The sequence below is a fragment of the Cynocephalus volans genome, chromosome 7 (genome assembly GCF_027409185.1).
Source record: "Cynocephalus volans isolate mCynVol1 chromosome 7, mCynVol1.pri, whole genome shotgun sequence".
Lineage (NCBI taxonomy): Eukaryota > Metazoa > Chordata > Mammalia > Dermoptera > Cynocephalidae > Cynocephalus > Cynocephalus volans.
The window spans coordinates 36,223,264-36,362,113 of NC_084466.1; the positions used below are offsets into that span (position 1 = coordinate 36,223,264).

The window sequence follows — 138,850 nt, forward strand, 5'->3', positions numbered from 1 at the left end:
TAGAGAATACATCTGTACCTACTGACTCTCTAAGTCAAGGATATGAAGAGGTAAGTTTCGGGAATATTTATGAAATTTTGAAACACAGAACTTGCTTATGCCTTCATCTGGCGTCTAGACAGCAATTTCTGACTCAGCTTCTCCCTACTGCCCACAAAGTATACATAAAGACTTTGAAAATAATGAAAATTCTTAGCACTGAGATTTAAAACTGGCAATCCAGTGCTAGAATCTGGGAGGAATTTCCATCAGCTACCGTGAAGCTAAACTGTGAATTATAAATTAAGGGTGAAAGCTTGTTTGTAGCTTGAAATGATGCAGAGTGACCATGGCCTACATCTTGGCCAAGAGACCCAAAGTCTGCGTACCAGAACATGGCAGAGCGGGAATGCCACCAGCTGGCTGGCTCTGCCTCTCGAGGCAGCCTGTGCAGCTCCAACCCCATACCTTTCTTTCTGCAATATCCTGAGACCCTCCCAGAAACTACAGGCGAGGGGGAGGAGGGGAAGGACCACGTGAGTTGAGGTGACACACAACGTACTGGGACGTGCAGTTCCAGTTGCTAACACACAAGTATTATGGGGACTGATGACAGAATGTGGCCTGGAGATGGCTCTCCATGTTCTCCTTCAGTACATACTGCTGGGGAAAGGCCACAACATCATGGCCATTTAGCTAAAGTTTGCAGGCACTGGAGACTGAGCTAGGTATTGTACACATGAAGGGTCCCCAATAGAACCTTTGAGAAGGGCAATCCACCAACACCGATATGTGCATGATCACAGAAGAGGCACATTACAAACTGATCAGTTGTCAACTCTGTCCTCATTCTACTGGATCTGTGGGAAGTATGTCACAACAGGTCTCTTCTCTCCTTGAAATAAGGTCTTGGCTTCCAGGGCACCAAAGATGTGGTTCTTCTCCAACTCATTGCATACTTTTCTGCATCTCTGACCTCTAATGCTAATGGACCCCAGGACTCAGGCCTCAAACATCTCTGCTCTAGTTACAGCCAGAATCCAGGTGATGTCCTCCTGATTCTCAGCCTAAATTTCATCTGTACCTCAATGACTGTACATTTATATCTCCAGCTTGGACTTCTGGCTTGCATAGCCAGCTGACTACTCTACACCATCATTTAGGTATCTAGACTGTTTAACTTCATCATGTTTAAAATCCAACCCTCTGATCTTCCTTCCCCACTACTCCAAATGTGCTCTATCCATAACCTTCATTTCAGAAAAGGGAGATTCCATTTTTCCAGCTCCTCAGGCCAATACTTCAGATTCATCTTTTACTCTTCCCTTTCTCTTGTGCGACAACCATTTCATCATTAAATTCTATCAGCTTCACCTTCAAGATGCCTGTATATACACACACATACTAACTAACCTTCCCACCCCTCACTGCCTCCCCTGCTGCTACCCTGTTGAAGCAAACATCATCTTTTGCCTAGACAATTTCAATAGACTCCAATAACCTTAAAATGCAGAATCTCTGAGCCAATAATTTTACATCTATAAAAATAATATAAAGAAATACAAATATGATCTTAGAGAGTCCATTAGAGAATTTATATTAGGAACGTGTCTATATGCATAATATACACATATATATTAAAATTTAAATATTAGAAGCAACTGAAAATGTACATAACACAAGAATTATCAATTAATATCAGTAGCACCAAACAATGGAGCACTATGCAAAGATTTAAAAAGATTTTAGAAATGATTTTAGGAACACAGAGAAATCCAGTTTTTAACTAAGAACACAGGATAAATAGCTATATGTAGAATTAGTTTAAACACAGAGCTCCCGCCTTTGGAGTTTAGGATTGAGAATTATATTCTTTATGCTTTGAGGCATTGGACAAACTTTCCTCAATAAACAATCAGAAATAAATAATAAGTATTACACAAAATTAGATTTTTCAATTTTCCAGATTTTTAATTTTCTCACACATTAACATTTATGTACATATTTTAAACCTATTCTAATACATTTCTCATTTCCTAGAATTATCCACTCCTCTTACAAGGATTGAAGCAAGTTTATATTTTTGCTCAAAGCACGCAAAAGTTTTGTATTCTTGCATTCCCACTCCAGAATTCTGAAACATGAAAGAGTACTTTTTCTGCTCTATAGATTTTCTAAACTCACTGTTATTCACTCAAAGCAAAGATTTTGTTCAAATAATCCAACAATTCACCCACAACACCTCTTACCATAAAAATGTATTGTATTAAAAAACATAACTTCATCAAAATACAAATTAAGTTCCTCATTAAAAGTTTTCACTTCTAACAAAAACATCAAGACTGTAGTGATAGTTTCACAGGTACACATGTCAAAATTTGTCAAATTGTACACTTTAAATATGGGCAATTTATTATATCTCTATTATATCTTAGTGAGGCTGCTAAATAAAACATAATATCAAGAAAGGCCCCATAATGAAATATGCTTAAAAGGCCTGAAAGGTAGACACACACAGAGAAAAAAGAACCACTCCTTAAATGCACCAGCAAGTTTATTTACAAATGCAGCTGAACAGAAAGGCTCACTAGTTTCTGGGAAAAACTTGTGGTATACAAGCCATGGTTATTTGTCATTAATAGAAATAAGCAGTTTTCTATTGGGAATTGCTTAGCAACAATTCTGGTGAAGAAAATAGAGCTCCCTTCATCAAGCAAATAACATGTCACATAAGGTAAATTTTAAAAATCATATTATGTAGGTGGAAAGAAGGATGCAGAAAGCAAATTTGGGAGTGAATTTTAATGAAATTTTCCATGTGCTTCTGCATTAATTTAGTATATGTTACAATAAGCAGAGCAAAAGCAATTACACAATTATATTAACTATTTCAGATAGTGTTTAAGAACCTTTAAAAAAAAACAATAAAATACCCTCTTCAGAACACCACTAGAAAGTCAAACTAGATCTTATCAGCCTCAAAAACATTTTTAAGTTCTTATTTTTTCCCTTGTGCTTTTAAGATGCTGCATTCAAAAAGTAAATACTTCACTTTTCCCCACACATAATTACCTTCTTATAAATACACAACGACAAAAATAACAGGTTCTATCAAGACGACAATGGTCCTATGTAATCCAAAGAGGCAAAAAAAAAAAAGTTATGTTTTAAAAAAGAGAGCAAAAAAGACATACAACACATATTTATAGATCTACATCAGCAGCAACCACCTCTTCTTCTATCTCCAACAGTGCTTTCGTATGGAGGCTTACATCACATGGCAGTTGGCTGTCCAGCTGATCAGGCAAAGAGAGAAGAAAGAAAAGGGCTTAGATTCAGAAACACACGAATACTGCCACCTGGGATACATAGCAGTCATCACTCAGAGAGTGGCCCAGTGAGGTAGAGTCACCTGTCACTCACTCTTAGGATAAAGCTCAGCAAATTGCAGACTCTGGGCTCTAGAATTATTTGTAAAAATGGAGTAAAAATTAACTGCTAATATAGAAATAAATTACACTCAACTCTCTATTATTTGTATTGCAGGAGAGAAAAGGCATGGGCAATTTTACAATGATGATTCCAAAAATCAATTATATTTGGCTTTGGAATTTGATTAGAGAAAAGCACACACACATACACACACTCCCTGCTGTACATGCCCAGCCTTGACATTCTCCAACCTCATTGTCAGCTTCCAGGAAAAAACTGGACAGCTGGGGTAAGAAGGTACAGAACCCACCAACAGATAAGAGAGAGTTGAGTGGGCTTGAATCATTTCCAAAGCACTCTTCACATAAGGGGCTATATAAATACCTCAGAGTTCAAAAGCAAATGGATTTGCTGATACCACTTGTAACACCCTTTCACAATAAGGAAGAAACACGTTACCAGCATCAAGGTTCAAAATATAAATAGTAATAACAGTTGTCTTGCTGTAACTACAAACAATACACAACCTAATTATGCTATTCCACATTTTATAACACACAAACTCATGCTTAGACACAAAGTTGCATTTGAAGTTGCCAAAAAATTCAGTTTTTCCAAAAGTAATACTGAAATGCAATATAATAATCAGAATTAATGCTCTCTTTTTAAAAACACTATATATATTGATATATGATTATATATTAACATTAAAGCATAAACTGACTTATTCTTTTAAATGACAGTTTTTAAAGTTGGTCACATTATAAATCATATAATCAAAGCCACTGATGAAAAATAAGCTGAATGAGACCAATCCTTAGTCAAGAAACACATTATGGCCTACACAGAAGATTCATTTTAACTATTTTAGTTTATATTCTTGAGTCATTAGAGGTTTCTCCAGACCCTAGACAGACAACAAAACACACTGTCCTAACTTTTGGACACATATCCTCTCCAATTCGTCAGCCCCACAACCCACCCCTGTGGCTGGAACCCTAACTAGTGGCCTATTCACTATACACCCTCTTTGGAGGGAGCACATTAAGATTCCTGAAATTTGAAATCCTAAGGCAGTGAACTTGAGTGGGGGACAGCTGCAGATTCAGGGAAATTCATAGGAACCCGTGGTCTCCTTAAAAGACAAGAAATTTTCTCTCTGATTTGCTCTCTTACATTGGAGTTTGAGATAGCAGTTGTTGCAGTATAGTTGGTCATCCCTGATTCTGACTTCAGCTCCTGAGGAAGAGACTCCGAGGACACGATCACAGACCACACACTGGGGACAAAAAAATAAAGAGCATTCACAATAAGTCAGGTCAAGAAAGCTTGGGGTACTTCCAGAACGGGGGGCAGGGGGGGAGAGCAGAATGCAGCTTCCAAGCTCGTAGATACATTTAAGCAAAGGAAAAAAAGGGGGGGGGGGCAAAAGATGATTAGTAAATGAAAATCAAGCCTGCCAGATATGACATTATTTAAAGAATTCATAAAGCTAGTACGAAGAGCCAAGATGATCATTCTAAATATACCAGGAAAAAAAGTATAAATGACCTGCTGCTTGGCTTACAGAAATTTAGTCCTCATCCCCCTAGGGGAACAGAGGGTAAGGTGCCACATGAGAGAACTGGCCAAAGTGAATGAAGAAGGTTTCTGGCACTCCACTCTGGGATGGGCCACTCCCAGCATCCCCACTGCACTAGTTTGGCAGGTGTTTCCACATGGTACCTCGCTTCAAAGCTGGGTATTTCAGTTCTCTGCACTCAAACCCCAATTATTTTGACTCATTTTGCTCTGCTAAGGAAGAGCCCAAGCCAGCAATGTATGAGCTTAAACAAGCTGTGTTCTGCGGGACACCAGGATCAAGAACCAGAACCTTTCTCTGGCCCAGTGCAAGTTCAAAAATCAAACAGATGTGTCTCTAGAGACAGGTAGTGCAAACCAAGCAATTACAGCCTTAGTTCTCTCTTTATGTGCAAAACCTATCAGGTATAAGTAGGTTGTACAATTATAAAAATATCTACAATGGTTTTCCTTACATACTATCCCTATTCAAAGGTGGCTTTCACAGTGATAATTGCATGTCCCCATGCAATTAATAACACTGGAAAATTATATTTCAATATGCCTATGACAGCATCTTAGAGAAAGCATTTATGCACAGAAAATTTTATTTATAGAATTCTAACAGATTAGAGATAAGAAATGCATAGTGTTCCAGATCTGCTTTTTAGAACAAGGTTCAAGATTTGAGAACTAAGTAGTAGCGAGCAATTTGTGATTCAAACGCAGCACAGACTGGCGAACACAGCATCTAGCTTGTTAGTGGCACGTCCACATTCAGTGGCTCAAAGAAGCCATGCGCGCTCCAAGCAAAGCTTTGCAGGCCTGCAGGCTGTTTATCTCAGTCTCACCTTAAAACACAGTAAATGATAAAAAAGACCCAGGGTCTCGATGATCATGGCAGCTCCTTTGCCCAGAATATTGTTACAGTAGGCGCATACATGCTTCCCACTGACTGACCTAGATGCGGAACAAGAATGAATGGAGGCTTTCACCTGGGCAGCTCAAGGTTTTATTTAAAATCACACTCTGGTATTAGCATTAATCATAATTTAAGAAAGGTTCCAAATATCTGTGGCAAGAAAACTTTCACCAGCCAACCAACACATGCCTTATTTCTCACTTGGTTAGACTGAAACCTTTAATGATCTACGCAGTGGCTCTGGGACCACTGACACCTATGCACTTCAATGAACAATTTCAGTGTAAAAATTAGTCCATTCTGCACCCCAGGATGCCGTCCTCTTAGATCACATCCGTACTCACCAAGTCCCCCTCCTCTAATACACCTCTGTCTTCTTGCTGGTTGAATCTACCAAGCACACAGTACTAATCATGTCATGCCCCCCTCAGAAGGCTAGCAGAGCAGCCCCGGCTTCCTTCGAAAGGCATTGCGAGTCTGCTACAACTGACCTTCACAGCCTTATTTCTCACTCTCTTTCTTTTTCATCCAATTTTCTAGTTAAACAGAAGTGCCAGTGTTTTCTTGACTGTGCCTCTGGCTTATACAACTTCCTCTGTGGACAATGAAAGGAAAATTGCCCAACAGATACCATTCAGATAGGGAAGGACGGTTTCTACCTTACTTTTGGATATGGGCCTTATCTCCTCTCCCAAGTGGTGAGGTGGCAGCCATTTATTCCTTAACTTTATAGCCCCAGAACACTAGCACAGCACTTTGGTGGCAGTGAACAGTGCACAGCTATTGAGTATCTGATATTAAGAGGCCATCTCCTAGATGAGCAGCTTCTCAGGGCAGAAAAGCCCCATGGCCTATCTCCTCTCACTTTCTGCTTTGCCTTCTTTCCACCCCCGAGACTTCATGCCCATGCCCCTACCCCCGCTGCCCCTAGATTTACCATAAATCCTTACCCCTTTTCTCTTAATTTAATATTTCTGATACACATTTTGCAGATCCTGGTACATGTAACACTATTTTGGATTGATATATAATATGTTTCTTATCAAAGTCTCTTATTTGATAGCTAGAAAAAAATCCCAGTATTAATGTGTTTCAATACTTTTCAATAAAAGTATTTTCAATACTTTTAAGTATTCCATTTGTGATGAAAAGTAGTATATGTCAGCAGCACTGGCATCTACTTAGGGTGACAACAGAAGCATTGCACTATATAGTTATGTGAAGTATAAAAGATCTGCGGAAAAGCTATGTGGATCTAAAAACTCAACCCGTGTTGGTATGCAGGCTTCACTCTATATAAAAAAATCAGTTTCTAGTCAAGACACTATCACAACTTACACAATTCCTATACCATATGACCTACAGAATACAGTTAATGTAGCCTGAACAAAATGTTGGCAGACCAGATCACAGGCAAGCAATCATTCTGGCAATCAAAAACCCAAAAAGCAAGATCTAACCTATTTAACATTTTTTTTAACCCAGCTTGTTAAAAGTTCCCCAGATGACGGAGCTTGATTACAACGTTCTCCTTCTATACTCAGTTCCTACAAAACAAGCTTGCACTACAGTGTCATTAAAATAGTCATCCATTTCACAGTATGTTCTTTACTCATAAATTTGAAAAGCATGAGTGAGTTACTGTGTATTTTTATGATTCCACACTGACATCTATTCAGACGTCCCACCTAAGACACTAACCACAAGCACAGGCAAGTGAGACAGTGGCAGTAAGTCAATGTCTTAAAGGTCCCCAGTGGCTTCCCAAGACACCTATAAATACCACCACGGTTGCATGGAACAGTATGAAGAAAGCCTTCTCAGGATTTGATAAAAGAACACCAAATTTGACTCATTCAAAAGGGCTTGTTTTTCTCTTTCATTGGAAAGCTTGGACAAGACTTGGGGGAAATTTGAATGAAAAATACCCCTGAGACTAAGAAGAAAAAAAGAGAAAGATGAAAGGGCTCACCTGTTACGTGGCTGGGAGCCTGACTGTGAGACTAAAAGCGGAGGTTTTCTCACGGTAGGGGCCTGGGTGGTGGCTCTATATGCGGGGATGATCTCCACAGGGCCAGCTGAATGTGAGGCCGCGCTGGAGGGCGGGCTCCGCATGTAGGACAGCAGCCGACGTCGGGGGCGACTGGCGTCTTGAGTGGAGGGAGAAGCGCAGGATCCTGTAGACTGACTGAGTGAAGGGGACTGTCTCCAAGAACTGGATCTCGGGGAGTCCAAGTTATCTAGAGATTCACCTCTGAAACACAGAAAGGATTCATCAAAAGAATGTGATATATCCACCTAGAAACCTATTTAACACATCATTACAGTCATTAAAATATCCACTTTATGTATTTCATATGCAGGTATTAATGTAAGAAGTCAAGTTACACACAACATTCCCTTTGAGAAGTTGCTCTTCACCCTCAGAGGCATCATGATGCTTCACATTTCAATTAACCTTCATTTATTTTCATTTACTTGGTACTTAGAATAAAGTAAATACCAAAGTGGAAAGAAAGATACTGAGAAAAATATTTCAAAGATAAAAGCCGAGACTAAGAAGGCAGACACTCATCCTTTAAATCTTCAACAGTTTGGACATATCAATCTTAAAGTCTTTCTTAAAAATCAACCCAAAAATGCATTTTAAGCACTTAAGTGTGACAGGTATTAGGCTAGACACTTTCATAAAAATATTAAATTTATTTAATTTTCACAACACTATATAAGATTTCTTAAAAATCTCATGGATATCAACTTGTCCATAGTAAGAGCCAATCAGTGGTGGCACTGGCTTTCAAACCAAAGTCCTCTGATGCTGAAGTAATCCAGGCCATGACTTCTGTGAAGCCTTCATTCATTCACCACACACAGCCCTAAATTTTGACAACTGTTTAATGTCCACATTACAGGGGCATTCAGCAGCCATGTCCCTTAAATTGAATATGCATCTAAAATAGGATCTATCTCACAAACTGATTTAAGGACATCTTTTGGAAAATCTCTCTTAAAGTCATGTACTTACATTAATAATAATCTACAAAAGTTAAGTCCAAATTACGAGAGTTTTTTCTACGTGGTCAATTTTGTTGTTATCGCTTTTAAAACTTTCTCTTATCTCAAGCTTGAAGTATGTTTTTTATTTTAACATTATAAAAGTAATACATCATCATAAGGAGAAAGACTCAAGCACTATAGAAGTGTAGCCAAGAGAGGGTAAGGGTCTTTCCTTCTCACTTACCGCAACTTACCTGTCCCAGTCCCCAGAGCTAACCACTATTTATTATGTGTCCTTTCAGACCTTTTCTCACATATGCACGCACATATTTACATATGCATACAAATTCACATATGTAAGTATAGCTGTGTCTATATACAAAAGCAATGCATTTGTGGGTTTATCATTTTTAAACAGATTCGGATCCCCTTACCATCCAGCCGCCAAAATAAAAAAGTGAAAAAAAAAACTTTTTTTAAACAAATGGGATTACTCCATAACACAGTTTTCAATATCTTGTTGTCCATTTAATACATATTATCTTTAAAGTATCTTCATGTCTATTCCTACGATAGACTGTACTTTGGTGGCCCCCAAAGAATCATGCCTTCTGGTATCCATGACCCTTGTATGGTCCCCTTCCACAGACTCTGGGCTTGGCCATGTGACTAACTTGGCCAATGGGACATCAGCAAACATGATGCACATGGAGGTTTGATAAGCACTTTCATGTGAAGGATCATCCTCTTGGAAAGTTTCCCCTTTGAATCCAAGTGCCGTGCCATGAGCAGCCCAAGCAGCTATATGGAGAGGCCCACAGAGCGAACAGAAGCTCCCAGCCAATAGCTCTAGCTGAGCTCTCAGTGAAGCTTCTACATCAGCAAATTACAGCCCACTGCCAAAATATATATGGATCATGAGCTGAGAATATTTTTTACATTTTCAAAGAGTTATTGCAAAAACAAATAACATGTGACAGAGACCAATGTGACTTGCAAAACCTAAATTATTTACTATCTTGTTCTGTATGCAAAGAAATTTGCTGACTCCTACTTTAAAGGACTACAGCTGCTCAAGTGCCCCAACCAATACAACATGATGAACTGCCCAGACTACCCTCAGAATTGTGAGAGAGAATGAATTGTTATCTTAACCCACTAAGTTTTGAGTTGGTGTATTATGCACCAATATGTCTCTTTCCTTCTTTAACAGTTGTATAGTATTCTTATTGGTGTGCCACTATTTATTGAACAACTACAAAGTACCCCGTTAATAGTAGACATTGCAATTATTTTTTTTTTGTTATTGCCAATCATGTTTAAGTGTACATCCTTAGATATATCTTTGCATACTTATCCAAATATATCCAGAAGATCGAGCGCTAGAAACTAAATTGCTCACAGGGTACAAATGTATAAACTTTTGTTTACAATGAAGAACTGTCCACCTAACTGGAAACAAGAATTCCTATATATTTTACAATTGTCAATACTAAATTATCAATTTTAACTCTTTATAAATCCCATAAGCAAAAGAGACACATCATTGTTGTTTTAGGAGTAGTATTGACCTTTTATATTTTTATTGGCTTGTTTCTTTTTCCTATGACCTGTCTGTTCATAACACTTTATTTTTTTATAGAGTTGTTAGGGTTTATTTTCTGATTTAAAAAACCTCATATATTACAATAATTAGTAGTCCATTCTTGTAATGTGTTACAAATACTTTCCCAAGTTTATTCATCCGATAAAGAAATATTGAATCAGAGAAGCAGCAGTACTCATTTACCCAAGACACAGCATTTAAAATATTCATCCACTCATCTCAATTTATATCTTCGTATGTTTTTTAAAGTTCAGCAACCACAAAAGCACTAAGAGTGGGATGTGTTAAGTGTCTGAATCCCACTTCAGAATTCCACATGCATTACTGGCAACCTATTAACTATGTGATTTTGTCCAAGTGTCCTCCCTGCTTGAGCCACAGGTTCCTTACATGGAAAAACAGAATTACTATCCCTACCTCAAAGCATTTTCTGCAGGTTAAATGAGGTCACGTAGACAGAGCAACTGGCTCGCCTCTGACACACAATAGTGCTCAGTGATGTCTGCTCTGCTTCTCTTTCTCTCACCAAGTCTTAGGTAAGCAGCAGCAGAAATCAGGATGACACCTCTTCTGCCCAAAGCACCAGCATGTCTAGAAATTAAATACTTGCCTCATAGTAAAAAAAGAGAAAATAATTCCTAAAGTGTCTCGCACCTTCTCATAATCCCAGGCAGACAAATCGGCTCCTTATTTATGCTGCAACTGCGCTGGCGGATCCAGCTGTTGTCATTATGAAGGGACGTCCTCTTCCTCATTTCCTGAAGGATTTGCTGTCTCTCCAACTCTGCTTCGGATGGGACTTGTTCTTTCTTGGAGCTCTTCTGTGGAGAGCTAGTGCTTCCAATTTTGTCTAAATATTTAGTGCTTCCTAAATTAAAAACACATCAAAAGCTTCAGGATTAATATATTTAAAAAGGTGATGGTGAATAAACCTCCAAATACAGTACAGCTTAGAATGTGACACTGCACATGTGCCAACATTATCAATTCTCAGTGAGGCTGCTGCATGAGAACACAAAGTAACTGTCTCCTACCCTGGAAAGTCCAGTTCCACAGCCAGAGGCACACCACAGAACACACTCAGGAAAACTAAGGAGGCTGCCTAATAAAAAACCACTATTGATTTCAGCATGATTTGGTCACAAAATGTTCATCTAGAAACAGTTGTTCTTCCACTCTTCCCGTCCTTCCTAAATTAAATCAATAGAGCACATGCTCATCAAATGCCTGCTGTGACAACTCTGCAATCAAACAGGGAGTTTTCTTCTTTCAAAAAACTTACACACACACACACACAAGGAACAGAGAGAAGATATAAATCTTCCAGTAAGCAATAAGCAAGGCCACCAAAGGTTTCTTATACACACCTACGTTTACATTTGTGTATACATATGGCTTATCAATTTGGTCAGATTTTAAATAAACCATCTTCTATTTTGAAAGTGACTTATTGGTATAATCAAGTTTTTCAATCAAATGTTTAATAACTTCCACTGCCTACTATTTAGAAGCTTAAATCAGTAAAGGGGAGGCCACAAATACTAACGAGATGATTTCAGAGATTCACAGTTGCCCTTACTAATAGGTTATGTGTTTAAGGTCAGGAGAGAATATAATCACTGCAGGTTAAAAGTAGTTCATGGAAGACTGAAGTATTTAACCTATAATTTTAACGATGGCTGGGGGCAAGTGTTCAGGAGCAAAAACTGGGAAATCCAAATAGGGAAAAGTAAGACTATACGAACCAGATCAGAAAGTATCTGAGAGGTTAGGAATTGAGAAAGAAAACAATTTGGTTATAGTTAAGGTTTCTTAAAGGGAAAAACACACCAAAATAGGCTAGAAAGTTAAACTAGGACCAGATTAATAGAAGGTATTAAGTGTTCAAGGAAAGGGGCGATCACAAAACCATGAATCCTAATAGAAACCATAAATTCTACAAGCTTTAGTCAGAGGTTACAGACTAGTTGCCACCAGACTATTCTGGCCTGTAGACATGTCATTTTGCTCACACAAAAAAATTAAAATTTAAAAAAAAAATTCCTTGTCAGCACTTACAAGATAACACATGAAAATACAGATTTTTTTTTTTTTTTACTTCTTTTTCACAACGGAAAGAGTTGGCAATCAGAGACTTGCATTCTCCCACATGGCAGTCACAGGCTGGGGAACAGCTGTCCACTTACATGGGCATGTCCACCTCAAACCCCACCTGGACCTTCATTGATTTATGTAACTGACCAGCAGCCTGCTTATGCAAACCCTGCTTAAAATGATGCTTATTGCTTAGAGATTTTTTTTCTTAGTTATATAATTTCAGTTATATGAATTCCTCAGAAATATACTTTATAACAATATCAGGTTCCAAATTGTTTTTGCAAAGTTAGTGAAGCCATTATCACTCTGGATTTTTTTTTTTAATATTTTGGCATTTAAACATACAATTTCAAACCTGTATACAATTTTTAAGTACTGTAGAATTCTGTAGAAATCTTTACCATCCCATTTTTCAGCTACAAGATGAAACTGCATCACTTTGCAAATTTTCCACACAGTTCATTAGCTACTTAAAAACCATTTTAATCTTCCAGTATTATTTCCATTATGAAGCCAAACTAAGCACGATAGTTTCGTTGTTTTTATGTACAGATGCTAAAAATATTTTAATTATGAAATCTTAACAAATCTGAAATGTCTTGACCGTAAACATGCTGATCATAGTTTGTGATAGCACAAATAAGCAATTATGCTGAGGAAGTTTGAAAAAAATCACATTTACCATTTTTATTTGCAGGGTAACCATCCAGTTCAGTAGTAGATATGGATTTAGTCCTAAAACACAGAACACAATATAGTAAATATGTCTCATTAAGAACATCTTTTTCATATTTATGAAGCAAATACACCAAAAAAGATGGATTTTAAAGCAGTTGATTTATTTCTTATGTCTGTTGAGAGAGATATTCACTTTTAAGCCAAGGAATTTTTCATATTGCACAAGCCAGCAGAAAACTATGACACTCCTAGAACCAAGAAAGGTGAGATGCTGGAAACAGATATAAACATGTGACAGCACTTCACCAGCTTGTACACTGATTAATATGATTACTGACCAATTTACGTCAATGTTTACTCTGTTTCAGATCTCAACCTTACCAGGCTTACAAAGCACCTGCCAGCAGGTCACCTAAAATCAGATTGTCCCCATTTCTTCCACGCTGCACCAGGGTCATGATGTCGATTTCTTGGGTATTAGGATACTACTGACTCCTCTGAAACAGCCATTTACCAAATGCTATTGCAGCATTTCAAAGAGGTAATAATGCACATTTCAATTTCTAAAAATGCCTAACTTTGTAGCAGTAAAATTTAGATCTATAAATCAACACATGCTTACCTCATTCTCACTCTACTAGGCACACTGAGCTTCAAAACTAATGGTAACAATAATAATGTACAATAATATGCATTAACATGTGTACATACATGTATATGTAATGTATTTATGTGTATGCATATAATGTAATAATCTATAATATGTAATAATATATATAACTGGTAGACAGCTGCATTTCTGAATAATTTCACTTGTGTTTACACAGAAGAAAACACTTTTATTACCAGATGTCTAGCCACACTCTTCAATGCATCTAGTGCATGCTTTAATAAGAATGCCTAGAGGTATTCCATATTTTCCAGGATTCCTTAAGTTTTCTTTCTCTGCATTTTAATTATTTTTCCAAAGGCAATGAGCTACACAAATATTTTTAAAATATATACATAAATCCATAACTTTAAAAGAGAGATAAACATTTTTATGATCTATAGTTACTCAGAGATTCATTACAAATACGGTCATTTATCACTAGGTTTTTCTTCCCTTCTTTATTGCCATCCCACTACCTGGTTATTCCTTTCTACTCTGAGCCCAATGCAGTCATCCTGATTGGCTACAGATACAAGTCTTTCCCTGTCTAATAAATAAGACAAACTTCCTGAAGGAGAAATTTCAGCCCTGAAAACACAAGTTAATGGTCCTACACTGGATATTATTGACAGACTGTTCAGAAGTCCTTAGTGATTCCAAAACTGCAAAGCATTTTAAACATTACTTTAAAACATTAAAATTTAATGTTTTAAGAAATTTTAAGACATGTATAAACTTTCCAGATATCTGAAATTTTATCTTCTTTCCCCAAAACTTAACAGCAGTTCTAACCACTGTCTAAGAGAAAGGCCACAATTCTCTTTTCAGACATCCATATGAAACATTGTAAGCCAGTGCTCTCGACTTTTAAAATAAAAGCTGCCATAGATTATAAAAATAGACACAATCCTTCCCCCATCCATGTCCATTCTCCTTGCAATTGATTCCTTTCATAAAGAGTTTTTCCCCTCTCCATGAACTTGAGCTGGCCTTGTGACTTTTAGACAATAACTTAGACCTCAAAATGCCTTGCAGTCTCCCTCTCTTTAATTCTCTTTGCCCTGCCCACCTGCCATGTATATAAAATCACACTGGCTTGCAGGATGTTGAAAGATACATGACCCAGTGGCTCTTACTGCCCCAAATGGCAGCCAGCCAACCCCCAAAAGCAGAGCTGCTAGTTAACTGATAGCAGGTGCATGAAAGATCCCAGTCCACTGAAAGAACTGCCCAATTGAACTCAGCTGAAAACGCTGACCCACAAAATAATGATTTAAGTCACTAAGTTTAGAAGTAGTTGGTTACACAGCAGAAGCTAATTGATACAAAGGTCAAACAATAAGTTCTCTTTGTATCCCACAAAACACAACGGACTAACGTAGTTCTATGAATCATCCAGGCAAGCCTTGGCATATTCATCTGAAGCCAATTACTACCAACCAAATTACAATAAAATGTTCTACATACCTGTCATTAGGAAGCAAACCTTCCTCTCTCTTTGGTATATCATAGGAATCAACAGGCCTAAAAGAAGGAAAAATATTTTGTAGTCAAAGTATTAGACCTTCAGGCCTTCCCTGAGTTTAAGAAAAGGATACAAAAATAGTCTAGTCTCTTTACGCAAATAGTCTGTTTAAAACTAAACATACAATGGTATTTCAACCAATCACTGCAGAAAACAGACCCACTGACAACAGATATTTGCAATTCATTCATTCACTCATTCCTTCATGCCAAGGTATATACTGAGTGCCCACCATGTTCCAGCACCATTCTAGGACTGGGCTACAGAAGAAAACAAGACAAACTTATTGGCCTCGTAGCACTTAGATTTTACTGAGGCAGGCAGGCCAAAAGACAAACAAATGCATAATATAAAAGAGGGTAAAGGCACACAGAGAGAAGGGATGGGGAAGAGGCATGTGTTTTAGATCAGGTATTCTGGAAAGTCAAAGGTGGCCATGTTTGAGCAGAGACTTGAAGAAGAGGAGTGAGCAAAACATATAAATACATGAGGGAAGACTTCTCCAGGCAGATGGACCAGAAAGTGCAGAAGTCCAGGGGCAGATATGTTGGGCATTTTCAAGGAAGAAAAAGGAGGCCAGCAGGGCTGGACCCATGAGTGGAAGAAGAAGAACAGGCACTAGGTGGTAGACAAGGGCCAGGATGCAGCTCACATGAGCCTCCAGGCCACAGCGACGACTTTGGAGGGTGTTCTATGTGACAGGATGCCTTCTGGGGAGAGTTTTGTGCAGGGAATTAAGGTGACATGACTGGGCTTATGACGTAAAGGTTCCATTAGGCTGCTTGTGTTCACATGTGTAGAGAAAGGATAGTAGGGAGCAGGGAGAATGATGAGGTGCCTTTGAAGTGGGGAATGAATACAGCTGAGCCAAGCCCCTTGAAAACCCCCGGTGCCCTACGGCTGTGGGGACAGACCTCCTATACTGGTATATTTTGACTGACGTTTCCCTCTCTCTCTCTGCCTCGGCCTGACGCCACGTCTGCTCCTGCTCTTCCTGATACTGCTGCTCCTTCAGCTTCCTCTCTCGCTCCAGCAGGAGTTGTTCCTGCAGCTTCTTTCCGTGGTCCTCACGAACAGCTTCCTCCTGCTGCTGTCTGCTCTCCTCCTCTCCTGCCCGGGTTCCTTCCCTGTCGGAAGACTTGGACCCTTCATCCCAGGTGGCAACCATGGGCTCCAGTGTGGTCAGAGAAATGCTGTTTGGGTTTAGGACCATCAGTTCCTAGGTGACCAGTGAAAAAAGAAATCCATCTAAATCTGTGCATCTCTATAATTCCACATAGATACGTATATATACAGTTTTAGATGATACTAACAGTAGCTGGCCCAGAATTCCACTCAAAAAAATATTAAGAGTTCTATCACTAAAAAAGCCACATGGAAGTGACTGAGATGTAATTTGGCAGAGGAAGATGCACGTAAGTTGTATTAATATAATTATTTAATGATGTGATAGAAAAACTAGGAGAAAGATTGAAACACCAAAGCAAAATTCTAACGAATCAGAGCTCATTGTATTTTTCAAAGACCTACGGAGACGAATGTGCGGCCAAAAGCAGAGAGAAATGAGTGTCTCCTGCTTCTCAGCTAATTCCACCAACAAGGGAAAGGGAAGCAAGGGAACTAAACAGGCATGTGCTGACTCTACCTCATCCAAGTACTTTGAATTCTCTTTCTCAGCCTCCTGTTTAGCCTTTTGCCACTCTTCCCTCAGTTTCTCCTGCTCACGTTGATATTTTTCCTATAAGAAAATATGGCATATTAATCAATAGATTAACTTCTCATGTTAAACAGCATCTGTTTTCATTAACCCTTTTGCTATCTCCTTCACCTCAACCTTTAAAGAGAGTGATTTTATTTTCATTTAACCAATCGGATTGTAATCTCTAAAGAAGAAAGAGCTTACATTTAATTAAAATGCAGATGTTAAGAAAAGGTAGATACTCCAAATTTAAACCCATATCCACCCTTTACCGTGGCTGTAATTCACTAAAGCAAGCCTCTAGCTAACTGTAAGGGGGATTAAATTACTCTGCAACTGACCTAGTCAACAGTTTATGGGAACAAAGTCCCCACAAAGTCTCTACACCTCTCACTCCTGTGTGCCTTTCATACTATCTACAAACATACACAAGGGTTAATAAATAATGATGTTAAAAGGATGACTCTGGAAATCTTCAAAATGAAAAAGCAATTGTTTAATGCAAATGTACTATAATCAAAAAGATTAGTTATGAGATCGTTGAGTTTTTTTGGTTTGCTTTTAATTTGTTTCTCAATACTGGTTGATGCAGACCAGAGAGAAGCAACAAACACAAGCCTGCTTCCTACTCATCCACGTCGCCGGTCGCTACCTGCAGCAGACGGTCCTGCTCCTTCTGCCACCTCTCCTGCCGCTTTCGCTCCTCCTCTTGGTCCCACACCCAGCGGCTTGGGGCACTGAGGGTTGGAACTGGAAGCTAACCAATTATCAGAGAAAAGGTACAAACATAGAACAATGTAATTTCATTAAGACATCTTGAACCACTTTCACATATACAAATTATTCATATCACACTTTGCTTAGACTGTACCACTGAAGATTTGGCTCTATATTTCAAAATAAGTCCTTTCAACTTGGAAAGATTACATTTGATAAACACTTATGCACCTTAAATTAATGGTAAGCAATGCTACTAGGTGCTATTCAATCCCACCAAGCTCACTGTATTTATTCCAAACTACAAATGAATGCTACTTACATCAGGAACCACAGAATCGGAGCTTCCTGTATTGCAGCACGCGGGCAAGGGCAAAAAAATACAATATAAGTCTTTTCATGTCTACAAAATAACTTCATTCAGAAAGTTGTATCACTAAGCTGTCTCTATGCCAGTATACTAAGTGTCATCAATGTTTTTTTAAAGTCAATAAACCCTTTTTTCTCTTCAGTTCCATCTTTTACTTATCTTCCAAATTCAAAGTCAGTAAAAAGAAGACAAACCATGGATTCCAGTGATACACCCTAGCTCTAGGTACTACAGCTAGTAGACCTGGATCAATGAATATTTCTGGAGAAGTTTCAGGTTATTTATTAATAAACTGGGCAGTATCTCATAGTATGGTCTAATAGAAAAAAAGATTTTCAAATGTTACACAAACTACCAAATCCAATTTTCTACTTGCCATTGTTCAGTTACAATGTGACAGCTGTAAGTCACATTTTTCAGGTCTTCTTGCTAGTAAGCTACTTTTCATAAATATGCCACTGCCACAAATGTGTTCAAGAAATGTTTCCCTTTCCTCGCCTATTATTTGAAATACAAGTACTCAAACTTCAAGTGTATACTTATAGCATAGTTAAGAAGTCCTACATAAATGTGTGTGTCTGTATATAGGACAATGATTATAAAAAAGTAAAATTTCAGAAAATACACAATCATACAATATTTTAAAATTTTTCTGAAACCTCAGCTGTCAAATAAATTATTCACTTACATATATTTTTAAAGAAAATTGCTTTGAGACTTAGGAAAATATCCTTCCCTAAAATAGCCAGTTGAAGAAAAGTAAGAGAAAAATGAACTTTTATTTTAGCCAATTTGAGCTAGAAGTAATCATACTGTTTCAATTAACTAGCCATAGAAAAACATGAATTTAATAAAACATATGAATCAAAAACACTAAGGATACTGACACAAATAGACATGCATAGCTGGTAATCTATTTCTGTTTGTGGTCAAAAGAGACCTTTAAATCCACCAAAGGAAGCGTACTAGGTGCTCAACACAAAGTACAGAAACCCAGTTAAGTATCAGTTTATAACACAAGTTTGTAAATGCTTCAATAATCTTAAAAGAAAAAATAACATTTTAGACAGCAACAGCACAATCGCCTCTTACTGTTGCATCTCAAATGTTGGATATTACTTTTAAGTTCCTCGTAGCAAAGCACAGAGCTTGAAGGGCATTCCTGAGACAGAGCAATGGACAGACATGAAAGAGGAGGAAACGCCACATGCATCACACGTCGTGAGGCAGCCCTGCCCAACTACACCAACACAGAGCATCTCAAAACGTACCTGTTCCCAGATGCAACCAAAACTTATTTACTTTGAATTTACTTCAAAGTCAACAGAGCAGTCATATCAACACTCCAAAGCCACCACCCCAATAGCAATAAATAACTCTGCTCTATAAAACTTTTGCACAATCAAAAACAGATCAGAATTTTGAAAATTTGGCCAATTGTATGTTGGTGTAATTCAATATTATGCAATTGGTAGGAAGCAGTAAGGCTTAAATGAAATTCCTCATTTCTTACTGTTACCCAGTGGAAAGAAGTGTGTGTTTAACAGCATCTCAGTTTTTTTACAAGGTGGAAAAAAAACCCAAAACAATCTTTAGAAGTATACAAAGGACACACAAAGACCCATTACCACAGAGGTAGACCCATGAACTGTAAAAAAAGCCCGATGACCCTAGAGAAAGAATGGAAATGGGTTATGTCACTTGGTCATAATGACGGCCCAATTAAAGAGGCTCAGTGCCCAGCACCACAGACCACAAGGAAGAGTGGACAGTGAGAACAATTCCATGGAAGTGCATGAATTGTTAGCTTTGTGGTTTACCTTGTTCAAAAAATTGTGATCGCCTTTTTAAGTTTTTCAAAGAAATGGGTTCAGATGCTAGTTGAAAAATAAAAATAAAAATCAATCAATCAATACCATGTCATTCATTTTAATTTCTCACCACTGGTAAATTAAATGATACTTGTTATACCTTTCCAGTCTTTAGTAATATTATTTTTTAAATGACAACAGTAATAGCCATAGAAGATATATTATTTCAAGGTACACAGACATATTTTTAGTAGTCCATACTATATTCAAATTAGTAAAAGGAACAAATATGCTTATTAATAAATTTTAGCAAATAGCATATAGTTTCACAGCTATGAAAGCCAAAGTTTAATCTTCTGTGCTAGATCACACAACTTTAGGGAAATGGAAATTAACACTTTTGCTTAGGTTAAACAATCCAAAGTTTTGTCTAGTGCAAGGAAAACTGTCTGTAGCAAAGCATTTTCACAACACTGATGAGGAAGGATTGAAAAGTAATGGGGAGGACCATGTTTATCACAGCTGTATTTACAATAGCCAAGAATTGGAATCGACCGAAATGTCCATCGTTGGATGACTGGATAAGGAAAATGTGGTACATCTACACAATGGAATACTACTCTGCCATAAAAAATAATGAGATACTGCCATTCTCAGCAACATGGATGAACTTAGAGAAAATCATGTTAAGTGAAATAATCCAGGCACAGAAAGAGAAATACCATATGTCCTCACTCATATGTGAGAGCTAAAAAATAAACAATTTTTTTTTAAAAAAGAAAGATACAACAATCACAATAATTCACTGGAATTGCAAAAGGAGAGAACAGAACTGGGGTTCCCAGAGGTTCCCAGAGAAAGGACGAAGGGAAGGGAGGAATTGGTAAAGAGATGCAAAAAACGATTACAATGTGTACTGTTGAATATACTAATTATCCTGATTTGAGCATCACATACTGCACACAGGTATTGATATTCAACTCTGTACCCTACAGATATGTACAATCAACTATGTTACAATAAAAAATAAAGTAAAATTAAAAACAAAGTAATGGGGAGAAGGACAATAAATGATACCCAAAAAAGATCGTATAAAAACAAATGCTTAAAATTAAAATATTCTTCTAATTTTAATGTTTTGCCCTAGTTTTCAAGATCTTGCAGCTACTATCTTTAAATAAAGCAAATGAAGTTCAGTCATAAAGAAAAAGAAGACACATTCTGACTTCTCCCACACATCTGTCACAAGACTATAAAATATAAACGCCATCATTACTTCATTCTAGGTGGTGCTTACTTATCTAAACAAAACCTTCAAATGATAGGGCCTGCATAGAGTCCCCTGGTCATTAAAGAGTTAGATGTCTTATCAATTGGCTCTGCCTGAGCCACTGGCAGAATAGGACTCTTCATGAAGAAAAATAAGCAATTGTTATTGTAAAAACTCCATTGATAATGCAACTTAAAACAATTAAAATATAGTTACTTAACAACTATCAGAAATGAAATACAAAGATAAATAATCAGTGAGGGAAGGGAAATTTATAAACTTAGGTTGGCTTTGGCATAATGTACTGCAAACTGGCAAATGTGGACTCAAAATCACCAAAGCACCATGAAAACCCAGCCCCGTCCTTGGCAGTCTAGCATCATGGTAAAAGAAGTTTCGTCTTCTTCTGCTCTCTTTCCCTGTCTAAGTGGACCAGATCTTTCTGATTTATTTTATATGCCCCAGGAATAGCACACAGTGTATGGTAGGTAAATTATCTCTGGATGGGCAGAAGGAAGAAAACAGTGATAACTTTCCCAGATACTTTGCCTTCTTTTTCATTACAAATGGGTATTTCCTCTACCAACTGTTATTGCCATTGGTGTTTCCCTTTTAAGACTAACCACCCCCAAGCTTGTCCCTTTGACAATAAAAGGGAAAAGGAAATTTCATTCATCATTTCATATTTAACTAAGTTTCCCCCTTTCCCAGCATACCACAGCAAGAAAGCAGGTGGCCCTGGGAAAACCAGTCTTTCTTATTTGGCTTAGGCACATAGACACTCAAAGCTCTGGAACTTGCTGCCAAAGCTTTGTTTGCAGTTCCTGAACTATTCAATGCTGGAGCTGAATGCCCTCCCACCTGGCTGCAATTGGATCTGAGTGCTAACCTTTTAGTTTCAACTTGCAGTGGATCAGTTTTTCTTTCACTCACAGATATTAATTTTTATAATAGCAGAACTTGGGTGCTATGACTTTTCCTATATTATGAATGTAAGTTATCATGGTGATACCTTTTGATTCAAAAGTGTTGATTTCATCATGAATTCCATTGATTTCTTTGGATTCAGTATTCTGGAAAGGATTAAAATGCTGGTTAATATTCTCTCCAGTTGGACTTTGTGCTTAAATAATGCATTTCTCATTAGTGAAATATCTTTTAACAAAATGACTTTTTCAGATTATTGATGCATTCCTTACAGCCTTTTAAATGTAATAGAAATTTAAATTTTGTTCGTTATTCTTCAGTATTTGTGGAAGGATTAATGACCAGCTGCAAGCATGGATGGCTTTGAGTTTAATCAGTCATTAATTTTCCAAGAAACATGATGAGCCAAGTAATTATTTGTCCATGTGGCTTACATTTATGAGTAAGCAAAATAGTCACATAGGATTATCTAACATTTAAAACTTTCTTACACAATGTGGCAAGATCTCCTTATTAAATAAAAGGAGGTACCTTAGGATAATAATAATACTACTACCTAGAGAGTCAATATAAATGCATCATATTTAATTGAAATTTTAATTTAATTATGAAATAAATTTAAATTTACAATTCATATCATAAATAAAAACCACATTTTTTCAAAGCCTATATGAAAAAGTATTGCCTTGATACAGAAAAATTTCTACATTATACTTTTGAGTCAATTAATGAAACTATCTCTTAACCACATATGTAAGTCTATCCATCAAATTCATGAGGTTTTATATTGCACACAATTACTACATTTATTTTGTGAGTAAAGACTAGAGAACACCTAGAGAAGTTATAATGTATAATTTTACATAATTGCTACTTCACATTCACAAAGATCTGAGAGATGGGTATAATGATGAAAGATTGGTGAAAAACGTCTGCAAAACAACATCATGGGATTTTTTGATTTTACCATTATATAACTCACTACAGTACTACTCTATTAATGAGTAATGCCTTATAGTTTTCAAAAATACATTTTATTCTCTTTACTATAAATTACCTTATTCAATTATTCATGTTTTTAAGATAGTATCAAAATTATTCAAACAAAATTTTTTCCCCACACACAATTCCCAGTTGCTTTGCTCTACACAAATACTGCTGCTTCTCAAAATACTTACAGAATTCTGAAGGCTTTCAGAGAAATCAGTTGTTACTGATAGATTTGAAGACTTGTCTGAGCTGTAAATTCCAGAAGTTGCATCAATCCACTTTGTTTCAGGTGAACCTATAATTTTGGTAGCCATACTGGTGAGATTGAGAGTTTTATGCCTTGTAAATGGCAGAGAAGGTTGGTCTTTGCCCCAGTCTGATTGGCACATGAAGATCAGGTAATGAGTACACATAAATGTTGAAGTGGAAAGAATAAGGTTACTGAATGAATATGTAAAAAATGCACATATACATATAAGACAGACAGACAAATCAGGTAATGCATGAAAGAAATGGAATTAGGGCAACAGACCACCTTCCCAAACACAAAGGTTAAATCATGTTAATAATGAAAAGACTAGCAAATTTGTTGAATCTTTTCATAAACCAGAAATAGATGTATTCTGATATCATAAATTGGCAGGTCTAGAGAAGAAGGACTTAATGCTCTTCCACATCTAACCTCAATAACTAAGAACCGCAATAATGGAATGCATATTGAAAGTTCTTTGAGAATAAACAACAGGCATATGAGCTTCAATGCTCTCTCTTACATGCTGCTATAGAAAAAGTTAAATCATAGCAGAATTCTTAACACTCAACATTATTATAAATGATTCCCAAATGCAGATATATTTGCCTTCAGTTGATATTTGCATGCAGTACATGAATCAGTCCATAAATAATGTAGAATTCAGTAAATTTGCTAGTGAAAAGTTTTTAGACAAAATATTCAAGGAGATATCTTTCAAGATTTATCACAATGTAACTACAAAACACCTTTAAAAAAATAAAAAGTGAAATGAAAAAGATAAAAAGTTATTGAAGAAAGCTGTTACAACCACTTACCAAAGACCAGTACCCAATTTAGAAATTTAGAGGTAAATCCAACTCACCAGACTTTCCATAGCGCCTGACATCCATTACTAGGTTTCCAGTTTCTCGAGCATTAGCCATGGTTTCCTCCCACTCTTTTGTATCCTTATATGAAAACTTGGTGTTGTTAATAGCAATAATCTCATCATCTACCCGTAGCTGAGAAAATTCTGCTGGGCTACCTAAATAATGCAAAATACGTTAAACAGCCAACTGAAAACAAACAAACAAACAAAAAAAACCCCACATGTCCACATAGTCACTGCTTCTTTAAGTTAAGGAAAAATGACTTCTTAATCTCAAGTATCCATTTCTCAGTTTTTTTCAGGTGGAGAAGAGTCACTAAATTTTTCTCAGTTATCAAATATTTGAGTATCTACAACATACAAAGCACAAAAGGCATTTTTTAAATCTATAATATGCATTTTCAACAACATTTAAAGGAGAAATGATAAACTCATTTATTCAGTAAGATGTATTAACCTCCTAAGGACAAAGAAAAATTTTATTTTTAAATTAAAAATGTAAAATATATTGCACTTTAATTGAGCTTCCAAATCAGAAGCACTCTGGAATGGACAGAAGAAAACATGGCTATTTAAAACTGCTTAAAATTACTGCTGTAACTAAAATATTGTAGTATAATTAAAGCAATCTTGAAATTAAAAAAAAATAATAACTGGTGTTAACATGCAATTTTACATAGCTAAAAATGTAAATGAGAACCTCCTCTTAAATACAATGGCTTTCATTTTAATTTTAGGTCTTCTGGTAATATTTTGCAAAGAGTTCCTGGCCTTGACTTGGTATAATACTGGCCAGCAGAGGAGTAATTTTTTTGCACAAGTCCCAAAGCTTCCTGAGGACTCCATGTGCAATAGGTATATTAGGATGCTTAAAAACACTCAAACAAAAATACCCACCACACATCAATTTATTATACAGCACTTATGTATCTACCACAATGCATAGTTGGTCATAGAAAGTTCTTTCTGAATCTTCAATAAGTACTATGTTAGCATCTCCAAATATAAAGCCCAAAAATTTGACAAATTCTGCAAAGTCACAAAATTAAGACTCTCCAAAACTAAACTAATTAGGCAAGGAGAAAAAACAATATGTAATTTGTAACCCCAACTAACAGTCTGGGGAAGAGGATACATTTCCTCGCTTATGGCTACATTTTTCACATGTTTTTTCCTCCTATATCTAATAAGCTAATTTCTGCATTTTTTTCCCACAGCACAAGATAAGAAAGGAGACGAAAGTTAGGTAGAGCTAAGTCTAAGATTTACCTGCTTCAACTGATGCTACGAAGATCCCAGAAAAATCCCATTTTATTGTAAACCCAAAGTCAAGACTCTTCCCGGGTGTCTGGTTTATGCTGATTCTCATATCGCTGAACTGATCCTGAAAACAAAACATGAAACGTTGGTGTCGGGTGTCCTTGGCACCCACAAGGAGGAAAGTCTATCCACGAAAGAAGGGAGGCTGCATGCAAGCGGCACTTGAATTATTTCATGATAAGCCAGAAGCTTCATTCTTTCCTCTTTGAGTTTGTAAAACCTTCACTTACATAAATATCACTCAGTTTATTATTTTTCTTGTTAAAATAAGGGAAATCTTATTGTCAATAAATGTTTTTTGTTACATTAACAGTATAAATCAGTTGGTTATTGATAAAGTTTAGGCTTTTGCTCACCATACAATCAAGTCTAATTTAAAAACCATTTATTCTTTGCCTAGGAATGAAAAATGATTTAAATCATTTATTTTTAAAATACTGTTATACTTGAGAAAAAAAAAACTACCTCCAACATTTAACATATTTAGCTGAATAATTTCAAGTGGTTCATAGACACATAATTCAGCTACCAGTAGCATCCATCCGGGACTGGTACCACCCCCCTAGTGGGTATCTGAAATTTGGCAAGGCATTTTTGCTTCCCCAACTGCCCCAGAAGGATCTATTGGTAAAGGTGTAGCTGCTACACATGCTGCAAAATGCAGAACTGGATCAAACTTAATAAACTACTCCCTATGGTACCAAGAGGGTCCCTACTGAGACATTCTGAGTTACAGACCACGACTTCCTTGAAGTAACATCAGCTCACAAGCCCAAGCCCAAGAACAAAAGTGTCCTGGACAAAGGGTAGCAGTCTATTTCCATATCCATCATCATACTACACAACAACAAATCCTAAATTTCACAGGACTTTCTTAAGCCATTTTCCAAAACAAATGTTTTCAGTTTTAAAGTATACTATGTCTGTGAAAACCTTAATTATATAACTTACATATTTTGTTTTGTCTTGAGTAAGCAACAGATATAGATTTTAATATAATGAGTTTACCACACTAGTGTTTTAGTTCTCTGTTTCATAAAGAATTTAGTCTTGCCTGTTTTAAAAAAAAAAAAAAAAAAAAAAAACTTCCTAAATCTAATTCACTTTCCAGAGAAAGACCTACCAACGTAGGGTCTTTCAATTTGGCAGTTAAATCCAAACCTAGAGTCAGTTGGGCAATTCATAAAGCTTTCTTCCTAAGTTTATCCACTCATAAAACAAGTTTAAAATCCAAGTAACAATATTCTGAGAAAAACTGGGATAGTACATGCCATGGTTTGGATGTGGGTTGTTCCCGCCAAAAGCCAAGTTGAAATTTAATTGCAATGAGGCAGTGTTGGGAGGTGAGGCCTTTAAGAGATGTTTGGGTCATAAAGCATCTGCCCTGATGAACGGATTGGGAGAGAGCAAATTCCAGCTCTCCCAGAACTAGATTAGTTACCACAAGAACAGGTAGCGATGAAACGGGGCTGCCTCTTGCGCTGGGTCTCTTTGCACATGCTAGACTTTCTGTTTCTCCACCATGTTGTGACGCAGCTTGAGACCCTCACCAGAAACTAAGCAGATGCTGGCTCTTGGACTTTCCAGCCACCAGAATCATGAGCCAAATAAACCTCTTTTCTTTATAAAGTACCCAGCCTTAGCTGTTCTGTTAGAGCAACACTAAATGGACTAAGACATTTTATATGAATTAGAAGAAAGACAAGTAAGGCACTGAATAAAGGATCAAGAACTTACTATACTATCGGGACACACAGAAGGTTAGTATTATAATACTATCCACGTATTCATTTGTTCAACATTCATTTTGTATCTATTCTGTATAAGACACAGTACTTAGCACTTTGGGAAATAAAGAAGAACTAGGCATAATCCTTGTTCTCAAAAAATAATTTTGACTGTTCAGTGGGTATGGGATTTTTTAAGCAATAAAAAAAATTGTAGCTAACTACATAGAAAAGTTTTCAGCAGAAAGCCTTTTGTAAAGCAGCTTAAATATAGGATTCCAGATGTAGTCATAACACATTAATAATCATCCTATGAACACCAACCTGAAGAACATAATAAAACTCTGCTAAAAATAGAAAAAAATTACTGGTTAGTTTTACTCCTTATCCAAAACCCCCATAAACTTAAATGAGAGATGATTCAATGAAAATAAATGGTCATCTTCACCACTCTTACCAAAAAAAAAAAAAAATCTGACTTACAGCCAATTAAAGTGCAGAATCTATTGCTACATAAGGAAGGGAGACAAATGATGGGTCGGATATTCAAAGCACTGATGTTCTTTAGCTTGAAAAATAAAAGAGACAGGATGAAGTTTTAATAAATAGTTTCAAACTACATGAAGAATACTCTGTGAGAGATGGCAAGTGAACATTATCCTTTTCTACCAAACAGGATAAAAGAGAATGAGCTTAAGCCATAGAGGGGAAAATCTCACAATTATATTAGAGAAGAATTGTCCCACAAAGGGCTGTTCTCACCCTGGAAATAAAGAAATCTCTATTTGAACGTGTTAAGTAAAAGGGCAGATAACCACCTCTCTGAAAGAATTAATAGGGAGGACAGCCTCACTGTGGCTACAGCCTGGCAGACTGTTGTCAATCCTTGGGACAGTACACAGTAAAGAAAAGCAGGGGACCATGTGGGCAATTACAGGTTCTGTCAATAAGCAGGTGACCTCAGGCATGTCACTGAGCCTGGTAGAGCTTTCCCTCTCATGAAGACGCTGATTTTCCAGTTTGGTTTTAAATAGCCTACTTTCAAATGAAAATCTGATGTAGACCACCTCTCCCCCAAATCAATATACAGAAAGGATTAAAATGGGTGGTTGTAGTTTCAAGGTAAGGGTTCCAGAGCCCAACTGTGTAGCCTCCCCCTTGAGGGATCTCTGTGGAATCCTGGGTTCTTGTATTAGATGATCCCTGAGGCTCCTGGCAGATGAACATATCTATAATTACATTCAAACATAAACTATTCAACAATGATTTCGGATAGGATTTCTACTTCCTTATCTTCCTCTGTAAGATATATACCAAGTGAATATTCTACAAAGGATTTCAGCTTCAGAAGATGATAATGGGAGAATTACCTTTTGAGCTAGATGGAACAGGAATATGAATTATTGGGAGAGAAACCTAGATTCTTGATGACTGATAATGAATTATCCAAGTGGTTTCAGCTGTCCATGCCAGAAAAGATTAAATATAGTTATCTATTGACATCTCAGCATTTAAAATCAAAACAGTTCCCCTCAATTTGGTGCACTTGAGCAGAAGTATAACAATGAAAGTTCAGGTTGCCCCACCAACTGTAAGACTGATGAAGCAGATGTACAAGACGAAATTTTTAAACAAAAACGAGGATGGATGATCTGGAGTCACAATGGTAAGACTTATATTTCTTAGTTCTGATTAAGATGTTCATGTTACCACAGATGGGAACTGATGAAAAACGAGGTCAATCTTATGTACTAACAAGTCAAAAAGCTATTCCCCTCAAACTTTCAATCAGACAAAAATGCTGACATAAGGGAAGCCAACTTACTTGATAAAATTAACGCTGAGAGTAGATGTCGACTGTAAAGTCATGAGTAACAGAGGAAATGTGTCACCTTTGAATTTGCGCACACGTGGTTCTCTAGCGCCTTCTTTCAGGGTCTTAGTGGGAGAACACGAAGTGAGTAGCCCTCACATCATGGTGCTGCTGACACCAGAGCTACTCTCCTTCCCCAAAGAGGCATCTAAATCTTTCTCTGCTCTCCATCTTAAATGCCACTCTCCATTCTACCGGCGCAGGTGCCTCCCACTTAATTCAACCCATTGCAAGCTTATCCTCTACCTACCAAACCCATCTTGTCTTCATGCTACGAGGCACTGCGAACTATTCTTGCTCTCAGGAAACCGTCTTCTAAGTCCTCCATTACTTCACTTCCTCTTGCCTTTTCCCCCCATCTCTCTGGCAACTTCTCAGTTATGTTAGTGTGTTCCCCTCTTTCTCTTCTATTTTCATTTTGTCATTCCCTCTCACCTTTTGGACTACATGCTTTCCTGAGTAACCTCATTCACTGCCATGTCTTTGATGACTGTCTAAGTCCATCATTTCCAAAATTAAATTCATTATCTTCCTCCCCAAACCTGCTCTTCCACCTCTTGTTTTTCACATCTCAGTTAATTGCGTCACCATCTAACCAGTTGCCCAAGGTTCTTTCTAGGCCTCTTTCTCCTTCCTTGCCCTAATTGCTCCCCACGCCTACTGTCCACCACACACACATGTTGTTTAACAAAGCGCTATCAAGTCAACAATCCATAAATCCATCTTGAATCACCCCATCCTTTCCATCCTCCCTCAGGTTACCATCTTGTTTCAAATCATGATCTCCCCTAAACTCCTGTGATCACCTCCTAATTGGCCCTCCTGCCTCGAGCCCTTGTTTCTGTCCATCGTTCACACAGTTGCCAGAACTTACAGAAAATTACATTAAGTGAAATAAGCCAGGCACAGAAAGAGAAATACCACATATCCTAATTCATAAGTGGGAGCTAAAATAAAGAAAAGAAAAAAGGAAAGAAAGAAGAAAGAGACAATCATAATAATACATTGAACTTTAAAAGAAAAAAAAAGAACAGAACTGTGATTATAAGAGGTGGGAAAGGCTATCCCACTGTTGGGAATATACCCAGAGGAATGGAAATCACCAAGTCAAAGGTATACCTGTTCCCCAATGTTCATCGCAGCACTCTTTACAATAGCCAAGAGTTGGAACCAGCCGAAATGTCCATCATCAGATGAGTGGATACGGAAAATGTGGTACATCTACACAATGGAATACTACTCAGCTATAAAAACGAATGAAATACTGCCATTTGCAACAACATGGATGGACCTCGAGAGAATTATATTAAGTGAAACAAGTCAGGCACAGAAAGAGAAATACCTCATGTTCTCACTTACTGGTGGGAGATAAAAATTAATATATAAATTCACACACACACACACACACACAAAACCGGGGGAGGGGGGAAGAAGATATAATAACCACAATTACTTGAAGTTGATATGACAAGCAAACAGAAAGGACATTGTTGGGGGGGGGGGGAAGGAAGGGAGGTTTTGGTGATGGGGAGCAATAATCAGCCACAATGTATATCGACAAAATAAAATTTAAAAAATAAAAATAAATAAAAAAAATTTTAAAAATAAAATAAATTAAATAAATTTTTTAAAAAATAATAAGAGGTGGGAAAGGGGGAGGGGGAGGGAGTTATCAAGAAATTAGTTAAGGGTCACAAAGATCGATGACATTTTGTAAACATGAATATACTAATTATCCTGATTTGATCACCACATATTGTACACGTGTTGATATTCAATTCTGTACCCCACACATATACATAATCAATCATCTTTCAGTAAAAAACTATCAAAAAAAAAAAAAAGAACTTTAGTCACAGAACGTGCTGATTATTATATCACGCCCCATTTTAAAATTGCTGGTAGCTCCTTACTGCCTACTTGGTAGACTTCAAACTCTACCTTTCGGAAATAGATTCCGTTCTGGTAAGTTACAATAAATATATAACATTTTTCCTCAAAATGATTTCAAGAATGATTTTATCTTTATGAATCAGAAGATTTTTAAAGTCCCTATTGTCTCTAAAGTCCCAGAGACACAGCCAAGTTAAAATAAGTCAATATTTGGTGTCTTAACTATACATAAGGCAGTCCTCAAATTTGAGCATGTCATACTTCAAAAATATTTAGGACCAGAGAAATGACTGTTGTGGCCTAAGTGTTTCACCAGCCTATAGCAAGTTATATAACTTTCAATTCTCAAGTACTTCATTGGTAAAAATGGGGATAATACCACCTACTTTGCAAGGTTATTGAGAAGATTAAGTGAAATATTTTAAAGGTGCCAAGGCCCATATTTAATGCCAGGTAATTACCTTCTTTTTCCCATGAAAACAATGTTAAACATGCCATACATGCTGGCTAGGCAGTTTCCACATCAACTAAAGAAAACTCTATTTAACTCTCACATACTCAGCTCTAAAAGCTGAGAGACTTCAATCACCATTCAATAAATATTCAGATTCAGGTACTGTGCTAATAGTGAAAAAGACAGGCTTGCCTCCTACCCTCATGGAGAGTAGAGTCTAGTGAAGGTGACAAGCTGTGAGGCTATGATAAGGTAAGCCCTGGGTACTTACAGAAGAGACATTTATCATGGGTCTGGGATCAGGAAATGGATGTGTAAAAAGTTTCCTTCCTTCTATACATATCATCCTACTTTGGAGTACTGCTTTTAAAAATCTGGGGCAGAGGTTCTGTAAGATGGATTTGTATAAGGTTTGAAAGCAGAGGGATCTGTCCTGATTTGATCATCATGAATTATACGCACGTATTGATATTCAACTCTGTAACCCACAAACATGTCTAATCAATTATGTTTCAATAAATTTTTTTAAAAAGCTGAGGGCTCTGAAAGGACAGAAAAGAAAATAGAAACCTGTAGACAAAACCAATTTTAGAAAAAACGAAAGCCATGTCTGCAAGGCAGGAGGAGGAAGATGAAGGACTCTGGGAGTCACATTCCCACCCCTTTTCTTGGGTCACCCCAGAATTGCCCCTGGCAGCCCAGACTGACAAAGGAAAGCAGGAAAAAAAGCAAAAACCACAAGAGAAGGACAGGGGCAAAGGGACGAGATAGGAACAAAACCCTGCACACAGCAATGGCAATGGAAGGGAAATTCCTGTGGGAGGATTTTAAATGGGACCATATTAAGTTCTTTCCTTTGCTACACTTTTCTTTCTTTATGGCACACACCATCTATTACCACAATTCTGTGATAGACTCCTAAGCAGTCTCTTCCTCCAGATTTTGCTTCCTTAAAATAATTCTATGTAACATCACAGTGGTGATAAGGGAGGTGATTAATATACTCCTGAAACATCCCGTAATCTTAAAATTCCCACACTAAAGAACCAATAAAAACTCTAAAATACCTGCTGGATCCAGTTCACACTTTAGCCTAGAAATCAAGGCCTTAAATGCACTTGAAGTTATCAGCACTTAAGTGCCAACCATGTATGAAGGCTGCGGAAGGTACAAAGGCTATCAGTGAAGGAGGAACACATGAATAAATGCAACAAAGAAGAACTCAGTAAGTGAAGCTTTCAAGGGTGAAAAGTTCAATCCCAACTGATAAAGGAGGTGATATCTTGATTCATGAAGGAAGTGGTTCTCCTGTGCTTTGAAGGAACTGCAGGACTTCAAAAAGCAGAGATGTGTGAAATGAAAATTTTCAGTGGGGGGAACAATAAGAATATATATGTGGTCAAGACGGTGTATGACACGTCTCAGAAAAAAGCAAGCAGTCTTGTGTGGCTGAATCAGTTCTCTCTCCCTGCATGACTTAAGCAATCTTGAGTCAGACTGCCTAGGTTCAAATCCTGATTCTACCACTCAGGACCCTGGATGGCCTTGGACAAGTAACATGACCATTGAATGCCTCAGTTTTCATGACTATAAAATAGGAATAATAATGACAGTGCATCATTAGGATTGCTGATCACATCACAAGTTTGCTGTGAGGGTTGACTTAGATAATGCCCTGAGAAGCGTGGTTGGCACATGGTAAGCACTCAATAAACACGAACTATTCGAGCACTACAAAGGGAGTTTGGGACCAGTCATAAGGGATGTCAGTGTTCCCCTGAGTGCTGCGAACTTCATTCAACAGACCACACCGTGGTCTGACAAGTAAATCTGATGCCAGCCACAAACATTTGCATTGATAGGAAAAGGGCCCAAATAAGGTAGTGGAAGCCAGCCTGAAAAGGATAACATCAAGTGAGAGTCTAGAGAAAGAACTGAAAGGATATTGCCTGCAAAAATGCAAGGAACGAAAGAGAAGGAAGCCCTGAAGAACACTCTTTCACGAAGCTACCAAGACATCTAGATGTTCAGCCACATGCTATTTTTGATTTTGCTGCTTTCTGGACACCTAGCTACAGAGTTTGAAGACGACACTGGAGCAGTGTTGCACGATGCCCTTCCCACATTGCCCGTCAGCTGTCGTACGTGTTCACATCCTTTCTCTCAAGTCAATAAGACCCTTCTCAGAGCCCAGGGCGAGGTGTTGCTACATCAGCTACTTTTCCATAGCACAGAAATGGACACATCAAGCATTTCAGAGATAGGTAAGTCATTCTATGAAAAATATACATATCTCCAAGAATTCCAGTGGCTCCAATTGTTAAATAAAGCCTAATTTTTCTTGGCAGAATACCATTTCAAAGTTGGTGACAAAGTAGCATAAATCCATTAATGATGAAACTTGAAACAGTGCCATGTTAATTTAGGCTCCTCTGATCTGATGTTAATTTAGGCAATAACCTGGGACACACCCACACCCACATATAACCTCCTTTTCTTAATCCACAGATGCTGCCACCCTGAGGGAGGTACCAACGCCTAGTATGCAACACATTAATCAGGCAGTTTTGTTGAATTTGCTATTTGAAAAGGTGAAGGCAAACACACAAGTCTGTAAAACAAAAGACACCTTGCTTCTGTTATTATTCATCCACTGGTACCTTATGTTCCTCAAGCATAAAATAGTTCTCATCCATTGAAACTTAGGATGCTAATTATATATAATTTCCAGTTCTCTAAAAATATAACAAAATTTACAACTAATGATTTTAACAGGCTGAAGATATTTTTTTTAGGTATATGTTTGTTAATAAGAATGGAGAAAACCGAAAGAAATATCTAAATGTTAACAATGATTATCTCTAAATGAAGGAATTACCAGTAACTTTTATTATTTATACTTTCCTGCATTTCCAAATTTTCTCAAGCACATAGTACCTTAAAATCAGAAAAGGCTTAACTTTTAAAGCTTTCCTAAACAAATAAGAATCCAACAATACTAAATACACTATATCAATTTATTTCCCCTAGTTATTTCATTTATCTCATAACTTAGGCCAAGTTATATACTTCATTTTTTGCCTTGGGAAACAAATACACTCGAATTAGGCAAAAGAGAATACTAGACCAAGCCAATGAACCACAAAAGCTCCTCCATGCTAAGGAGTTCATACAACTATCAAATTGATTAACGAGGATTTTTCTAAAAGAGAGCAGCTTTCTGTTCAATAGACAAAGACTTTTAGCATGTTTTGCATGTAGGCTAAAAAAACATTTATTGCCTAATAATTCTCTTCAAAGTCATCTATTAAGATTTTAAGTAGGAAAACTACAAATGCCCCCAGCCATTTATCATCTGATGGTATATTTTGTTTGGAATCTAAATGTTAAGAAATACAATTAGCATATTAAAACTAAGCCTTGATATTACCATTAAGAGACAAGGAGCCATCCAAAATTCTAGACATTCTAAAGTTTAAATTAGTATTAAAAGTCACCAGAAGGAACGTCATGTCACTAGAAGCCAGCACCTATCATGTGCATCAATTTCTTCTTGTGGCCAGTTAATTTTCCTGGGAAAGGGCTTTTATTACCCAATATATACTAGATCTGCACCTAAAACCTTCCACGTGACTCCTGCCCCTGAAACCTAGGACTACTGAGCACTAGCAGAATGAGGCAAGATCCACTGAAATGTGGAGTAGAGAAGAAACACCTGTCGACCCCCAACAAGACAGGGCCTTAAAGTCGTTATACACACAGATCACAAGGGTTATCTGGATCTAAAAACCTCAGAGTTGGAAGAGAACTATCTCCTCTAAAATCTGTTAAAAATAAACATAATATCATTTTGCCCATTATCAGCCCGGACTCTGATGCCTAGAGGTTAGAAACACGTTTTCCAGATTTAAAGACTTATGTATCTCAGCAGCGGATGATACAGAACCTTCCCAAACTCACCTGTGATCTTGAGACCTCTCTTTGGGGTGTGTTTCTCCCTTCTCCAGACTCAGACATTAAATTAGGGCCAGATGTCAAAGACAGTGTGGCTGTAGAAGTGGCAGCCTTGTCCTGGGAAAGAGATGACAAGAGGAGTGTAGGAGAGGGCAACCTCACCACACCTTCTGAGGCCTCTCTCCCACTGGAGGAACTCGAAGCAAGCTGGCTGGCGTCAGGTTTGGGGGCAAGGGTGCTGAATGAACTGTTCTGAGTTCTCTTAACACCTTCGACATCTCCATTGTACTTCCAAGAATCATCCATCTAAAGAGAAAATATTTTAAACTTGATATTCTGTTCACTTATTTTCTGTTTAAGAAACATATTTATTCATATTTTAAAACTACAAAAGTAACATACACCTGCCACAGCAAAGTAACTATTGCTAAAAGCTTGGAGTACATTCTTTTGCACCAATAGATATCACACATGTAGTGAGAGGAACTGTCACTTCAACAAAAGCATTCATATTATATACAGGCTTCTGAAACCTGCCTTGCATGTTTACCTCACTCCAAGTCAATAATCAGAACTCTAAAGTAGTCCTTTAAATTACTGAATATTCCAAAGTATAGATAGCAACAATTTATTCATTTCATGTACATCTGAAGTGTTGAAAGTTTTGTTATTTCTAGAAATATTGTAGCAAATACCAATATACCTTTATAATTGGAACTTTTATTTTTATAGCACAGATCTCCAAAAACAGATTTGCTGAAGCAAAGTTTATATATATGTATATATATATATATATATATACATATATATAATATCTTTTTTAAAAAGAAGGCAACGCACTAAGCAATGTATAAGAATGCCCATTTCTCTGCATCCTTGCCAACACTAGACATTTTCAGTGTTTTAAATCTTTGTCAGTCTGATGGGTAAAAAAGTTGTATACCTCATTCCTGCCCCAAAGAAGCTGAATGTGCTTCCATGCGCATTATGTTATCAGCCATTGAAATTCCTTCTCCCTTGAATTGGCCACTCCTTTTCTATATCCATTTTTCTACTGTTTATCTTTTCCTTACCAATTCGTACAGATGTTTTATATCTTAGAGATATTAACCTTTTATCTATAATACGTTTTGCTAATATTTTTCTGAGGCTATAAATTGTCTTTTGATTATATTAATAGGGTCTGCCATATAATTTTTATGTTGTCAAATATGTCTATATTTTCTTTACTGTAAAAGTCAGGGGTTTCCTGACTAGTTCAGGTAGGCTTCTCTAACCCCAACATTCAGGTTTTTTTAAATCATATTTTTCTCTTTGTAGATTTTATGATTGTAAATAAGCAGAGCTAAAAGTATTTTTTTGAACATTAATCTTAAGACTGCATTGCTTTCTTTCACATAATGCAGATTAACACACCCATTGTTAGGTATGTGGTACCACCACTCATTCTTAGGAAAAATGTTTCCATATTCAATATCCTTTAAAATCTCAGCATAAATAGAAGTATATATATTTGAACAATATGATAGATCTTAATAAATACACTCAAACATATCAAATTCTAATGATGTGGGAAGTCAGGAAAAAGCAGAAATTTGTACATAAGCTCCTGAAAATATTCAAGGTAAATCATATGAAATGTCTGTTTTTATAGGTCAAGAAGAACTGACTATTGACAACCTCACATTGTTCAACCTAATACTTAACAAATGCTATATGTGAAAAAATACGACACTAACACTCTGCCTTGGAATATATGTCATTCGTTCTTTAAAATATATCAGCCCTACTTTCACAGAATTTAAAGTTTTTAATCAATTTTGCATCACTGACTGCTATATTTTAATCATTAAATTTTAGTTGAATCTAAATTGGCGCAACATAAAATCATTTTATATATGTTATGTCCATTTTACACACCAAGTATACATAACTCCAACCACTGCACTAGTTCACCAACAGTTTGCTCTTCAGAACAGATTAATTAAAGTGGGAACATTTTTACCGTGTAGGATCTGGGGAGTGATGAGATTCTCCTTGACTGAGAGCCAAAAGGTCTCGGTGTGACCACAGATGTTAACCTGGCTGTGTCAGTTCTCTGGTAACTTCTGGGGAGAGAAGCTGAAACACGAGTTGACTCCATTTGTGTCCTCAATGAATGCTGAGAAGACAAAGAGGCTGGGTATTGTTCTTCTGCGGGGCTTCTGGAAGGAAGCTGAATTTCAGCTGTTATAGCGTCTTCCCTTTCTATAAAAGTTGTAGAATCTTCTTTCAGAATTTCTGCAGGATAAGTTGTTCCCTTCTCTTCCATTCTCTCACTTTGGTAACTTGCTTCTGACATACTCATTGTAGGGGGTAGCTTCTCTTCAATCAATTCATCATCAAAAGAATATATTCTCCTCCTTGATGTACTTGTAGACTTTTGATTTTGGGATTCCCTTAGCAGAAAGAAAAACCCATCACCACAAAGTTATGCATCGGTTACACGGAGATGGAGAGAAAGTAATTTATATATAACATGGGCTGGGAATAAAAAGACTACTGACTTCACACAGTTATCAATACAACACTAGCAGAGTATGAGGATAAATATATGGAATTATTTTTAATGTCACAACTAAGAAAGATAAAATTTGACTTCTTGCTATTAAAGAGGATCTCAACTATTTCACAGGGATATTATTTTTTTTAATTGTAAAAAAAAATTTAATAACACAATAAGGAAATTTTAATAAGGATTAGTCCCAAAATTTTATCCACAAGTTTATAACTCTTCCAAAATTAAAATTAAAATTAAAACACTATAAATATAATTGGCTGACAGCCAATTTTATGTAAATCCAAAGATGTAAATTCCTTGGCAGCATCTGAGCTTTTTTTTCCTGTATAAAATTTATAGCAATTTAGTAAAAATAAAAGACTACAAAAGACTCAGTCTTTTGTGAAGATCAAGTTAGTATACAATTTTATGCAGCCTGACAGAACTTGCATGGAATATTATTACAGATTAGAAGTCACCATTCATATTTATAGAGAAGTTGATGAAACATCCTCATCTCTAATGTTTAGTAAGGAGTACCTCCTCTCAAGATAACATGTTGTATTTAAGGGAATGAAAGTGAGTTTATCATTGCTTTTAGGGCACAAAGGAACTTTGTTTAATTTCACCTGACAGCATATTTCCTTTTTGACATTATTCTTAAAAGCATATTTGCATTCTCCCTGACTTGTAAATATCCTAAGTTTTCACACAATAACTGCTTTACAGAAAAGTTTATAAATATATAAACCCACTCATTTACGTTATACAGACTTCCTTTATAGCATAACTTGAATTGCTCACTAAAACATGAAAAACAACTCCGTCATATTTTATACTCCCAATTTTAATTTAAAGTGAGACCTGATTTTATTTGACCATTCCAATCCTAAATTCACTTTAAAGGGATAAAAAGTACTGTATTTTCTACACCAGATATAGCCAACGCCATCCAGTTCTGCTCGTGAATGCACAATGTAAAGCAAAGAGACGAGGCACACCTACTTTAAGCACTTGTTTCCTCTGTTAATCTAAGTCATTATTTCAGCAATACTTTGTTTTTTCACTGCAGAGCAAAATCCTGAACGTTTCATTGCATATTTGATTAAAGTTTAATGTTGCTGAACACTTATACCATACTACCTTTATACAAAATATCTATTTCTAACCCTGGTCTCTCCAACCATGATATGCATTCGACCATATTACCTGTTCCGCAGCATTTCCTTAAACGTCTTAGAGCTTCTCTCAGACGTCTCAAGCGCCTGCTTTTCAATTTCTTCCCTCTCTTCTTTTTTCTTCTGCAGATCTGAAGTGTAACTTTTCCGACGATCTTTCCATTTTGCAAGGTCCTGACAGAAAATCAGATCAGCATGAGCATACCTGAATTTCTACACACCCTTTCTATCAGCGAGAGCATGCCAGAGTATCCTATTACATCACTGAAACTATTCACTCCAACTGGATGCCAAGGTGCCCTAATTTTGCTTTTTATAGCCAGTGTTTCTGTACCAAGCCTTCCTCTCATGTGTCTTTCTGAAAAACCTGACCTGATTAGACCCCATTTTTGTTTTCCCAGAAAGTGTCTGCTTCCTTGCCCATTTCACAATGAATGCTAAATACTTGTAATTAGGTGCCAGTTAGATAGGTCAGGAACTGTTTCAAATTCATTTTCATCTCACTCCAGAAACCTGGCTGTTACATGAAACGACATGTTTTACTAGTAAGACTGAAACAGAAATGTGATTGTAATAGTTAAGCATAGATGTACAGTCCGTCTTTCATTTAACAAATATGACCTCAGTCCCTATTTTGAGGCAGGCCTGGTGCAGGAAGCTGAAACACACAGATGAATGAGGTGTGCCTTCCCTCTAGGAACTCTAGAAGGGAGAGACAGACATATAAATAAAAATTCACTTCCACCTTAGGAAGGGGAGAGTTTGGAAAGGCTTTACTGGAAAGGTGAAACTCAAATTTGTGATTTCAAAGAGGGTAAAGTCCATGTAAGTCAGGGCAATAAGGAAAGATCTGGAAAGAGCAAGCCAACACCTGTTTCCCATATCCCTGGGAATATAAACCTAATATAGCTGGCGGACCCCAGGACAATCAACCTAATTCAGCTTTTCAATTACCCCTAGAAACTTAGGCTGGTTCTGACACCAGGGAGTTAAGATGGTTTGGAAGGTACAGGTGTTTCTATGTCTCCAAAACAGAGAAATGTCATATTAGGAACTACTAGTGGCATTTCAGTCCAAATAGAAGCACATCCAAGTTCTAAGACCAAACCTCACCCCCAGGGCATGCAAAGTAAGTTTGGTTTACACCCTGTTTTACAGACAGAGCCACTACTTCTTTAAAAACAGCCTAAAACCACCACGAGCATTTTCGAGAAAGAACAAAAGCAGTGCACGTTTAGTGCTACAGGATAACAAGCATAAATTTTCATCTGACTTAAGCTAATGAATAACCCCTCAATACTTGCTTTCATACCAAAACAATTCACCACGTACTTTGGCAAAGTGACATTATATTACTGTTTCTTGACAATTATACTGAGTTCTCAATTTAAAAAGGCACTGGAATTTGGAAATGTTGTCAAGGAGGGGGTTCCTTCTTCTCTAAGCACAGACTTAAACTGCTTTGAAAATAAGATTTACTATCTCTCGCCCTTTTGTTCATGCTACCACTCAATTCTTATAAAGTTGCCCTCAAATATCCTTGGGTTTGCTCTGTGTGACAGTTTACCTAATGTATTTCTTGACATGCTTTCAGTTTATAAAAATTACTCTGTTCAAAGAAAGGTCGAGCTTTCTGCAGGATTAAAACTAAAGATCAAAACTATATTCACATAGATATCTGGAAATATTCTAATTCTGTGAAAACATCTAATTTTGATTCATATTAGATAGTGACTTCTTCAGCCAAAATATCATTCTAAGCTATATTTTTTATTTCTCCCCAAATCTCAATTAACTCTAAGAATGCTTTCATCCCTCCCTGCTTATGCTAAGATCTATGCTAGATGCCTGCCTCTATTTTCTCCCTAAACCTGGAGCTAGGACTTTTCCTATCATAAGCATAATTAACATTCATACCCCAAATTCAACCACCAAAACAATTCAACAAGTTAACTACTGCAAGGAAGCAACCTCATATTTTTAAGAACTCTTTAAGAAGATAAACATACTATTATATTCTTCACAATGGCCATTAAAATATGCAACAGTAATAGGCCAAAAGGTTTAAAAATCTTTGTAAAGAAAGTTGGTCACATTTTCTACAAAACTGAATTGTTATAGCAAGGAACACTGCCTTAAGTATACTGACTTTCTTTTACATGAAGCAAGGAAAAGTGAAACAAATACTTTCCCCTATCCCAATCTAAAGAATACTCACATCCTGCCATTTCTGATCTTGTTCTTTTAACTGTGACTTTATTTTCTGCATCTCCTCATAACGCAGCTGACGCAAGTTTTGAACATCCTCTGCGTGGACATCACTCATGGACTTACTCCTACAACAAAAATACCCATGATTATCAAGGTTCACATGACTGGACTTAGGGTTAAAACTGGAAGGTTGGACTTATATTTGGAAATTCCATCTAAATTTCTGCTGTACTACCTAGACGCTTTAGTGATAGTATCACAGAAATAACACTACAGAGATAAATAGTATTTTTCCAAAATGCAGAAACAAGAGCCTAGCACTCAACTCAAATGAGAATTTTTTCACAAAATGGCCAAATTAACCCTGCATGAGTCTAAAAGCAATATTCCAATGTTTATATTTGAAGGAATCAATGTACAAAAGAATTCTTTAGAAAAAAATAATAATTATTAGCCAGTAGAATCATCTGTCCTTATTTTTCGATCTCTCCCAAAGATAATTTTTTGAGGTTTGGCTGCATTTTCCAGACACTTATTAAATAATTTAATGATTACCTGATATTTTCTCCTCAAGTTCAATACCATAAATAAATGTGCTGTTTCCTTGAAAAGATTCTGTAAGATCTGCCCCACTGCTGCACCGGGCTTGCTCTCAAAGAACCAGGGGTGGTGTCTGGTAGCTGTTATAACCACCTCAATAGCCCTCCCTCCCTTTCTTTAAGGCAGCTCTCATGCATTCAGTCTGCAACACCTCCACAAGGATGTACTTAAGTTTAGCTCTTGAAGAGCCCCAACAGAGTGGGGTGTTGGACACAGCACACGTCTGCTGTTCACACGCACATGAAAGGGGCTGGTAAATTGGACCAGAGAAAGGGAGACTGAGGAAGGGCTCTGGAAAGGGAGGGGTCAGATCTGAAGACTGAGGAGCAGGTAGGTATGAGAAAGAGCGAGGCAGGCAGTTTCTGATGGAGGGGTACACAAAATGCTCTTTCCTACAGACCTTTCATATTGCACTCCCAACTTTATTTCACTGAAACTGACTACACTTTTAGTTATTTAAGTAACTCTACATCTCCTTCCTGGGCACCTAACTTTGCCTTCCCCAAAATGTTGCTATCACGTTTCTTTTGTAACACACTTGCTCTCAGCTAGCTCAGTAATTCGATTACGACTTCCATGCAAGTAACTCCCAAACCTACAGTTCAGGACCAGCCCCTCCTTTCACTCATTTCCAGTTTCTTGCTGAATAAACATTTCTGCGTGGATATTTACTTGGCACCTCAACTGTAAAAGGACAAATTGAAATAATATCTAGAAAGGATGTTGTAAACTGTAATTCATTAAACATATGGTTACCGTTCATGTAGCCAAACTCAATCTTGTTCCTGAAGCTGCTTTTCCTCAGTGGTGTCACCTGCTCTATAATCATCCACACTCGAAGCCTAAGAACCATTTTTCAGCTTTGTTTCTCCCTTTTCCCTTTCAATTAGTTATCAAGTCCTCTCATTCAGTGTCTCTTTCTTTCCATCTCTATTGCCAGCACCCTAGATCAGAGCACAGTCGACTCTTACCCAGACTTCCAAAATAGCTTCTTAAATTATCAGCCAACCTCCAGATCCAGTGAAGGCCTTTCTTCAACTATTTCCTCCAATTTAAAAACCCTTCACCAGGATACACGACTTTTTAAATGCCACTCAGACCTCAGGATTCCTGCTAGACTAAACTCTGGATGGGTATACACAACTTCCTATCCATCCCCCACTTGCAAATTTAACAGGTGCCTTAAATTCATCACAGACTAAAAACATGATTGCTCACTCCACAGCCGGCGCGTCTCACATCATCCTCATCTCAATAAAAGACAACTCCATCCTTCCAGACGTTAGGACACAAATATCAAAGTCATCCCAGATTCCTCTCTTTCTCATATATCATAACTGATCCCATCAGTAAATGCTGTTACTCTGCCTTCTAAATAAGAAGAGCCTTCAAAAAAGTTCATTGAGAGATTTTTGTTATCTTTTAATTCTATTTTTCCACAAACTTTTTGAAGCACCCTTGTATGTCTAGGACACAACCACTTCTCACCACCTCCACCATTACCACCCTGATGGAAGCCATTAGATCTCCTGCCATCCTCCTGCTCGACCCCTTCCTGCCCAACATGTATTCTCAACACAGCAGCCAGAGAGCCTTTCAAAATTGCTTCCCATCTCACTCAAGTTAAAGGAGAGCTCTTTTGAGACCTGCGAGTTCTGACCTCCCTCTCTGAGTTCCCCTGCCATGCTCTCCCACTCATTCTGCTCCAGCCAGCAGCCTCCTTGCTCATGGGCAAACCTCTTGCTTCTCCCCTTGTTCTCCACTCTGCCTGGAATGCTCTTCACCCAAACATCCCCATGCCTTCTCTCCCACTTCCACTTGTCTGCTTAAATGTTACCTCAGTGCTTCCTTCCTTGACAACCCAACAAGAAACAGCCAACGCCCCCCTCCTCCGGCTCACCCTATCCCTCACTTTTCTTCTCCAGAGCATTTAGTACCATCTGAGATGTACGTTTACTTATATATCACCTGCCTTGCTCTATAAGATTACAGAGCAATAATTTTGTCTGATTTGTTTGCTGGTATTATCATCTGTGCATAAAGGACAGCCCATGGTAAGTGCTCAATAAATGTGTTAAATGAATAATCTAAAGGATATTCTCCCACTTCCCAGTTCTTCTATATCAAAAGTGGTCTGTTCCTTCTCTCAACTCCTCTAGTGCTTTAGCTATACTTTTTTCATGGTACTTAACATCAATCTCATGCCATATATATATGTACTATATATATATATATAGTGTGTGTGTGTGTGTGTGTGCCTGCTTAGCTTATCTTCCTCACAAGTCATATGTTGCTTTGGAGGAAAATATTAGCACAGCACAAAGCACGCAGGATACATTCATTTACATCTGTGGTAAGAATTAGGTTTTAATGTAATAATCAAGAAAAATACACTAAACTTGAAATGTTTCTAATTCTTTTTGTGAGATAAAGTACTACCGCTCTCTAAAGTTTTATAAAGAAAATTTTATAGGATTTATTAAGAAATATTAAGGAACAAATTATATGTAAAATATGTGAGAATATATGAAAATACATATGATCTATTAACATAATATATATCGAACTAGGTATGGCTACATATAAAACCAATTTCTGTGAATTTGAAAATATAAATTCACTGAAGACATAACTGCAAAGAATGAGGCTATTTGAGTGAATATTATAAAACATTCACTAAAAAATTTTCAGGACCAAGATATGAGGGAAATCTGGACACCCAGCAACTGAAGTTGCATAAACTCCAGAACAAAAATGGAAACGTTAATTAATATTTTAATAACCTTTGGTGGGAGGAAGGTTGGGCTGTCTGGAACGGCCCAGAATCTCCCATGGGTGCTCTCTTTTAGCCTTGTCCTCCTGCACTGTAATGCATTAACAAGTGTCTTTCTGTAAAACCTGCTCATCAGGGCAGAGGTTGCCATCTCCTCCTGTGTGCCCTGGCACCGAGCAGAGGCTGGCACCCAGGAGGCCCTCACTGTGAACACAGGGAGCCAAACACAGTCGGGAGCAGACACGTCTCTGTAAAGGCAGGAATGTGAGCTTGATGTGTTCCCTAGGGCAGATGGAGTTCCCCACATAAAGCCTGAACACACCCCACAGCAGGCTGAGCCAGGCATGGGAACCAGACAAGAAGGGAGGGCCCCAGGCCCAGCCACGGCACCAGTTTTTACCTCAATCTAACACACATTGGTTCACTTCTCTGAGCCTCAGTTCCTCATCTGCTAAGTCAGTGGGAATTGTTATGAGAACTGGATAAGGCTGTGCTGATCGCATTTTAAAATCATCTGGTGCTATACACCAATTCTTTAAAGTAAATATGATTGTGTAGGATCTCCCGAAAGCTAACTCTCCAAGCCTCTTCAAATTAGAGAGGTCACCCCGGACCACACTGATAAAATCTAGAACTTTTGGAGTACAGGAGTGTCTCAGCCAGATCATGTAGAATTCTTTCATTCCTTATCAGCATTAATAGCATAATAGTACACTTCTGAGGGCTTAGTGTCTGCCAGCAACACCGCCAAGCGGTCTTCGTGGATCATTCAAAAGGCAAAGTCTGGTTCTACCACTCACAAGTTTTACGTCCTTGGGAAAGCTGCAATATCTGTTTCTCTTTCCCCATGTCCCTACAATGCACATAATGCCTACCTGTCTACCTCAAAGCACCGAGATAAGTACCAGAGATAGTGTCAGGAAAATTGTTTGGGAAAACTATGAAGGACTACACAGCTCTAGTATGTTGTGTTGAATGAAGGACAATTCACTGGCAAATCATACTCTAACTCTCTGACAATTCATTTACCTGCTACATTTGCATTTCTTTATTTGGAAAGGCTCCAATTCAGAACTGCATTTGGATTTTTCCCAAAAAATACAGGTCTAACATCTTGCCTTTTCAGTTGAATAGATTTTTTTCAAAAAATAGCATTTAGGGGGAAAACAAGAAGAAGGGGAAACTTTAAGTAAGAAAGTGTCAATCATAAAATAAGATCACTAAAAGTCTTACTCTCTTCTCCGAATATGATGATCACCTACTACACTCCTGGCACTTTCTGACTAGTATTAAGGTGTATTTCAGAAACTTTACAGATGAATCTCTAAGAAGCCAGGGATCAAAAAGTACCAACATGTGGCAAATTTTCCTAAACATAAAATCACTGATAGCCTTACAAAGCAAATAGAAATTCCATGATACTAAGACGTTAAGGGTCCCCAACTTTCATAGGAATACATGAATATACTTATTTATGACTTCTAAATATATTTCCTTAGGTATCATAGGAATTCACTGAAGAGGAATCAATGTCTAAAGTCTAGGTAAGAGGCTTTGGAATTATCATAAACTAGAAGAATAAGGCAATGTAATGAGGATTTTTCATTTAGAGATGTATAAATCAGGATTTCTCAATAATAGCACTATTGACATTATTTGGACTAGAAGATTATTTGTATAGGGGGGCTGTCTGGTTTATTGTAGGACATTTAGCAGCATTCCTTGTTATAAAAGCACTAGATGCTAGTAAATATACATACTGAGTTTTGACAATCAAAAAATGTCTCCAGCCATTACCAAATGTCCTCTGGGGGAGGGAGGAAGCTCCCAGAAGTAACTCACATCAACTATATTTTCCCTTTATTTTGGCTGTCTTATTTGTCTTCATAACTCTACAAAATATTTTGGCCAAAACCCATTAGTGAAACATACGTATCTTAGTTATCTTTGATTACAACTTCACCTGGAGTCAGTGTTCATTTCCTGTTGACACTGGCAGCAGATTCAATGGCTTAATCGTATTACAAGATTATTCCTCTATACCCTTATGACACATTTTTATTTGTCATTAACAGCTTCTGCCAGAAGGCAACAAAACCAAATTTTCAAATTTTATGAAACCATGCAGACATAAATCCATGCAACACAAAAGCACACACAAGAAATGACAGGCACATATAAAGCATCTTACTAAAATTAAACAAATAGGTGTTAAATGCCAAATAAAAAGCAAGCCAGAAATTAATGGCCTAAGACTTCAAAAGACATTGCACATTTCTCTATAAACCTGGTCTTTACCAAAATTCATGTTATAGGCAGTCATTTTTAATTACAAGATGTTGAGCAATAATGTTTTTCAAGGTAAGTATGCTAAGCTTGACATCGTACATTATGTTCAGAGAAATATCATCCAGCATGAAACATGAAATACAAACTAGATTAAAAACCTAAATTTAATCCAATTTAAATTTATATTTTATTTTTATTACAGCAGATCAACATAAAAGAAACACTGGAAACTGACAGAATATAGAAAATAAAATCCTATATGATAGATTTGATTTCAAGTAGTCTAAAACACACTTGGATTTTCAGAAGACACATTCATATTACTTTCCTTGTTACTTGTCATTATTTGACAAGTAATGCACTATTCATCACTCTCAATTTACAGACAATCTTGCTTTATTTGTGTAGTTATCTTGGCACTAAACTGCATGTGGAATAGCCTTTAAAACAAATACTGTACTATCCAAACAACTACCTTGTAATAATCTACAGAAAGCATTTGCGGCTCCTAACTATAGCCTGAAAACACATTAACTTTTTGAGCTTTGGCATGCAGGTTTTCCTCCTCTTTACTTAACTCAGTCATATTACTTAGCCCTCACTAAGGAGGAACACATACAGTCATTGAAAATAGTTGTATATATTTACATTCCCATCAAGTACTTGTACTCTGAGTACTCATATTTGCTTAAAGAACAAACGACTATTCCTGAGATCTGCTTACATTATAAAATCATATTTACAAATGAAAATTCTACTGAAAGTTACTCAAAATGCTTAAAGTTTCAAAGAGATTTTTAATCAAGTTAAAACAGCCTTCCCATGATGAACTGAGAATAGCGGATGCTTAAACATAATTCTGATAAGCTGAATAGGGGATAATTTGTCTTTACCTGATACACTGAAAGCATGCTGAGAGCCTGATTTTTAAAATCATTAGCTGAGAAGTACTTACAATTAGTTGCCAATGGCTGAATTACACCTTTGACACCTAGAATGATTATATTGCTTTAAATAGTAATTTTAGTAGCTTCCAAGATTTCTGGACTATCTAAAGCTATCGAAATTAGAGATTCTTAGATAGTTGCCTACTAAGGTTTAGACATAGTAAAATACTTGATATCTTTAAACTCTCCTTCTTGCTCAAAAACTATTAACGGTTAGATTCACAAAGTCACAGATTTGGTGGAAAATATTAAGTTACAGTCACCTGTAACTTTTGCAACTAAAAATAAATGAATGATTGGTCTCCTTTTAAATTCCAGTTATTCTTAATCTTCCAAATTTCTAAAAAGTTTTACATTATAATGTCATGTCTACCAAGTGAGTAGAATTAAACAGTAGACAAAAACTGAGAATTAGTTATAAATACAGTCTTTCCAACAATAATATTGAAAACTACCAAGATTTAAATTCTTCAATATTGAAACGCAATTTTGTTCTATAACATAGCCAGGTTATAGCTTTTTATCCTAATCAAGAATCTTCAAAATATTTCCAAATACCACTAAGGTAAGGCTAATGCCACTCACCATCCCCACTAACAAAGCTCTCCACAAGCCAAGTATACAGAAAATGCCAACTGCATGCACTCTAACGTTGAAGTAAATGCTAATATTCTTTCTCCATCACAGATTTTTCTAAAATGTAGTTATTTAGGCTTCAACATCCAGAAGTCAGAATTTTAGTCTATGGAGCAATTAAATACCAAAAATAACTATACCTAATCTTAGGCAAGTGCTTTAGTTACTTTTAATTAACTCATTAGACTAAAAAATGGGATAAAGCTGAATTTTTAATTTCTAATAAAACAAAAACTACTATTGTCAAATAGCACTTCATGCACTAGGTACTCAGACAGAAATATTACCAATAAGTTGCAATATTAATAAAAATGTCCCACTTTAAACCACATGCATAGCACACAGCATCCCCATTTAGTGACATGCCAGGACAGAAGTGCAATGATGAGTTACACAAAGGACAAATAATAGTCACCAGTTGTTTTGTTTTTACTGTAAACTGTCAAACTTACCCATTCTCACCATAAATCTTTTGAAAGAGTCTAAGAAACCAGAAAACCAAAAATTAAAAAAAAGTCACTTTTTCTGGTTGTATTTATTTCTCAATGTTCACTGTCTTTAACTTAAGAGTCTAACTGGAGATGGACAAATCTCAAAGGGTTGCTTCTTCAGCTGCATTCTTAGTCATGTCTCAAGTTCTCATCGGTCTCATATCTCAAGTAATTCAAATTAAGCAAAATTAAGTGTTTCTGAATTTATTCTGAACCAACAAATTCATAAGAAAAGGCTTTCCATTGTCACTGATTAGTTAAATTTAGGCCTGCCAATTTTTTCAACCTAGTCAGATTTGTCCATCCCTAAATTCAAAAAACTGAACATTCATCAAAAGGCATGTTGTATAACAAATTATCATCAAAATGGCCACCCTTACATACATGTAAAATTCAGACATTAAATCACATTCATGCATTTTAACAAAGTTTTCACTGAACTTTAAACTATAAATTAAAATAAGTTATGAATTGATAGTCCAAGAAACCTAGGTCGAAAATAAAACTCAAGTTAAAATAAAATTTGCAATGCCATATTTTAAGGAAAATTTTCACCAAAAAAAAAAAAAAAAAATCAGTCACTCCAAAATATCAGAAACACATAAAACCAAACTATAACCAGACTGTTAAAAAATGCCTGAATACGAGAATAATAGCCTGTAAATATACTCAGAAAACATTTTTATGAAACTTCATATTGCAGAATACTACCACAGTCTTGCTTAGGACCAGAGACAAGTTTTGTGCAGACACCTTCTTAAACAGGCCTAAACAAGTGATTTAGTGATGTGCAAATATGGAATTGCATTTTTTTCCATGAAATGACTGAAAGTTTCTCAAAGCAAAATAAACTTGTACAGGATGCTTCAAAATGGCACGCAACATGCAGGGCTGAGCAGTGTGCTGCTGCTTTCTCGCACAAGAAATTTACACAATACCATCCACTGCAAGCACAATCCTTGCAGAAACACACTCTGACCTCTCGACCATCAGCCGTTTCTTGTGCCTGAGTCTGCTGGCCTCCCGGATGGACTCCCATTTCTGAAAGTCAGCCTCACTGCAGGGGCCTGGGGTGAAACTGAGGGGAGGCACAGTGGTTCCCACTTTCCAAGACTGGATCTTACGAATCAACATGTCGTCTTTCTTCTGCCTGTGAGAAGGGACTAATATTCTACAGCTATTACTTTTTTCTTTGGATGGGTATGTCCTTTCAAGTACACAGAGAAATTTTGCTTGAATTTCCGGAGGAAGAGTCCAGGGTTCAGGGAAAGGGACTGGCTGGTATCTGTCTGGGGCCCCGGACAGAGGCACTTCTTTCTTCTGTGCTGGAATTCGACGAACAATCATATCATCTTTTTCTAAATCTGGAAGTACAAGTTCACCTTCTCTACATTGCAAAATTATATCTCGCTCTACAGGATCATCTTGCTCAGAGAGCCTTCTAAAGTCTTCAAAAGTTCGGAAAACACACGGATTTGCGTGGAAAGCTCCAGTCTTTCTGACAAAGAAATCATCATTCTCTAAGTCAGGATCCAGGGCTGACATCTCCAGGTCATCTCTTCTATAGCCTGGTGCACAGGAGAGATTCTTTCTGCGTGTTATGAGCCTTGGGCCTGAGGTGGGGTCAATTCTGATATTTGTTTCAGAAGACAAGATGTCATCAGAGTATGTTTGGAGAGCCTGAAGTAACAAAAACTGACTGAAGCACAGAAAAGAAAAAGGAAGGGAGAATCTTATTAAGTTTGGGGAGAAAAGGTTACGTAGGTAGCTGACTAACTAGCCAGTTACCAAGGGAGAATTACTTTAGGGGGGCCATGAGAAGGATTCTTGCTAGGAAGACAGACTAGCATTTAATTCTACCACCTGTGACTTTCCTGGACACCATTTAAAGAAACGAGTAGAGTGTACGTCCCAGGAAAGGTGGGCACCACCGAGGCCCTGTGATGGGGCTGGAACACAGGAAGCATACACCTCCCTGACACATAGCACCACTCCCCTGCACCCCTTCCTCATTCCACTGGCCACAGTGACCTAACCCCTGTCACCCACTCCCCTAAGATAAGAAGGAACGATCCTGGAAAGATTCAAAAGTTGGGCATCATGCACTTTATGCAATAGGTACATGTAACCAGCAGAAAACAATAAAATGAATTGCTCTGAAGTTTTTTTTAAAAGACGGTGATGAATCTTTTCTTTGCATTTTCCCCAGACTTGCCCTTCCCATCTTTATACGTTATTTCCTTTCTCCACCTCTCCATGCACAGCACAACTGTAAAATTAGGTAATCTTTCTAAAAAGCCTTTTAAAAATGATTCTCCAAAAGAACGTCACATGTAAATACATACTGTCTTGCACATTATTGTGATAAAGAACGTTGACTCCTATAACTTCCAAGCTGATGTGCTTACATAGAAAGCGATATGTTATATATTATGCTTTTGTACTAAATCTAGTAAGTGAATAAGATTTTGTAATTCAGCGCAGTCAGGTCCCAGGTTAATGCAGCAGCAGAGGCAGGCAGAGGGGCATCTGAGGCCAGACCCCAGGCAGGCAGGCTCATGCAGACAGGTGCACCTGGGCTCATCTGAAGCACCACTGGTTCTCCTGGCTGCATGGGTGTCCCGAGATTTTGTGGCCTGTTTGTAGGCTAGTTCCAGCAAGAGTGAACGTCTTTGGCACTTGCCGTCTAGCCTACGTTCTGCTTTTTGTGTGCTACTAAAAGTGGTGGAGTTTCTGTCAGAGCCTGAGTCCTCATCCTCAGAGTCTGAATTCCTTCCACTGTGGAGTGACACAAAGAATAGAAGTGGGGAGGGAAGAAGACAAATAACTGGAGAAAAACAGAACTACTAAAAACAATGCCAAGCTATGACAATATATAGAACAGGGCTTTTAAAGATTCAGATCATAAGGGTTAAATTGAAACAGATTTTTTTTCAACTACAGAGGTTTTATAGATGTTAGGGAGAAAATTAGCCTTTCTCCATCTCTCTCATAACAACAACAAAAAAAAATGCACAGAATCCTCCCAGCCAGGGTACTGAATGAACACTAGAATAACAGAAACATGCACAGAGACAAACCTGAATCCCTGAAATTCCTTATACCATGGTTTATGAGTTTCCCTTTTTATTCTTTTCCAGTTCACATCTTCAGGGATCCAACATTTGGGAAGAAACTGATCAAAAGAATTCCCTGGGTTTGGCATGACTGGACTTAGCTTTCGCACATAAAGATCATCCTTTACAATGTTGGGTAGGTTTCTTGTCTTTTCTTCTTCCAAATAGCAAGAGGAGTTTGAAGAGTTCTCCACATTGGTGCCCCAAGTCCTCCTGTGGTTACTGTTTAAAACATCCAACCCATTAAGACACCATATGAACAATTCATGACACAGAACACAAAAGGCATGCTTTCTGGCTCACAAAGTTGAACACCACTGTGAACAAGGCAAATTAGTTCCCGTTCTCATCACCACAGCTCCTAGAACGTTAAGGCATTATAACAGCATCTCATTTCAATTAGAGAATAGCTAGATACACATGGACCAAAAAAAACTTCATTAGAAGCTGTGTTTAAAAAAAAAAAAAAAAGACAATAAATAAACAATTTGGGGTATTACTTTCTGAATTAAAATCAGCAGCATCAGCATGATAGACATCCATATCCAAGACAAATATTCCTGACCTGGTCAGTTGGCATAGCCCAGTGGCTAATGTACCAGCAGGAGAAAATATTTGCGGACACGAGTTAGGAGAGGTGGTTTTCGAGACGAAACTCTCCGGCCTCATTTTCACTTGGAATCTACGATTGGCTAAGTCATCCAAAATCACATCCGGCAACCTTCGTTCATCCTCAGAGTCCGAACCACTTTCAGAACCACACACCTCCTTCTCATAGGAAGCTGGATTGGAAAAATCACACTCTGCTCTGCTAATTTGATGGAAAATTAAAGGATTCTTTTCATGTCCACTAAGATCAATCAAAATGGGGAAAAATGAAAGAAAATAACACAGCCGAGCTCACAATGAACAATATAAGTCATCTACTATGCTGAAAAATACCAATAACCTGAAAGCATACATCTAAAAAAAGACTCAGCAAATCATATGCTGACATTCTGAAGCAGAAGAAATATCTTCGAGATAAGTATGACTACAATTAGAGGTAAGAAAGAAATTCTCATTAGCGAAATTTAATATATTATATAAGAGATACATTTTAAGAGCCACTCCGTTACCACATTTAAATATCCCACCAAACCCCACAAAGCACAGTAAACTCGGTAATCACACAGAATTCCAGTACCTTGAAAATGTTCCATCTGCTTCTGTGTACACAGGGCTTGCCCAGCTTCTTCGGTTATCGTCATTCTTGTCCAGCTTCTTCTTCCTCAAGGGTGCTGGTACATAGGATGGCTGTCTACTTTTGTTAGGTAAAAAGCGATTGAATGGTAAGGCAGTCTTTGGTTCGATAGATGAAATCCTTCGATATGACATATCATCTTTATTATAATCCTGCATTTTGAATGTAAATTCAGAATCCGTGTCACTTTCGCAACCTATAAAGAAGGCACAAGAATTTGCTTTACTCTGCAGATGATTCGCCTAACTGAAACCCACACAGCGTGCCTGCTTTGTCTTTCCCTTGGAAACCCACTGCTGCTACTGCTAACTGCAGGGAATATTTTTAGAAATTTGTCATGAAGTTGTGATAAGATCCATTAGGAGGAACTTGCTTTGCATACTGGAGGCACATCCAGTACATTCTTTTGCAGTTGCACCCTCTAAGCAGAAAAAGTCCTGATTTACTACTGAACCCCTTTTTTTTTCGGTCTGCTGTGCCCCCATGATTTTTCATAAAATTTGTTGATGTAATACACATGAACAGAAATCTAGCCATTGAGTCACAGACACTTAAAATGGGGTACACCAAGATCATTCTAGGGAAACTTCGTAATTTAAAATAAGGCATGTGGCTATCTAAAATTTATGTGAGAGGAGAGATAAGAACATAGAAAGAGAAGCAAAAAAGCACAAGATTGCAAAGGGGTCTGACAGATCCTCATGAAGGCCCTACGAACAAGAATCACACATTAGAGATGCAGTTAGACTGGAAGACTTCTAAAATCCCAAAGGAATCTCAAATCTTATGCCTGAATGAGAGCACAGAACTCAAAGCTTCTTCTGAGGGTGGCCATGGAAATTATATTGGGAACCTTGTGTTTTGAATCAAAATCATTTAAACACAAATTCAAAAGAAAAGCTTTTGATAGACCTCAAGGTCAGACAGATACAAATAGTAATCTGCTCCCTTAAAAAATAATAAATCTGCTCTTTTAAAGACATGGGAAGAAAAGAAAGGAGAGAACAACACTATAGATCCAAACTGAGCTGTCTCTCCTTCCTGCCTCGTGTGCACTGGCAAAGAAGATTTGCAAATGTTGCCTGCTTCCCACCAGGGCCCTCTCAGAGGCTTGCTGTGCACAGTACCTGACAGCTACAGCTCTGAGCACGTACAGCACCTGTAGGGTTAACCTGAGCTGAGGTTGGTCTGTCTCCTCCCTCCTGCCTGGCAGGAATCTACAGTAAATAACACTGAGAATAGTCTACAGGAAGTGGTTTGACATGGAGCTATGAACCAGGGACAGGGTAAGAGGAGAGTCATGGTGAAAACGGATAAAGTAGAAGCAGCTATGATCAGGAGCATGAGTCATCAATAATCTGGTGCTTTGCTAGTTTTCTGCCACCTCCTAAAAAATAAGATATTTCTCTCTTATTTCCAAACAATGTGACAATGATTCTAGCCAAAATTTGTACATGCGAAATTTTAAAGTCACAAATAGACTATTCTACTTCTGAATTTTTAAAGTTAAAATCTTTTTTAGCCCTATACAGTGCCCTGCAGAGTTTTGTATTTGCCCAAACATCATTCTTCATATAAGAATTTTCTTACACAGTAAAACTAGAGAATTTGATATTGCAATTCTGTTATCCTAAAAATATTATGCTAAACTGTAGTGGTGACCAATTTGGGACTACAATCCGGTCGGTAGCAGCAGAATTTTAATACACTAATCACAAAACAGCTTTATTATCCTGGTCTACCTCAACCCACCCCCAAGCTTTTTTGTTTGGTTTTTTTTCTTCTACTTAATTGTAATTACAAAGACCTCACTTCTGAACTCTTTATCTATTATTGAAACAAAGATGATGGTACATATCTGCGGGGTACAGAGTTGAATATCAACATCTGTGTACAATACGTGATGCTCAAATCAGGATAATTACAGTCTGCAGCTCCTTTCCCGAGACCAGGAAGCAGTGTGGCCCTCTGCCTTTGGTTGCAGGTACCAGGCACCCAGTCTAGCAAGGATCTGAGGAAAGGACTTACAGTCCAGAAAGCTGCACCACTGCATCTAAACAGACTGAAGTCTGTACATTCCCACATGCCCTCAATCTTTCCCCCTTTTATTCTTTGTTGGCCAGATACAAATTGAAACATAGCATGTCACAGGTCCTCAGTCAGGACAAAGTAATAGGAGGGTACTTCAAAAAGTCTGTGGAAATATTTCTATTATCTATCAATTCTATTTTTCCACAGACTTTTTGAAGTACCCTGGTATAGTGGGTTGAGAATTTCAGCCTCTGCTTTAATCACTCAGATGAACTATGAATGTAGATTCATTTCTTTAAAAGCATTGTAATCATCATCTGGGCTATGAAAAAGTTATACCTAGATAGCAAATAGCTAACAAATGCAGAAGTAATTATAAATGTTAACACTAAAATGGTCATTTACATTTTTTACTTTTCAGTTTTAAAATACAACTACTCCAAAAGCTAAAGAATTTGGTTTTTTGTTACCATACTTAATAAATTATTGAATAGTTTTATAGTTGAAAAAAATTCATTATAAGTTGCATTTATGTAAATTTTACATCAGAAAAAAAACAAAAATTGAATTACAGTTAATGGTGTGCACACCAAAGTATTTAGGACAATTGTAATGTACTCTGAAATGCAAAAAATAAGATGGATAAAATAATGCTTAGCGAGAAAGACATGGCTAAGTGAGAAAGCAAGCACAGTAAAATGTTACGATAGAAGCAGGTGGTGGGTACATGGGTGTTCCCTGTAAAATTATTTCACGTTTGCTGATGTTTGAAATTTTTCATAATAAAAATGCTAGGAGAAAACACTTAGATATAAAAGTAACATTTAAAATAAACAAGCAAAGAAAAATCCCTAACAGTTAAGCACAAATCCACAATCAGAACTCTGAATCTCTTCCTGTTAATGACGAGGAAGCACAGAAATATTTCAGGAAACTTGTGGTTTCAATCTAATCACATCAGGCTAGTGAGAGATTGACAGTCAAAAATTGCTGACACTATCAGTAACTATAGTAATAAGACTTCTACTTAAATAACTGATTTGACCAAAAGTCTGGGATTTTGCAAAAAGGTTCCTTCCACAATAGATTGACTTTCATTAGCACATTGCTTTCACACTTGCTCTGTACTGGGTTAGCTCTGACTCTGACAAGAACCAAAGATGTTTTCTACCACAACGTTAAGTAGCATGGTACCCAATCTGTCAAAGTTTAGAATATTCTATCATGATAGATACCAATCATTTCTTCTCTTGGATACAGATAATTATAACAGTATTTTTTCTGTCTTTTTATAACAGAATTTTTTTTTTAACCCTTTGGGGAAAATAGAAAAGAAGAAAGAAAATTAATCAGGAACTATAACAGATTTATTTACATTATCTTATTTATATTATTTTTTATACTTAAATGTATCAGCTAACAGGCTTCATAGGCACAGATTATCACTATAAAAAAGGTAACAGTTAACCCTGTCTCCTCCCCAGTCCTCTCCAAAAACTAATTTTTTTTTTAAAGTGAAAATATCACCAATATGAGGGGGGGAACGTAGCAAAAAAGAAATCCCCAATTACACTTGAGACTCTGAAAATCCACTTCTTGGTGAAATTGTTGCCTAAGTAGTTTTCACTCCATTTTTCTACTCTCTACTGTTCTCAGTTTTCTTAATAAGCAAACAGATAAAAATAAATTGACAGCCAATACTGCAACTCACCTTCACGTCCCCCTCTTAATGTGATATCAGAGGAGCAACTTGTCAATGACCGAGAGCCCAAAGAATCCAAGCTTTCAAAGGAATCTTCTCTCTTATGGTGGCCTGAAGTAGCAGGAAATTCTCCCCGCTCAGGACACCAGGTATCACCGTAGCCGCTGTCCCTGCCACTTCTTTTCAGGCAGCTGGAGTCTTCAAGTGCCTGAAGAAAACATTTTTTCAAGAATAGTAAGTTAGCATAAGCTTTCAAAAATGTAACAGGTCATTACTTGTTAGTTTGCATAGTTCAAGTTGTGCTGCATTAGATGAGGTAATGAGATTTTCCCTGTTAAAGATAAGAAACAACCTGATAAAAATCAGAAAATAAAGGTGTAACTGTATCACAACTAACACATTAAGGAGGTATTCAATATTCAAAGTAACAATAAGGAAGTATTCAATATTACTTAATAAAGTAGTATGGTCTATTTAAAATTAAGGAGGGGAGATGTTCAATAAAGAAAAGTTAATAATTAGAATAACACTGAAATGCTAAAATCGTGATTATTTACAGTTCTCTGGCAATAAATATGAAAGAAGATAGAGAGAAAAAACACCCATAGTTGAAACATCCAAAAGGAGATAAGTTGAGGAGCTATGGGCAGCTCCCTCCACCCCCGCCAACAGAAGGTAGAAGCATGAACGGGGACGAAGGCAGGAGCCACAGGTAGCCTCTCCCACCCAATAGAAGGCAGGAGCATGCTGCAAACACTGCTTCCACATGGGTGCTCCACCATAGCCACCACCACACTCACTGCTGCTGCAAGGATGGCTTACAACCACAGTAGCAGCCACAGCAATTGTGCAGGTGGCTCACTGCCCAGCCTACCACATCAACACAAGGAGAGTCGGGCCGGCCCGTGGCTCACTCGGGAGAGTACGGTGCTGATAACACCAAGGCCCCGGGTTCGGATCCCATATACGGATGGCCGGTTTGCTCACTGGCTGAGCGTGGTGCTCACAACACAAGGAGAGTCACTGCCAGAGCCTGGAAAAAAAGGAGGACATCTCTCTCCTCAAAGCCTACAGCAGAGTAATAGAAGAAGCAACTGCCCTGTCAGATGACCAGACATCAAGGTAGAGATACTAGAAATATGAAAAAACAAGAAAATATGACACCAAAGGAATACAGTAATTCTCAAGTACCAGACCCTACAGAGCAGGAAACTCTTGAAATGACTGGAAATTAATTCTGAGCAACAATCTCAAGGAAACTCAATGTGATACAGAAGACTCAGACAACACAATGAAATGAGAAAAAATATCCAGGATATGAAGGAGGAAATTTACAAACAGAATAATACCTTAAAAAATAATATAGCAGAACTACTGGAACTGAAGGATTCATTCAATGAAATAAAAAACACAATTGAAAGCTTAGCAGCAGGTTAGAGCAAGCAGAAGAAAGAATTTCTGAACTCAAAGATGGCCTTTTCAAAATAACCCAGGCAGACAAAAGAAAAGGAAAGACGTATTTTTTAAAAGTGAAGAAAATCTAAGAGAACTAGCAGACAATCTTAAGCATACAAACATCCAAATCATCAGGATTTCAGAAGGGGAGGAGAAAGGAAAAGGCATTGATGAAATGGAAATGAAAGGAAAGGCATTCAATGAAATAATAATAGAAAACATCACATGTATAGAGAGAGACACACACCTACAGATTCCAGAGGCTCAAAGATTCCCAAACAGATTACATCCAAAAAGATCCCCTTGGCCAAACTTACAAAGCTCAAAGCAAAGAGAGAATCCTGAAAGAAGCAAGAATAAAGCATAAAGTCACCTATAAGGGAGACCCCATCAGACTTACAGCAAACTTAAAACAGAAACTCTACAGGCCAGAAGAAAATGGGACAACATATTCAAAATACTAAAAGAAAAAAAACTGCCAGCTGAGAATTCAGAAATGAGGAATGAATAGTGTATTTCCAAACAAACAAAAACTGTGGGAGTTCACCACCACATGACCAGCCCTGCAAGAAATCTTCAAGGGAGTCCTGCATCTATAATCCCAAAAAAAAGTAAACACTACCATGAATATACAAGAAAGAACAAAACCCACTGGTAGAATAAAAATGCAAATGAGAAAGAAAAAGTAACTAAATCTTACCACCTCAAAAAACCAACAAACGTCAAATACAAACAATAAAAGGGAAAGATATGAACAAAACATATTTAAAACACCCAGACAAAAATCAATAAAATGCCACAAGTAAGACAATACATTTCAATAACAACCCTAAGTGTAAATGGATTAAACTCCCCTCTCAGAGGACACAGACTGACTGATTGGATTAAAAAGCTAGACCCAACCAAATGCTGTCTTCAAGAGACTTACCTCACTTGTAAAGACACACACTAATAGTGAAGGGATGTAAAAAGATATACCACACAAACGGAAACCAAAACCAAGCAGGACTAGCTATTCTTATATCAGATAAAATAGACTTTAAACCAAAAATTATTAAAAAAGAGACAAAGAAGGCCACTATATAATGATGAAGGGATCTACCCAGCAAGAAGACATATCATAAATATATATGCATCCAACATCAGAACACACAGATATACAAAGCAAACACTATATTAGTCCTATAGAAAGAGATAGACCCCAATACTATAAAAGTTGGGGAACTGAACACCCCACTCTCAGCACTGGACAGATCATATAGGCAACAACCAACAGAGAAAGGTAGGATTTAAACTATGCTTTAGATCAGGTGGACCTATGTAGATATCTGCAAGTATCTACAGAACATTTCATCCAACAACTACAAAATATATATTCTCATCAGCATAAGGAACATTCTCCAAGACAGAACACATGTTAGGTCACAAATCAAGTCTCAACAAATTTTTAAATCAAAATCATTTCGAGCACCTTTCAGACCACAACAGATTAAAACTAGAAATCAATAACAAGTGAAACTCTGTAAATTATACAAATATATGGAAATTAAACAACATGCTTCTGAACAACCTATGGGTTTCAGAAGAAATTAAACAAAAAATCAAAAAACTTCTTGAAACTAATGAAAATAAAGACACATCATACCAAAACCTGTGGGATGCAGCAAAATCATTACTAAGGAGGAAATTTATTGCAATAAATGCTTACATCAAAAGATAGAAAGATCTCAAACAACCTAACACTACACCTCAAAGTACTAGAAAAACAAGAACAATCCAATTACCAAATTCGTAGTTTGGAAGAAATAATTAAGATCAGATCAGAACTAAATGAAATAGAGACCCCCCAAAAAGATACAAAAGATCAGTGAAGCAAAAATTTGGTTTTTTGAGAAGATAAACAAAAGAAACAAACCATTAGCCAGACTAACTGAAAAAAAATAAGAGAGAACACCCAAATAATGAAAATTGGGAATGAAAATGGAGACATTACAACCAATTCCACAGAAATACAAAGATTCATTAGAGGCTATTATAAACAACATACACCAACAAACTTCAAAACCTGGAGGAAATGGATAAATTTCTGGACACATACAACTACCAAGACTGAATCAAGAAGAAACAGAAAATCTGAATAGACAAATAACAAGTAATGAAATTTAAGCAATAATCAGCAGTCTCCCAACAAAGAAAAGCCCAGGACTGGATGGCTTTACTGCTGACTTCTACCAAACCTTTAAAGAGGAATCAATACCACCTCTCTTCAAACTATTCCAGAAAATTGAAACATAAGCCTTCTCCCAAACTCATTCTATGAGACCAGCATCACCGTGATTCCAAAAACCAGACAAAGATACAACAACAACAATAAAGAAAACTCCAGGACAATATCTCTGATGAACATAGATTCAAAAATCCTCAACAAAATATTAGCAACCCAGATACAGCAACAGATCAAAAAAATTATATTCCATGATCAAATGAGATACATCCAAGGGATGTAAGGATGGTTCAACATACACAATTCAATAAATGTGATACACCACATCAACAAAATCAAGGACAAAAACTATCTGATTATCTCAATAGACATGGAAGAAGTTGACAAAATTCAGCATCGCTTCATGATAAAGATTCTCAGCAAATTAGCTATAGAAGAAAAATACTTCAAAACAATAAAAGCCATATACAACAAACCCACTGTCAATATCATCCTGAATAACTTTCAGCTTTTCCCATACTAATGGGAACAAGACAAGGATGCCCACTTTCACCAGTCTTGTTTAACATAGTATTGGAAGTACTAGCCACAGTAATTAGGCAAGAGAAAGAAATAAAGGGCATCCAAATTGGTAAAGAAATTAAACTGTCCATGTTTGCAGATAACATGATCCTATATATAGAAAAACCTAAAAACTCTACCAAAAAACTCCTAGAGCTGATAAACAAACTACTAAAGTTGCAGGATACAAAATAGACACACAAATCAGTAGCATTTGTATACTTCAATAATGAGCTAGCAGAAGAAAAAAATCAATATAGCAAGCCCATTTACAATAGTCACCAAATAATAAAATATTTATGAATCAATTTAACCAAGGAGGTGAAAGATCTCTACAATGAGAACTGCAAATCACTGCTGAAAAAAATTAAAGAGGACGCAAAGAGATGGAAAGGCTTTCCATGCTCTTCAAATAGAAGAATAAACATTGTGAAAATGTCTGTACTACCCACAGTGATATACAGAGTCAATGCAATCCCCACCAAAATAACAATGACATTCTTCACAGAAATAGAAAAAAAAAAAAAAAAACAATGCTAGCATTTATATGGAACAACCAAAGACCCTGAATAGCCAAAGCAATCCTGAGAAAATAAAAAAATTTTTTAAAAAGGAGGGATAACTCTACCTGACTTCAAATTATACTACATAGCTATAGTAAACAAAACAGCATGGTACTGGCATAAAAACAGACACTCAAAACAATGGAACAGAATAGAGAATACACAAATCAATCCACATTCTTACAGCCAAACTGATCTTTTGACAAAGGCAACAAGAACATACATTGGAGAAAAGACTGCCTCCTCAATAAATGATGCTGGGAAAACTTGACAACCATATGCAGAAGAATGAAACTAGACCCATACCTCTTGCCATATATGAAAATCAACTCAAAATGGTTTAAAGACTTAAATATAAGACCTGAAACTATAAAACTACTAAAAGAAACACAGAGGAAACACTTCAGGAAGTGGGACTGGGCAAAGACTTTATGAATATAACCTCCAAAGCACAGGCAACGAAAGGAAAAACAAACAAATGGGATTATATCAAACTAAAAAGCTTCTTCACAGCAAAAGAAACATTTAACAAAGCGAAAAGTCAAGCAACAGAATGGGAGAAAACATGTGCAAACTATGCACCTGACAAGGGATTAATATCCAGAATATACAAGGATCTCAAACAACTTAACAGTACAAAAACAAGTAACCTAATTAAAAAATAGGCAAAGGAAATAAATAGGCATTTCTCAAAGGAAGATATACAAATAGCCAAAAGACACATGAAAAAATGCTCAACATCACTCAGCACTGGGGAAATGCAAGTTGAAACCACAGTGAAATACCATCTCATGCCAGTTAGACTGGCCATTATCAAAAAGACAAAGAATAACATGGTGCTGAGGATGTGGAGAAAGGGGAACCCTCCCGCACTGTTGGTGGGACTGTGAATTACTGCAGCTATTATGGAAAACAGTATGGAAGTTCCTCAAACAAGTACAGAAAAAACTGCCATATGATCCAACAAATCCACTGCTGGTGTACACCCAAAGAAGTGGAAATCATCATGTCAAAAGGTATCTGCACTCCTGTGTTTACCACAGCTCTATTTACAATAGCCAAGAGATGGAACCAATCTAAATGTCCATCAACAGATGACTGGATAAGGAAAATGTGGTATATCTACACAATGGAATACTACTCTGCTGTAAAAAATGAAATACTGTCACTCGTAGCAACATGGATGAACTCAGTGAAAATATTTATGTTAAATGAAAGAAGCCAGGCACAGAAAGAGAATACCACATGTCCTTACTCATAAGTGGCAGCTAATGCCACCACCACCCCCGTGCCCTGCTGGTGTCCTCAGGCATGGAGCTGGGGGAAGTTGAACCCAGCCACACTTGGGTAAAGAGCACACCAATAGCACCATTTCCACATGGATAACCCACCATAGCCACCACAATTGTCATGTCTGCTGCAAAAGTGGCTAGTCTCTATAGCAGCAGTCACAGCTACTATGCATATGGCACACCAGACTCTCAACTGCATTGACACAAGGAGAGGCACCAGCAGAGATCAAACAAAAGAAAAAGAAAAAGAAAAAGAGATCCTCTCTCTCTGAAAAGCACACTCTAGAGTAATAGAAGCCGCATCTGATTTATGATAGTAGGGGAGGATTTGATCACACCTGTCTCGGTACTGGACAGAGCATCTAGGCAACAAACTAACAGAGGAACAGTTAATCTATAAGACAGAGAGAACAAATCTATGGTTATTAGAGGGGGAAGGAGGATTGGATAAGGTGCATAAAGAATAAGTATGATTTGTAACAATTAATATGCCAATAAAAAATAAATTTAAAAAATGAAACAAAAAATAAGTGGGAGCTAAAAAAAATTAAATAAAGAAAGAAAGATATAACAATCACAATAATTCTTTGATCTTTCAAAAAGAAAAAATGGAACTGAGGTCACCGGGGGGAGAGAGAGGAGGTTAGCAAGAAATTGGTCACAGAAATGATTACCCTGTGTAATGATAAATACAGTAATTATCCTGGGGGTGGGGGGGAGAGGAGCAAAGGAGATAAGTTGGTAAAATTATACTGAGTCTATGTCCAGGAAATATTTGGGTGGTTTATGTTAAACATAAAACCATAACAGTTAAGGTTCTTTAAATGCACCCCCTGCCAAAAAAAAAAAAAATAGTTTAAATTTTTTTTAAAAAAAGCAAAAACAGTTGGCACACATTTCACAGAATTCATTTATTTTCACTCATAATGAAAGCTAGATCTGAGGTGCTGGCAGCTGAGTTGTCTTTCTTGTTGAATCAAGGGAAACATACTTGTTTGCTAACATACAAAACTTATTTTCCTTGGACCTAAATAACATTTGTTTGGCTCCTATAAAAGATACATAAAAATATGGCAAATGCTGTTAACCAAAGGTCTGTAAATTATATAGAAACTTACTCAAAATAAGCATTTTTAATTAACGTTCCTCTAAGAAAGCTAACAGCAAAATAAAATTAGACTTTTTAAAATCAGGATTTGATTTAAGTAAAAATTATAAGGCCCTTTGTATAGTCCTGACTTCTAGTAATCAAATATCTAGTAACTGAAATTTTTTAATATGGTGAAGGTAATTTTGTTACTATAGTAAAAATCAGTAATGTTACTTTCAGTTGAGCTTACTCAGTTTGAAGAACCTAGGAATTACTAACAACCAAATGTAATATGTAAACCTTGATTAAACCACAATTCAGATAAGAAAGAGCTATGAAAAATAGTTCGGAAACAATGGGAAATTTTTAATATGGACTGGATATTAGGTAATGGAGAATATTTGAGTTTTCTTAAGTATAATAGACTTGTGGCTATAGAGAAGAATATTCTTACTCATAAGAGATGCATGCTAAGCATTTAGGCATGAGGTATCACGGTATCAGCAATTTACCTTAAAATGGTTAAGTAAAAACATAGGTGGGAGGATAGATACATAGGTAAATAAAGCAATAAAGCCAAAACAGGAAATTTTAATAATTCAATCAGATGGTGCACATCTGGGTATTTGTTGCCACTATTCTTTTAACTTTTAATTATTGAATATTTTCAACACATGGAAAATGTTGGAAAAAGTGTGTTTACAATGAGTAACCAGTAGCTGTCTCAGGCACACTTTTCACTAATACTGGATCTGTCAATTCATGGTTCAGTTGTTTGACAAGTGTTTGAAGCACCAATAAGGTCTAGCAGATTTAAGTTGGATTTCATATGCTTTAGATGCCAGACACCCTGGCATTGGAGTTGACATCCTGTCATGAAAATGCAGGCACCTACCTTACTCCCTGCTATTTCCTAGCAGATGGGGAAGCTAGGCCTATTGCTGGTGCCACCAAAATACTTCTCAAAATATAAAAGGATAAAAAAATTTTAAGTAAGTCTTCAGATCCATCAGGTTTCTTAGACACATATTTGCTGAGGTCTTAGAGTTTAGTACACAGCAAGATAATTTTTGACCTCGTAAATGTTAAAGATATTGATGACGGCCATTTCAGTTATATAAGAACCTCAGTCTGGCCCTGGTGCCTGTGTTTAAGGATGACTTCACCCTGACAAGTCACCTAAAATGAGTCACCTCCAACTTATAAGATAACTCAAGTGCAACAGCTTACAGCAAGAATTTTTTTTAACTGGTATTTTGGTTTAGCCATTAAGCCTCATCTAGTTAAATGGGAAAAGTTTGATGGATAAAATGATTTTGTTTTTAACAGAACTGATGCAAAACGGGGATGATATAGTCACACGCCTCTCACGGCTATCCCATAACAAAGGAACCACAACTACAGTTTTACCTACGAAAAGATTTTTACACACTCTGATTTTCACATTGGTGACAGGAAACAGCCTTTAATGAGGCACTCCTAGCATAAACACTGTACCAGGATTATCCAACCTGAGTCAGACTGTCATAAAAAGGACCAAAGGATGTAAAGAGAGCACTAACATATGAGCCAAAGTCCCACATAGTTTTTAATTGAATGCTTTCATAGCTGAAATAACTGTAAGGCAAGGCTCTCCTTGTGCCCAAAGGCCCCTGCAATTCTTCCCTCAGAGCCTCACCCTCCTTCATGGCAGTGACCCATCTGCTCATCTGTCTCATCAAACAACTGTGCTCTGTGCAGTTGGGTCATTTGCCATGAGTGTTTTCCCAACACCTAGTACAATGCATGTGCATGTTGATATCTCACCTACTAACCTATTACCTGAACTAATTATTCAAGGAATCTGAATAGAGTGCTATCGACTCATTACAATTTTTTATATATATATATATATATATATATATATATATGAAATTTCTAGGCTCTATAATCTCATCTCTCTATAATGTATGTGGCTGAACTCAGGCAAAACAATTTAAAGATCAGGAGAGATGTAGAGGACAGTGATCATTTTCATCCTGGCCTAAAATTTCTATCTTCCAATCATGGTAATTAACATTTATCATATCCTTACAATGTGCCAGACACTGATGCTAAATGCATTATTGGTACAGACTCATTTAATTATCAGAAAAACCCATGAAGCAACTACTATTATTTAGATGGTATTATACACATACACATACACACACGCGTGCGCGCGCACACACAGGCACACACACACACACATACACACACACACACACTCTCTACATATATTCTTCTGAGCTCTGCAAATTCCCCATCTGGATCTTATAAATGAAGATTTGGCAGAACTACAGTCAGTCCTGGCACTCAGCTGTCCTCAGAGGTCCTTAAGCATTCAAATGGTTGTCATATTGATTCCAGGATATAAAAGGCTAAAAATGTGTAAAACAAAGGATTGTAACTTCAAAATATTATCAAATTTTACTTAGCATTCACTAATCTTTAGGAAACAGAGGCAGCAAGGTAGAATTGTGGGGATACTAGAGTGTGGGCATTAGAGATATAATCACCCATGAAAAGAACACAATAATATAAAGAAATTAAGTAACTTCCACACATTTTAGTAGCGCTGAAAGCACCTTACTACTACAGGTTGAGTTCATAACGAGTCTAGAAACAGTCAAGTTAAACAGAGAGTGTATAAGAAAGGAAGCAAATGTGTGTGCCAGCAAATTACCTAAAATTAAAAGATACATCTCTATACCACGTAAACTGCTCTGGAATAGACTCACTCACTCCTTGGTGGTAGCATACAATGCCACCAAACGAATAACAATCCTCTCTATTCAGCCCAATTTAGAGTGTAGCAAAGTTAGAGCTGCCATATTTATAGAGAGGAGGAAGAAAAATGGAAGGAGAAAGTAGTAGTACCAGTTCCAGGAGGCATCTCTCACACACGTAGCTTCCTTACCTTAGTCAGAGCTTGTCCTAAAAGATTCTCAAATGCTTTCAGATTAAGACAGGGACCATTATAGTAGGGGTTACTTTGTGCTTTCCTTCCCAGCCAGTACAATGTTATCAAAACCTTCAAAAAAAAATTCCATAAACAAGATCAGTGCATTTAGATTGTGAGCTCAAACGCAGGTGAGTACTGCAGATAAATGGTAGCACATATCACTCTAAGGTTGGAAGCAGACTGTCTTTAAAAGTTATGGGAAGGAGACGATTTATTAAAAATCTTAATTATTCGTTCTAGATTTTCCTGTCCCTGAGCAAGTTCTTAGATCAAAAGTCCAGATCCCAAAAGGCATTCATAAATTCTACCGGTACACATGAAGAAAGAAAAAAATTCATAAGAAAACATAAATAAAACTTTTCAAGCAATCAATATTTTTTCAACAGACTTATAAAATGAACACCTAATATCAGTAATTCTGAGCTTTCTTATTAACGATATCAAGCTTTTTAAAAATAAAGTTGTCATATTTTTAGATATTCTTCTAATATATACAGAATATCAAAGACATTATATGAGTCTACATTGAGCAAGTACCCAGAGTCCTTAAATATTCAGTGTTTTTCTTTAAAGTCTGATTTGGTAGTTTCCTACTTGCACCCCTGAAAATCATAAAACATGTTTATTTGCCTTTACCACATTACTAATCAGCTTCCTAAATCTAACCTACCCTCTTATACTATGAGAACAAAGAACATATATTTTTACCATATATTAGAATATTTACATTTAAACATACTTAGAGTTTGTGACTGGTTGGCTTCTAGCAAAAATTTAATTAGAAAAAGGATGCAAAGTATGTTTTTAGATCCATTGTCTTTTTACAGAACACAGAAATAAAAACCATGTATAATACTCCATTAAAGTAAATATATCTTACATTTTTCACTCTCCTATCAGTCTCTTCTTGCCTGTAAAGAGAAGAAAAAATCTATTAAGTAAAATTCATGAACCTTAAATTATTAATTATAGCTAGAAAAAAATCTTTTATTCTAAAAGTTCTATGAATATTAATATCACATGGAAGTACAGAAATCTTAGAGCATATATTATCCATCAGAAGAATTTTTCCATATTCATTGATTTGATGAAATATAATGGTCAGTTTTCTACAAAAAGCAATATTTTTCCTCATTATTTTATTCATTATGGTCTGATTTTTTAAATACAGTACTTGCATTTTTTTGTATTTTCATTCTAAACAATGTAAACCCAACCAGAGACAGAAAAAACATCATGCATGCTCATGACAGAAATATTAGAAAACAAAACAAAAACCTTAAAAAGAAAAAAGAAGAAAAAGCAGCTTTGAACTGAGCTTTCTTCTGCATTGTCTATGGGGTTTTCATCCAAGTTCCCAAGAACAAACTAGCTCACAGGCCATGACCCTGCAGATATGAAAAGTGCACTTTAAAAATAGCTATGAACCTCCACCTGAAGAAACTTCATTCTACTACAAGAATCATGGTTTTTTGTGCAACTGTAAAAGAGCCTGATACTTATGGATGAAGTTAAAAGGGAGCAGATGTCACTGCAATATTGAAGAGGCAACAGCATGTTACTAAACAAAAGCATGGGTCACCCTAAGCAACGTCAGTGCAAATTCACAGACTGTAGAAGACTGAGCTAGATGGCTTCTGCGGTGACTTTCTTTGTAAGATAAAATATACACACCCACATAAGTTACCTATATATGTGTGTAGAAGACATATATACATGAAACACAACATATATAAAACACATATTCATATACATAGAGAGAGAAAGAAAAAAGGGGAGAGTATGAGTGCACAGAGACAAATATTTAACTTAGCTTTCAAAGAACCAACAAGGCAATCATGACTATTCCAACAAACATGAACAGAAATGAACCTAAGAATAACATGCACCTCCACCTCCCACCCCCCAAAAAGCACCTCAACAATAAAAGTCACAAATTCTCACACTACTGGTAGAAATGTAAATTGGTATAACTACTTAACTTCTTAATCCACTTACATTAATTATGTAATATTCACACAATGAAATATTATATGGCAATGAGAATGAACAACCTACAACTACATTCAACCATATGGTTCAATCTCATAAACAGCAGGAAGAAAGAAACCAGATGCAAAAGAGTACAGATTGTATTATTGTATTCAAATAAAACACAAAAACAGCAAAAGAAAAATATACTGTTAGAAGTCAGGATAGTACTGTTACAGTTTGAATGTCCCCCCAAAACTCATATTGAAGCTTGATCCCCACTATAACAGTGTTAAGAGGTTTGGAAATCCAACTATGGTATTTGAAAGGTGGGCCTTTGGTAGGTGATTGGATCTGAGGGATCTGCCATCATGAATGCATTAATCCATTCAGGGACTAATGAGTTAAGAAATAAAAGGCTTATCACAGTAATGGCACTAGTGGATTTATAAGGAGAGCAAGTGAGCACATTAGACACTCTTGCCCTCTCACCATGTGACATCCTGCACCACCTTAAACTCTTCAGAGAGCCTCCACCAAGCAGAAGGCCCTCACCAAATGTACTCCCTTGACGTTGGACTTCCCAGCCTCCGAAACTTGAAGAAATAAATTCTGTTTCTTTATAAATTACGCCATTTCAGGTATTTTGTTATCAGTGACAGAAAACTGATTACTAACCCTAACCCTAACTGGTTACTGCTGAGAGACAGAATGTGGAAGTGATGGGAAGAGGGTGGAGCCCCTGGGTTGCTGATCTGGAAGCTACCTAAGTGTGCTCAGTTTCTAAAAAGTCTTTGAATTGTTCATTTATAATACGTATACTTTTCTGTATGTATACTATAAACAGAGTTTGCGACGGGTTGGTTTTCAGCAAAAATTTAATCAGACAAAGGAAACAAAGTATATTTTTAGATCTACTGTCTTCTTACAGAACATGGAGGTAAAAACCATATATAATACTCCATTAAATAAGTAGAATAAATTTCACAGCCCAAGTGCTCGAACCATAGCTTAACTCTTTGGTAAAAAGAAAATCATCTTATAAAAGGCAACAGGCCTTTATTTTGGAATTAGTAAGTGTGGAAAGTCACTAGAAACTGACAACGAAAAATAACAGAGTTGTGAATATATAAGCCCTTCTTAGATTGATGACCAACATGCACACCTCAGATATTAAATTTGCCAAAAGAACCATCAATACCCAAAGGATACAGGAGGCAAAAACCACCCCACTATCATAAGCACACTCAGAACAGAAAGAACAGTGGAGCACTCTTGAACCCTTGACCTCCTTTCCACAACCTAAATAAAGGTTTCTAATCCAACACACTCATTTGCATTTTACTTTTTATCATGATAAAGCAATCATTGGAAATACGAGGTATGGCCTATTATGTGATAAACACAATAAGCAGTGACCTTGGCATTGTTACCTTTCATTCACTTTACATTCCCTTCTAAATATGAGTGTTTATAACAGGTCCTTGAACACAATGACCCATAGGTCAGCCAAATTAGTGTCCTATCACTGCAATGTAATGCTAGGAATTCAAGTAGTCAATGATTTGCTGGAGTAAAGAGAGTTCACGCTCTGATACACAAAAAACACATCCCACTGCCTAGAAGTCAATAACCAGATGGCTCCTTTGCCATCATGGCCACAGGGCACAGCCCCAAGGCCTGTCAAATAGAACCAGGGTGAGGTGGAGGGGAAGCTCAGGGTAACACCCTCCCCAGAGCCAGCCAAGTTATTGCACAACCCATCAGAACCAAGAAGAAGGCAGCCCTATCTCCAAAGTTGGATAATTCCTCCACCACCACCACGCCCATAGTTGCCATGATATAATACCATGTTTAAGAGGCGTGGGCTTTGGAGACAGATCTGGGTTCCACTGGTTATGTTCACTTAGGCAACTTACTTAACTCACAAAGCTTCAGTTTCCTTCTGGATAAACGGGGGATAATGTCCTCCATTTCAGTAAACTAGGAGGAAATGTACACATTTACTTAGCAGAGTCCCTAGCCTTATGGTGAAGTGCTCATCAGGAAACAGTCATTACTAGACTGCAGCTATGTGAGGGCAGGGCCCACCTTACTCACCACTCTACCCAGAAAGGCTTCCCAGTGAATTCATGCTGGATCCCAGGATTAAAAACTGCAACCAGCCTGCCTGACACTCCCTATCTCTCATTCCTGCTTTATTTCTGTATTTATAACCATCTACTACAGGCATTTATTTTTAATCTCTCTCTCCTCCACCAGAATCCAAAAGGATTTTTGTGGTTTTGTTCACTATGGTATGCCAAGTGCCTTAAGACGGGGTCTGTGACCTGGCAAGCACATAAAAACATGTGTTCAAAAATGCCTAGCACAGTGCCTGGCACACAGATGCTCTCAATTACTGGTTAAACACATTCATTTAAGACACTCTTTCATGTTATGTTTCCCTTGCCCTCTTGCCATGGGAGGCTTTGAACAAAGATAAGAAATTATTTCTAGAATAAGGTCAAACAAAGGGCAAGGCAAACTGGTGTGGTATCACTGTCATTGTCTAAACATCCATGCTGGCACCAAGCCAGCCCTCCCCACCCATCCTTGGTCTACCAAGGCCAGCCCTGGCCAGATACCCTTAGATTTTCCAAAAGTTCAAAATCTGAGAAAAAAATATGCCTGCACAGCAAAAATCTATCTCCCTCATATTCAATAGCACAATTTGGGAACAAGGTGCTAACAGATGAGATGATTTTTTTTTTTTTTTTTTTTTTTTTTTTTGTCATTTTTTCGTGACTGGCACTCAGCCAGTGAGCGCACCGGTCATTCCTATATAGGATCCGAACCCGCAGCGGGAGCGTCGCCGCGCTCCCAGCGCAGCACTCTACCAAGTGTGCCACGGGCTCGGCCCTCAGATGAGATGATTTTTTACCAGTGTGTACCAGCCAGCTGTGTCCTAGGACCACACCAAAAATGATTCCAAATACCTCCTGTTTATCCAAGGAGCTAATGTGGGCTCACAAGCATGCATACCACAGCCTTTACTCTAGCTTCTCCAGGGGGCTGCAGAGAGCCAGACCCATACCTGGGGCATGGCTATATCCCCAGAGTCAATCACAGACCTGACTAAGAACAGTCAAGCATTTAAATGTTCATATGTAAGTTACCTAAAGCCACTCACAGAACCAGCTCAGCAGACCAAGGGCCAAGAGAGACAGAGGACATTTTCCTCCAAGTAAGAATAAAGCTTCACAGTCTGACACAGAATCAATCCCACTTCTCTTCTTATACTTCTTTCCTGTGTCTTGATACCCATCTTCCTCAAGGTACCAACTTTCTCATTTGCAACACTGAAGGCCCAATCTCCCCATGCTCTGTCCCAATATCATAAGCACCTAAGAGCTGAATTCTCTATGGCTCCAAAATCATCTTTTCTCCCCAAATCCCAGCCCCCATCCTGTCCAAGCCAACCTCGGTTAAAACTGAATACAGTTTTCTGACTGAACCATTACATGAGGAAATGTGTGATTAAAAACTCATGCTACAATTTCTGATACAGTAGGAATATTTTTGCACCAGGTAACACAGGGGAAGATTTCCTCACATTCTAATAAAAAAAGTGAGGTTTGGCACCGCTGGCCACCACCCCAAGCCTCCAGCCCAGGTCTCCCTGGCAAACGAGGAATCTGGAATTCTGCAAAGGACTCAAGCACAGTTAATACCCAGCTCAGTCTCCTCCCGGCTACCAGAAAAAGCTTCCTTCTTGATTCCTTTGTTGCCCAGAACAACTGCAGATCCTTGAGTGACTATGTCCCCAGGCCTTTTCTTACTGAAGCGACTTCCCAGAGCAAGGCCCAGATTCTTCCTGGAAACCCAACCTTTCAAATGCTAGTTCCAGCCCTGCCCAGCCCAACCCTGCCTTGCCCTGGGTGGCAACAGGTGACCTGGGTGTTGCCTCTTGGGAAAATGGATTGATATTATAGGAGCTGGACTCACAAGGCACTTGGTCCCTTTCCAAGCCACTAAGTACTCTCTGCTCTCCAGTTGTTGCTTATGCAGTTTGGCCACCTGTTTACAACTTTAAAAATAAAATAAAATAAAAAAATCAAGAAATGAGGTCCTTAATCATTTCATAAGCAGTCACAAGAAGACAAAGTATGTGGACAGCATCTGATTTAAATCTGTCAGACATGTATGGAGTAAAGGCAGAGGCAAGTGTGTGTGGCAGCAAGAGACAGTAGAGATAATTCAAAGCAGATGTCCTTCTGATGACAGAAGAGTGGCATCATTTTTATATATGAACAAGACTGTCTCCAAATGGGAGGAGACCGTTGGAGTCCTGAACAACCCTAAAGATATTAGGTGAAATTTTAAGAAATAGCAAGAAAGTAATTTCTAATAATACTGTCTCTAAGAAAAGAGGTCATTTCTTTTCAAAATGTAGAAATCAGAGAAGGAATTTAGAATATATCAAGCAATGGCTTCCTTTTCTATTAATGGAAATGCTATTGTTCTATTAATGGAATTTATCCATTGCACTATTTAAAACAGAGCAAATACTACCACCTTTCTCTAATCACTGTCAAATACAGGAGACATGTGCATAAAAAGTTAAGGATGAATTCTTAGAATACTTTACTTGTTTCTTTCCTTCTCTCAAAAAAGCAAGCTGCATTATGGGGGGAAAAAAAGTAGGAAATTGACATTCTGCCTTCTTCCCTCCCACCCTCTCCCTAAAAATGAAACTGCACTCCATTTTGACAACCTTCCAGTAATGTTAGTTACAGACATGTGACTCATAGGTTTTAATCTGCCACTGCTACAAAATGCAATGCTATCTGATTATTGTGGAAACTATAAAAATGACACTTGAGAAAATAACATCACCCCTGGAGATAATTACTGAGCAGAAATATATAAACTTGATGTTTTCTGTACATGCCTATGTGAGAAAAAACTCTTGGAAATTCAACAGTTTGGGCCCTAGCAACATAATGCTTATTCCAATCATGAAAAACAAATAAGTACCCTCCTGTTAAAAATAATTTGTTATTAAATTTCACACCCCTCCCACAAACTACTAAGAATAGCACAGTTTCACTTAAAGAGAAGGGGGAAAAACTACCTGCACTCGAAGACACTGGCACACAGTCCCGCTTAAATAATAAAATTGAAGAATGCTGTTGCAGGAGCTGAAAGGTGGGTTTTATTCTTAACTCTCTCAACCAGAGACTCTTTTATAATACTTCTTTTCTACTTTGTGTAATATGAGTGTTATTACACAAACTGATTTCACAATTGAGACTGACATGTAAATCCTGTTAGACTATAAACCAGAAACAGAGTATATATTAAGATAACTACTGAATCCAGAATTTAGTATACATTATCAGTGATCTGTTTATTAAGTGGAGTCTAACATTCAATTATACAAAATGTACTGAGGAAGAGACTAGAAGGAATGTCCACTAAATCAATTTACCACCAATTTTTCTTCTGTAGGTAATAACGCTAGTAACTGCAGCAATGGATACAGTAGGTTTTGGTTTTAGACATGTTAAGTTCGATACACTTAAAGTAGAAACATGGAGTAGGTAATTGGTAATTAGACATTCAAATAAAATGTTCAAGGTAAAAATCTAGAATGGAGATAAAACTTGGTGAGTTATCAGCATGCAGATGGAATGTAAAATTGTAAGACGAAATGGGATCACTTAGGAAATAGTATAGATAGAAAAGAAGTCCAAGGACTGAGCCCTGTGAAACCCAACACATGAGCCTTAAGAAGCAGAGAGGGCACTAGCAAAGCAGACAGAGAAGGGCCACCCAGGGTGACAGGAGAGGCTAGCCAGGAGCAAACAGGGTCAGCGGTGCTGTGGGAAGGCAGGATAAGATGAGGGCTGAGGAATTATTGTTACCCCTCACAACTAACCCACTCACCACACACAATTACTAAGTTACTTCTCCTCAAAGGAGGAAAGAGAGAGAATTATTAATATCAACAAAAATTTTATCAAGACTACTGACACACCTAAAAATATAATTTAAGAAAATACTGAACTGGACATCTCAGGTGTCCTTCCAAACTTGAGCCCATGCTCAGGAAAGTCAAAATGAAATTTGACTTAAATATAAATCTTCTAGTCTTTAGGGTCTTAATATTGGAACAACAATAATGTACCAGGTGATATATTTTCATTCAAGTGTTTCTAAAAGTGTGTACCAGGGAACAGGAGAAACTGGCAAAATTTTAATGGGACTTAAGGTCAAAACTTTTTGAAAAAACCTACATACTATATTATTCTCTTGAGTATACATAATAGCAAGTTAAAGTTCTGAGAAATCTTATAACAAGAGGCCTATTTTACTTATACTTTGAAAAATTGACTTTTAATTTTTTTGGAAGAACAGTTACTAAAATCTTAAGGACACTAGTATTAATTGTTTTCCAATTGTATTCTGTTTAAGTCCTCCTTTATGCTTAGCAATATAATTAAAATAATCATAACAATTGCCTTTATTAAGCACTTTATAACAATCATTATGTTCACTGTTTCTACATTATCTCCTTTAGTCCACAAAACAATATAATGATTTAGAGATTAGGAAACTGAGACTTCAAAAGCTTAGGAAACTTCCCCAAGGTCACAAACTATTAAGATTTAATGTGATTTACAGACTTTCCCAAGACCCTGTTTTAGTATTAATGCAATCACAAATACTTTCTACCTTAATATATTTAAAAAATAATTTACTTCTTTCTTAACTACCTCCCCCAATAATTCTCTTTGTAATATCCTAGAATGTAATTGTCAATATTTTCTCAAAGTGTTGGTTCAAAACCTACTTATATCAACAATAATTTCCTCCCTAAATCTGCCTCCCAAAGACAATAGCAGAAGTTTCCCATTGTCATCTTTGCGGGTGAAATTTAAATATGTATTGAACTTTCTTGCATATTCAACTCATTATAAGATTCCACAGATGAAAAATTGCCAAAGCACTTTTTAAAAGATCTCTTCTAAGTAAATGAAATACTGTCATCATCATAATTCTCATACTTAGAAAGTAATCACAAAATATTGATTTCCGGTACTTTACCACTGCTAGGTCCTTATAAGTGTGGTTTCTATACGACGAATACCCATGAACTCTAAATAAATAAGATTATAAAGTAAGCATGTACAAGATTAAATGGGAAAAGATTTTAGTTAATTTCCTGAAGGTACATTTTCTTACCTTAAAAAATGGAGACAATATTTACTTAGGTGTGTGAAAATTAAACATAATATATTTAAAATGCCTAGTACATAAATACTTATTTCCTTTCTGATGTACATGGAAGTTCTCAGTAAAGCATATGATGATGTAAATTATTTGCAAGTTATTATATCATTACACCAATTTCTTAGCTGTAACTTAAATATATTAAATGTGCTATGTATTTATAATACAAACCCCATATAATCAAAACAATGCATACCAAACTATCATGCAACACATTCAGAAGTCTTCACATTACTTAAAAATAAGTTATTTTCCACTTACTGTAATACTTGTTTTAAATTTTAATTTCAACCATGAGAAAAATTAGTACCCACGCCATCCACCCACAAAAAAAGAGATTGCTAGTCCTCAGGTTTTATGTCAAATCATTTTAGTCCTAAATTTTTCCTGTTCCATATAAACTTCTCTTTCTTTATCTAATGTATACTGGAGCAACCCTGAGATAGAAAAAAATTAAGTTTGTCACAATTTTATTTATGCCAAAGATTAATAGAGATAATATCATTTTAGAGCAGGGTTTCTCAATCTCAGCAATATTAACATTTTGGAGCTCATAATTCTTTGTTGTGGGGGGACTATCCTGTGCATTATAGAATGTTAAGCAGCATTCCTGGCCTCTATCCACCAGCTGCCAGTAGCACTCCCCCACCCCATTAATGAAAATCAGAACTATCTCCACACATTGCCAAATGTCCTCTGGGAATTGGGGTCAAAACTGCCATGGTTAAGAACCACTGTTACAGAGGATCTAAGAATTTAACTCTTCTAATCAGATAAAGCATACTCAAGGTTCTCAGGTGTCTAAAATGAACTGAAAGGGTCACTTAATGACTGCAATCTAGAAAAGTATATCAAATGTAAGAGCAAAGCAATCAGCCAAGGAAGAACTACACACCTGAGAAGTTAATGAAAGACATTATCAAATCGAAGGGCAAGTCCTAGCGCAGTGCCTGAATCATCATGGATACTCAGTAAATATACACTGAATGCTGAAAGAATTACAACTTAGTATAGCTAGGAGCTCAACATTCTTGCTACCTTGTAAAAACTCATCCAAGCACACCCGTCTCTTTGATGTGAAGCAGTAAGAATGATGCATCAGTGAACCTCATTTTCCCCATTACAGTGATACTGCAATATATTCTTAGAAAGTCTGACCAACTTAGGTCAGTTAAGTCTTATTTAAGCCATTGCCTAATCTTCATAAACTTTAGATCCATCTATCATGCGTCACAGGATGTTTAAGTACATGCTGTGAAATCCATCTGTACATAAAATATGAGGGTACTTCAAAAAGTCCACGGAAAACAGAATTAAAAGATAATATAGCTGATATGGGCCTTAGCCCTGCCACACATCCAGGCCAGCAGTGGAGCCAGCCCAACACCTGGGATCCTGAGAAAGGAGTGGGCCAGCCCCACCCTCACCCACAACCAGATGGTAGAATGTACTTATTAACCACATGTGTTTCTTTGGGGTGTGTGACTTATCTACTCATGTCCTTCCCCATTTCTGCTTAGATTTTTCTAATTCATTTTTAAGAGTTCTTTTTGCAATAAGGATGTTAATGTTCGTGTGTGTTTTTTTTAAAAGTAGAGAGTAGAATAATGGTTACCACAGTTTGGGAGGGGTCGGAGAAAGGTTAAGAGTGAACTAATGGGGACAAAACTATGCTATCTCCCCTAAGTGAATCACTGTGCAGTACATGCATGTATTGAAACAACACAGTGTACCCCATAAAAATAAATATAAAATTGAATTTTAAAAAAAAGAATACAAATCTTTCCATGAACTTTTTGAAGTACCCTCATATACTGTACCTGAATAATTCACATTATACCACCACAGTTTTCTTAGTTGGAACAAAAGATTCCATTTTTAATTTGTTTCTTGTTCAAAATTTAAAATATCAATTTATTGAGTACAAAAGAGACTTTGCAGATGTGATTAAGTTAAGGATCTTGAGGTGGGGCAACATTCTGTGTTATCCTAACTGTAACCGCAAGTGTCATATAAGAGGGAGCAAGAGGGAGACTTGAATACTACAGAGGAGAAGAATGTGACCACTGAGGTGGAGCTCAGAGTGATGTAGCCAGGTGCCAAGGAATGCTGGCTTTCTCTAGAAGTAAATTTAGCAAGGATGGATTCTCCCCTGGATCCTCAAGAAGGAACCAATCTTGCTGACACCTTGATTTTAGCCCCATAAGACTCGTTTTGGATATGATATCCAGATCCATAAGAGAATAAATCTGTGCTGTTTTAAGACACTGAATTTGTGGTGATTTACTGCAGTGGCGACAGAAAACTACTACAAGTACCGTATCAGCATTGCTCTACACATGTCATATGCAGCTTAATGTTACCACCCATATAGCTCTCTATTCAGTGTTATCCCCATTTTACAGATGCAAGACTGAAGCTTAATGAGACTGCAATTTTCCAGAAGTTACCTTTCTTATACAGTCTTAATTCAAACCCAGATTTATCTGACCTAAAAGACTATTCACAGCATATCAGTATCCTTGGGCTAAAAATCCTTATTCTCCAATTTAACCCTCATCCACAGCCAACCACTGTCAACAGCACCATCTGTATTTATGTCAGTGAAACTCATTTCACAGTTAAATTTTGTCACCAAATTTTCACTTAAAACTATTTAATTCCAATTAGTTTAAGAAAATAGAGTAAAAATTTGCTTTTAAACTTCAAAGATAACATCTTTCCCACAGGAAATTACAAATATGTAAAAACTACCAGTGCCATTGGAAAAAGGAATGAGAAATTTCTTCCTTGTGAATACATTTTCCAAACTTCCCACGACTAATAAAACCAAACTCAACCTATCTCATAAACAGAAATAAATGAAGCTGGAGCAATTGACTAATTATCCAAGGAAGATAAATCATATTTGTTTTTAAATATTTTATATTTCTGATAATTTGTAAAAAGCTACCTGTCCTTCTCTAGAAAGTCAACATGATGCATTATTTAAAATTTTCCATTTATACATACCACCCTTGATTTTCACATATGCACACGCACACCCTATTTCCTATTTAGTCTTCCATAGAACAGTTGCAATCTCAAAATTATCAGAGTATCACCAATCACCCTGTATAAACCATTGAGAAAAAATGTACATGCTTCAAATGAGTAACATAACTGGCTTTCAAAATCAGGTTAATATAACCCTGCCTGTCAGTTAACTTTCAAGTTCAATATTCATTCAATCAGATGCCTTTCAGACTAATTTACATTTATTGCAATCAATTTCAATTTTCCCATTTTATTGGAGAATACCTTTTCGAAACCTCCAAGACTAATGAATCTCATGTTCCCCTTCCCCCTGCCATTTAACATATTTAGTGCCAACCCAATTCTAATACCTCCCAGGAATCTTTTCTCACCTATACCCTTTATAGCCCCACTGTCATTATCCCCAGCCAGAATTTAAAATCTAATAAGTTCTTCTTAAGTGCATGCATTATCTAATCCCCAAGCCTGTTCATCCTTCCACAAGCTCTGCCATAGTGAAGGGCTCCAAGTTTCAGAGCCAGAAAGCTGAGGCCTAAGCCAAACAACTCCCTTTCCCTCATGTCCCCATCACCAAGTCCCATCAATTCCAGCCCCTAAATATCTCTTGAATTCAACTTTTCTTTCTCAGATCTAACTCATTTCCTGCCTTCCATCTTACCCTACATCTCCTCCATCACAAAAATGCCTCAAGAACCTTCCTAAAATGGCATCCTCTGTGCAGTTAGGGATCTAGTAATATGTGTTTTAATGAGCTCCCCAAGGCATTCTGAAGCATGCTGATTGAAAGCCACTACCCTAGAAATTAACCAAAGTTTAACTTACTCCTGAACTGAAACTACAGTTTCAATGAGTTTAGCTACTTCTCTGAAAAAGGAAGTTAACTGAAACATAATTCCTCTAGCCTTACCCAACTAGAATTAAAAACAAACAACAAAAAACACAAAGATACTCAAAATTAAGTGAAAAGCCTGGAATTACTGCCAATTATTTTCAAGTGTCAACTAAAAAACCTCAGTATGCTTCACTGTGCTTAGGTGTGGTCAAGAAAGCAGCGTAAAAATGCACTTGATTTGCTGCTATGACAACACACTAAGCTGGCTCTAAGGATGTCTTGGTCCAGTAATCTAAAGAACAGGGAAGGTCACTGAGTTTAGTATTTAACACTCCATAAAAACCAACACTCCATGTGATCCAGAAGACAACACCTAAGCCTTAAAAACCACATATCTTGAGTCCACAGAACAAAATGCTTCAAGTAGCACAGAAGGAATGTCTCCCATAAGGTTTTTGAAAAGTCAACCAATGTCGGCTTTGAAGGAATTCTATTCAGAAGGTTAAAATAAGTTACTTTTGTTGCATTCATTTTATAATTTCCTCATAATACCATGCATTCCTGTTTTATACCTCTGAAGAAAGGTAATTGGTGAGAAAACAGTCTGAAGATATTTTTCTATTTCCTAATCTTTAATTTCTCCCCCATTTAAGAAAACCTGAACTAAATAACATTGAAATAATTTATCTGAATGTGATGAAAGATTACATGAGCATGAATATAAGGCCACCTTATTGGAAAATCCTACACAGAATATTATAATGTCAAATGACTTTCCATAAAAATACTGATGTGTAAACAGAGCTGTAAGGCACCAGGTTTAAAACAGGAAAACAGACCAACTTTTTGAAAATAGGTACAAAACATGGATAAAGAAATATGTATAGTGGCTGCACAGAAAAATTAAATTGTCAATGGTAAAGTTCCTTCTTTATATTCTAAAGTATGAAATAATGTGAACATATTCTGGTCTGCTGATTCAAGTAAATGGGCTGCTTTTTAAATTTAAGTTTGGCCCTTGCTATGTTCAGATTACTAAATCTGAACTCCAGTAATAAAGTAAAATGTAGATAAAGACCAAAACTATAGATAACGATTCACTGAAATAAAAAATGAGGTGAATGCTGGGTAAAATGAAATATTCCTCTTATTTGAGTCTTTTGTTGCTCTGGTTGAGCTGGCAGTGACATACAGTGGAAATAACTACACTAGGAATCAGGATATGGAACTGAAGTCCAGACACACATCTGGCTGACACTGCAAAAGGCACCTGACCTCTTCTAGGCCACTTTTTGTGAAAGTACTGCACTGAATGAGATTATCTCTTTAGCACCTTCCAGCTCTGATATTCTCATTTTTACCTCTTACAAAGGAACATTCCTTAAAAGTACATGTTTCTCAAATTAACAATTCCCATTACAATGTTAAAATTGATATGAAAATCAACAGAGAGCCTTACTAATCTCTCTAGAGAGTCTTTCTCTCTCAGAGCCTTTCTGGTAAATTCATATAAAACAATGAACCCTCACATCAACTATCTGGCATGACTAACCATTCTGAACGAATATAAATGGAGGTTGTCATGTATTACATTGATTATAATTGTGCAATAATGCACTCCAAAGTTGTTCAAGGCTGACAAGTTTTTAGTACAGTATTTATCTACTCTTAAATGCTGATTTTAAAGTCTTAAGAAATTAAACATTTTTTGAAATCACAATCAAGGTCACTGGTAGCAGAAAATTAGTACATTATCAAAGTCATTTCATAAAAGCAATTCCAAGACATAATAAAAAAAGAGCTTTCAAATGTTTTAACCCCAAATTTCTTCTTAAAGTTTCAACAAAACGTAAGAGAGGGATCAAAAACCAGATTGTCGAATCATTTACTTAGGAGTTGGGGATAGGAAAAGAACTATGACCAATGCATTGGGGGGAAGAATATTTAGAGGTTCAAAAGTTTATCTAAGGAAAGTCCTTCCTAAATCTGTAATTCTCATCATTTTATGAACAAAATAGTTTCAAAGCACCTTGCAACCCTTAGAGACTCAATGATTTACTACTAACTTCTTAATAAGATGATGCCCTTCCAACTTCTATAATTTTCCTTAATACATCTGTTACTAAAATTAAGAGGACAAAGTATCCACTCATAAGAAAATCTTTAAGGAAATAGTAAAAACAACAACCATTCTTAACAATGAACTAGATTAAAACAGGAATAATTGTTAGTGGGCTATTCTATAACTTTATGTACTTTAGGCTTAAGATGCAGAAACAAACATATTTGCTTTCATCTTTTGCAGTTTAAGAACACTTTATCATTGTTACCACAGTAATCAAAATATCCAAGGAGTATGAAAAAGTCTGTCATAAGTTATTCCTAAATCTGTAGCCTTCCATGCCTTAAAATTTAGATTTAATTGGCAAATAGTTCTAAGTTTACTCTAAATAACAAAAAAGACAAAAGAAAAAAAAAACTTTCCCTTTCATATATGAGAGTATTTAGGTCTTTCCTGCCCCATTACTGGAGGTTGGACAGATTGAGTTTATAGGCACGTCACCTACATTGTGCCATCCTTTTCCTGGCAAAAGCAGCCATGCTAGTCCTTGGCCGCCCTTCTTCTTCCTCCACATTTCCCTCGTAGGAGGGTTTCACCTCACATGGACAGATCTTTTATTTTCCCTTCTGCCTTATTCCTCCAAGGATAAAATCATATTGCTTAGTTTACTTAAGAAATCTACCTTTATAATCCTTTCTTAAAACACAGCCATATTTTAACCACAAAGTTATTTTTACCTGCATCTTATTAAGTGAGAAAATACTTAGAATCAGAAACTAAGGATGTAAACTGAGGTAAATATAACAGAATTAAGATTACTATGGAAAAAAACCTATAAACTAATCCATATGTAAGAGAGAAAGAAAGTCCTCCCCCCAAACGCAAACAACAGTAACACAGCAGTCCTTTCTCTTCCTGCCGCATGCTCGTCCCTCCCCTCACACATGCCCTGCCAGCCTCTGACCTGCGGACACACGCCACCTTCCTTGTGCCCTCCACAGCATTCCTGCTCTTAACTTATTGCCTTTCACCAAGTATTTTTAATTCAATCTATCTCCATAGATACTAAGAGTTAGTTGTTTAAAAAACTACCATAAAGATTAAAAATGAAATAAATAGAAGAAAACTTATGTAGATTATACCTACCATGGGAGTTTAGAGAATAGAAGTCTAAAATTTTATCAAAAATAATATCAGTAGTAATAAAATCATAACATTTATTGAATATTTGCTATTCATCAGGCATCTAAGCTCTTTACCTGTAATAACTCATTTAATCTTCACCATGGTCCAATACAGTAGGTGCTCATGTTCTCCCATTATACAGTTAAATGGAACGACAGAGAAGGTAGGGGAACTTGCCAGAGTCCACACAGTCAATAGTGGCTGAACTGGGACTAGCATCCAGGCAGCTGGCTTCCCCTCTTAGTGAGGGATGTCTCCATGGAGGAGGCAAGATGGAAACTGGCCTCCAAAAATGGCTGTCCAGAGGAGGCCAGAAAGAGGAAGCTGGCCTTGCTGGCTGACAAAGCTTCCATGGAAGGGAAATTAGAATGTGGATGGATAAGCAACAAGCCTGGAACTGCATAAACATCTGTGAGAGGAGTGTGCGTGGACCTGACAAGGTGGATGAGTGGGAACCACAGTAGCTCAGGAGTGAGAATGCACAGGTCAAGTACTCTCATGCAGAATCTGAGGAGAGGAACAGACAAGACACTAAGTCTCTACGAAAATCAAGAGTCAAAATACCATAAACATTTAATCATCTGATCAGAGTGAGCTTCCTCGAATTCAAATCATACAAAAACTTTGAAAGAAAAAACAAGCAGAGCCATCACTCTTTTGTGAAGGTGAGATTTAAATGCAAAGACACAAGCCCCACCAGTCAGTGGCCCACCAGATTGGGCACAAGGGCAAAAGGAACTCACGTGTACACCATAAACACACCTACCCTTCAGAAGTTAGTTGCCCATTTTAGTTTTTTAATTTACAAATAAAAATGGCATATGTGTATCACGTACAACACAATGTTTTAAAACATGTATCCATTGCGGAAGGCTAAATAGAGCTAATTAACATACACATTACCTCAGTGTGCTCCCTTTCAGACTCTCAACTATAAGGCACACTAAAGCCTCAATTCGGTTAGCATTTTTCAGAAGATAAAGCTTACCAGATATTGTCAGAATACAACATTAATCCCAACAGCTAGTTTTATTAGTGCCTTTAAATCTATTGAATATACAATTCTATCTAAAAATATACTTAAAATACTATATCCAAAAGAACCTTCCTGACTTGCTGTCTCCCCACCCTGATTTATTTTCCTTCATAGTCCTTATCATTGCCGCACATTATCTTACATTTATTTACTCTCTGTCCTCCCTATTAGAACATATGCCTTGCAATGGCAGGACTTTGTCCTTCTCACCACAAAACTGAATGCCCAGTGCCCAATGCCTGGAACAGTGCCTGCCAAATAGTGGGAGCTCAATAAATATTTAAATTCATTCATTCACTTATTGAATCAAATAGTCTGATGCCAGAATACTCCCTTAAGTGTTCTGTTGTTTTTTCAACCTTAATAGATAAAAAGCTGAAGCAGTCATTGGTCATACAACTGGCATATTAGGCTGAACCAGATCATTCATTTTGCAGACTTCGTGGGGGTTTTTTTGGTTTTGTTTTTTAATTGCTGTTGTTTGGTAGCAGGGTTTGCAGGGGTAGGGGAAGACAGGCAGATAAATACACTTGTTGTATGAATTTGGATGAAATGTGCCTGAAGCTGTCTATTCTGTGGGAGTTGTATATATTCTTGTTTGAACAGTTGTTTACAAGAGATACGGATTTGAAATTTAAAGCCAATGACAGGAAAGAAAGACAAGCAAGAGACAACTAGTCCTCATGCTGTAGGAGAATGTACAAAGCAAACGGGTAGGGCTGAGTATGGCTGACACTGGCCTGCATCATAGATGCCACACAAGCAGTGATATTTTTTATTTAAGGACCCCAAGGCTAGGACATACAGTGATTTGGGGTTCTCTAAACTGACCTCAATATCCATCCAGATCCAGAAGACAAGCCCATTCTTTTATGGGTAAGGCATGTGGTGTTTCCCTTGAAGGGGTAACGTTCCCACTGCCAGTTATTCCAAAGTGAAGTAGTTCCTACACAGGAAATAAGAACATTTCCAGAAAGCACTAAGGAAAACAGACATTAAACTTCAATAAAAAAGAGGATATTTTTAACTGCTTTTAAAAGAAGGAAAAACAGCAAATGGTTAAAGCTACAGTTATCGATGTATGGTACTGGCAGAAGGTTAGGTATATAGACCAGTGAAACAGAACAAGATGCACACGTACGTGGACAATTGATTTTCAACCAAGGTGCTAAGTAATGCAATGGGGGAAAGACAGTCTTTTCAAAAATTAGTGCTGGTGTGGAGTATACTATAAAGCAAATATATTTCACAGGGCCTACTTTCTTTTAAGTTCAGGTTTAGTCTAATTTCTTAAAAGTACATATAAAATGTTGACCCTGCAAAAAACAAAAAATTTTCCCCAGGCTATATAGTCTCTGTTGTAAGATAAAGAATTTGACACAGCAAGGTTGCTGGTTCAAAGACAGACAGGTTACTGATTGATATGTAAAGATACTGGGAAGCTGCTGTGGGGAGGAGTGTTTGCTAAGATCAAGCTTTTGTTGATCACTCAAATTGCCTTATGGAATGTCACTTTGCTTGTTTTACTGAATGTTACCATCCTATATTGTTAAACTATAACCCCACCTATGTTCTCTTCCTGTAACTTCCTGGTCTGGAGAATAAATGCAGGAAGAGAAGCCCAATTTGTGGTTAATTTCCCAAATGGAAGGAATGCCTCTCTCTTGAGGGTTCCAGGAGATTAACCACTTCAGGGTCTCTCACTGCTCAGAAGAGATGGGCTCTGAGTAATCCTTTGTGGCTCCGTCACCCAGGGGAAGTGTGGTGACAAATCCGTGGGGGCAAAGCAAAATGCTGGAACAACTGTATCAACTGGATATCAACCTTTACTTCACACCACACAAAAAATTAACTCTAAATGGATAATAGACCTAAATGGAAGAGCTAAAACTATTTAGTTCATGTGGGGCGGGGGGCAGACAATATCTCTGCAACACTGGGTTAGGCAAACACTTCCTAAGCAGGACACAAAAACATGTGGATAGTAAACTTAAAAAATCGATGAAATGGTAATTTCATCAAAATTAAAATCTTTTGCTCTTCAAAAGACATAGTTTAGAAACTGTGAAACAAAAAGGCAAACAGCAGATTGGGAGAACGTATTTGATAAACATATCATATGACAAAGGGCTGCTAACCAGATTCTCACAACTCAATGAGATGAAGACAACTCAATTTTAAGAAGTGGGCAAAGATTTGAAAAGACTCTTCAGAAAAGAATATACATGAATGGCTGAGACATACATGGAAAGATGCTCAATATCAATAGTCATGAGGAAAATGTAAACTAAAATCATAGTGAAATACCACTGCACACTCAGTAAAATGATTAAAGTTCAACAGACTGATAATATTAAATGTTGGGGTGAATGTAGAGCAACTGGTATTCTCATATATCACAGATGGGAAGGCAAAATGGTACAGCCACTCTGGAAGACAGTGTGGCAGTTTCCTATAAAGCCAATCATACATTTCCCATATGATCCAGCAATACCATCCCTAACTACTTACCTAAGAGAAATGAAAACTTGCCCACGTGAAGAATTCAATGTGAATGTTTATAATAGCATTTTTCATGACAGACAAAACTTAGAAACACAGATGTCCATCAATTGATGAATGAATAAACAAACTTTGGCATATCCACATAGGAAACACTACTCAGTGATAAAGCACTGCACAACATGCATGAATCTTAAAACCAATATGCAAATGGAAAGTGGCCAAACATAAAAGACTACATACTATATGTTCCATTTATAAGATATTCTAGAAATGGCAATACTATAGTCACCAAAAGCACTGTGACTAGAGATTAGGTGAGGGGTTTGATTGCTAAGGACCAAGAGGAAACTTTCTTGGGTTCTATATCTTGATTATGGTGATGGTTACACAACCATATTTAATTACCAAAATTCAAAGTGGGCACAAAGCAGATGGAATTTTATTGTATGTAAATTATACCATAAAAAAGCTGGAAAAAAATTTTAAACAAATGGTAAAGGTGGAAGAGAAGGGTCTCCTGGAGAAAAAACGGCACGGACAAATGTATGGCTTTGTTTTGGAGTCAATGGTGATCATTTTGCACTGGCAAGAAAGTATAGGCATGAAAACAAATGTAATGCAAGGAAGTGCTTATTTAAAAAATGGAATAGGACTGGCCTGTTAGCTTGCTGGGTCAGAGCTTGGTGCTGATAACACCAAGGTCAAGGTCAGATTCCCGTACTGACCAGCCACCAAAAAAAAAAAAAAAAGGATTAAAAAAAAAGAATGAAGGAATAATTTTATTTCCACCCTCACTTTCTCAGAGCTGGACTTTGTTTTCCTATAAATGACTATTACCTCTTCATAGAAGACTCCCAAATCTAAAAAGCCAGCCATGATTTCTGCTCAAAGATATTGACAACTCCTGCATTTCCATTTGATTTTTCTACTGTCACATCCAACACAATGTGTTAAAAACTTAATTTCCAAATTGCCTCCAAATCAGCTGCCTTTCTTGTTTCTGCTAATGGTTGCAGAACTCAAAAGCTGACTCTTCTTGCTCCTCCATGCTAACCAATCCCTGTTATGTTTTACTTCAAATATCTTTGGTATCTGTCTCTTCATTTACATTTTCACTGCTTTCAGCAGTTGGCATTCTTACCACAACACACACCCATGGCAACAACTTCCTTACCTCTCTCCCAGACTCCAGGCTAGTTCTCTTTTAATCAATTTTATGTACTACATAAGTACCCCATATTTCTTTTTTTTAATTTTTTTTATGATTCCATTAATATGAATTTTTTTATTTTTTTATTATTACACAAAGTAATCGAGGCCCTTTCCCCCTCCTTCTCTCCCTCTCTCCCTTTACACCCCCAGCAACATCAGTTTGTTTCTCTTAAAAAGTTCAATGAATCATTGTGATTATTGTATCTTTTCTGTTGGTGGTTTATTTATTTATTTGTTTTTACTAGCTCCCACCTATAATAAGTGAGAATATGCAGTATTTCTCTTTCTGTATCTGGTTTATTTCATTTAACTTAATTTTCTCTAAGTTCATCCATGTTGCTGCAAATGGCAGAATTTCATTCTTTTTTATAGCAGAGTAGTATTCCATTGTGTAAATATACAACATTTTCCTTATCCGCTCATCCAATGATAGGTATTTGCATTTCTCAAAGGAAGATATAAGAATAGCAACAGACACATGAAAAAATGCTCAACATCACTCAGCACCCAGGAAATGTGAATCAAAACCACATTGAGATATCATCTCACTCCAGTTAGGCTGGCTATTATCAAAAAGACAGAACAACAAATGGTGGCAAGGATGCAGAGAAAGGGAACCCTCCTACACTGTTGGTGGGACTGTAAAATGGTACAGACATTACGGAAAATGGTATGAGGCCTCCTCAAACAACTACAGAGAGATCTACCATATGACCCAGCTATTCCACTTCTGGGTATATACCCAAAGGAATGGAAATCATCATGTCAACGGGACACCTGTACTCCCATGTTTATTACAGCCCCACATTTCTAAGTCTCTGATTTTAACATTTTAACCTTCTGCTTGAAAGCTTTTGGTAAAAATCCCACTACCTATGAGATAAAGTTTAAACACTCTAGCCAGGATACTTGAGGTGCCACTCAAGCTTGTCTCAACCTACCTGTCATCTTGCCTGCAATCTTCCAAACATGCTAGAGACTCATGCCTTAAGCTTCAATGTAAGCCTCAAGGGTGGAGACCTTATTTAACTCATCTTTATTCATTGCTTTTCATCTAGAAGATTCTGTAAGATATTTGATTTGGACTTTTCGCTTCTGTGCCTCTGGATGTGCCAATCTTGCAGCACTCTCCTACTTCTCACTCAAATCCTACTCATCCTTTAGATCCACACTCAAGTCTTACACTCCCAATACCTTCATCAGACCCTCACTCCAGTATGTGACCCACATCACTTATTGGCTATGTCCCAGTTACTCACAGTGGGGTCTTCATGGGCAAGACCTGAGAATTTGATAAAAATACCTACTCTGCCTCAGACCTGAAGAATCAGAGTCTGCATTTGAACAAGATCTCTAGTTGTTTTAGATGAACACTGAAGTTTGAGAAGCACTTGTCTAAAGTACTCTAACTCTCAATTAACATCTGGGTAACTTCTCACCCATAGCTTCTAACTATTACACACTCCTCCATATCTCTAGAACTTCCTTTCTAAACAACCAGCTTCATGGACCTCATTTCTGATAGAAACACATTAATACATTTTTAAAAATTCCTTCATTCAATCTTCATATATTTCATTTAGACACACTTAGAGTTAAACTTTTACAACAGAAAGAGCCCTGGGTTTAGAGTCATATACGAAGGGTTTCCACTTGTACCTTTTAATAAGCATGTGACCTTGAGCAAGTCACCAAGCCTCTCAGTCTCCATTTCCATTGCTATAAACACAGGCTGTAAACACAGGCAACCACCCTATCTTACAAAGCAGTTATAAGATTACACGAGGCATTGAGCAAAGCATTTAAACCTTGCTTTCTTTCCATTCTCCTCTACTCACTCTCAAAAGCAGTATTTTTCCTTCCCTTACATATTTAATAGGCTTAAAATTCAAGTGTTTTCTTGATTGGTACCCGGAAAAAAGAAAAAAAAAAAAATTCAAGTGTTTTTTATTATCACATCTAACCCATCCACAAGTTATTTAAAAGAGAATTGTCCTTGTTTGTATTCTTCTGCTATATGCCTACTTTAGTTCCACATGTCTTCAGTAATCTAAAATCACATTCACAATATGAAAGCTTAATAAATATTTCTTCCTACTAAAGAATATCATTTAGAAATAATTTCTAAAGTTTGGTTAAAGAGGAAATGGTCACCCCATTTATTGTAAATCCCAGTAAAGGAATTCTTAAAGTGTTTCTGTGTTTGAGTCATTTCTTGAACTTTGCTTTTCTGAGTCACTATGTGATCCCCCACTCTTTTTTCTGCAAACAGAGGGGAGTTTCATCTTACTGAAATTAGACTGTGCTATTTATTGTTACACTTGATGTTCTGTGCTTATCACCTATTTCAAACCCTCCAGTGTCCACACTGATAGCAGGACTTGGGACAATGTACCGTAGTAATTTTTCTTCTTTAATCCAATAGAACAGGTAACATGACTATAATTTACCTTTTTACTTACAGTTTGGGCTTTAGAACAGAACTTCAAATTATTAATCAGTAAGGCTTTATATAAACTTAACATACAATGAAATAAGCTGTAACAAAAATAATATCCCATGTTATGTTTTCCTTTTTAAAGACCACTTATTCTTAGCCAAAAATGTTTGGAGGAGGGAGTCATAGTTTACTCTGGTTTTAACAAGATTAAGTAAAATAGAGCATCAAAAACTGGTAAACAAGATATTATTCTAAATTAAATGCTTTTACCAGTTCTAGTTTTAAAGACAATTCCTGTGCCAGTGCTATAAAGGTCAATGTATGATAGTATGATCCCAAGCAATTTAGATTACTAAGGTTTTACAATCCTCAACCTTTAAAAGAAATGTTCCATTACCATGGCAAACAAAACTGAACATTCAGAAATATCTGCATGAAAGTCATAAATCCTATAAAGGCATTTATGGGCACAAATGGATCAATAAAATCCAAATACTGTACTCCATTATTTCTCAACTAGCCAGTATTAAAGGATACATTTGTACCCTATTTCTTCTATTTTAAGACACACATGTTCTCATTTAACATTCCTAAAATTAGGAGGTCTTAAAATCAATGATCTCAGACTTAATGGCATATTGTAATATATCCTCTTGAAGTCACTCAGCTCACAAAGTAGGAAAAAAATTTTAAATCATAATGCAAACATACTTGCTGTGTATCAAATGAGGCAGTATCAATCATGTATACAAATCTACTTTGGGTATAGCCGGCTTGGTTTTTAAAAAGCAACCTATGACAATTTTAGTCACATAGCACTAAAAAGAATACCAACAAACTTTTAAAAGCTGTTTAAGTCTGTTTAGACAACACAGTGTAAGGAGCACAAGCTTTGCAGACAAAAATACCCCCAAATTAAAATCCTAGCTTCACTCCTTGCCCAAGGTCATATGGCTAAACAAGTTGCTCTCTGCCTCATTTCACTCCAGGCATCTGAAGCAAAAGGAAAATACTTGGCTGGGCTGTTACTAGTTCAGAAATAACTTGGGTAAAACACCTGACAGTGCCCAATAGCTCTTGTCCAGTTTGTGTGAACCTAACTGAATAACATTTCTAAGATATGCTGGACCGTCTAATGGAGTGATTTCCTAACATCATGGCTATCATCACTCCAAATCCAGCATTCCCTTAGAGCTATAAACTGTAAATCATTTCAATGCTCCTTAAGAACAAAAAGCAAAAATTAAAACTTAAGAATGTTTTTCCTCTTCTCCACTTTTGGTTCTTTAAGATCAAGGTGGAGTACTGGCCAGTTAGCTCAGTTGGTTAGAACATGGTGCTGATAACACAAAGGTCCAGGCCTCAATCCTTTAACCGGCTAGCTGCAAAATAAAAAAAATACATAAAAATAAATCAAGGCAGGAAAAGAGTAGGTCTCGTCTCTCTTATGTACCCATAGGATTCAGGATCTGTACACATTGAATACTAAATATATTATGAATGTTGTTGACAAGGCACAAGACAAAAGGTCCACAGATGGGAGGATTCACCCACTCTCCGGCCTCCCTGTCAGCCCATCAGGACTGTGCTGCTTCTATCTCCCCTGGAGATAGTCTTAAGCCCCAGCAGCCCATGGCTTCCATCAATGGATGTCAGAGTTTTAATAAAGAGGCTTTTATTTTTTTTGCCTCTTTCTTATAAATAGTATGGAAAAGAAAATGGAAAATATAGAAATGAAGAACATGGAGCTCTATTTCTTAATAAGCTGGGACTCAGCATGCTCTGGACACCTATATTTAATGAAAATATACTCCTATTTCTCCTCCAAGACATAGATTAAGCCCCTTTGGAAATGAATTCATCATCAAAACAAACAAGGATCTAGGGACTCTCAGTATATGACACCTCACTCTTTGAGACCTCAGAAGTTTTCATATATGTTCTTATTTAATAAATGTGCACATGCTCTATTCTTGGGCATTTCACAGGTAAAAACACACTATGACACAAAATCGAGCATGAGATAACCTATTAGAGATATTTCCTTCTGCATATTGAGCCTAAAGAAGTCTAATAACATGTCAAGACAAATTTTTTTTTTTTACCAAGATGCACTGATTCCTTTGAAGATTATTCCCAAATCCCAGCAAATTAAAAAAAAGAAAAAATACAGAACAAAGGCATTTCCAAAAATGTCTGGGAGTTATCGATATTACTATAATGTAACAAAATAGTAAAATGTAGTAATAGTAGTCATACTTGATATTTATGTAGGGCTTTCTCCCCCACATTGCTCAAAGCACTCAGAGCAAACCCTTGTTAAACTGACAGTGGTTAATGCAGACACAGCTTAATTCAAAGCATGTACTTCTCCCAGCCCAACTAGATTCCCACCTTTTCCTTTAGCTTAAGAAAAAATGGCTTATTTGAAGTATGTAGATTCAAAGTATGTTTTTAGCCTACTTTTTAAATGACATCTTATTACACTATAAAAATTATATCTGTCATTTACATATAAGAATGTTAATGTAAGTTACTTAGTTTTATACAGCAAGTATACTATGCTTAAAATTAAAAGTTTTTCAGTAACACTTTTGGAACATGTTTTCTTAGGTTTACCATGCATATTTGATGAGTGGTTTCTGAAGCAATAGTGCTAAGCTCTTCAGGAGTAAAGTGACGACACACAACCCCGCCTCCCAGTCTAGCACAGGTGCTCCAACAGGCACATGTCTCTAAGAAGTGAGGGATAAGTCAGATCGGCAACCAATTCCGCCTAGGATTTCTGCTCAGCATAACAGAAATTATATCAGGGCAATTACTCCCAAAAACATAACTGCTCCTTTAACCTGAACTCTTAAAAAGAAACAATAAACAGCCAATAAACAATATTTATGCCTATTCTATTTAACATTTCTCATATTCAGGTTCTACTTTTTAAAAGAAAAAAAATTAAGTTATGTTATGTCAAAACATAACAGTATATGAGGGTACTTCAATAAGTTCATGGAAAAATAGAACTGAAAGATAATGCAAATCTTTCCATGAACTTTTTGAAGTACCTCATACTTCCTAGTTTGACTTTTTAATTGTATACAAGTAAAACTGGAACTAATTAATAAATGCCAAAAAGTTGCCCTTTGTATTAATAATTTCTTGAGAGCTTGTTTGGAGGTTCTAGCAGGGGAGCGCAGCTACTCGTATACCCTTGACCGAAGAACGGTCCTCTCCTCTAGCGGGGAAGGTCGTCCTCTTCAACCGAGCGTGCAGCTTCGGGAGGGACGCACATGGAGCGGTGAGGGAGGAAGGGGACACCCGCCTAGCCAGCCAGATCAGCCGAATCAACCCTGGCGATCAATGGGGTGACAGATGTCGCAGCCAGATCACCCTCACATCCGTATTAATAATTTCTTAATGCCTAGGGTAAAACACACAAATATTTCCAATAGTACAATCAAGACTTTATGTTGTTAGTATAGTAGTTTATTGGTGGACAAGACAAATGGGAGACTTCCAAAAGGAGCAGCTAAGTTTTCTTTCAGCAGAAAACATGGCTGCAGTGTACATACGAGTTCAGTAACAATAAGATTATGAACACCGTCCCCAAAAAGAAAAAATTCATAAGCCACACAAAAACTTTTTAGATAAAAGCTTCTGATCTTGTCTACCTAAAGAATAAAGTCATTGTGACAAAAAAGACACTTTTTACGGAAAAGAAGGAGAAAATGGGGCAACAAGAAAAATAAACCAATAAACAACATAAAGCTATGAATTTGGATTTGTATTGTAGACTAACTAGATTGGACTTATGAAAGTGCTTTTCTGGTTTGCTCTCTCCCACAAATCAATGAATTTACAACTATAAAAACGTGACAACAGTCAAGCTGGGGCTGCTGGAGCTCAGGGGAAGAGGAGGAGAGACCTACGGAGTGCATGAAGGGGGAGAAGCCACGATGAGAGAAAGAAAAAACTGCTCGGAGCATTTTGGGCCATGGCTGCTTTAAGGCTGGAGCTGCTGAGCACACAGAGCAGGAGTCGGCAAAAGCCGCAGCTATGCCCTTTGTATGGAGTTGCTTGGAGGTGGCAGGGGAGAAGAGGGCCTTGGTAGCCCCAAGACAGCACGACCACTAATAGGGTTCCCATGGACCCATGCAGGAGCAAGGAGCCACAACAGCTGAAAAAGGGGAGCCATTCAGAGGCCAGTGAGTCATTGCAAGGGATGGGCACAGGGCCCATCCCATGGGAACTGTTTGGAGCATGGGTAGTTGGGTAGACAGGCCCACTGGGAGAACAATAGGACACAACAAGAACAGCTGATCTGCCCCTCAATCAGCGCAGGACCACACAGAGGAGACAAGTCAGGAATGCAGAATTGCATGGGGTGCAGTTTGATGAAAAGACTCAGGCCCGGATCAGAGTTTCTACATAACCCAGGTGCACTGGGTCTCTGGAGAGCCAGAAGTACCATTAAGTATAAGGTCAACGATTAAACCCTGAGCTGCACAAAAAGCCTTCCCTAGGGGAACAGCAGCAAAGCAGCAATTTAGCTCAGTTACACAGCTCAAGTGCTGGTCCCACAGGAAGTTCTCCAGTTTTAGGAGTAAGCAAAGGACAAAAAATTAGTTCCAGCCCAGGCACACCACCAGTGCCTCCAGGCCCGCCAGAGGATGCAAGGCATGGAGCCGGGAACAGAACCCCTGCCCACAACCAGGCACACCCTAGCACCTTGGGGCCAACCTGGGGACCCAAGGCAATGAGCCAGGGACCAGACACCCCCCACAACCAGGCACACTACCAGTGCCAAGGAGCATGCCAAAAACATCACCTTCATGTGGGTGGCCCACCACAGTAACCACGGCTGCCGTGAAAGTGGCTAGACGTCACAACCACCATGCAGACGGGCCACCAGCCACTGGAGTGGATTGACACAAGAGTCACCAGCAGAGCCCAAAGAAAGAAGAGGATGTCTCTCTCCACAAAGCTCATTCCAGAGTGACAGAAGAAGCATCTGCTCTATGATAATATTGGGGGACTTGAACATACCTCTCAGCATTGGACAGATCATCTAGGCAACAAATCAACAGAATATCCATTATTCTTTCAGAAGGAGAGAAGAAATCTAGGGTTATCAGTGGTGGGTGGAGGGAGAGAGGGGGGAAAGGGAGAGCTGGACAAGGGGCATAAAGAATAAGTACAATATGTAACAAGATACATACTAGTAATATTGATTTGATCAGCAGATATCAACATTGAATCCAAAAAATATGTAGAATCAATTATGATTCAATAAAAATAAAAATAAAATAAAAAAAAATCCAAACCAAGTTAAAATATTTACAGTATTTAAGAAAATACAGGGAAAAAATTGGATCTCAGAAAATCAATAAAATCATATTGGTCCCATATACACAGGAGAAAAAGCAAGTAACTTGGCTATTTTCTAGTTTCCAGCTTTGCTAATTCTAATAAAATTAATAATGAAAAGTTGACTAAACATAAATATCAGAAAAACACATGTTTTAATATCTGCTCCGAATAGAGAGAAGGGCTAAGTCTAAAATGGCCTAAACCCTCAAAAATAAAGAGTCTACTGTTTATAATTACAATTTAAGTAACCAGAGACCAGACTTTTCCTCCATGTTTTCCTATGGGGACACATATCTTCATAGGGTCAAAAAAGAAAGGCCAAATTATGAGGATGATCATCATGATAACTCAATACCATTTACTGAAACACTTTATATACCTGACTTCATTTAATCATTACCACATCTTTGTGAGGTAGGGGTATCAGCCAAATGGTATTATTTGCTAAGTTCCAAGTGAACAGCAATTCTATGTCTCATATACTAATACATTTCCAGGGCTTAGCACAGTGCTTGACACAGAGCAAGCAAGCAATAATCATTTGCCATGAAATTAAACTCACAGAGAAGAAAATCCATTAGAGGAGGAAAAGTAACCTAAGGTCATTTGGCCACCAAGTGACGTACTTAATCCCATGTCAGAGGACAATAAAATCACTGCTCTCACCCAAGATGCTTCTGTTCACAATTAACAACTGAATGCTCTTATTCTATCCTGGGGGAAAGTGACTGAAACTCAGCCTGGAGTTTAGTATAAGCAGTTCAAATGAACTATTAAAAAGTCTTCAAGTTCCTTTGTTTTCACATTTTTCAAATGGTTTTTTAATTATGCCAAAGCCAAAGTTAATGTGACTTTTTTTGGGGGGGAGGAGGAAGATTTGGTGTTTGATGCTAGACCAGGGAAAGAGGTACCAAGGTAAGTAGCTTGACTTTGAAAGGAGTGAGGTTTACCGTAAGCTTGTTGGTAAAATTTCTTACTAAAGTAATATTAATGACTTCTCATTAAGAAATTGCCTCCACTATGAGTTCCTGCTTTTAAAAATGTTATTCCTTACCATTGAGCTTCTACAAGATACTCCGTCTATCTATATAACCACCACATTCTCCACCCAAATGTCTTAAGCTTACATTTTAGATTTATTTCACAGGATGAAAATGATGGGTAATCGTAATATGAAGACATTAAAATGTTTCTAACACTTCATGCAAATATAAACCTCCTTCAAATGTCAGTTAAATTTTATTAGTATTTATCATTTGCACAACAGCATAAGGATTTATTGAAACTTCCACCAACTACTTTGAAAGGCACATGGTCCAAAGTTCCAATATTAGTTTATTATTCACACATGGAGAGGAAACACACACACACTGCTTTTAAGCTGTACAAGTGTTAGATTACAGTGTAATGTGCCATATCATTATTCTAATATGAAAAGTGAACGGCATCTGACACCGAAAGTTCGATGACTGCTTTGTGAGATCTGCTTTGCATTTAAATGACAAGAATAAAAACAGGAAGAACTGGCAAGGAAAAAAAAATCAGTTTCTCCCTATATTCAAAGCCTGGTTTTAAAATATTCAGGAAGTCTTCATAATTAAAATCCAATTCTTAAATAACATTTAAAACCTACAGTGTCAGAAACAAAGCAGATAAAAAGAAGAATACATGCTCCCTGCCCTCAAATAGTTTCAAGTGTTGGGGGAAAATTAGACATAGATCAAACAAGTGCTTTTAAATGAGAAACCTTGTCACTTCCAATGAGCAGTTTCCTGACTAAAAAGTTGAAACAATGTATCTCTATATTCCCAGAGAACCCTGCGTGTTATCTTTACACATGTATTCTAGCTGTGATTTAGGGGGACATCTCCCCAATTACAATGTGAACCCCACTGAGGGCAGGTCTCCATCTTTCTATGTCTGTTTAAGTACATACCACATAGAAGAAGCTGAATCAATGCTTGTTATATGCAAACAAGTGAAGGATTTGTCTAAAACCAAACTTTCCTCTTACTGGATTAAGCGCTGTTTTCTACTCCATAACTCTGGAAATAGATTTAAGCATACACTACCCCCCCACCCAACATCTATACCCTCACACAAATGATCAGTTAAATCAGCCTGGAATAGAACATGAAACTCAGAGAAAAACAAACCCTAATACTTCTAGTTACTGGTGAAGCACACATTTTCAAAAATAGCTGACGGAACTACACATATTACAGGGCATGTGATTTTTAAAGATGGATTCTTTCAACATAGGCAGCCCTACAGACAATAATTTGAAAGACAGAAGAATCTCTTCAACAAAAATATCCATCTCTTTGGTTTCACCCTTTGAACGGCCTTGTTATAAAACAAATCCTATCTGGTCAAGGGACACACACTCTGTCACCCTCCCAAGAAGTGACTTGTGTCAACTGCTAAACATATGAGGCACCAAGTGAAATTCTTTGGAGCAATGAATAATAACCTGACTAGGTTACTTTTGGAGATAAAGATCCTGGCCAGAAAAGTCCACAGGATCAAGTCCCACCCAGCAGGCAAAGACAGATTCAGGCCACATGGCTTTTGTGAATTTGAGGGAGTGAAGAGCTAAGGAAAGAGAGTTGACACAAGAAACTTGTGTATCTGAGAAATATATTAAGAACTATAAATGGAGAGAAACAGATACAGATAAAACTTCAACTATTCTATGATATGTCCCAGCATCAGACCTGCCTCATCTCCCACAAACTGTATCTGCAGCTAGGACTCTTAGATATTCAAACTTGGCCATACATTTTTGCTGCTGGCCTTAAACACAGCCCCAGCAACCTAGAAGAATTAATGTCCCCCTTTCAGTAAGGACCTAACACCAGAGAATCCAATGGGATAGAGATGTGCATGGTCCAATAAACTCCCTTTTTGTTTTATTCTCTTCTAATAAATTGGTAGAAAGGAAACATTTTAAAATAGTAACATGAATTGACAGGTGAAAGTCACCAGGCTCAAGTTGCAGATCCAAGTTTAGATATCATTAAGCTTGCTTTTTTTTTTTTTTTTTTTTAAAGATTAACATGTAGGAAAATTCATTTGAAAGACACATGCTTGCAACAACAACAACAAAAAGAAGATATAAAACCAGGTTTAAATCAGAAAAAGGTGGAAATTAAATAATTCAAAGTAGGTATGTTTTTACTTACGTGAACAAGCCTTAAATAAATACACACATACACATACATACATCAAGCACAACTTGGCAGACTGTTAAAACAGGGTGCCATCTGGGAACTTGATTCCTAAGAAATGACTTTCCGATACTGCCACAGAATCAAGCACCCTTTTAAAGTTTTAGAGAACAGTTACATCCTCAAAATATCATTCTGAGTCTTCTTTATTTTCATGATGGAAATATGTTAACACTAATTTTGCTTCTAACTACTGTTCCTTTGGCAACTAACATGTGTAAAAATAACAGATTCTTGATTTCTGTACCTTCACTTTAACATATAAAAGAAACCTCAGTCAATATTGATGTTTATTAAGTCATATTTTATACCTAAAATATTAATACTATAAATAACAATAGAGTAATTCTATAAAAGAAAATAATTCCTTTTCATGACTGTGAAATATTGTATTCAAAAGCACTGGCATTCTGTAATTATATTATGAACAGAATGTATCTGAAGAAGTGCTAAAAACTGGATTGCAATGGTAAGGGGGAGGAAAGAAGAAACATGTTTACAATCTGTTCAAATTCTCAGCTTAAAATTTTTGACATATAAGTTGGTTACAGCAAAGATTTAAATACAGAACTTAGTTTCTGAGTCAAATTACTAGACATATAAAATTAAAACCTTTAACATTAAACCCTACCTTCTGCAATTCGAGTTCTCCAATACAGGACCTCCGGGCTACTCTGTTGAGTTGCTTTACAAGCAATTGCTCTGTGCCTCTCTTCAATGATCAGAGGCCACCACAAAGCCCATGACACTTGCCATAGGAGCTCTCCAGTGTGCTGTGGCATGCGGGTGTGGTCACTGTGTTTGCTCTCCTGCAGGCCTTGCACACATAGCTCTGCAGGAGTCACACCACCTCCTCTCTGTGGATTGTATGTATTTCTAAGCTCACTATGAATATTTAGTAAATGGTTAATAATAATGATGTAATTATTCATTGATACAGAAGCAAGTTTCATGGCCTCAGATTGATGTAGACCTCGATCTACCATTCATAAAGACTAAATCATCAGTTTGCTTATAAGCCTTTTGGAAAGAAAAAAGGTAAAGATGGATCCTAGCCATTAAGTCAAAGGTATCAAAAGTATCAACTGACTCTTGAATATATGAACTCTCCAAATAAATGAAATAATTCAAACATACTTGGAAAAATTCAAACTACTTCTTCTTGCAAAGTAAAATAATTCAGTTAGAAAATTAGAATACATATTAATGTGTATAATTACAGAAATATAAAGAGTACTCTAGTTCAGTTTGACTAGAGAAAAGTTATGCGAATTAAATTGTAAATCTCAAATTACTGGAAAAAAGTTAAAAGACAGCTATAGTTAGGGTCTACATTATTGAAATTATTCAATACCAAATGCTCTTTAACAGTTTCTGCTCCTGTGGAAGCATTTCATTCTCAACACAACTCTCCCAGGCTCCATATGCCAACTATATATTTATTACTGCTGTCCATTAACAAAAAGCACTTCACATTCACCAACATGCAGTATATCAGCTGTCCTTTCCTATGTGCTCTCAATAAGTCACGCTTAGACTGTGCTTTCAACAAGGCCAATGACAGGTCTATCCACAGTTAGATTCAGTCTGAGCAGTTGAGTTATAATAAAACACAAAGTAATCAAGAAGTTTGCCACATTTCTTCTAAATTTAATGTATACAGATGAACAATAGTCTCAAAGTACTAACACACATTACTGCACTCAAACAAATTACAATGAGTCTTTCCATTTAAACAGGCAATAAACATACTAACACGAAAATGCATAAATTATAGGTCAGTAAATAAAAAGTTATCTTTTGGCAAAGCATTAAACGTGTCAGTATCCTTTGTTTCCACATGACTATTTTGCTAGCAGAGAGAGATTAAGTAAGGAATTCTAAGTCTAAGCCAGAGTTTCTCAACCCCAGCTCTATTTATATTTGGAGTAGGAAAATTCTTTGTTGTGGGGGCTGTCCTGTGCATTAAAGGGTATTTAGCAGCACCCCTGACTCACTAGATGCCTGGAGCAGCCCCACCCCAGATATGACAACCAAAACTGTCTCCAGACATGGCCAAATGTTCCCTGGGGGCAAAAGTGGCCCCACTTGAGAACCGCTGATCGAACCAACACTTTTAACCTACAATAACGGTAAGACCAGATTTTTGACCTACAGGAAGGTCTCCACATTACATAAGAACAAAAACTAAGAAATGCATTACTATTTAGTATGCAATTTTTTGCTTTCCTTCAAACCTGCTTCCTTTAATAAAAATGCTCTCTCAGTGCATCAGAGCGCGACCAAACATTTTTAAAGTCGTCATTTGCCAGCTTCCTTGCGGCTCACCTTGGAGACCGCAATGCTCCCACTGTGGTAGACCCAGGGTCGACCCCTTTATTCTTTGGACCAACAACACAGAATTATCAAGGGAAACGTTCTTAAGCAAAGTCAAATCACTCAAGCACTCTCGCCGGGACTTAGGCACACCTTGCTTTGACGGACTTGCGGTTTCCACTGAAACAAGTTGTTCTGCATACCTCTTACTACAGCGGTAACTGCATGCCTCACAGTTTCAGTTTGTCAGTAATTTAATTTCACTGAAGGCTAAGCCCGGACACTGATTTTTCTTAAACATTTTAAACCCAACATCTCATAAAACAGGATCCAAGCAAGCTTTGCGCATAGCACGGCTGGAATTAGGAACCAACAAACATGTTCTGCCTAGTCTGTAGCCTACTCAAGTACAGGGTGCAGTTTCAAAACCGTATGATTTGGAGGGGGAGCACATTTACTCTAATAGACATCAACAATTTAAGAAAAAGAAGACTTTCAAAGTCTAAAGTTTCTTTGCCTATCAAATGTCTTAAAAATATGTTGTTTAGGAGAAATAAAACAAATTCATCCAAATATATATTTTTCATGGAAATTAAACATGACTTCATATACTACAGAAGTAGACATTTCATTTTGACGATGAAATTTTCGATCTCTCAACTACCTTTCAATTAACCAGAAATGCAGACAGACTCATCCCTGCCATGTAAATATCATTGCTGTGGAGTTTTAAAAGCTTATTCAACAGATCTAGAAGCATATTGGCTCAAAACAGTTTGTTCATTTAATATATACTGTTAGATTCAAAAACTAATTCTACCTGGGTTTTAGGATTGTACTGCTAGAAGACCATGTGTAGTAGGAAAGATAAATATAGTTACTTTTCTTTAAAAAATAAAGTGGCCATATTTAATATCTTATGGTCAATTTTTAAACAATTATTAAAGCTATTACATATGGATATTAAATATGTAAACTAAATCTTTCTCTGAAAAATCTTTCTCTGATTTTTCCATTATTTCTGTAGATAGAATAAGGTGTTTATTTTTTTTCCTTGGAAAAATGTTAATTAGGATTAAAAGCCATAAGGACAATAAAAAGCGATAAGGACGTACTCATTACTATAAAATTAAATAATTTTCTGGTCACATTTATCTGGTAACACAAGTTTATTACTGATTTCCTGGAAGCAAATTAGATTTATAGGTAAAAAAAGTCTCACCAGAGCTTAAAACCAGATTTCCTGAAACCATATACTCACACATGAACACCATTTTCCTCCTACACCATATATCCACGCGTTTTTACCCCCACTCACTTTCTCATCTAATGCACTATTAAAAGAGTAAAAAAGAACAGTTCATTTTAAAAAATCAGCCACAAGTGACAAGGTCCTTGGTGATATACATTGGTCTTAGACACTGCTGCCTCCTAAATAGTAAGAAAGTCTCTTATCATCACCATATTCTAATTTTTATGTTAACAATTATCTTAATTTCAAATATCTTAAAAATCTATTTAAAATCTTTTTTTTTTTTTTTTTACTCTGTAAACTATAATATAATCTCTAAATTCACTTTGTAAGTATAATAAGTACCCTCACCATTAGCAACCAAACACTACCATGTTGGACAAGCATTAAAATATAAACTACCATTTCAGTCAATAAAGAGATTTACAGTAAGACCATAATAGGTTATCAATTACAGACAGCTTAACATTCACAGCCCCCAAGCCATTATTTTAATAGTCTATTTTGGAACTAGAACAGAAAAAGACACAGAGAGAGGAACGATTTTCCAGTAATCATAAACTCTCAGCATTTCTGTTTCACTTAGGCTACAAGCCCTAAGTTTAAAAATATATGTAACAAACCAGTGAAACTTACTTGACAGTGACTCGATTTGATAAATCCTGTAGATCCCCAGGATGGAAAAGCTGGGCTTCTTTCAATCCAATCTGTTCACAAGCTTTCAAAAAAACGTTTATATTATCCTGTGAAAAGAAGTGGAAAGTGATTGCTTAGCCGAGCTCTCTCTCAGTCAAAGGTTAAAAATTTTTATAATATAACTTCCAAGCTTCAAAGTCCAATTACAGTCAGCAAAAGAGGCAGCAGCAAGACCAATGCACACATATACTTGAAAAAAACATGGGCATGTATATTCTTTCAGTCTTCCAGAGCATAAACGGTAGTGCTATCTTGTGCCCGGGCATATGCTGTTTCTGTGATCTTTGTGACTGGCACGTTAAACATTACCTGTTATAGGACAAGTGCCTGGCCACTGAGCAGTAATCTACACTTTGATGTCAGCTCTGCTCTGCAAACAAACGCCCTCTTCCCAGCTTCGCACGACAAGCCTCACCTCTCTTCTTTTTAAAAATAACTCTAGCTACTGACATTCACCACCCAGAAACTGTTGGCAGGGAAGAAATAAGAGGAGGAACATTCTGTTTCTATGATTACAAATTACAGAACGACTGTGGAATACCACACCTGGAATCTGGGTTTGGTTGCTGAGCTGGCTGTTGACAGACAGGGAAGCCATACTATAGGATCAAGGAGAAACCCAGTGTTCATTGGCTAACTCACACAGTTTAGGTGTGGCACATTACTCACTCCCTGCACCTGCCTCAAAAGCTGCCTCCAAAAAATGAAAATCTATCCCGCAACTCCAAGGTTGCCCTCATATCTAATTTCAAAACCAAAGTCCTCCATTCACAACCAATGATTTTCATTAATACAAACTGCTGCACAAACATGGACTATAATATATCCTATTTACCATCGGCTGCATTTCAGACACACACATTTGGTTCCAGCATTAGCTTAGGCTTCATCTTTACCACTCTTAAAAAAGAAAATGCTTTACGGGGTTGAGCTTGTGAGGATCCCATGTGGACTCTTTGCCTTCACTTTGTTAGGGTTGTCAGGTAAAGGAATGGCCTCCCACATGCCGACACACATCTGTCCACTTAAGCATGCTGGCAACACCACCTCTGTGTTGTGAGCCTCCGAGAGCTTCCCTGAAACTTCAGCTCCCTCCCTAAGAGCTGATCTTCAGAGACCAAAAGACAACTTGCCACATGGAGCAAGGCAATTACAATTTTCCCACACTGACAAGCTCATTTCCACAGGAAGAGAAGTCAGGGTGAGGTGGCAAAATGGGCAGAAATGATTTTTAAAGGAAACAAAGGAAGATAATATGGCTAAATTCAACAGCTTGGGGTTTTGGACTGTGAGGGGATTTAGAGAAAGTGCAAGAGAATGCGTGGTAAGAAAAAAGCAACACTGATCACTAGAGTAAAAGGAACATTAAAAAACCACTATTTATAGAGGTGGCAGGCTATTCCAATGTACTATCAGTAAAAGGCAGTTTGAACTACCTAGCTGAAAGCTGAAATCCATGAATCATTTTAAATAGGAATATGTCAAAGATTAAAAACATTTATAAATCAAAAGTTTAGCAGTTCAATGAAAGGTGTTTAGTTTGATTTTATGTAGAAAAAGGAGAAATAATTTGTTGGCAAAATTCCAAGAGTAGCAAAAAGTGATAATTTTGTTGTTAAACTCACATAATTCTAGAAAGTATGCTATCTATACTTACCAATAATACAAATTACTGGTTCTAAAACTGGCCCTCTGAGAAGCAGACAAGAACAAATGATTTGGTGTACCAGTACCCTAAATTCTACAGGAAGCAAATCTCATATCAAAAAAGGGAAAAGTAAACCATCACTGAGATAGGAGGTGTTCAGTTTGCAGGGGTTCAGGTTTGGGGACACACCATTGGGTTTCAGGCCACACCCCAGGGTCTCAGGCCTTCCCCTAGAGAAGAGTTACTGTTGCAAGTTGAACCTACTTTTGGCACCAAGGAATAGAAATTGAGGCCTCAGGAAGTTGACTTATGCAAATCCAGTGGCTGGGCATACTCAATAGAGAAGGGTTATATAACCCTAGTAGTTAAGCATGCTAAGTAGAAGGGAGTTTATCCTTTGAATGAAGTTCTGCGGGAGGGGCTGGAGAGTACTGAATATTGTAGGTATTTTCCAGTGGGTATGTTGGAATTCGACCAATGAGCAGGTTCTATAAAGAGACCAACTGAGCATGTGCAAGACTGTTGCATAACTGGGAATGACATTCTTAAATATTCATTAGGTAGTATGAATATGTATTAGATAGAACAACTATAAACGTTGAATCCCAGTAGAAAGCAGGGCTGCTCACTCTTTCTACAGCCAGCCTATACTTCACCTGCGGTGTATATTTCTTTCTTTTTGTATCATTCTTGCCTTTAGCAGGCTGCTGTTCACTCTGGGGCAAGCCTGCTCTTTGTCTATCAATGCATATTTATTTTTGTATAAAACTTGCTGCAGTTATTGCTGGTTTTCCTGGAGCCCACTTGCATCTCACTGGGAGAGGTGTGTATACTTTACCTTTATGTTAAGCTTATTTCTAAGGGTCTGCTGCTCACTCTCTTGAGCCAGCCTACACATTGTACTAAACATTAGGTGTGCATTTCTCACTTTAGTATCAAACTTGGTGCAGGCTCTGCTCAGTCTCTGGAGTTAGGCCACACTTTCTCTGTGAAGCCTACACTTCTTAACCATTACGTTAAACCTGTTTTCACTTTGTACTGTGACTCTGTCCTTGAATTCTTCTCTATGGCAGAGTCAAGAAGCTTCTAGAGAACAGGGTGGGTCAAAGCCAGCTACCGGGCCTTCCTAGACCCTCACCACCAATTCAACTGGGTTCTGAATGTTTAAAGCATTATAAAATATTACGACAAAGTTAAACTAAAAAGTAAACTTATTGAACTAGGAGCCAAAACAATTCTTTACATATTTTATAATGGCATTCATCTGGTTGACAAATATGTACAGGTTGATAAGCTTAGATAGATAAAGCCACATACTCCTTAAAACCCACCTAAGTGTTAGGAAAAAACCACTTAAAAATTCAAGTTACTATATTTAATTGGAGACAAAGTTCAAAAAAATATATAATTAAATACAATATGATAAAGTTCTAGTCTTAAATAAAGCCTTCATTTTAACCAAGAAGCAGAACATCTTTTTAATAGTTCAACAACACTTACGTTTAAAACAGAAAAACTTTTTAAACAAGTCACATATGGCCTATGCAGCAGGAACGGGTTGTACTAAGATCAGAATTGTAACCAAAATTATGCTTATTGGACTTGAGCCACTGGTAATTTACTTTTTGCAATTTCAAAGGACCCAGGCAGAGAGTTGCCTGAGGAGATATACAAAATCATAAAATAAAATGTTCATGTCTGTTGAAACATCAAGAAACCACACCCAGCTCAACATATTAAAAGGGAAGCATTTAGTCTTCATTCGGAATCATTTTCACTTGAAACTAGCAAAAATCCCAACCAATCACACAAGTATCTCATATCCCAGCTTATATACAATACTTCATGTCAAAAGCCTGCTCTAAACATCAGCAGTCCCCATACTTTCAGGACCAAAAGTGGCTTCTTTGGGGTGGGGGGGATGAACCCTGAATGTATCTAATAGCTCCTTTTAGTTTTAAATTTTTCTATGACTATGAATAAAGGTAGACACTATATAAACAGAAAAAGTAGATGGCTTAAGATTTTCATAACCTCACCAACCTCCTCTCCACCTGTAGCCTTGAAATCAATTATAAAGCAGTCATCACAGGTGTGGGGTGGAGGGAACTAGAGTGAATTAGAGAGATTAATGATCAGGAACCACACTTTCAACTTGAGGAGGATGAGAAAAAACATAAAAATTTACAAGGATTCTCAGGTTTGTATTAGTTCACTGTAGTACCTCTTATCAGTTGTCTATTGCTGCAAAACAAATTATCCCAAAACTTAGTCACTTAAAACAACACATATTTATGATTTCACAGTTTCTCAAGGTCAGGAATTTGGGAGTGGCCTTAGCTGGATAGTTCTGACTTGGGAGGTCTCTTATCAGGATATAGTGGAGATGTCAGCCAGGACTGCAGTTGTCTGAAGGCTCTCCTGGGGCTTGGAGGAGCTGGTTCCAAGGTGGCTCACTCACAAAAAAAATCAAGACTGGTTGTGGACAAGAAGCCTTAGCTCTTTACCAAATGGACATCTGAGATCCTACTTCAATAGTTATCTGTGAGGAAAATAAGCAGCTGGTTTCATCCATTTTTAAAAATTTTTCCTTGAGTACCTATTTCTCTACAAAGAAAAAGTCTTGGTCATTTGCTGACAGCAAAGGAATTGAGGACAAAGGAGAACAATAAAGTTTTGTAATATATGAAAACAGGAACAGGGACCAACTAGGAAAGCTAAAAGTATAATAGTGTCGCTTAACAGGGCAATGCTATGAGAAATGTGTCACCAGGCAATTTTGTCATTGTGTGAACATCATAGAGTGTACTTACATGAACCTAGATAGTAAAGCCTACTACACACCTAGACTATATGGTATAGACTATTGCTCTGACCACTGTCATATATGCAGTCCATCGCTGACCAAAATGTCATTATGCAACACATGATTGTAATTGCCAAATGACACTGAGGGCCCAGGAGATTATGCACGATAACAATGCCAGCAGCATGGCAATTTGCTTTTATGCCAGCACCGCTTGGCAGAACAGGAGGAAAAACCAGACCAATTGGGGCAAAGCTGAGAGTTGGCAAGTGAGAGCAGCAGCAGCAGGTCAAGGGAAGGGGACTCTGGTTATCGAAATGCTCAACTCCAGTTACAATTAACTAACTACAGAGAAGCAATAGCAGGCTTTGTCCAACTGCAAGCATGAATTAAGTGACAGTCTTGCATATTATTCATCTAATGAAACCTTACAGCAAAAATGAAATAATTCTAAAACTTGTCTACTTTATTTTTTAAAGTGCTGAAATAGATGTTTATGAAGTTCTGTCCTCAAATTATCCATGTTCTGTGTTCCAAAGTAAAACACATAATTGCTTTTTTTAAAAAAACATCATAATGATGCTAACCCACATAGTTTATGAAGCAATAAAGCGTATACAGCGAAGGAAAACTACATGGTAAAACTCTGCAGCCAGCTGCAAACCGGAGCGCCTATAATGCAGCCTCCTCCCCCTTTGGGAATCACTTTTACAGATAATGTGTCTGGATTACCAGCCCTTGTTAAACTTTTCCAGCCCCAGGGACTAACTGCTTTATGAGGCTGGCTCACTTTTAGTCACTCCTATGTCAAGAAAGTCTAGACTCTCTCACTGTAATTGTGAAACACCGATCCTGAATCTGCATATTTGATAATGCAAACTAAACATGATCTTTCTGCAATATGAGCACCCCTTAGCTACTTAGCTCTCCTGCCTCGTATACTCTACATGTTCCCCAACCTCACATCTCTCTTCAAATGGCCCTTGTTTCCCAACATCCCTTGTGCCTCATGTGACATCTTTCAGTTCTAGTATTATCCCAACTGGCCCTCCACTGAATGGCTAATTTTTCCAGGTTAATATTCATTATGTTCTTATCATGTGCCAGGGACTTCATACAAATTATCTTATTCGAATTCTCACCAAAAAACTTCATAAAGTGTTTTTGTTTCCATTTTACACATGAGGAAACTGACACTTAATGAACTTATGTGACTTGCCCAAGTTCATACATCAAGTTGTAGAGCTGGGATTCAAATCCAACAGTTTGACTCTTGAATCTGTGCTCTTAACCACTGTATTAGATTCTTACTAATACTATAAAAAGTTGCCACAACTTAGTAGCTGAAAACAACACAATTTTATCATCTTACAGTTCTGGAGGCCAGAAGTCCAAAATCAAGGTGTCGAGAAGGTTATGTTTTCTCTGCTACGTTCTAGGAGAGAATCCGTTTCCTTGCCTTTTTCCCGCTTCTGGAGGCCCCCAGCATTCCCTGGGGCTCATGGCCCCATTTCTCCATCTTCAAAACAGCAGCATCAGGCAGTCTTTCTCACACTGCCATCTATCTGGTTCTCTCTCTCCTTGCTCCCTCATCCTCTTATATAAGAACACTTGTGATTACCTTTGGCCCACCTGGATCATCAAGATACTCTGTCCAGCTCAAGTTCAACTGATTAGCAACATTAATTCCATCTGCAACCTAATTCTCCCTTGTCTGGTAACATATTCACAGTTTCCATGGATTACAATATGAACATCTTTGGAAATCATTATTCTACCTACTCCAACTACCACACCTCCTTAAAGACAAGGTCCTTCAGGTTATGACCTCTCAGAGTGAAGTATCTATAACTTAATACTGGACTCCAGGTATGGTTAATTATCACTCGAAGCCTTACTAATAATGCTCATCTTATAAAATGAGGATAACAGGGTTATTGTGAGGGCTTAATGAGTAAACAATGCGTGATTGGCAGTTTCTCACAAATAAGTAAGTGGTCAGAAAAATAACCCACAGGCAGTGGGTACTTTTTACTGTGGCATCTATGTTACACTGTCAGCTGAGTGAGATTATGCACAGCAGTAATACCCAGGTGACCCTGATATCATAGTTCATAGGAAGATGACCTGTGGGTTTTAATGGACTATAGACTAGTCAAAAATAATATCCAACTTATAAGAAAAATAAGTTGGATATAGGAAAATCTGAATTGAAAACCATGGGATCCTATTAGTGAGGTGCCATCAATAAAGGTGTAAAATGCATGACTGAATTTGTAGACAATATAAAACCACCTGGACTTGTGATTTTTAAAAACTAAAATACAGTTGAACTTTATTCCTGACAAATATCCTTTTGGAGACTCAGGTCCATCTAGATCATTTTTAATTACAGATTTTGATATCCTGTACATTCACTATACCTTACTGTTTCAATATTTACAAATTAGACTAATTTTTTCATCCCTTTTTTGTTTTTTTAAGTGTGAACAGGGCAAGAACAAAACCCTAAAGCAAACAGCCAGAAACCTCAAAGTTTACAATGGATTTAAACATTTTGGCTCCTTAAAATTGATCATTTTTACTCAACTATTTAAGATTTTACCTACAGGCACTACTGTTCGGTCCAATACCAAGGCCTTAATGACAGACACCTTGCAGGAATTAAGACAGATGCCTAAAAAGTGAGGGCTGGTAATATAAACTAATAAAATATAAACAAATAAAAAGAGCACAACGTCAAGGAGACAACAAGAGTCCAAGAAAACCAGAGATTCCCATCCTATCTACAGGACACACCATATAAAGGTTGATTTAGGGGCATGCAGACTCATTGTTGCCAGATTCATCAAGAAAACCCACCAAAAATCTCAGGGTATATAAATGTTGGCTCAAATTTTAAAAACAAAAATGTAAGCCAAACAAAACCCATCTGCAGGCCATTTCTCTGGCTGGTCTCCTGCATTCCCCATGGGGACCAGTCTAGTGATCTGCTACTTTAGAGCCTTTTGCTTCTGATGGACAAGGCTGGCTTCTAGAGAGTACCTTGTTTCTTGATAAGTAATCATAAGCTACCCCTTTAACCATCTTTTCCATGATGCTGCCAGGGAACACCATCTAAAATGTGCATTACTCACTTTGTTAGGACATTTTGCCAATCTACAATCTTTTGCAAATTGCCTCATCTTCCCCGGGTTCTCTCTTGATTCTCCCCTTCCCCCACTAATCCTCTGCCCCCATATCTATTACCTCATTAAACTACTGATGTAAAAACCCTCAATCCTCTCTCAATCCATTAGCAAATCCTATACACTCTTCCATCAAAACATTTGGAAAATCGACCGTTTCTTACCACCTCACCAATTGCCCCCATATCTCTTGCCTGGACTACTATATAACTCAGGTTCTCCAGAGAAACAGGACCAACAGGACATATATAGGAAGAGATTTATTATAAGGAATTATAGAGGCTGGGGAGTTCCAAGATCTGCAGTCAGCAAGCTAGAGACACAGGAGAGCTGATGGTCTAGTCTACTCTAAGTCTGAAGGCCTGAGAACTAGGAGAGCCAATGGAATGCTATGAGTTCTAGTCTGAAAGCCAGCAGGCTCCAGACTCAAAAAGAGCCCATGTTTCAATTTGAGTCTGAAAGCCAGCAGGCTCCAGACTCAAAAAGAGCTCATGTTTCAGTTTGAGTCTCAAAGCAGGAAAAATACAATATCCCAGCGCAAGCAGTAAGGCAGGAAGAGTTCCCTAGTAGGAACTAGCAGGAGGGCCAGCCTTTTCTGTTCCATTCAGGTTTTCACCTGTCATATGATGCCCACCCACATAAGGGAGAGCAATCTTTGTTACTCAGTCTACCAACTCCATGTTAATCTTATCCAAAACATCCTTGCAAACAGATCCAGAATAATGGTTGACCAAATATCTGGGTACCATATGGCACAGTCGAGTTGACACAAAAAATTAACCATCACAGCTACTGAAATTGTTCTTTTCCTGGCTTTCCCCCTCCTCACCTTGATTTCCTTCAGTCTGTTCTTCACACAGCAACCAGAGATTTTTTTCTTAACCATTTTAAGATACAATTCACATGCCATACAAAATTCACCTCCTTAAAGTATATATTTAGTATATTCACAGATATGTGCATCCATCACCACAGGCAACCAATGACCTTCTAATAACAACTTAAGTTGCTCTTACTCACACTTGAGTAAGATGTAGTCTCCTCATCAAAGTCCATGAAGCCTTCCACAGCTTCACCTGCCTCCTCTTCCTCTCACTCATTCAGGCCCACAGTCCTCCTTGCTGATCCTGATCCTCCCTCTGGTCCCTCTATATGGAAAACTCTCTCCTTCCCCCACATCTTCCCAGGGCTCAATTTCCCTCACTTTATCAGGTCCCTGATCAAATATCAACTCAGAAATAAGATGCCCTGGAGCACCTTCTCTGAAATGCTTCTCATACACTCATTCTTTACCCATTTGCATTGCTTGCTCAGTGTAATTACTGGCAACTGATGAAGTACCATATTTTCTTCACTGGAATTATTGGCACCTAACAGGACACTGATTTACTGATTCCAACTCCATTGAATGTCAGCTCCACAGGGAACTTTCTCTATCTTGTTTGCAGCTGTGTCTCAAGTTCCTGGAACAGTGCCTGACACATAGTATGTGTTCAATAAATACTTTTAGGAAGGTGGGGCAGTCATGGGCCTAAGACATATCAAGTGACTCCTGCCCTCATACCAGTTTTACACTTTGGATTCTATTTCTTATCAACCTCACTTACTCTTCCCTTTTCATTTCCTACATAACAAAAGGTTCCTAAGGAAAGACATTCCAATTTTATTTGAATAAAACTGTCCTGTACAAGTATGATATAATTCTACTCAAATACATGAATCAATTATTTTTAACTCTACAAGTTAATTATAGTGTTGCTTTAGCAATTCTAATTCATTAACGCTCAAAAAAAAAAAAAAAAGTTGCCCTCAAGGCTGAAACTTGGCTTATAAATGTTCATCTTAGATTTAAAAGCAAGCAGGTTTCAGAACTCTCGGGAAGTGCTCCTAAACTTGTGCCAACATCATGACTAAGAGATTAGGGCTAGAAATAAAACAGGAGTTTCCTGATTTGCAGCACTACCTCATTATGAGGGTACTGGAAACAACTTCAGTGTTGACACTGAGTTTTTAAGTTTCTACTCTTAGTGACACTTAATCTTTAATTGGGAGAGTGAGAGAAGCAGAGAGACAAGAAGACTCAAGGAAGTCTCATGAGAATACTTTATAAATGACTCAACCATCATCAACTTATTTATACGCCATTTACATGGACATGTTAAGGTATTCAGATATTTAATATCTAGTATTTCTTACCTTGAAGACAGCCAGCACACAATCCCCAGTGTATTCACTCAAACTTGATATTGGATAAATTCAAACTATTTCAAAATACAGATGGTGATCCACAGAAATTTCAGTAAAATATACATTACAAAAAAATTTTTTAAATAAACATAAACCATGGAAAATGTCATTTTCAATGTGTAAAGTGGCCTTATTTTTAGTAAATGGCTTTTATGCTATAATTTCTTATACAAGTGTAACAATGCATTAATAATGGTAATACTACAGTACCCTACTGTATCTTTATTGAGAAGAAAAAGAACTCCATGTTTTTGTTATGTTTTGTTTTTAAAGAAAATAATGAGATTGACAAACTAATAAAATAAAAATAGTTTAAATTTTAGCATTTGAGACATAGTTTCACAACTTGCAACAGCAGGTCACCCTCCCTTTGAAATAAAAACATTTCTCCAGTGTAGTTTTAATAATGAGACCACAATTTGACAGTTTCAATCAAGTTTATTGACATCCTTGAACGTTCACTGTCTCTATTAGGAAATGGGGAAAAAAAATCTATCCTTTATAACTCAATGAAACACCACAGTCTGATGAAATAGGCATGAAATTGTTCCAATACAGTGATAGATGAGAAATAAAGAAAAATTAAAGAGCATGGTAATTTATAGAAACAGATACCCTTCATTATTTGTCAAACGTGAGGAAATCAAAAACATGAAAAGGAAAGCAGAGTTGATGCAGAGGTGGTGCCAGATGCATGTTACAGGAGGGGCTTCAGAGCTGCCCCCTCCACACCCTCTGCAGAGCTCAGCTAATGTGGGAATCCTGCCGTCGCCACTTGTCACACTCTTTTAACTGCCCGTAATCCTGCCGAGTGGGCCAATTGTCCAGCTAGGGCTGGGTCTGGAGCTCAAAGACCCCTCAAGCCTATTCACTGACTGGGTCACAAACCCTTCACATGCCAGGCTGGGTCTCCAGAACCCTCACATGCCAGGCTGGGTCACCAGACTCCTCACACGCAGGTCTGTGAGCTAAGTAACCAGCAAACAGGTCCTTGGAAGCCTAGGTTGGAAAGCATGGCTGCACAGAGCAGCATCCACCTGAGGAAGTCACCAGCCAAACCGTGGTGCCATGCACACACACCAACTCCACCCACACACAATTTGTATACTGAACCACCCCCAACCAGCCCTGAGGCGAGGGCAGCCTGATTAAATTATTCTATTTTCCCAACACCCTCCTTAGCCTATAAATGTTGACTTACATCTCTTTCAAGATGGGGATCAAATCATGGCAACAAGAATCAGCTCGATAGGAATGCTGCTTTTATTGGCTAAGCAATCACATAGGCAAGGATGAGTGAAGTAAACAAAACTTACTTGGTGGAAGTCTTTTCCAAATTTTCTAGGTGGAAGATCTCAAACCAATCTACAAAATCAGCAATAAAATTCCAGAAGAGGAAATAGACACCATTGACTTTACCTTTAAGCGATGATTTCAAACTAGCTCTATAATACCATCTTTCCATCTTTTCCCATGAAGTCGCTGGTCATTAACCTCCAAATACATTCACAAATGTCTATCTTGCTTATTACCGATGGAGAAATACTCCCTCTGAGACACACAGTGGGTCTGACCCAGCACAGAGCAACCCTCAGCATCACCACTCCCTCAAGCAAGGGGTAAATTGTCTGCTCATTCCTGTAACTCATCGAAGTCACAATCTAATATTCCTTGAGTATTCTCTCTTATCATGCAAAATTCTTTCCTGCCTCCTACCCAGAAAAGTGCCACCCTTGAATGAAAATTGTAGTTATATTCATATTTCTTATATTATTTCAATGTAGATGATAAAGGAGAGGAAACAGAAGTAGACTCCCCCCCCCCAATAAAGAAAAAAAAAACTCTGTCTTGATTTCTCACATTTTTGTTTTATTTGTGAAAAGTGCTTACAAGCTTCAGTGTCCCACAGTGTCCCTCAGGTGAGTTTTCCATCACCACTGGATCAAAGGGAACAACCAGATGTTTCAGCAGTAACCTCTGTGCGCAGTAGGTCACACTACTTTGCTGACTACCTGAGTGTGTGGGAGAGTGAAAGGGAAAGAACCAGAAGCACTTTCACACAGGTACAGGAATGTTAACCACTAATAACCTGTTGGAAAATGGCAGTGAGAATGGATGCGTAGACACTTGCCTTACTTCTTGAAGTAGCCACGATGGAGGCCAGGGAGACTGACACAGCCAACAGCTTAGGCTAGCTGGCGTCTTTGCCCATGTCCTGCCTTCTGCAGCTTTCCTGACTGAGAACACAACCCTTCCAGGCACTACAGTCACACCTTACACATTCCACTCTCAAAAGTTATCTAAAAGAATAATCCTTCAGAGCAAAGATGTTCAAATTGAGCCCATGTAATTGATAAAAATGTGGGTAAATTGAGGATTTCTCCACTGAGCCCTCTGATAGACGCGAATGTTCAAGCGAATGATTCTAACCAAATCTCCTGGAGTACCATTACTTTTCAAAGGGAAATTACAACTGAAATGGAAAGCATGAGTAGATCAATCCAATCTATAGTCAGTCAGCAAACTAGCCCCTGTAAAGGAGTAGTGTTCACCTTCTTGATTCTTTAGCTCAGTGGTTCTCAACCAGGAACAATTTTAGGGGCTCACAGGCAATATCTGGAGACATTTTTAGCTGTCACAAATAAGGCAAAAGAAGGGAAGTGTGTTTCTGGCCTCCAGTGAGTAGAGGACGGGGATGCTGCTAAAGATTCTACAGTGTACAGGACAGACAGACCTCCACAGCAAAGAATTATCTGGCCCAAAATGTCAATAGTGCCAAAGCTAAGAAAACTTGCTTTAGCTAAATGCAAATAAATCATTAGGGGTCCAAGATGACTATAAGCCTTAGGATTAATAAATTCCTTGATATTTCGACACATATTGTATTACGCTCACTCTAACGCTCCTATATCAGATGGTAAACATTACTCAGATTCAACAGCTCTTTTCGCCATCAGTATATCTTGCCTGTTTCTCGGGGCTTTGTTTTGAGGTTCTTTTTTATTCCTAAATAAAATTTAAGTTCTGAGTTTCAATAATTTGAATGTACCAGCATTTCACACCAACTAATTTTTTTCTTAACACAACTTTGTGAAGAATAGAAAGAATAGAAAAGACAGGAAGAGCGTATTTCTTTATAAAATAAATCTCGGTCAAGTGAGAAACACCATATCTTTAGAAGAAAAGATTTAGGAGAACAAGGTTACTACCCTCCCGACTAATCACATGAATGTTTCAAGCAGAGTGTTCAATATATTTCTAAATCACCTAAACATCTTTTTCCATACTGCCATTGCTCAGGGGATACTCCGAGTTTTCCCACAGGTCTGTCTGCAAAGAGTAAATCCATTGCCTTGGCTTCAAAGCTAAATACACATGATAGCTGAGGTGAGTCAGATAAAAGGTATGGCCACAGGACAGAGAGTAAGAAAGGAGTAGTGAAAGAGGAGTGTGGAACACCACGACTGCTCAGCCTGAACCCTCACGTAAAAATTCCTACTGTATTTGACCTACCATAGCATATGTACCCCATACAAATCTCCTTCACAGAACCCACTTCAACCCTTACGCCTGAACTCAATGAGCCAATGGAAACCAACACTCCTGACCACAGCCCATTTGGCCCAAATGATTATCTTCTTGAGCTCATCCACAGGTTGGCCAGTGACCTACGATATCTGCAGCCTAGAGAGAAAAGATAACCTTATCCATTCAGATTCCTCTCTGGGGAACCTCACCTAATAGACACCAAAGAAAGTCTCCTGTTTGAAAAAAAAAAGGAATCGTGAAATGCGGCTGCCATGTTTATGGTTTAACACTTAATAGGAGAGGCTTTTGGTAAACCCTTAAAATAAAACACTCTTCACCTGACTTAGCTGAAAAGCATCTCTGTGCTTTGCTACTAAAAAAGTATTTACTATATGTAAAACTAATAAAATATGATAAAGGTCTTTGAATTGTACCAATGTCAGTTTCCTGGTTTTAATACTGTACTATAGTTACAGAAGATAGCACCTTGGGCGATACTAGGTAAAGGGTACAGAGGACCTCTTTGTACTGTTTTTTGCAACTTCCTGTGAATCTACATTAATTTCAAAATAAAGAGTTTTTTAAAAAGCAAGAATTAACTAAAACATTTACCTATGTGTATTAGTTCCCTAGGGCTGCCATAACAAAGTGCCAAAAACTGGGTGGCTTAAATCAGAAGAAATTTATAGTTCCAGTGTCCAAAAATCAAACTATTGGCAAAGCTATGCTCCTTACAAAATCTGTAATGGAATTTTCCTGGCCTCTTCCTAGCTTCCAGTGCTTTGCCAGCTATCTTTGGTCTTCTTTGGCTTGTAGATACATCACTACAATCCTGTCTTCTTCACCTGGTATTCTTCCTCTGTGTCTGTCTTAACATGGCCATCTTTTTAGGACACCAGTCATATTAGATTAGGGGCCCACCCTACCCAGTATGAGCTCATTTTAACTAATTACATTATCAGCAACATAAAAAATTCCAAAAATAAGGTCACATTCTGAGGTACTGGGGTTCAGGACTTCAGTGTATCTTTTTGAAGGGGACACAATTCAAACTATGACACGATCCCATCAAAAACCAATTCTAGAAACTTATTTTTCACAATAGAAATCTTGTTCATTTAAAAAAATTTTTTTATCTCCCACATGCATCAGTCACTATGTTAGGTGCTGTGAACACCTAAGAATCTAGCTCAGATTCATCTTTCTTCTAATAAACGTCAAAAACTAAGGCTTCTGACATACTCCTTCCTGAGGAATTTTTAGAGGTCAATCATCATAATTCCACACAACTGCTCATGGGTGTTCAATAAATGTCAAAGTCTACTGTAATTCTCAGTAGCACATTTATTATGTGGTGCTTTCTTGATCATTTGCTCATTTATCTGCCTGGTCCCCTCCCACACTAGAATGTAAGCTCTTTAAGGTCAAGGTCTGTATCTGTCTTTGTTCCTCCAATACATCCCTATAAACTAGAAAAATCCTTGACCTAGTAAGCACTCTATTTGTTGAAAGAACATTCACTGAATATCTGTATATCAGACTATGTACACATTATCCCTTTGAATCCTCATAACAATGCTTCCAGGTAGATACTGGAGCTCTAATTCACACTTGAAATTAAGGCCTTGAGAAGTTTTGATATAACCATCTTGACTAGCATCAGAAGGAGTTAAATGAATCATGATGATAACTTCAAACCAATTGGACTTAGTTAGCCCAGTTCTGCAGCTGTGGTCACTCTTATGCTCCTACATCCAATTGAAAATGTTCAGTGTCCTATATTTGGGAAATCATTCTATTTAATATAACAGAAATACATTTCATTTTAGTTTCTAGAGATAAAATCTAAACTAGATAGAATATCTGATGCTTGAAATAGAAATACTTGGAAAGATCTTTGGATTTAAAAATAAAATATATTTGTGCTTTCATCTAATCATACAATCGGAAAATTGAATAAAATCTCAAGTGGCCAACAACAACAAACACCCACAATCCAAGAATTCCAAATATGCAGGGTTTTTAAGAACAAAGGCTAATTTCATTTAAAATGCATGTAATTGTTCAAAAAAATGACAATTTAAAATCAAGGCATTAAACTACTTAAGAATAACTCAAGCCATTTGAAAATACAATTCAAACTTTAAGTTTCCAAAGTAGTTATTTTATAAAAGTCATTTTCATATAAAGCATATTTGTTTTATTAAATTAAATGCTTCCTCCTAGCAAGACTTCAAATACCAAATTTCCTTAATTTTATTCCTTACGTATCTTCTGACTTATTATATTACTAGAAGATAGTAATCTTATGTGTGTGTATATATAAGTATACAAGGGGTCTTTTAAAAGTTCATGGAAACAGTCATATTATCTTTTAATTCCATTTTTCCACAAACTTTTTTAAGTATCCATGCATGTGTGCATGTGTGTGTGTGTGTGGAAGATTTTACCTAACAAAATTTGAGGCCAATAAAAATATTAGGCCCATATACCACAATTCACAAAGAATGACTGCATATCATAATGATGAATAAGCTAACTGTCCTGATGTAACCATCACACATTGTACACAGCTACTGAAAATCAGTGTTGTGCCCCACACGTATGTATAATAAATTATCTTTAAAAAAATCAGGTCCGCTACCTATTCATGACAGATATAGAATAGAGGCAACTTGGTAAGAAGGAAGAAAGTAATATTTGAGCAAAATTGCTCTAGGCACTTTATATATATTCTACAGTATTTCAAAAGAAAACTATAAAAACTTTTCATCCCTTCTCTCATAGATATTTTCCCCAGTTATAAACACTCTGGAACCAACTTTTTCCCTGTCAAGATTTTAATGAGATGTCCATGCCTCCTAAAAACCCAGAAATGTTGGTACTACTACCTTCATGTCTTTAACACCTATAAATACATGAATGGGCAAACAGAAATTTCCTAAATGTATTATAAACAGTGTGAATATTCCAAAGATAATAGTTTGCTCTTATATCCCAATTATTAGCTGTCTTAAACTTCAGTGTTTTGTAAAGTTAATTTTTTTTAGCTGACTCCTAACAGCATTGATTTTTAAGGATTTCTAACATTTTGAAATTATCCATCATTTGTATTTAACTATAAATTATTTCTAAAGACACAGCTCTATGTTATTATTGGTCTCTCCAGTGTCTTGACCCATCAGAATAGCTACATAGTCACAGTGTGGGTATTTTTCATGAACAAAATCCTGAATTTAAAGCTAGAGGGAATCTAGAGAATCATCACAGTTATTTTATAGATAACATTACCATGTCAAAGAGGAAGACAGTGAAAACATTACACAGGACATTGGTAGGAAACCTATTCTATAAAGCAAAAGAACTGACAGGTCTTCAGTATTTTGCAAATACACTTAACATCTGTGTGCTGAGGGTAACACATAAGCATGAAGTAGCAGAAATACAACAACTGGTGATCCCTGACAGCTCGGGGAGCCATTGTGGCCCACTAGCAAACAACCTATGCAGGGCTGGACTTCAGAAAACAATGTGACCTTAAACAAATGCAATTTGGGGAAGAAACAAGTCAAGAAAGGGGACATATGAAGTTTGCAGGCACAAAAATCAAAACAGACAAAAACTAAATAAATAAAATGAAAGCATCCCAGCAGAAGGAAAACAAAGAAAGGAACTAAAGATATAAAGAAGACATCACTAAAAACACTTTTCTTGAGCAAAAAACCCTAACCTAATTTCTACCGTAACTGCAAATGAGAGAATCTGCCTATACCCACACTTTTACATTTCAAAGACAAAGAAATCTAGTTTTGAAGATAATTTATTACTTACCAAACCTGCTATTGGTGTGGACAGTCTATTGATCTTCTTAATGACACCGGGTTTAAGCTTATTAATCAAACTGAAAGTAAATAAAGAAATAATATACACAATTACAAGAATGCCAATATCAAGTTAGTGTTCTTTTTAACATTCTCAAAAATCATATATCACTATTCCATCCCCCAAAGTGTTATTCAGATCCAATAGCCCATCAGAAAGCAAACATTTAGATCTGTTTCAATAGCCAGTTTAAGAATCTTTCCTTCATCCTAATTTAGTTCACTTGGCCCTAAGAATACTTTTTCTATTAATCGTTTTCATTGATTTTTTTTTTCCCCTTAAGCTGATTCTTATTTTAAAAGACTGCTTCAAAACCACATTATTTCGCCATATTTAAAGGGTACAGAGGAACTCATCCAAATAGTCAACTAGTTCTTATTGGTAATTCATTCAAGCCCATGAGTGACTGCTTTGTTACCACAGCAAAATGACTGGGTGAAAATTAAATATACCAGAACTCCCCAAAAGTAGCTAACAGTTATCTCAGAATCTGATATTGAACAAGTTTAGGTTAATTTGGCAGATACTGCAATGATATCTGTGTCTTCATTTTCTAAACACTAAAAAAGAAACTCAACTTTGAAACTGCAACTGAGTATAATTTTGGTCCTAAATCTATATTATTATGAATTCCTTTTTGTTGTTGTCCACTCATAACAGTGCCAGGCCATATTGAAGTTTAATACTATAATAATGCCTTTCTATTAACGCTAGCTTGGTTAATTAATCATTAATCATCGTCAGAAAACAGTATCTTGATACAGTGATTTTCCTTTTCAATAATCCAGCCACAAAAAACAATTCTTTATTCTATAACAGAGCTCTACAAGGAAAGCAAATAGAGGAAAAAGAATCAAACATTCCTAATTTACTGGTCTCCTCTTCAAATGGGCAACAGAAAAAAATTCTGAAGTTTGCAGAATGTCACTCCTTCAACATTCCAGAGATTTATATATACACTTGAGTGTGCTAAAAATAAAAGACAAAAGTCCTGATTTAATAACCTTCAGAATGCTGTTCAACAGGATTTCAAAATTACAAAACAGTGGTTTATGAAGATTTAGTCTGCCAATAGATGTTTTTCTATTTTCATAGTTTCTTCACGCAAAGATCTTTAGATAATTTAAACAGACACTAAAACCACTTTGTCAACTTTAGGCATTTTCTAGAACTGTTACTGCAAGATTCCTAATTTCTAACTTGTATACTGAAAACTATGTAGGAAGGAAGGCTTTCTCCCTTCATGTCCATGTTGTTTTTCTTTAATCACTAGCTGAGGAGCCAGAAAAGAATTGAGCAGGTTTATAAGAAATAACAATTCCAAATTAATTCTTCTAGGTGTTCCCTATTGACTAGGTAGTAATAGAACTGGTAGCGTTCTTGCAATGCACAGAACAACTAGGAACTGATGTATTACTTTATAATAACATACCATAAATTAAGAAATTATTTGCAGTTGTTGACCACTAGGCTTGACAGTGACTTTCCTACAGTAACTTGTATTTTAAAATATAATCTTTCGATGATATAAATTAGAGGCCAGTATGATCTGGGGCAACATATAAAATAAAATGTCAGGAAAGTCTGGCACCAGTTGTCCTTTTTAGAGGAAGAGCATCATAAATTCCTGCTCCACCTCTTTGAGTCACTGGTGACTCGGGGCAGGTCATTCAGTTTACCATTTACATCACTTATCATTTTTGTACTGCAGGGTTAGTAATATAAAGATCATTTTTTTAAGTACAGTTTCTGGAATGAATAATAACACAGACTACTCTCAAGTCAGCCAAGGGAAGCAAGTGATAGAGGTAAAGGAAACAGTATAGATAAATGATGTCTCTGAATAATGAGTTAATTGATTCCTCCCTCATCAGAAAGTTCCACAGGTATTACTTAGAAGCAACATAAACACAGTAGATTAGCATTCCATCTCCATTTCTAAACTGTCTAGTACTTGACAGACATGGAAATAACCACAAGGAAAAACAGTACTCTGGATAACACACAAACTACCACCTAAAAAATTGAGTCATTAAAGGAAAATGCCATTTTATTTTGTCAATTGCTACAATGGTCATTAGTACTAAGCACTAGAATATGGAGAGAATGCACATATAGTTTTGGCAAATACTGAGCATCCAATCAAGTTATGAATCATGATTATTTTCATATACAATTAAAGGAAGAACTTTTAGGATATTTCTTTTAGGGAGAAAAGACAGGTTTCATAAAATCTAAACTACTGTGAAATTTAAGTATACCTGAAGGAATAGAGGCATAGTCTATGTCAAATCAAATACAAGTACCATTTATGGAAGCACTCTCTTTTAGAAATAGAACTTCTTTGCATAATAAGTGGTCTTCAAGTACACATGCGGAATTCCTAAAGGCAACACTAACTTCAGGTTACAGGCTCTGCTCAAGAGTCAGATAACATGATGACCTTCCACATGCCTCTATGCACTAGGATCTAGGATCAGTCAAGGGACCATTTTATCTGCCTGAACCCCCACGTTCCATCCCTTCAACCCTAGGTTGAATTATATCTCGGTTCTCCAAGCCTCCCCGTAGACCATGGCATAAACCTGGTTATGTGCTCAGTTAGCACACCAGTGTCTTGCTCTTTTGGTAAAATTAAAACCAGAACAGAAAGCACCTAGCAATTTGACACTTCCCATGGTCACAATTAGGCCTGTAACCCCTCTCCTTCTCCTTCAATTCATCCCATGCTTTGGTATGAATGTTTGTGTCCCCTCCAAATTCATATGGTGAAATCCTAAACCCCAACTATTAGGAGGTGGAGCCCTTCGTGAGGTGATCAGATGGTGAAGGATGAGCCCTCATGAATGGGATTAGTGCCCTTATAAAAAAGGCCCCAGAGAGCTGCCTTGCCCCTTCCACCATGGGAGGTTACAGCGAGATGTCTGTCTACAAAAAAGTGTGCCCTTACCAGACACCAAATCTGCTGGTGCCTTGATCTTGGATTTCCCAGCCTCCAAAACTGTCACAAACAAATTTCTGTTGTTTATAAGCTACCCAGTTTATGGTATTTTGTTACAGTAGCCTGAAGAGACTAAGACACCCCTCGAGTTGCTTACTTCCTTTTTTTTCTCGTTCCCTTTCCCCAGCCCCAAATATATTGTCCATTCCAAAGAAGTGGAACTACACAACAGATGCTACAACATTGGCTCTGTTCAAAAGCCTTGTCATCAGTGAATATAACCTGACCTTAAATATAACTCAGAAGTGATATTTTCTTATGATACAGGCTTCTCATTAAACCTCACTTTTGTGCATGAAGTCCTGAAGTGAGTCTAGCAAAGCTTGAGTGGTCTGACAACAAATTCTTCTTATTCTGAGGAAACTCAACAGTTATAGCACCAATGGATCTCACTGAGTAACAGATTTGCCAGTACCACATGAAATGCAAAAAGTGTTTAGACACAGACCTTACACCTTAGCAATTAACTCAAAATGAATCACAGACCTAAATGTAAAATGAAAAACTGTAAAAGTCCTAGAAGATAACATAGATGACCTTGGGTTTGGTGATGATTTTTTGTTCATGACACCAAAGGCACAATCCATGAAAGAAAGAATTGATATGCAGGATTTCATTAAAATTAAAAATGTCTGCTCTGCAAAAGACAGTGTTAAGAGAATGAAAACACAAGCCACAGACTGAGAGAACATACTTGCAAAAAACATACCTGATAAAAGACTGTTATCCAAAATATACAAAGAACTTAAAATTCAATAATAAGAAAGCAACCTAATTTTTTAAATGGGCCAAAGACCCTGACACCTCACCAAAGAAGATATATAGACAGCAAATAAGCATATAAAAAATGTTCTACATCATATGTCATCAGGGAAATATAAACTAAAGCAACAATGAGATAGCACTACACACTTAGAATGGCCAAAATGCAAACATTGACAATAGCAAATGTTGACAAGGATGAGGAGCAAGAGGAATTCTCATTCATTGCTGGTGGGAATGCAAAACGGTACAGGAAATTTGGAAGACAGTTTAGCAGTTTCTTGCTAAACTAAACACACTTACCACACAATCAAGCAATCATGCTTCTTGGTATTTACCCAAAAGTTGAAAACTCATGTCCACACAAAAACTTGCACATGAATGTTTATAGCAGCTTTATTCATAATTGCCAAAACTTGGAAACAATCCATGATTAGGGAATGGATAAACAAACTATGGTACATTCAGACAATGAAATACTATTCAGCACTAAAAAGAACGAGCTATTAAGCCATGAAAAGAAATAGAAGAAACCTAAACGCTATTACTAAGTAAAAGAAGCCAATCTGAAAAGACTAAATACTGTATTATTCCAACTATATGACAATCTGGAAAAGGCAAAACTATGGAGACAATAAAAGGATCAAAGCTTGCTAGGGGTTAGAGGTAAGAGAGAGATGAATAGATGGATCACATAAGACTTTGGGGGCAGTGAAACTATTCTGTATGATACTATACTGGTGGATACATGTCATTGTAAATTTGTCCCAATCCATAAAATGTACACCACCAAGAATGACCCCTAATATAAACTATGGACTCTGGGTTATGATGATGTGTCACTGTAGGTTCATCAATTGTGATAAATGTACTGCTCTGGTGGGGAGTGTTGATAATGATGGAGGCTGTTGTGTGGGGGCAAAGAAAAAATGGGATATCTCTGTACCTTCCTCTCAATTTTGCTGTGAACCCAAAATTGCTCTAAAAATATAAAGTCTTTAAAACAAAACAAACAACAATAAAAAAGCAAAAAGCATCTAACAGGGAGACTCTGGGTTCCTGTCCCAGTTCTGTCATTTATCTATTAAGTAACGTTACTAAATTCTTCTCAGTAACTTCATGTGAGAGTGATATGTCGTTCTCTTATAGTTGGACTTAGGATCTCTCTAATTTTTGCCACTGTAAAAATGCTTCAATGTATACTTGTATGTCTATTTTTTTCCTTCTTCCTTATTGTTTCTTAAATTCTCTTTAATAAAATCATCGGTGTTAAGCTCTGATGCTTGTCTGGAAAGGAGTTTGGCAACATAGATCCATTTACTTTCCACCAGCAGGCAGCTTCCGGTCTATGCCTGCCCCATGGCTCTCGCCCCGTCACCGCAGCAATACTGTTTCCCTCTGTGGGTCAGCCACCCACCGCACGCTTTTCTGCAGGGCTGCAGCTTCTATAACCACAACTCTTTAGGGATGGAAAAGTTTCACCTACTTTACATACATATCACATTTCGGGTATGTAAGTTGTTTTTAATATTTTCCATATGAAGAGACTTTAAACATATCTCTTTCCCCATTTTCTAGTCTTTCCTTAGAATAAATCCCCAAAGGGAGGATAACTGGGGAAAGTCTTATAATTTATATAATAAATATATATATTTATCATATTAATGAGTAAAATAGCATATACTTGATAGGTTTTGCCAAATTGTCTTCCAGAAAGTTGTACCAGGTTATATTCAACTGGCCATTTTTAGATTATTATGTAGCACTTTGCCACAATATGGCCATCACTTTTTAACAGATTTTATATTATTTAGTAGTTTTGACAACAAAAAAATAGTATCTAGTTGTAGCATAGTTATTTCTTACTAATGAAGGTAAAGATTTTATTGCTTATTTGTCAGTAGTATTTCCTCATTTGCAAAGTATTTGGTCACATCCTTTGCTCATTTGTCAACTGAGATTTTAAAATGTGTATTTTACCACTTTGTTTGAGCCTAGATCATCTTTAAGTCATTTTTCCTTAAAATATCTTCCTCAGAATGTTATTTGCCAGAACATCTATTTATATATATGTATACATTAAAATTAATGGGGTTTTTTCCCCCTGCCCTTCAAAGTTTAGAATTTTAAACTACCTCCCAAGATATTTTTAACTCTTCAATTCTATTTTTCCAGCTTTTTATTATTTTAATCAGGACTCTATTCTGGTATGTGGTGAGTTCTTAAACTAATTCTTAGCCAACTCTTTATCCTGATACCATGAATTGACTGATTCATCTCCTCTCCATTTTCTCTTATCTCCTTTCATCATAAATTCTTATACATAAGAATAAATTTCTGGACCTCTCTATCCCATTAATATGTACATTTATAAATCAATCCATACTTTTTAAATACTGTATTTTGTCATGTTATGTGTTCTAGTATAGGAACAGGTATGTTCCACAGAAATGTTCAGTTATAGAATTTTTCCTATTCTCACCTGTTTAGTCTTCCAAATCAACCTTAAAATAATTCCTAGTCTTAAAAAAAAATCTGGCTAGATTGTATATGTGTATCAGATTAAAACTATAAATTAACTGATATCTATTAGCCTATACAGAAATGTTGCTCATCACTCCATTTCTTAAGTTTTACAGCTTACCACGTTTACCCATGAGATCTCATCTAATTTTCTGACTAATGAGTGCTGGCATATAAAAATTCCAGAAATTCAGTCTCAAGGCATTTTCTGTTGTTTCAATTTATGTGATACCATTATTTATTTGTCTTTCTTACAATATTTATTCGCCTTATTTAATTTACTTAGTGTCTGATCAGAATTTCCACATTTTTACCATTCTGTAGCCAACATAATATTTTCCATGTGTTCACAAGAGAGCCTCCATTACATCTAAAGCATACTTCTTTGGTAATAGCTTTTGCTGATTAACCTTAATATAAGTTGTTTAGATCACCAACATTTACCACATACATTAATCCCTTCTATTTTTAGTAGGCTATTTATTATTCTCATTTACTTTTCAGAGGCCCCATGACTGAAATGTTACATATTCTACTCTTAGTGATTTATATTTAGGATATGAAAATACTATAAATGGTACACACAAGCCAGTGCAGCATACGGAATTATACTTTCTACCCTCAGGTCTGAAGCCACAATATTAAAAAGCATCTATAACACTTGAAATAAGTCTGTCAGGTGTGGCTATCAAAACAAGAATTAGTTTTTAAGTTGATGCTTGCCAAGCTGACCTTCAGCTTGATATATAGTCCTTTAGAAAAAAATGTTTTTGCTATAGGTAGATATTTAATTATAGGTAAACAATGGAATAGAATAGAGAATCCAGAAATCAACCCACAAATTTACAGCCAACTGATCTTCGAAAAAGGCACCAAGAACATACATTGGGGAAACGACTGCCTCTTCAATAAATGGTGTTGGGAAAACTGGACATCCTTATGTAGAAGAATGAAACTAGACCAGTACCTCTCACCATATACCAAAATCAAATCAAAATGGATTAAAGACTTAAACATATAAGACCTGAAATTATGAAACTCCTAAAATAAAACAGGGGAAACACTTCAGGAAGTAGGACTGGACGAAGACTTTATGAATATGACACCAAAAGCACAGGTATCAAAAGAGAAAATAAGCAAATGGGATTATATCAAACTAAAAAGCTCCTGCACAGAAAAAGAAACAATTAACAGAGTAAAAAGACAACCTACAAAGTGGGAGGAAATATCTGCAAACTATGCATCTGACAAAGGATTAATATATAGAACTCAAACAACTTAACAGTAGAAAACACATAGCCTGATTAAAAGATGGGCAAGCGAGCTGAATAGGCATTTCTCAAAGAAAAAGATATGAATGGCCAACAGAACCATTCAGACATTAAAAAATGCTCACCACTAAGCATCAGAGATATGCAAATCAAAACTACATTCAGATATCATCTCAACCCCAGTTAGACCATTATCAAAAAGACAGAGAATAACAAATGCTGCTGAGGATGAGGAGAAAGGAGAATCCTCCTACCCTGTTGGTGGGACTGTAAATTAGTGCAGCCATTATGGAAAATGGTATGGAGGTTCCACAAAAAACTACAGATAGAACTGCCATGTGACCCAGCAATTCCACAGCTGGGTATATACCCAAAGGAATAGATATCATCATGTCAAAGGGATACCTGCAACAGCCAAGAGTTGGAACCAACCTAAATGTCCATCTTCAGACAAGTGGATAAGGAAAATGTATATATACAAAAAGGAATATTACTCTGCCATAAAAAAGAATGAAATACTATCATTTGCAGCAACATGGATGAAATTAGAGAAAATCATGTTAAGTGAAGTAAGCCAGGCATAGAAAGAGAAATACCACATGTCCTCACTCATAAGTGGGAGAAAGGAAGGAAGGAAGGAAGGAAGGAAGGGAGGGAGGGAGGGAGAGAGGGAGGGAGAAAGGAAAGGAAAGGAAAGGGAAGGAAAGGGAAGGAAAGGGAAGGAAAGGGAAGGAAAGGGAAGGAAAGGGAAGGAAAGGGAAGGAAGGAGGGAGGGAGGGAGGGAGGGAGGGAGGGAGGGAGGGAGGGAGGAAGGAAGGAAGGAAGGAAGGAAGGAAGGAAGGAAGGAAGGAAGGAAGGAAGGAAGGAAGGAAGGAAGGAAGGAAGGAAGGAAGGAAGGAAGGGCAATCACAATAATTGACCAAACTTTCAAAAGGAGAGAACAGAACTGAGGTTAGCAGAGATAGAAAAGGGAGAGAGAGGAGGGTGGTAAGGGAGAATTGGTAAATGGACACAAAAAACAATTACATTGTATAATGTTGAGAATACTATTTATCCTGATTTGAGCATCGCATATTGCACACAGGTACTGATATTCAACTCTGTACCCCACAGATATGGTATAATCAACTATGTTACAATTTTTTTAAAAAGTAAAAGAAGAAACAGCTGTTAAGATTAAAAAGTAAAATTTAATTTAAAAATAAATTAGAGGTAAAATGGATTATGACGTTTTCAAAAGGCAGCATACAGATGCCAACCATAAAATACTGACATGAAGAAAAAGTAGTTTAAAATGTTTTAATTATCTTTATGAACTTGAACCCTTGCATCTTTGTTTTCCTATTGCTAGGTTATCAAGTAACATGGAAACCTCAAAATTTATATTACCTGAAGTGAAGAAAAACAGTTTTCATGACTTAAATTTCAAAAGGCTAAAATAATGGATTGAGGTCAAAAGATAGTTTTGGCAGGCCAGAGTGCTGTATGTAAGCAATTGCCTTCCACCAGAAATTCAAAACGAGAAAGAGCTCTAAGAAAAAATTCTTCACCAATACACAAAAGCCTCTGGGCTTCACATGGAGCACTGCACAGAAGCCCAAACAGCCTACTAATGTCACTGTCACTCTAGTATGGAAGTCACCTATTCTCCCAAAAAAGATACAGCTCTCTTGGCATGAATGACAAGTGACAAAGTTCTCTATCTTGTCCAATGCCTTAGAATGATCAGCTGAGTGTCCCACGGTAAACAGTAGTATTTGTAAAAATAATTTTTTTCTTCTTCTATTGGATGTATCTTTAACAAAATACTATGGTTCTCTTAGGCAGATAGTGTAGCAGTCACATAGCAGATATAAATAGAAACAGAATCTCTCAGACCAATAGGTGAATTTCTTGTGCTACTTTTTCCAAGCTGCAAAGAAAAAGATCTGGTAACAGTGTATGAAGAGTTTTCTCAGTAATAATTAAGCCACATGTTCAAAAAGACATAAACTTCTGATGCATTGCCAACTGGGACAGGACAAAGACTGGGATCATTCCAGGGATGGGAAATACAGACTGCCAAACCAGTGTCACGTGCAATCAGACTATCTTCAAATACATTTTATTACATAAGAGGAATAAATAATGCTTTCATTTGAATACTTCCAAGACTGCCATCATAAGATGAACAACTGGAAAATTACTAATTGATATCAAAATGCCTCAACCAAATATGTTTACAGAAAAGAAATAACTCTGCCAGAACTTAGAGCAAAACAGAATTGTGGATATTTATGTAATGGCAAATCTTTTATATTTTTTAAAATATATAGTAAGGCAGTCCTCATGAACACTAAGAAACACTGAAAATAGGAAACAGATTAATGAATACCATTAATAAAATGCATAGAAAATTATAACAAGGGGCTGAAATCACCTTATAAACTCTTGTAAATTCTTTTGTTAATTAGAAACCCCCAAATTGGATTTTGTTCCCATCTCACTGCTTAGTTAAGCCAAGAGCAATTGTGTCTAATGTGAACAGTGGAAGAATTACTATAATAGACTTTTACCAGGAGAATTATTTAGCCCTCAACTCACTAGATCCCACAGTCAACCAAATTAAATGACAATAAAAATCATTAATATGAAGATACTAACTTCAGTAGTCAATCAGACTAAAAGTCAATGAATGCACATGACTATCCTTGTTACTCAGATGTGTATCTTGTCTGAAACCTCAACACAGAGTTTATACCCAATACAGATTATTTGAAACGTCAGTACGCTGCCAGTTGGTTGAAAGCTATAATAAGCTCCTCCAACTCTTGACTTTGATATTTCAGAATGCCAGTTCAAAAAGGAAAAAGTACTACTGAATGATAAAAAACTGCTGAAATTACTAGATGAAACATTAAGAAAACTCTTTAATGGTGATAATGAATGAGGATGCCTAGAGATTTCTAATAGGCAACAAACATACCCTATATTTCACAAGAAACACTGTTCTGGCACTAAGCCAAATAGAAGTAAGCCTTTTCCAGTAAGAAAACGGATTCAGGCTTTAAAAATACCTTAATAATATTTCAGCTAAAATTTGAGATTCCTAATGGGTAAAATATTCTCAAAGATAGACACTATATCTACCATTAATTTAAAAGACAGGGCTTATAGTACCAGGCCTCTGAACAGCTGACTTTGTTTTCCTCTGAGACATTATACATAACTCAGTTGGACGTGGGTACAAACGGAAGGACCTGCCTAGTTACTTCATAGACCAACCAGCGAGGCTTTCTTCAGTTATGGATTTATGCAGAATAGAGTTACCTAGACTTTTTCCCCCCAACACTACACCTTTTAGATTAATTTACCTTCATTAATTGGAGGCTATAAACATGATTCACGATGTAAAGGGGAAAAAAAAATTTTTTTTTTTTTTGGTGGCTGGCCAGTATGGAGAGCCAAACTTTTGACCTTGGTGTTATAAGGCTGTATTCCAACCAAATAAGCTAACCAGCCAGCCCTGAAAAAAAAAATTTTAATACAAATATTATACAGTACTTTGGTGACCCACAGTAAACTAGTTTCTAATTAGCATGGCTTAATATTCACTTAATCTACTTTTGGGAAACATTCATTCAAAGAATATCCAGAGGAACCTCCTACACTGTTGGTGGGACTGTAAGTTAGTATAGCCATTATGGAAAATAGCATGGAGGACCCTCAAACAACTACAGATAGAACTGCCACATAATCCAGCAATACCACTGCAGGTATATACCCATAGGAATGGAAATCATCATGTTAAAGGGATATACCTGCACTCCCATCTTTAACGCAGCTCTATTTACAATAGCCAAGAGTTGGAATTAACCTAAATGTCCATCTTCAGATGGCTGGATAAGGAAAATGTGGTATATATACAAAATAGAATACTACTCTGCCATAGAAAAGAATGAAATTCTGCATTCATGGCAACATGTATGGAGAAAATTATGTTAAGTGAAATAAGCCAGCACAGAAAGAAAAATACCATATGTCCTACCATATGTAAAGATACAACAATCACAATAGTTCATTGAACTTTCAAAAGGAGGGAACAGAACTGAGGCCAACAGAGGTGGGAAAGAGGGAGGGGGAGAGAGGTTAGTGAAAAATTGGTAAAGGGCCATGAGAAATGATTACAATGTGTAAGGTTGAATATACTAATTATCCTGATTTCAGCATCACATATTGCACACAGATATTGATATTCATCATTGTACCCCACAGATATGTAAAATCAATTATGTTTCAGTAGAAGGAAGGGAGGGACGGAGGGAGGGAAGGAAAGAAAAAGAAAGAAAACCCAGTACTAAACAGATTGATCAGACTTATATAGTAATGCACAAAACCCCAAAGTGGTATTATTCCAATGAGGAAACAATTTAAGAATGAGCTTTTAGAAGTTTGTGAATTAAAGTAACTTTTTAGAAAAACTAATATATTTCTAAACGTGCATCCAAATATTCACTGTCACCATTAAGGCAGAAATTATATATTTATTCTAACTTGTGGTCAAAATAGTTTTTCATCAACTCTGAATATCCTCATTTCAAATCATTCAGAGTCCAGGCTGGTGCATAAATTGCATTATAAACCAAAAAGTAAGCATCACTATCAAATATATTTAATGACCTATTTATGGAGGCAACATCTCAAAAAGTGGAACCCCTAAAATATTTGCAGCAACAGTTCATCCCTGGAAATATATAACCTACAAAGTGACTTTTTTGTGAAGATCATCTATTTGGGTTATATGCTCTTATGTACCTAAGAATAACTCGTGCTTCTTAGGCACACTTCCTACATAAACTCACCTAACTCCTTGTGAGGCTCAGAATTGACATTTTGCTACAAATCCCTAAATAGTCCATACTCATAGCTAAGGTAGTTTGCAGGTCACACACCTCTTTCCAACAGGCATTTCTTCCCCTCCATCTTCTAAACACATTACAACACATTTAAACCATATAGTTTTCAAACCAAGATAAACTAACTTTCTGTCATGAACAATTGTGCTGACCATGTAGCCTATTTTAATTAGTTTAAACACTATTCAAAAATTATTCTGAATGTGACATTGGAAGAGGACAAGAAACATCCTTTAAACTTCATCCGTGGTCTTTCTTTATATGTCTGTCCTGCTATATATCAGATGAAACCACATGAAACTGGCATTTCTGTAGATCACAAATGGTTGAATGCCAGCAACTTCATATAGAACAAATTAATATCACTCTAATATAAAGAAGTTTGAACACATGCAAAAAAGCTGATGGGATACACTATTATTTACATGACCATCTTCCTAGCAACAATCTCTATTTTCACAAAGTTTGATAGTTTATAAAAACCCTAACATATGTATTATTGAACTCAGCAACCCTGTGTATTAGGTAGATCAGATATACTGATCTTCACTTTAAGAAAATAAGGCTCAAATGTTAGGTCACTTGCTCAAATGTACACAGACGTTAAGTCAGTTTTGCAAATGTCCAAGAGCAATGGAGCAAGGAATCTAACCTAAGCCCTTGACTTCAAGATCTTTCCTGCAAACAAACTTCTTCCAAAGGATAATCAGTCATCTAAGCACTAGTACATACACTCTCAATGCTTACATGTGGTCAGATTCCATAAATACCTAAGTGATAAGTGTCTAGATTGGAATAATTAAGTGCTTTCAAAAATGTGGATGAGCATTCAAGTACATTCTTATAATTTATCTGCTCACTTCTGCAACCTACATAGGATTTCATACTTATGCCCCATAGGCCTGCCTGCCCTTCTCCCCAGAGGTCATGTACCTGGCCAGCTGTACTATGTACCCATTGGGGAGCAAAACATTACACCAAACTTATAATGTAGGCCTTATACCATCAGTCATGGCACCAGCCTATTTTACTTAACCAAAGCCTGGGATGCAGTTCTCAATAATATCTATTAATTGAATGAGTGGTCCATGACTCAAATTGATTTTGGTAATGTAATGATTCCACTTAAGCCTTAAAAGAAAAATTTGTTACTGTAATCATTACAATTACTGACGAAGAAACCAGGCAATTCCACACATTAGACTATTCAGCATAAGTGACAGGTGATGAAATGTAATAAGGCTTCCTCCTCAACCACCCACCCCAACTGGCTCATCATGCAATAATGGAATCTTTGTTTACTAATTAAAAATAATATATTTCACCAATATATTTAGATAGAGACTTTAGATACCTTAAATACTGTAGATACAGAGACTGATAACCCCTTCCTACTGTCTCGTATGGTGGGGGGTGTCAATATTCAGGGATCAAATCTCACCTATGACCAAGAACACATATCTGGAACTATGGTGGCCATGTAGGAGGGAAGGTAAAGACACTTCATAACACACATACACACACACCCCTTTGCTTCTGAATTATTTTTAAATGCTTTAAATACTTACTCACACAACAGAACACCGTTTTCTAGAGAGGCTCGAAAATCCTTTGTTTCAAAATTCTTCTCTGTTATTGCCTGAAAGACAGATTTGGGTGTTAATTTTCTCCTAAGTAGGGATACCACACAAGTCAAACTCAGTATTAGATTAACCAACATGCATTTAATGTTATACTTGAAGGATTTTCATATACCACCAAAAGCTGTTCCTTAGAGGAAATTACGTATTATTCTATGTTACAAAAAGAGAGGTTAACTATTTCAATATAAACAAATATACACAGAAAAACACAATGAGTATTTTCCATAATGTAACTATTTTATTGGATGATAAACAAAAGTTAAAAGCTAAACTAAATTTCCAACATATATTCCATAAAAAGAAAACCTAGGAGTGAAAACCTATGGGTAGGAATGAATAAAAACGGTATATGATATAAACTTGAAATACCAACTATATATGCATATCATTGATTTCAATTTCATCTTTAAATTCCTCAAGTTTCATGACAAAGCTAAATAGCAGGGCATATGACTCTCCTTAAATTTATTAATGAAATGGCCCTAATTTGTGTAAAGGGCCTAGTACAGAGAGATGAAAGAGCAGTAAGAAGGTAGATATTTTAAACAAATTGTCCCCAACCAAAGGCTATTATGTATGAGCAGGCTTATATGGTTACCACCACCAATGATCTTGTATTGAAATCTCTAGAAAAATATCTAGACTCTGTCTCTAGAAGGTGGGGTGGTTGAGAGAGGAAAAGGGATTCCACAGGGAAAGGAATAGCAGAGCAAATGGAGGCTAGAGTGGGAAAAAAGGCTGCTCCAAGAACAACTCCCTGGACTAGGTCCCCAGCTAGGGAGAGGGCAGGGGGTCAACAGCACTGACACCAGCTACCCTAGAGATGTATCCACTACCTGGACACAGGAGTTCTTGCTCCCCCTGCCACTTCAGGGAGACATGTGTTTCTAGAATCTTGAATTGGAAAGTCACTAATCTTAAAGCCAGGTCAGCTACAGGGCTTGATGAAATAATGGTCACTATATTCCTACTCTCCTCAATCACAGCAGCCAGCTTCCCAGGGATTCCTAGAATCCCTCGATGTCTTAATGCCCAACACTGCTGTAGCTAGACAGGATACCTGTTAACTGACAAAATAAACTTTTAGAGTTGAAGTTAGTTTCTCATAAGTAGGTTCTATGAATATGGACAGGAGCCAACAAGGCCAGGAGGTAAAACACTCAAACGCAGGAAGTGGAAGATCCTTCCCTATACGCAGCATTAATCTATACAAGGGCTGCATTGCTGCATGAACTAAACATGTGCTGAGTGTCTCTGTTACAGCACTACCTGGATATTGAGTGGAGATTAAAAACAAAACAAACAAAAAAGGCAGGCAGCTTGTCCCTCAGGAACTCAGAGCCACACAAGTAACACACAATGTTTAAAAGCACAATATACATACCCAAACAGAATGGTACATTCTTTTGAGAATAACCTTGTGTATCACAGATAATCTATACAACACAAACTCTTTTGAAGTCTCCCCCAAAAGATCCAAAACAAACTCAAGGTGAACACACTTCTCAATTACCAAAAACACAGTAACATCTCATTCATCAGGAAACTCTTATCCAAAGCCATAAGCATTAAAAAGGCCCAGAAACATACAAAGCAGATGCCAAAGTCCACTCTCTCTAGTCACAGCAAAGCCCCTCAGAGCCACCAATACCTAATTATCCACTACTGAAACAATCTGGTGATTACATTCCCAAATCAATATAGATTAGAAGCAGTGATTTAGAGGAAGGCCTATGTCCTGCAGACACAAGGATAGCAGTGAAGAGCAAAAGTCAACAGCAGTGAATGGGTCAATCAAGAGGACAGAGCGCAGCAAGTGACGAAATGAAAAGAGAAAGGGTTCAAGTCAGACAAAAGTAAATTCACATCCCACTTTTACTACCTAGTAGCTGTGTGACTTTAAGCAAGTTAAGTAACCTCTCTGAACCCCAGTCTGCTCATCTGAAACAGGGAAAATATCACTACTTATTAGTTTGTAATGTTTGAGATGTACAAATACCTGACAGAAGCTAAGCAATATGTGCTTAACCTCATTACATGCATTGACCCTGAAGTTTCTATTCTGACAACACTCCAATAATTAACCTATGATTAAAGAAACATCACTGCATCATATAGACAAAACTGAGTTATATTCTGAATATCATTTAATAGAGTAGAAATAATGCAATATACAGAACTATTCAGAAAACCCAACTATCCAGAATAGTTCATCACCCCAAACAGGCAAGATCATAATATGCAGTAGATTTCACTCTCCCATGTCAAAATATTAATTTATTCTTGTATTTATATATTTTCCAAAAATCTAAATAATGATATACTATAATTATAAAAAAGACAATTATAAAAACTAAACAAAGGTTTTTAATAATAGTTTATACTTTGAGGACATGGAATCTGGGATGCTCTGCAGACTATCAAAGGTAATATAAAATGCCACCATTCTAGAAGGCAACTTGTGATATGTCTCATACTAAGATAAAAGGACAAACACACAAAGACATAGATTTGTTTTACAGCATTCTGTATAATAAACAGCAACAAATATGAAAATCCTGAATGCCCAGCAATATGAAATTGGTTAAATTAGGACACAGCCTCAAGAGAGAAAACTAATGAAATTTAAACTCATATCATGAAAAAATGATTGCTTATAAAGAACACTTACTTAAAAAGCAATTTATGACACATTGCATGACGTATGACCCCAGTTTTTACAACTCTATGAGAATGTATCATATAAATAAATATGGAATAAAAATACTTATAGTAAGTATTTCTAAGTGGTGGAATTATAGCCATTTTTAATACTATTTTCTGCCTATATTCTTTAATAACCACAGGTGGATTTTGCACAATGCATATATAAATTAATTAATATAAAAAGAGCAACAGTCAAAAGCAGTCAGAATCCGTAGGTTGTAGCTCAATTTCCTATATGTCTTATATCTAAAGAAGAAAGGAAGAGAAAAACACCAGTTTTTATGCTAGGTAATTTTTCTCAGTGTCTATGCAACCCACACAATTCTTAAATTTAATAATCCTTATTATTCCCTTTTCACCAGTAAGAAATTTGAGGCTCAAAAAGTTCAACTTTGTAGAAAATTACAGAACCATCCACATGCAACAGACACCAAAACCTAAGCATTTTACAAGTAATCATTCAGTAAGAGAGTAACTCAACTACATGGGACACTGAAGTGTTTCTAAACTAAAAAATTAAATTATATCCAATCTACTTAGATTTTTTTTAACCTAAATTAGTGAATCTGACCATGCAATATGCCTTTGTAGTGGAATGAATTATGTCCCCCAAAACTCCCTGAAGCTTGAGTTATGTCCCCCAAGTTTTAGGTACTAGGAACTTAGCACCCACTGTAACTGTAAAGAGGCTGGGAAATCCTATTATGGTAATTGAAAGGTAGGGCCTTGAAGAGGTAATTAAGTTGTAGGACTGTGCAGTAGTAAATGGGTTAAAAATGGTGGTCGGGGTGTGGTTCTGAGGGCTTTAAAAGAAGAGGAGAGTCTGTCTCTCTT

General features: G+C 37.0%; 1 protein-coding gene across 7 annotated transcripts; it reads right to left on the reverse strand.

Annotated features, from left to right (window-relative positions):
• Positions 1 to 1,924: 1,924 nt before the first annotated feature.
• On the reverse strand, positions 1,925 to 121,182 carry LMO7 (LIM domain 7). 7 transcript variants are annotated; one of them, XM_063101719.1, is made up of 30 exons: positions 121,165 to 121,182; positions 103,857 to 103,963; positions 68,379 to 68,409; positions 67,454 to 67,567; positions 57,340 to 57,538; positions 53,541 to 53,793; positions 52,920 to 53,204; positions 52,319 to 52,576; positions 51,813 to 52,016; positions 50,218 to 50,937; positions 49,200 to 49,229; positions 41,510 to 41,627; positions 39,323 to 39,465; positions 37,580 to 38,012; positions 35,581 to 35,880; positions 25,623 to 25,737; positions 24,348 to 24,509; positions 23,421 to 23,608; positions 22,328 to 22,388; positions 18,187 to 18,212; positions 17,800 to 17,904; positions 17,094 to 17,186; positions 16,363 to 16,667; positions 15,391 to 15,447; positions 13,276 to 13,328; positions 11,151 to 11,364; positions 7,866 to 8,147; positions 5,823 to 5,931; positions 4,588 to 4,690; positions 1,925 to 3,275 (listed from the first exon to the last, which is right to left on the reverse strand). In XM_063101719.1, the coding sequence occupies exons 6-30, from the start codon at positions 53,753 to 53,755 to the stop codon at positions 3,253 to 3,255; spliced, it is 4,602 nt and encodes a 1,533-aa protein (XP_062957789.1). In that variant the 5' UTR covers positions 53,756 to 53,793; positions 57,340 to 57,538; positions 67,454 to 67,567; positions 68,379 to 68,409; positions 103,857 to 103,963; positions 121,165 to 121,182; the 3' UTR covers positions 1,925 to 3,252. The 7 variants fall into 7 exon arrangements, with proteins under 7 accessions (XP_062957789.1, XP_062957785.1, XP_062957784.1 ...); XM_063101715.1 differs by lacking the exon at positions 121,165 to 121,182 and adding an exon at positions 104,064 to 104,210 and having other exon boundaries at positions 23,421 to 23,527; XM_063101714.1 differs by lacking the exon at positions 121,165 to 121,182 and adding an exon at positions 104,064 to 104,209.
• Positions 121,183 to 138,850: the final 17,668 nt, after the last annotated feature.

Coding starts and splice junctions, on each gene's coding strand:
- LMO7 (XM_063101714.1), bottom strand. CDS start 104,102: ATGTGTGCATTGGTCTTGCTGCTGCCTCTTTTGCTGACT. Junction 25,738..35,580: donor GAGAGGTCTCAAGATCACAG/GTGAGTTTGGGA, acceptor TTTTGTTTTCAG/GATCAGTTCAGCGATATGAG. Junction 23,609..24,347: donor CAGGCGCTATGGAAAGTCTG/GTGAGTTGGATT, acceptor TGTGCCAATCAG/ACTGGGGCAAAGACCAACCT.